We start from the raw sequence: 119094 nt of genomic DNA, 5'->3' as shown, positions 1-119094 counted from the left end.
GCTGAGGGTGAAACAAACAATTTTTTTTTTCTCCAAAAACTGGAAACAAACTTTTTTTCCAAAAAAAACCATAGCCCCCCCCCCCCCCCCCCCCCCCAGAAAATCAAATGGTTGCTGCCTAAACAAAAAAAATCACTAGAAGTGGCTGTGAATAAACTCATCAAAGATACAGAGAAATTTGTACGCCATGAGACGCAAAAGATTCGTCATCGACGCTCGAATATATAAAAAAAAAAAGAAAGTTAAAAAATGCCCCAAAAATACGAAGTTAAATAGCATTGAGAACCCAAAATCCCCAAAAGTTTTGCCAAATACAGGTAAGATATGTATTCCTGAGATGCAAAAGCCTTATTATTTCCAAAATTTAAAGTTTAACTTTTGTATAATAATTATGACCATATTAATGATAAGTCATGTCAATACAGAATTGCTGACTACTGGACTGGTGATCGTGACCCTCATAAAACTATAATATCAATGTTTAGGCGTAAATTTATGATAAACATGCATCATTGCTCAACAATTTGGTAATGTCTCGCCTATTGTTAGACTTTGAAACATTTCTAAAAAGCACTAGCTACGAGATTTGAAAAAAATAGAATATGATTATGTTTGGTTCAATCGTTCATAAAAGTGAAATAATGAAATAATGATTCGTTTTTGGCAGCAAATTTGACGCTACATTTTTGTCAAAATAAACAACGAAATATCGCTGATGAAGATTGGTTACGCATGCATAAGTCGTGTTCAGTCATTTATAAAAGGAAAAGAATGTCAACATTGAAGTGAAACATAGGTTTCTTATTAACTTATTTGTTTAACCTATAACATGAAATTAAATAGACCTATAAAAATCCAATTACCGTGACGAGGTCGCAATCTATTTAGATTTAGGTTTATGTTTATATCGGGTGATGTGAATGTCGGGAGTATTCGAGGGTCATCTCGGCAGTTATTTAGATGGCGTCTAAACTAAAATAGACATGAAATTCTGATATACATTATCGAGTACATGATTTGTCAACTGCTTAATTCAGACTTATTGTAATTTGGATATATACGTTTTAGTATTTTATAAATTAAATTTGAGGAATTGAGTCAAATCGTTGAACATGAATTTGGCAGCTAATGCCCCTTTAAAAACATGAGTCCGCTTTATTTTAACACTTACATTCTGAACTGTTTAACATCGTGTAGACTGCAACGATGAATTTGTATGGTCGTACGTACTTGATAATAAACTCATCATAGATACCAGGACTAAATTTAGTATATACGCCAGACGCGCGTTTCTTAGTGTGTCATTTCAGTTGCCGGCCCGCTAACCGTAAGCAATGTTTCTTTTGCAATTTGTCAGAAATTAAAACTTTTAAAAACTAGTTAAAACTTGCACTGAACGATTAGTTGCAGAACACTTATTAGCGGCCGAGATGAAACGATATTCAGTGGCGGATCCAGGGGGGGGGGGGGGTTCCGGGGGTGCGCACCCCCCCTTTATTTTTGCCGATCAATGCATTTGTATCGGGACATATGTTTTGCACCCCCCTGCACCCCCCTTTGCCCTGGGTTAGCACCCCCCCCCCCTTTTCGAAAATTCCTGCATCCGCCCCTGATCTTTTACTGTTTTTGTGAAAGGTATCACCAGCCTTTTATTCTATGTTTTCGTCACTGACCAGATTTACAACATATATCAGTAAAATAACGGTACTCAATTGTAAAAAACTATCAGATTTTTTGTTTTAAATTCAAAAGAATTTGAAAACTTTAGACAGTACTAAAATATATATGTAGTAAATTTGTGAGTAACTCATTAATTTGTACTGACAATTCAGCAGTATAAACGTAAATATGTATATATACAATACTACTAATGGGAACTATATCTTCAATTATTAATGCTCAAATGATATTTTGGTTAAAAACTATCTTTGTTTGGTTAATAAATTTTGTTTCAGAATATCAACATATGTAAATAACGAAGATCTGCTTTAAGGTTGGTCGTTTTTCAAATATTCCTAGAAATGAGAGAATAAAATTGAGAATGGAAATGGGGAATATGTCAAAGAGACAACAACCCGGCCATAGAGCAGAAAACAGACTACGACAACAATTAAAGGGGACAGTTTTCACACAGCGATAAAATCCCGCACCCAAAAAGGGGCTTTAGTTGTCCCCTAAACAAAACTAGTTCAGTGAAAATTGACGTCATACTAAATTCCAAACTAATATGAAAAAAAATTAGAAATGATACAAGACATACGCTCTTGACTTGAGACAGGCGCAAAGATGCGGCGGGGTTAAACATGTTTAGTGAGATTTCAAGTTTCAACACTCCCCCTATACCCCTAGCAAATGAAGAGAAAACAAACACATAGCAATACACACAGTAAAACTGTCCGAGTCTGATGTCAGAATAAGCTAAGATTTTATAATAGTCTCAGGAATAGGTAACAAAAGAAACTAAGAAAAATGATAATGATAAAAATTAACAAAGGACTATGAACAGTTAATAACATACCAGCTGCAGACCTTAATTAAACTGATTAAAAGATGTTGTCTTCATCCTATTTACATCAAGTACAATACCTCCCGTAAGAGGTTTAGCTACATACGGTCATATATATATTTTGTAAACTTGTTTTAGGTGTTCATAACAAATCCATGAATTTGGAAATTTTATCCGAGCTAGGACGATTCCCACTTTATTATGATATGATTAAATCCATGTTAGATTACTGGTATCGCTTGGAAAATCTTGATTCCCGATTTTCTCTTCTTAAAGATGCTTATGTTACATCACAGAATCTTTCTCATTAAAAAAAACCCATCTTGGTATGGCTCTATGAAATCAATTCTTGAAATGATCCCAGACATAAATTATCTATCTTCACCATTACCAAAAATTAATAGCTTCAAAGCTAATATGAAAAAAAATTAAAATCATATTTTATAGACTTGTGGAACACTGAATTGGTAAAGCATTCAGATGGTAAACTTAGAACTTATGTTACATTTACATCAATTTTTGGAAGAGAACACTATCTTTCCATTATTGGGAATTTTGAACAGAGACGAAGCTTAACAAAGCTCAGAATTTCATCACACCACTTAAGAATTGAGTCCGGAAGGTATCAGGGTACTCTCCAAAATGACAGAACTTGTACTCGTTGTAACTCCGGAGGTGTGGAGGATGAATATCATTTTTTATTCCAATGTGTTAAATTTAATGATGACCGCAATCATCTATTTCAAGAGATAACTAAAAGTTGCCCCAACTTTTCAACTCTTAACGCAAGAGATAAACTGATATGGCTTATGAACACAGAAGATAAGTCTATTTTCACTGCTGCATGTAAATTTATTTCGAAAAATTGTTAATTATGTGGCTTTCTTGTCTGCTTCAGACACCAGGAGGACTGTGTAAATACAACAGCTCATTGAGTACCACCCCTTGGTGTCTGTTGCAGTAGGGAAACCTACACTATTCTCAATACCTGTTTACTGCAGTTTATGTTATTAATTGCTGTGAATATACATGAACTTTTTTCATTTGTGTTTGTTTTTCTGCATCAGATACGAGGAGGATTGTTAGAGCTTTTAAGATCACAATCCTAGAGCATCGTCCCTTGGTGTCTGTTGCAGCTAAACAATCATTTATTTTATATTTATACATTTTCAGCAAAATATTATAAAATAAAGTGAGAGAAAAAAAGTAAATAAATAAATGGGGTTTGCCACATCTCTGGAGTAGCAACTCTCAAATACTTTTTATTTGACAAATAATACCTGTATGACTATTTCAATAGTTTATTTTAAAATGTTATGTAAAATACTGTATATTGTATCAATTATATATGTTATGTGTATATGCCCCCCTGGGGACCTAATTTGGAAAATAAAATTTATCTTATCTGATATGACCGTACTGTAGCTACGTTGTTCGGTGTGAGCCAAGGCTCCGTGTTGAAGGCCGTAAATTGACATATAATGGTTTATTTTTATAAATTGTTATTTGGATGGAGAGTTGTCTCATTGGCACTCACACCACATCTTCCTATATCTATAAAATATACGAGAACTTGTAAAACCCGTATTATGTCAACACTGAACTGGTTTTTGAATAAATGTGTCAGTTATTTCGAATGCAAAGACCCTATGAGTAAATCAATATTAATACCAAAACATGCCATTAATAAACTGACAACAGTTTTGTAACTATATATCTTCTAAATAAATCTGTTTAAAGATTTGGTTAGCTTTTGGGGTGGTTGCCGACATTTTTGTGCTTTATAAAGAATCATATTCCCATAAAGATTAGATGTAAAATACCTAATGTATCATATTCCATTACCATGTGAAAACTATATTGCTTAATCTAATAGGATTGTTCTCTTTGATTTTGTTAGCAAAAAGTATCAATTTTTCGATGTGTTACATTATCATGCATAATCATTTCAATAAGCGTTGAAGACTGCACCGGCAGGCTTCAAAACTGAGCCGAATTGGATAATTTACTAAATATGCTAGTGTTATGATAAGTATTTTTGTTATGTCTGAGTAAAAGTTATTGTAACTATGTATCTATATTGTTTGTTTCTATATTCTGTTCTTCTCATTTTTTGTTCTTATATGCTTCTTGATTGATATTAAAAAGTAAAATGACAAAAATACTGAACTTAGAGGAAAATCAATTCGGAAAGTCTATAATCACATGGCAAAATCAAATAACAAAACGCATCAAAAACGAATGGACAAGAACTGTCATATTCCTGACTTGGTACAGGCATTTTCAAATGTAGAAAATGGTGGATTAAACCTCTTTTTATAGCGCTAACCCTCTCACTTTGATGACAGTCTCATCAAATACCGTAATATTCAGTACATTGATGCGTTAACTAAACAGACACAATAATACATGTAATAGTCACAATAATAAATCACAGTTGAACTGGTGTGTTAATGTTGTCGTTATCATATTCGTATTCAAATTAACTTTGTGATTGACAAAGAATTATATAAAAGTTAAACTGATTTATCAGGTTTATGGTAGAAGAAATGAAAACTATAACGCCTACAGTACGGAGCTGTTCTCAAACATGAATGACAGGTTTTAACCCTTTCTCCAATCAGATTTATTTCCGGTCAACGTGCTGTCATGAAAGTTTATACACGAATTTCACAATAAAACAAATAGAATGGTAAGAATAATAAGTGAAAAGTATTTTTCACTGTTGTTTATGAAACACATACATATAAAAGTATACCAATAAGCTATGTACCAAGGAATATTTTCAAGTTTATTGGATTTATTCCCAAAAAAACGAGACCAGATGGCAAATTTCTACATTTTTAAACTGTCAACATGCCGGGTACGTTTCTCCAAATAACGTTAGACCCCTTTCACGTTCGCACCCTTTTCACTGTGCTTAAACGGCTGTGGTTAAGTTACCCACAGCCCAAGATGGAGCCGCCTTGCGTCGGTTAGATACTTTTCTTCTATATAATAACAATACCACGAATGCATCAATTAAACAACTGAATTTAAAAGTTGTATTAATCGTTTAGGGAAACCCCTAAACTGGAAAGGTGATTAAATTCACCAAAATAAACGATCACAGCACGATTTTAAAAAACACTTAGGCTGTCCGTAACTTCAAAACAACTTGTCCGTAACTTTTTTCATCATACCAATAGAGATGTCCGTAACTTTCAAAGAATCGACATACGCGGATGTAATGTTTAAACTGATGATAGAGATTCCATCGAATACATATTCACAAAACGAAGTAGATGTCTAGTATGATATAATTCATTGTATCGATGAAAGACAAAATTGGGAAAAATATGAAAAAAATCACGATAAATCCGTAAAACTCGGGTCTCATTTTGTATAACGTCGGGGTACCCGAATCGCCTAGTTCGGAGGGTTGTTTCCGATCATAGCAGATAAACTGTTGAAACATCATTGTTCGTTTTTATTTTTGAACAAGTAGACTACACAAGTATTTTTTACACATACATGTAGCATGTATACACTTACTGATTTTCTGCCAGCAACGACAAGGGTAGCGTGAATCCGGGATTTTGGAGGGGAACCCAAATTGCCCAGGCGTGCAGTGGATAGACTATACGAAACTTAAGTGCACAAACTTTTTCCGTCTTTTTGAAAAAGCCAAAAACACTTTTCTCTCATCCCCACAAAAACAAATCCCATCAGCATTGACAGTAAAATAAAAGGGGTGTCAATCTGGACACACTGGGACGTTGCGCACGGTGATATTGCGGCACCCTGGCCAAGATTTACAGTAAATGGGAAAACTTTAAAAAAGGACATTTTGTATAAATGAATAAACCTAGTTTTACAGCTAGCTGCATATTTCATTTGTATGCAAGTTGCATTAAATCTCATTAAACTGAATAAAACTAAAAGACACAATAGGTAAAAGTCAGTGACAATAAAAGGAAAAGAGCAGTCATCATAGTGTAACAATTCGACATAGTATATAAAAATATAAATAACTACGTAGGAAAACAGGGTAATTTAATAGTCTAACAACCCCTGATGACATACAAAGAGAGAAAAAAAACATACTAGGAAACATATTCAAAAAATCATAACACTATAACTAACTGGTGGGATGTATAAATACCGAGCCGCGTCAAAGAGTATTCATCAAAATACACATAGAAAGAAACAGAGGTGAAGACAAACTGCAAACATATAATTAAACTCAAAACATTAAAGAGTATGGAAAAGCCTTGGTCTGACAAGCGAAAAACGTCGATAAGACGCACATCAGTAAATAAAAGTTCAAACCATAACCAGGATGGAGTACCACAAACCCCACATAAAACGTCTGTGGTGTAAGTATGATGCGTTAATAAAATCACATTTGGTGGTGAATGAGTAGTATAAACGGCCGCGAAGGTTACAAATATGATGTTTATTGTCTTCTAATTGTTGAAATTATAATTCTTAAAATTTTAAATCAAAAGTTACCCACATCTAAAAATAAAGTTACGGACAGTCTGCTTAGTTTCGATCAAAAAGTTACGGACATCTTATGTATTTTTTAAAGTTGACCTTGCGCTTTAGTGAACTCTATATTAACAAATTTATGGTAATTGTTAGTCATTTCTTTATTCAATAATCCTATAAATATTTACATTCTGCATGAAAAACGTCGCAAAAGGTACATTTTGTATGAATTAAATATCAACGAGTTTAGAGTCCGCCATCTTGGGCTGTGGGTAACTTAAGTTACCCACAGCCGTTTAAGCACAGTGCTTTTATTGGTATTTACTATTGTCTTTAACTTAGTCTTAGTCATATATATAGTGGGCAAATAAATGGGGTATGCGATTTAACGCAAAAAAGTGCTACAAGTACATACTAAGCATAAAGAACAAAAGCCAGAGATTCTATACACTCAACGGCCACATACTCCATCAAGTTCAGAGCAACCAAAACCTAGGAGTGCAGATATCAGAAGACGTGAAGTGGAGCACGCACATAACTAACGTTGCTAAAACGGCAAATTCAACCCTAGGCTTCCTCAGAAGAAATTTACACCATACTGTCCACAGGAATGTAAGAAAACTGCTTACATTTCTCTAGTAAGATCAACAATGGAATATGCATCAACAGTATGGGACCCCTACAGTATAGCAGACTCAAACAAGCCAGAACAAATACAAAGACCAGCAGCACGCTTTATCACAGGTGACTATAGAACTAGAGAAGATGGCTGCATAACAAACATGCTTACAAAATTAGAGCTACAGGAATTGCAATTGAGACGCACAAGCTTATATTTTTGTACAAGGTGGTTGAGGGGCTGCTACCTGCTATTGATCCAGACGACTTCCTCAAATCAGCAAGACCAAGACAGCTAAAATGTTTGACAACTGTCAAGCCACAAACAGTTGAAAAACAAGTGAGGAATAATACCAGGTGTTTTGACATTCCTACCAGTAAAACACTGCAACATTCAAATTCATTCTTTGTGTCCACAATAGTAAATTGGAACCATCAAGAAGACACTATTGTTTGCGCAACAAGTGTAGAGAGCTTTAAATCTGCTCTCACGAAAAGTCAGTAAATCGACAGTGCCTTCACTCCCGTTGTATAAAAGCCAGAATTGGTAACTACGACGTACCCATACAGATACAGATAGTTTTTGATTGTTTCAAAATAAAGAGTCATCTAATAAAGTAAAATACTGAATAGGTTAACTTAGTTCAAAGGGTTTTATTAGGCCTAATTGAACTGCAAAAAAGACAGCAAAGGTCATAAAAATAATTCAATTTTGGATGCATCACGTCTTATGTTTGCGAGGACAATGTTGCGTCTATCAGCTAATGGTCATAATTTTGTCAAGTGACCGTGACGTCATGAATGTTTCATGTGTTTGTCATGTTTTACTTTAATAAAATTATAAGGAATGACTGTAATATTTGTTCTGTCTACAAATTCTTGGTCTATTTAGTGTGCACCACATTTTTGATGTTATTTCTACAGAAAAAATATTACAGTTTCTGAAATAAACAAATTTCCCAATTTCAATAAAATTTCAGTAAAAATAATGCATTTTCCACAATAAATATGGTATAGGTAGTTTTGAAAAAAGGCAATAATATCACTATACAAAGCAATCTTAGTCATATAGAAAAGTGTCAGCCTTCAAGCTTCACTTTTGAGTCCACAAACAAGAAACTCAATAGATTACTTTAGCGGTTTTTGGCACAACTTTGTAAATGTACAATGTTACATATCTGGCATGGATAGCATCACTGCATATTTGCTTCAAGTTGAAATTAACATTGTGAAACCCGTAGCTATATACAACATGAGTAACCATGATTTTCCAAAACTCAGAAGTTTAGATGAAGAATTGGCATGAATACATTTGTACAGGTGTAATACCGCTTTTGATTTTCCCCTATTAGTCTTTGTTAAATTTGCACTTTTCAAAAATTTTACAGAATTTATCTTTGTTCTAATAAAGAAATACTTGGCATGAGTAAAGTTTTATCTTGTCCAGTTCTATAGAAAAAAAATCTCGCTATGTTTCTTTTCTTCCTGTGTACAAGCTGTAGTAACCATGTAACCTCAAGTTTCCAAAATATTTTATAGAAACACCAAATAAAAAATGGATAGATAATGGTGCTTTGAAAAACCAAAGATGAATGTCTAGGACACAGATTTTTTTTTTACTGCAATGAAATGTTGTAAAATTTCCTACAACTGTCAAATTCAAGGGAATATTTTTTTTCTATTTACAGAAGCCAATTTTATTACACGGACACGAGAGATCAATCACCTGTATTAAATACAACAGAGAAGGTGACTTGATATTTTCAAGTGCTAAAGATAACCAGCCCAATGTATGGTACTCCCTAAATGGAGAGAGATTAGGATCATTCAGAGGACATAATGGTGCAGTGTGGAGTATTGATGTCAACTGTATCCTCAAATTATACTTCTGTTTACATCAAGAAGAATAGTAAAACACATGAATTATCATTAATCTTTGTAAATTTGGTCCTCATTTTGAGAGTACAGATTGGTAAATTTACATTTCTAACAAACCCAAAGTAATTTTTCTGTAAGGCATTTTACCATAAATTTGTAGTCTGACTGTTTTAACTTATTAATGATAGTAACCTTTTAACATTGAGACATCCCCATGGCCTTAGTTCAGTGTTAAATTGTAATATTACATTGGTTGCAATGAATTATGGTTGAAATGGATTACATTGATTTCCCATAGAAATAAAAACCGATAATTTCACATGTGAAATAAACGTGGTTATTTCACTCCTCCGACATGTCTGACGTGATACAACAAGAGGCGTTGTCAAGACGTTGTCGATTACGTTGGATCAAAACAAATTGTGAAGTCGTAGACAAAGATATAGTTCCTTACATTTTTATACGTATATTGATATCATGTTGGCATCGTCGTCTGCGTCGTCGTCCGAATACTTTTAGTTTTCGCACTCTAACTTTAGTAAAAGTGAATAGAAATCTATGAAAGAAATCTATGAAATTTTAACACAAGGTTTATGTCCACAGAAGGAAGGTTGGGATTGATTTTGGGAGTTTTGGTCCCAACATTTTAGGAATAAGGGGCCAAAAAGGGCCCAAATAAGCATTTTCTTGGTTTTCACACTATACCTTTAGTATAGGTAAATAGAAATCAATGAAATTTAAACACAAGGTTTATGACCACAAAAGGAAGGTTGGGATTGATTTTGGGAGTTGAGGTCCCAACAGTTTAGGAATTAGGGCCCAAAAAGGGGCCCAAATAAGCATTATTCTTGGTTTTTCGCACCATAACTTTAGTATAAGTAAATAGAAATCTATGAAATTTAAACACAAGGTTTATGACCATAAAAGTAAGGTTGGGTTTGATTTTGGGAGTTTTGGTCCCAACAGTTTAGGAATAAGGGGCCCAAAGGGTCCAAAATTAAACTTGGTTTGATTGCATCAAAAGTTGAATAATTGGGGTTCTTTGATATGCCGAATCTAACTGTGTATGTAGATTCTTAATTTTTGGTCCTGTTTTCAAATTGGTCTACATTAAGGTCCAAAGGGTCCAAAATTAAACTTAGTTTGATATTAACAAAAATTGAATCCTTGGGGTTCTTTGATATGTTGAATCTAAAAATATACTTAAATTTTTGATTATTGGCCCAGTTTTCAAGTTGGTCCAAATCTGGGTCCAAAATAAAACTTTGTTTGATTTCATCAAAAATTGAATAATTGGGGTTCTTTGATATGCTGAATCTAACTGTGTATGTAGATTCTTAATTTTTGGTCCTGTTTTCAAATTGGTCTACATTAAGGTCCAAAGGGTCCAAAATTAAACTTAGTTTGATTTTACCAAAAATTGAATCCTTGTTTTTTTTTTGATATACTGAATCTAAAAATGTACTTAGATTTTTGATTATTGGCCCAGTTTTCAAGTTGGTCCAAATCAGGGTCCAAAATTAAACTTTGTTTGGTTTCATCAAAAATTGAATAATTGGGGTTCTTTGATATGCCAAATTTAACTGTGTATGTAGATTCTTAATTTTTGGTCACGTTTTCAAATTGGTCTACATTAAAGTCCAAAGGGTCCAAAATTAAACTAAGTTTGATTTTAACAAAAATTGAATTCTTGGGCTTTTTTGATATGCTGAATCTAAATATATACTTAGATTTTTGATTATGGGCCCAGTTTTCAAGTTGGTTCAAATCAGGATCCAAAATTATTATTTTAAGTATTGTGCAATAGCAAGAAATTTTCATTTGCACAGTATTCAGCAATAGCAAGAAATCTTCAATTGCACAGTATTGTGCAATAGCAAATATTTTCAATTGCACAGCATTGCGCAATAGCAAGAAATATCTGATTGCACAATATTGTGCAATAGCAAGAAATTTTCAATTGGAGTTATCTTTCTTTGTCCAGAATAGTAGTTGAATCAACTTAAATCATTGTTTTATACAATATACAATGTATATTCACTTTTACTACCAACTGATAAATTAAAACAATCTTTACCATTCAGTGATAACAAGCACTCTATTTACATTTTAATATTTTATGATGTATTTAAATGAGTAGTTATTGTTGCAAACTCCATTAGAAATGTGAATTGAGATCAGTTTTGGAAAAAAGGGAAAGGGGGATGTGAACAAAAAAAGGGGGGGGGTTAAATTTTTCTCATTTCAAATTTTATATATAAAAAGAAAATTTCTTCAAACATTTTTTTGAGAGGATTAATATTCAACAACATAGTGAATTGCTCAAAGGCAAAAAAAATATTTTAAGTTCATTAGACCACATTTATTCTGTGTCAGAAACCTATGCTGTGTCAACTATTTAATCACAACCCAAATTAAGAGCTGAATCCAGCTTGAATGTTGTGTCCATACTTGCCCCAACCGTTCAGGGTTCAACCTCTGCGGTCATATAAAGCTGCGCCCTGCGAAGCATCTGGTCTTTTTAATTTCATTAAATAAAAAGGCATTTGCCAATGTAATAAAAAGAATAACTAATAACCAATGTAATAAAAAGAATAACTAATCAAAGAATTTAAATATCGAAAAATATTCGTGACCAAATAACACTGATAATTAACTCATGTGTATGCGCGTACATGAATAAAAATGTTGTTTAATCACTTGTTGAATATTTTTCTCTATTTGAATGCCTTGATTAGTTATTCTATAATCATCAAATTGATTGTTGCCTTAACATAAATCAGGGGATACAACAAAAGTTTTAACAGCATCAGCTGATAACACATGTAGGATATGGGATTGTGAAACAGGTAAGCTTTATCTAATATTACTTAAAAAGGAAGTAAATAAATTGAGTGATCGGTTGGTGCTTCACGCCACATTCAGCACTATTGTGCTATTTCGTGGCTGTCATTTGTCATTATTCATCTAACAGTTTCATAGACATGCACTTATATTATTTGATTACTTTTAAATTAAAGCTGCCATAAAAATTTATTCATTTGACCTTGTAATATTTTGTATTGTCAGTCAGTCCTGGAGAAAAATAAAAATTGAAAAAAATTAAACCTGTACAATAATTGCTGTGATAAGGAATTTCTATAAATATCATCAGTGTTATTCTTAATAAAGTATTTCCATTCTATTATTGCTCCTCAGATTTTTTTAAACACATTTATTCATTGTTTTTTTCCAGGAAAACAGTTAGCTAATATAGAAACCAAAACAGCTGTAAGAGCATGCAACTTTTCATTCAGTGGTCGATATATAATGTTTACAACAGACAAAACTATGGGACATCCATGTGAAATTTACATCTATGATGTGACAGATACTTGTAAGTTTCAGAATTTTAGAACTAAAAAAAACCCAACAAATTTCAAATTTACAAACAATATATTTTGGTCATTTATTTCAGTTGTTGACATTGATTGTTGTTTATACTTGTAATAGTTTATAGAAAGTATAAAAATCACTCAGTGTTGAAACTTTAAACTTAATTAATAAAATAAAAAAATGAAGAATTCAACATGTGACAAGTTCTTAATGGTTTACAAAAAGTGAAGAAAGATAAATAAAGAAATTGAAAATGTTTAATTCCTTTGAAAAAAAACCTTAGAATTTAGACAACAACTGAATATGGAGATCAAAATGTAAGAGTCAAAAGTATGTATATCCTCAAATATTGTCCTTTTCTCAAATCTGTGTCCCATGACTCTAAAATATGAGACCCTTCTTTTGGTAACGTACTTTAGATTTTGAGTTATGAAATATAAACAGGAAGTCTCCAGTTGCTAATAAATTCAAAGAATTAGGATTTACAATATAGGTTTGCTACTGATAACTTAAATTGGGAAATTTAAAAGTGATGTGCTGTAATGATTTACACATGCATTTAGATTCAGCATTTTGTACTTTTGAAAATATAGGGAGGGTATTGTGTTATAAATAATAGAATGTGAATGCCTTGCAGTAAATTTTGTTTTAACAAAATTGAATAAAAAGAATAATTTTTAAATATCAGTTGCTGAAAAATAACTTAATAATGAGGTAAATCTTATGAACTTGATTCAAATATTCTCCTGTCAAAGGAGGGGGTTAAAGTGATCATTATTATAGAATCCCCTGGGTAAAATCAGGATTTAGTAACTGCTTACCAAAAAAATTCTGCCCATAAAAAGGTATTAATATGTCAAATCTTGCAAGCTTGTGCAATATGATATAATCGTCTGAAACAATATTCCTCCATGTTAGTGCAATAGTCATATACATGTAGTACAACACAATGTATGTTAAATAATGTTTATATTGAACACTTTATCATTTATTCCATGATTTTAGCTTCCCCAGTAATGGTTATACCTATGCCTGACAAGAAGATTACATCTGCTATGTGGGGACCTTATGAAGAATATATACTAACAGGACATGAGGATGGAGAAATCTGTCAATATGATTTCAAGGTACTTGTTACTCAAAAAGCACAAAATTTATGAGTTTTGTGGCACATTTGTGGAAAATTTTTGCGCAAACGTAGGACAAATTAGCACAAATGTAGGATGAATAAGCGTAAATGTAGGACTAATTACCATTTACACATCATTTGTGTTATGAAATTATTGTTTGAAACCTTTTATGCAAAGAAAATGGATGTGTGGGTGTAAAAGGCAATATTCCTACATAACAAAATTGTATGAAAGTTAAACATACTTTTCAACTTTATAGCAGTTGTTCCCCTTGACTATTGATACATTTTGCACTTAAGATATTTTGTTTACTATTGATTGATAATGTGTACTTTTGATTCTTACTATAATTATTTTCATTTCACCAAAATTATTTATATACTACATTGTCTATTATCATAATTTCCATCATTTCAGACTGGTGAAAAGAATGACAACTGTAGAATCCATACAAAGGCTATCAATGATATGCAGTATTCTCTTGATATGACAATGTTTATAGCAGCATCTAAAGATCACACAGCCAAGGTATGTTAGGGATCAAAATGTATTCTATAAATAGCACAGCTTAATAAAAATCTGATGTACAGATAAAAAAAAATTAAAGTGGGTATGGATTTGAAAAGATCAGCAGATTGGACAAATACCTTTCATTTTTGAAGATCACAATCAGTGGAGTTGTACAAAACTGTTGAATCCGTTTTCAAAGTTTAATTCTGCTTTCACAATTGTTAAAAAAGAATTTTATTTAGAAATATGGAGAAGAGGTATGATTGCTAAAGAGACAACTATACACCAGAGTTCAAATGAAGTGAATTTAAGCACTTATAGGTCACTGTGCAGTCTTCAACAATGAGAAAACCATATAAAAAGCTCCAACATGAAAAATGTAAAAACAGTTGTTCACCAAAGTGATAATCACACTTAATTTTCTATATTTTATAACATACTTCATGACATGTACTCTTAATACGTTATATTCATGTAAATATCAGAATATGTTTACTAAGGCCACACCAATTTGATTCCTTGTTCGACGGACCCGCCCGCACCTATTTTTTTCAAAACAGAATTTTTTTATTTTTTTTATATTCCCGCTTCCCGCATCCGGAAATGTAATCATGTCTATTTCCCGCACCGTTTTTTTTTTGTAAATGTTATAAAAAGATATCAACATTGGTTTCTTTCCCCCTTACTTATGTTCCCTATCAAAAATGTTCGTTGTTTATAGAATAAAGTATAAAGTACAAAGAACTTCTGAAGGATTTGGCTTCAACTGCAATTATATTGTATGCTGGCAAAACAAAACTATCTATAGCCGCTGCATGTTTATGCACCTGTCCTGATTGATTCAGGGGCCTGTCGTTCAGCAGTTATCGCTTGTTGATGTTGTTCATTGGTATTTTCCCGTTTTGATATATAAATAAGATCGTTGGTTTTCCTGTTCGAATTGTGTACGCTAATAATTTTTGGATCCTTTATAGCTTGCTGTTTGGTCTGTATCAAAGACCTGTGTAAAAGGACGTACTTTGACCTGTGTTTGTTATTGTCAGGTTGAGAACAATCTTCCCTCAGACAAGGGGTCATTTTACTGATGTAGAAAAGAAAATAGAAATACCAAGGATTTGTATAGTTCTTCTATACAAAACCTTTGAAAACTTAAAATTTTGTACTCAAAAAGAGAAGAGTTGCATCATATTTTAAACAACTTTTTCTAAAAGAGGGGTCCACTTATTTTGAATAATATTAAACTGTTAAAGTAAATGTGTTAATTTAACATGGTTAAAGTCCAGGAATATTACAAAATTCTTGGAATGTTTTGACCATTTAATACTAGATAGATATATAGTTCTTTGAGAAAATATGAGCCCTTTTGTACAAACAAATATATAATAACTTATATTGATCCCTCATAAAACATGTAAAAGGGATATTTATAATATTAAGGGTTGCCCCCAAACTGATTATGACTTGGATGGAGAATTGTCTCATTGTCAGTCACACATACATAGACCAGATTTAATTATTTCTTGGTGAACAGGGAAAAAATACTTCAGAAATTAAAAAATGTCAAAGTACAAGTTATAAATCAAGTTTTATTATTGTCAAAACCTATTTTATTTTTACAACAAAAAAAATATAATCGCTCGCCTTTACTTTTCAGGCTTCGCCTCAAAAATTTTCAAATTAAATATTTTTTTATTAAAATTTTCAAATCGCTCGCTCGCCCCAAATTTTGGAGTCCAAAAATCCGTAGAACAAGAAATTAAATTGGTGTGGCCTAAGCCTTTTCTTGCTAGTCAGGGAGTCAAACAAGGAGACAGTTTAAGTCCTACTTTATTTAATATATTTGTCGATGATATAGGAAAATACTTTGATACCAAATCAACTAATGCAGTTAGTTTACATGATCAAAAATTGAACCATTTATTGTATGCTGATGATTTGTTATTGATATCTGAATCTGCAACTGGTCTCCAGAACTGTCTTGATTCTTTGCAAAAATATAGTGCTGAATGGAAACTGGATGTAAACTTCAAGAAAACAAAAATTATAATTTTCTCCTAAAAAAAGTAAATAAAGAAAATTTCTTCTTTTATTACAGTTCTAATGCTATCGATATCGTTGATTAATATAAATATTAAGAAGTTGATTTTTTCATAGCTCTAGAAATTTATACAGGTAGTGTCAAGCCTCTCATATAAAGCTAAAAAAGCATATTTAATGTTAACGTCTAAACTCCCATACATCGAAAACTTGTCTGTTCAAACCTGGCTCCAGCTTTTTAATTCCATGATAATTCCTATTTTAACTTATGGATCAGAAGTATGGATATCAAAATTCAAATCAAATTTTGAAGCATTAGACAAAAGTAAATTTGAAAAAACACAAAACTCCATATTTAAAAACATACTTGGGGTTCATGGAAAGTCTTCCAATCGAGCAGTGCGGTGCGGATTGGGTACATTACCTATTTGCAGTAAATGTTATCAACTTGTATAAATACTATGTGTGTCCCAGTGATATTGGTGAACAGTCTAGTGGTCCACATGAAATTCTCAAGGCTGCTTTTGAAGTGGACAAAACTCTTTTAAAATAAGTAGAGAAAATTCATGGTCTAATAAATTATCTGAATTATCAAAATATATTAGAATACCCTTAAACAATCATTGTAATATAAATTTCAAACAGAAACGAAGATTTCTACAAAAATTATATTTGAACTATCTAAAATGAAAGATGGAAACTGTGGTAAACTTTTAATTTTATGCCCTTGCCGTAGCGGAGGGGGCATTAAGTTTTACCCTTGTCTGTCTGTACGTCCGTATGTCCCAAAATTGGTTTCTGTTCTCTAAATTTAGTTTGACTCAACCAAATGTTATGAAACTTATACACAATGCTTATTACCACAAAACACAGATCAACTTTGAATTTTGGTGACGTCACTTTTACCGTTCTAAAGTTATGCCCCTTTACAAATGGAAAAATTACTAAATTTTTCGTTTCCGTTCTGTACTTCAGTTTGCCTCAACCAAATGTTATGAAACTTATACACAATGCTTATTACCACTTAACACAGTTCAAATTTGAATTTTGGTGGGGTCACTTTTACCGTTCTAAAGTTATACCCCTTTACATTTAAATTTTTCATTTTTTTCTAAAATATTTTTCTTCTTTGAAAATTGGAGTTATCTTTCTTTGTCCAGATGGTAGTTGAATCAACTACAACCAATGCTTCATACAATGCATTATTCAATTTTACTTCCCACTGATAAATAAACGCAATCTTTACCTTTCAGTGCTTACAAGCACTTTGATTACTGTTCTAAGGTTATGCCCCTTTACAAATGAAAAAAAAATGCTGAATTTTTTGTTTCCTTTCTCTAACTTGAGTTTAAGTTGTCTCAACTAAATGTAATGAATATATAATGCTCTTTACCTCAAAACTCAGTTTCAGCTCAATTTTTGAAAATGTCACGTTTATTTAGTAAAATTTATACTAAATTTAAAAAACAAGAATATTTAAACTTTAATGTTCCTATATATCTTAGAAAAAAACTCACCAAATTAAGAATAAGTAGGTATGCAAGACCAATAATACCCTCTAATGAGAGATTTGTAAATTTTGCATAGGACAAATTGAAAATGAGATACATTTCTTGATTGAATGTCCTCAATATAACAAAATTAGATCTAAATATAAAATCAATGAAATAAATTCAAATAATTTGAAATCCCAATTCTGAAAAAGAACTAAAATCAATTTGTATGTACATGAAGAAGCTCTTGATTTTAGAGACCACCATACTGTTTCATCGGATAATAATCCTTTATAGCCGCTTGTGCATATACACATCTTATATAGGTGATTGTTTTTTTTAAGTTAAATTATGAAAACTTGGAATAATCATGCTGTATATATGTATGATATCTATTATGAATTCTGAATGTAATGGTATCCATAGACCATATCTAGAATTTAATTATGACTTGTTGTTACATGGATCTTTATTTCATTTATAATAGATGTTGTTGTTGAATATATTATTGTCTGTATTTGGATCACACCTCTATTGTGCTCTTTCCAATAAAATATTGAATTGAATTAATTGAATTGAATTGAATTGAATAAATGAAAACTAGACACTTTTTAAAATAGTTCCTTTGTAGTTCACATGGATGCTCTCATACCTTCATTTCTTGTCTTATTTTTACGAAACTTGGGTCAAATGTTTATACCAGTCTTAAGGATTTTTATGTGGCATAGGTTTATATTCCCATTCTTTGCTATATATTCCCTTTTTAACCCTTCCCCTGATAAAGGCAAAACAAGGTAGATTCTTACAGTTAATTGTATAATTCAATTCTCAAAATTCTACTTTAAAGATTAGTTCTGAGATTCCATTATATATTACATATGTATCTTTATGTTTTCACAGTAGGAGGAAACATTATGTCAAACTAATAATACAGAAATTGTTTTTTTAACAGTAACATTTCATTAGTTGGCTGGTAGAATTGCATTGAAATATCAGCCTAATCCAGATTGAATCAAATAAGTGGATGTAAACACTAGAATTTAAACCTTTTGAAAATAGTATGAAGCATCTAAGGCCAACTAAATTTAATTAGTAGATTTTCATCCAAATTTTTGAAAAAAATGGGGCGGGTGGGAGGATTTTATTTTTTATTTTTTATTTCATATCAAACCATCTTGTGACGTTTCCTTCATATATGCAAGAGTGATAATAAGCTTATAGCATGTATTTACATGTACAAGGAATCGTACATAATTTTTCAACTTCTTAAAATTAATATCTCTGATTGGCAAACACTGTTCTACATGTACATGATCATGTTGCCACTTTAAAAACCTATTTTTTTAGTAAAAGGCAAACACATGGAAAAATGCTCTCTTCAGTTGGACTAACTACACCAAGTTACTTTTGCTTTCTTAGAATGAAGCAAATATGCATTGGTATGCAACACAAGAATTATGAGTACAGAATAAAATGAAAATTCAAACAGTGTTGAAAATAAAAGGGTTGGTGCTTTTAAGATTCTTATGCATGATGCCAATATAATAACAACGTAAAACATGAATTTAACAATAAGAAGAAGGTGTTTAATGACTCTATTGAGGGTATTGGGGCAGAGGTTGTTTGCTGTTTCTCAACAAAAAAAAACAATAGCCATGGGTAAATCTAAGTGTCTGTTTGCCGACTTTTTGAACTCAATATATCTCAAAAATCTAACAAGTTCGAGCTTGTGTCAATTGTTTTAATCCAGTATCAATAATAATTTCCACGGTTTTCTAATCATAGAAATTTGTGTCATGCCGCAGCGATTTACATTCTTGGAACAGCGTATTAATCGTAACCCGAATATTTTATGCCCTTCCCATAATCAATCTCTATTCTCGGTAGATGATGTTGTCATCATAGATCTGTAGAGTCATTTTAAATTACTCGAAGAAATACGAAAAACGAAAATTGAAACAGGAAGTTTTGAATGAAACGAAATCATTGACGTTTACCGGTAACGGAAATGAACAAAATCCGGAAATCGTAAATTTTTCAAAATAAAAAAATTCGGGGCGGGACGATTTCAGAGGGGCGGGCGGGGATGAAAATCTATCAATTAATTTTAATTGGCCTAAACTGTAGAATACTTTTAATTTCTTCTTTAAATTTTAGGTTACATGATATATAATTAATATGTTTATATATTTCAGTTGTTTGATACAAACAGTTTAGAACTTATAAAGACATATAAAACTGAGAGACCTGTAAATTCAGCATCTATTAGTCCTAACTTAGAACATGTGAGTAATATTTGTACAATTTTGAAATGAGGTTTGATATAAAAAAAAGATTTTAAATTTAATGTGTAATTTAAATTGAGTATAGGTTTATTGGATTCCACTTGCATGCTTCCATGAAAACAGGGAAATGGGCCTGAATTTTATTGTGTGTGTTCTCCTTTGGAAAAAGTTTATTGTATATCCAAAAACAAAACCTAGTTTTCAAAAACTCAAGGATGTTCGCTACTATTGATTGATTATTGGTAGCTTAACGTCCAGTGGCAAATATTTCATCCATATTCAGGACGAGAACAAGTTAACAATAAATACAATAGGTAGGTTGTTATGATAGAGGCCATCTAGGATAATGGTCGGGGAAATTTGGACTGCCACTGGAAAATGAGGGCATATTGGATAGGGACAGAAATTTAGCTTTGCAACAGGCCACCTACAGACCTCTCAAAGATTTGTTGCAAGGGTTCTGAACGTACAAAGATCGTGGCACTCTCTGTACACGAGGCATCGGATTTAACGTCCCCCATCTGACCGGACGTGACTGCGAACTTGATACATCCCGTACAGCCAAACGGACGCCCCACTTCAGCAAGTGTTTTACTGCTGGTCAGGAGAAGACCAAGTGACCAAATTTCTATACCCCAGTCACCCTTGGGGTTATGTTCGCTACTATGTTTCAAAATAACAAGCCTTTTAAAAGACTGTTGATAGTATATAAATAAAGGAACTAAAAAAGCAGAAAAAAAATGAAGGGTCCATGTGCTTGTTTTCGAGATTTATGCCATTGAAAATTTGGCGGGAAATAATTCTCTCTAGACTTTTCATACATATAACATTGGCACCCTTTTTCTTTAAGAAATTGTGAAAAAATATCAAGGATTTTATAGCATTTTCAAATACGGCTTTTTAAACTATATGTTATAAAATTATGAAAAGAAAAGTAGGGGTTAGCGGAATTTTTTTTTTTATGACACTACATGGATAAAACCAGAGGATTCCGAATATCTTGCAAAAATTAAAAAAAAAGAGGAGCGAACATCCTTAATGATAGCCATTCTCGCACCTATACTGACTTGTGACAAGTTTTGTCAGCAAGATATAATATAGCTCCAGTGTTTATCAAGAATTTTTTGTTTTGTTTTTCCTTAATTGTATGTCTGTTGAAACTTTGTAAAACAATATGTATTAGTCATGGTAGCAGATATTTATAACCATGTTAAAAGAAACTCAAAGGCTTCTGGTTTATACTGTTTTCAAGTATGAATTAAAAGAGATGTTTCCAATTTTTGCCTAAAATCATTACCAATAACAGACCTTGAAAAAAATGAAAATTTCCTTGAATAGACCTGGAATTTCAAAAGACAAAAAATATCATTACCCTGTTTGAAGAAAAGGAACTTACAATTTTGACCAAGTATTATTGATATTTTCATCAATGATGTCATTTAAGTAATTGGTACATGTACTCTTTTTAAGGTTGTTGTTGGTGGAGGTCAGGAAGCTTCCATGGTAACCACAACATCAACAAAGATAGGAAAGTTTGATGCAAGATTCTTCAATTTAATATTTGAGGAAGAGTTTGGAAGAGTGAAAGGTCATTTTGGTCCCATTAATTGTGTTAGATATCATCCAGATGGTAAAAGGTATGTTATAACTGATAGTTTTAAATATTACCATACTTCAAGTCAGTTTTAGTTAACTGATAGTATTGAAATATTAGCTCGAGTTACGTTTAGAAATTCTTCTTCATCAAAGTTATATAAAAGTTTGCAATTATTATGTGTAAAAATAATGGATATAAGTTTTTATATACGCCAGACAAATAATATTCAACAATCAACAAATAGTTTCTGGTTTTAATGTGTGAAGAGAATGCAGGCTTTGATATATAAAAAAGTGCTTGTAAGAAAAAGCATCTGTAAGTCTTCAATACTTTTGTATCATTATATAAAAAAGAAGATGTGGTATGATTGCCAATAAGACAACTATCCACAAAAGATCAAAATGACACAGACATTAACAACTATAGGTCACTGTACAGCCTTCAACAATGAGCAAAGCCCATACCGCATAGTCAGCTATAAAAGGCCCCGATAATACAATGTAAAACAATTCAAACGAGAAAACTAATGGCCTTATTTATGTAAAAAAATGAACGAAAAACAAATGTGTAACACATAAACAAACGACAAGCACTGAATTACAGGCTCCTGACTTGGGACAGGCACATACCGGTACATAAATAATGTGGCGGGGTTAAACATGACTGTTAATAGTTGTCAGTTTGTTGGTAAGATTAAAGACATTAAATTAATATAGTTGCATTTCTTCAATGGAGTGTTATTAAGGGGTAAGAGCAGAAAGTTTGATGGCATATCACTGCTAAGAAATTTCTCCTTTGTGCATTATTTACAGTGAATTAAGGGATAAGGGTGAATAAATTGTCGAAAAAAATTGAAAGTTTGCTTTACACTTCAAAACTGTTTGCACAAGAATTTTGACATGAATCTCCTTCTCCAATAAAAATGAAATAAAAAACATAAACCCTAAAAACAGTCATAATTAAAGGGATATATATATTAATCAATATTTTGATAAAACTTTATTTTGTTTCAGTTACAGCAGTGGTGGAGAGGACGGTTATGTGAGGGTTCATTATTTTGACCCTAACTACTTTGATTTCAAATTGGACTACTAAAAGTGTTTAAAATTAGAAGAAATTATTGTGACTAGATACCTTCTGAATGAAAATGTGGACCTATGACAAAAATAAAATCTCAAAACGGACATTGCTTTTGTTTAAAACCTTCTCAAAGGAGAGTTTTGTCATATTGTGTCTACATCAAAGTTTATAGGTGTGCTGTATGATCATTGAAGTTAAATCAGTGTTTGTGGCAGTACTTTTTATATGACCGCAAAAAATATTTGTGGTGGTATATTGGTATGACGTTGGCGTTGTCCTCCGAAGACACATTGGTTTGCGCACAATAACTTTAGGTTAAGTAAATGGATCTTTATAAAATTTTACCAAAAGGTTGGGATTGATTTTGGGGGTTATGGTACCAACAGTTAAGGAATTAGGGGCCAAAAATAAGCATTTTTGTAACTTCCAGACAATAACTTTGTTCAAGTGTATGGATCTCTCTAAAATTGTACTGCAAGGTACCATACCACAAAGGGAAGGCTGGGATTGATTTTGGGGGTAATTGCCTCAAAATTTTAGGAATTAGGGGCCAAAAAGGGGCAAAAAACCAGCATTTTTCTAGTTTCAGGACAAGAATTTGTGTGGAAGTGTATGGATCTTTATGAAATTGTACTACAAGGTTCCATATCACAAAGGGAAAGCTAGGTTTGAGTTTGGGGGTAATTGCCCTAAATGTTTAGGAATTTGGGGCCAAAAAGGGGGAAAAAAACAAGCATTTTTCTAGTTTCCAGTCAATAACTTGTGTTCAAGTGTATGGATCTCTCTGAAATGGGTTCTTTGATATGCTGAATCTAACAGTGTATTAATTTTGGATTTTGGGCCCAGTTATTAAATTGGTCCACATTGAGGTCCAAAGGGTCAAAAATTAAACTTTGTTTGATCAAAAATTGAATTATTGGGGTTCTTTGATATGCCGAATCTTACCTTGTATTTAGATTTTTAATTTTTGGTCCCGTTTTCAAATGGTCTGCATTAAGGTCCAAAGGGTCCAAAATTGAACTTAGTTTGATTTTAACAAAAATTGAATTCTTGGGGTTCTTTGATATGCTGAACTAAACATGTATTTAGATTTTTGATTATGGGCCCAGTTTTCAAGTTGGTCCAAATCAGGATCCAAATTAAACTTTGTTTGATTTCAACAAAAATTGAATATATGGGGTTCTTTGATATGCTTAATCTAACCATGTATTTAGATTTTTGGGCCCTGTTATCAAATTGGTCCACATTGAGGTCAAAAGGGTCCAAAATTAAACTTTTGTTTGATTTCATCAAAAATTGATTTCTTGGGGTTCTTTGATATATATGCTGAATCTAACCATGTATTTAGATTTTGGATATTAGACAAAATAAGTAAATGTCCAATTTAAAATTTTTAAGTTCTTAGACCACATTCATTCTGTTTCAGAACCTATGCTGTGTCAAATATTTAATCACAATCCAAATTCAGAGCTGTATCAAGCTTGAATGTTGTCCATACTTGCCCCAACTGTTCAGGATTCGACCTCTGTGGTCGTATCAAGCTGCACCCTGCAGATCATTTTATTACAACATTCTCAATTCAAGATTAAAGTTGATTCAACTATCTGCAACTGGGGGCATAATAATAATCTTTGTCAAAAAGGTACTGTTATTGTTTGCCAAAAATCTTCCATACTTGGTGGGATTAATTGTCATCATATTCTCTTGACAGTCATTAAGAATTTACAAGTCTTGCTTGAGTTATGGGACTTCAAACTTATTTTATTCCCCTGCAACTAAAAGTTGGGGTTAGGGGGGGCATATTGTTTTACCCCTGTCCATTTACACCTAACAACTTGATGGAGTCAAAAGGCGAGACATAGGTATGCTGTTTCTGGCGATGGCGGCGGCGTCACCAATGTATTAGTTTGTGATTAGGTCTAGTTTAGGGTGAACCACAAATGGAAGGTCAATGATATTTTGTATGTAGTTGTATAAGCATTGGCATATCTCATTTCCATGGAGATTATTTGGCCTTGCCCCCTTAGTTGTGGTCTATTGACCCTTGAAATATTTGCTTAGTTTACATGTATTAGTTTGTGATTAGGTCAGTTTATGGGGAACCACTAGTGGTAGGTCAATGATATCTGGTATGCAGTTGTATATGCATTAGCACATCTCATTTCCATGGAGAATATTTTGCACCGCCCCTCAGTCATGGTCTATTGACTTTGAAACATTTGCTTAGTTTATATGTATTAGTTTGTGATCAGATCAGTTAAAGATGAACTGCTAATGTTAAGTCAATGATATTTGGTATGCAAATTTATTGGCATTTGCAAGTCTAATTTCCATGGAGATTATAAAGCCCCACCCCCTCATCATGGTTCATTGACTTTGAAACTTTTACATAGTTTACAAGTTAATGTATGTGTTTAGGTTTGTTTAAAGGGAACAACTTATTGATAAGTCAATGATATTTGGTATTAAGATTGGCACATCTAATTTCCATTGAAATTGTTCAGCCATGTATCTTCAGTCATGGTTCATTGACTTTTGAATACTTGCATAACTTACATGTTATAGTATTGCTATTTTAATTTCAACATTTGCATTATGAAAATTACAAAAAGCAAAACATATCTCTGTGATAACAGTTTATTATTGATATTTGCTCTTTTTGGAGAAGTTGAACTTTGGGAGTATATACTTGCATAAGAGGTGCATAGTGTTTCCAGATAACTCCTCCTACAGTTTGAATGCTAGGAAGTTTTCACTCTGTTGGCTGTTTGTACATATATAAAAGGTGTGCATGGGGTCAGGGTTTTGATTTTTATTAATATTTGCTCTTTTGGGAGATAGTTGAATTTTGTCATTTTAGAATATATATATTTTATTATGAGTAATAGGATAACAATATTTGGTATGTGTGTACCTTGTGAGGTCCTCGTTCCCATCAGACAGTTTTCACTTGACGACCTCATTTCATGGATCAGTGAACAAGGTTAAGTTTTCGTGGTCAAATCCATATCTCAGATACTATAAGCAATAGGTCTACTGTATTTGGTGTATAGAATGATTGTAAGGTGAACATGTTCAACTTGTAGGTGTTGTGTGTCCTTGGTTCTCATTTTTATGGTTAAGTGGTTCAGATTAGTTTTTGTGTTTGGTCTGTTTTTCTATTACTGTAAGCAAAAGGTCAACTTTTTTTAGTGTATGAAAATATTTTACGATGTACAAGTTAGTCTGGCATGTTTTATTTGACCATGACCTCATTTTTAAGGTTCATTGCTCAATGTTAATTTTGTTTTTATGCCCCACCTACGATAGTAGAGGGGCATTATGTTTTCTGGTCTGTGCGTCTTTCCATCTGTGCGTCCTTCCGTCTGTCTGTCTGTCTGTTCGTCTGTCCGTCCCATTTCAGGTTAAAGTTTTTGGTCAAGGTAGTTTTTGAAGAAGCTAAAGTCCAATCAACTTGAAACTTAGTACACATGTTCCTTATGATATGATCTTTCTTATTTTAAAATAAAATTAATCTTTTGACCCCATTTCCATGGTCAACTGAACATATAAATTAAAAGTGTGAGTTTCAGGTTAAAGTTTTTGGTCAAGGTAGTTTTCAATGAAGTTAAAGTCCAATCAACTTGAAACTTAATACACATGTTCCCTTTTGGTTGATCTTTTTACTTTTAAGGCCAAATTAGATTTTTTACCCGATTTCACGGTCCATTGAACATGGAAAATGATAATGCGAGTGGGGCATCCGTGTACTTTGGACACATTCTTGTTTGGTTTGTTTTTCTAATATTATAAGCAATTGATCAACTATTATATATATAGGTGTATGGAATGATTGTAAGGTGTACATGTATTTCCAGTTTGGTTTATCTGACCTCGAGCTCATTTTAAGTTTATGTGATAAATGTAGCTAAGCTTTATATTTGGGACTATCACTATAAAATCAATGGTCAGTAAGGAAGGCAACATTTCAGAGTGTGCAGTTGTTCACTCTTGTTTTTTATTAGTGACTGTCACATCATTTATTCTTTGCTCCTTTGCGAGGCATTCATAGCTTGTTTATCTTAAGTTCAAATTAAGTGACAGTCATTTAATGACTCATGTTATTAACTTGTCTTGTACTTAAAAAAATCAATATATCTTTGAAGAGTGTATTGGTTCCCAGAACTTCAGATGTACCAAGACAGGTACTTTTATATAAATTAGACCATTTTAAATTTCATACATTTTTATTATTATTCATAAACTGCTTAATTTGATATCAAAATTGTTGTAAATGGGCGAATGGTGAATGTACGAATATGTGTGAATGTGTGAATATATGAGTTACCTTTTAGTCGGGAGTATCCAACCAACTAGGTTATCAATCAAGTCTCTAGTTCTAAGTTATACGTCTAGACACAGAGGTTGTTTGCAAGTAACTGGTTCGAATCGTCAAGTTCCCGCGGTCAGCTGATCTATATTTCCGGTTTCCGGTATGACCAAATACCAACTTTATCAAAACAACATTCCTCCCCGTTTTCAGCAAGAGTGATCATCTCCATATAATTCCACCATAAGACTATATACATATGTCCACAGATTAAAAATATCGCAACACAAAATTGTCCAACAATCAATGGTAAAATCTGTCCTTCTGTACACTAAAACCTATCCTGTACACAAAGTCATATATGTTATCTATAGTTCTTTTATTTTGTATAACTTCTTGGCATTATCTGTTGTTATCCTAGCCACCTCTTCTGTGGAGACGTTGTGGAGGTTGGCTATCTTTTCAGCCAAATCTTTCACCAACAATGGAGAACCAGTACTTCCATCTGCTCCTGGTAGGTATGGTGCGTCTGTTTCCAATAGCAGGTCCCTTAGTTCCATCTTGCATACTAATTCCCTAAATTGGGGGTATTTTATCTCATTGAGTAGGAAAGGAGATATTCCAAATTTTACCTCTGGAAATGCAATTTTCCATTTGATATATTCCGCATACGATCCATTAAAGCAGTGTCTGTGGATATGATGGTCTGCAGGTAAGTTGTCTGTGAGACATCTAAGGCATTCGTTGGATGTGTCATAGTTTCCCCGACAATGTATGACCACAGGTAATCTTTTCTGTTTTGCAATTCTTGCCTGCTTTCTCAGGATATCTTTTTGTTTTTCAAAATCTTTTGACGATGGTCTGTCAGTTATATCTAACCCACATTCTCCTACCGCAACTACTTTCTTGGAGTCCAACAATCCCTCTAAGTCCTCTAGCCATATCTGTAGAGTTCTTGGGCTTTCCTGGTTAACTGTTCTAGGGTGTAAGCCGAAAGTCAATCTTACCCTTTTATCTTCTCTAATTTTTTCGCGTTCAGAACTGCTTGGCCATTTCTTAGGGAAACAGTAATTTGAAATTCCAAATTGAAGACAGTTTTTTATCCGGTCTTTATCAGTGTTGAATTGCGGAAAGTCAGAAGATCCGACTCTCCTTCTTAATTTTTCCAAATGAAAATGTGAATCCACATAGTTGATTTTAACTGGAGGTATGTATAGTTGGAGACGTTGTTCTGTAGATATATCAAGGTAACCCGAGTCCAAAGTAAGTAATGAAAGTAATTTCCAATGGAGAAGAGAAGATAGAGAGAGAATATCTAAATATTTTCAACACTTATTGATAGGAACTATTTTGTTTTAAATATTGTATGACTTTCTGGTATCTTTTTTATGACCATGTTCGAATAGGTGGTGCTACACCTTTATTATTATAATACAATGACCTCTTGTGAAAGCAACTCCTTGCAGACTATTTGCCTGACAGCTAGTCGGTAGAATTAATACAAAAAAATTTAAACTATGATTGTAATGTAATTTGTGTATCTTGTACAGCAGTGTACTCTTCAGACATTTGTATTCATAATGTATTGTGTTAACACATCGCGGGAGAAGCAATACTGTTGAATGATAGATGTTTTATCAAGCTAGAATTCATGGTGTTAGCTCACTTCTTAAAAGCTTTATATTTTAGAAGGTGGAAGACCTGGATGCTTCGTACTTTGTATATAGATGCTTCATGTTACGAAGTTTCCGTCAGTCACATGTCCAATAACCTTGACCTCATTTTCATGGTTCAGTGACTACTTGAAAAAAAAGTTCAAAATTTTTTGTAATGTTGAATTCTCTCTTATTATAAGTAATAGGATAACTATATTTGATATGTGCGTACCTTGCAAGGTCCTCATGTCTGTCAGACAGTTTTCACTTGACCTGGACCTAATTTCATGGATCAGTGAACAAGGTTAAGTTTTGGTGGTCAAGTCCATATCTCAGATACTATAAGCAATAGGGCTAGCATATTCAGTCTATGGAAGGACTGTAAGGTGTACATGTCCAACTGGCAGGTGTCATCTGACCTTGACCTCATTTTCATGGTTCAGTGGTAATAGTTAAATTTTTGAGTTTTGGTCTTTTTATCTAATACTATATACAATAGGTCAACTATATTTGGTGTATGGAAATATTTTATGATCTTTTTGTCAGTCGCGCAGTTTTTATTTGACCGTGACCTCATTTTCACGGTTCATTGCACAGTGTTAAGTTTTTGTGTTTTGGTCTATTTTTCTTAAATTATCAGTAATGGGTCAACTATATATGTTGTATAGAAGCATTGTTAGCTGTACTTGTCTGCCTGGCATGGTTCATCTGACCTTGACCTCATTTTCAAGGTTCATTGGTCTTTATTTAGTTATCTTGGTTAATGTTAAGTTTATGTGACAGTTGTAATAGCTTAGCTTTATACTTAGGACTATCAACATAATATCAATGATTAGTATAGAAGGCGAGACATTTCAGTGTGTGCACTCTTGTTTTTTTAAGATTCAGTTTTTAAAAAAATCTGTTGTATTATGAGATTGATTGGACACTGTTGTTGGCATACTGTATTTTTTATTACCATTGGTTTAACAATTATTTACATTTATACTACCTTAAGGCATTAGTCCCTTAGTTTTGAAAGGTCTTCCATTAGAAAGAACAAGGACAATCTACTACCATCTTTCAACTAAGATATACTGTACTATACAATTGGATACAATATTTTGGTAAGTCAATAAGCTGGCAACCCAAGCAAACAAGACAAAATAAAATATATAAGCAACAGCAAGGTAGCACTTGTCTTTTTTGCCATGGCACAACTGGTACCCAACACCTTGACTAAAATTAATTTGGCTCGTTTAATTTTTCATTAAATATTTACAAAATGTTTACTTTGACCCTATGAAGGAAATATAAAAAATTCAGAAAATTTGAACCAATCAATTTCTCGGAAAAAAATGGTTGGATAGATAGCAGTTTGACAAACACTAATTTTGATCATTGAGAAGCTTAATATTTCCTTAACAACACAACGTGATTAAAACGTTTATCTGATTTTTCAGAGTTATCTCCCTGTAGTGTTAGGTACCACCTTAAGCTCATCAATTTTAGAGATCTTTGACAGAAAGCTTTTATACTTGGTAGGATTCTTTGTTGTCATATTATTGTTTGTTGACATTTCAAAACTGCAAAGCAATTTTGTCAATAAGTTACATGATAATAATGCGTTATGAAATCATGCAATGGACACAGACTTGAAAATGCTAATGGAAGCCAATGGTAAGCAAATAAACTTTTAAGGTATATATAGGTTGCACTTTGTAAATACAACTGTTTCTCAAACCATGCCTCTTTTGGAGAGATATAGAATATTCATAGATAATTAATTTTGTTAACATACTGGTTCCCAGTTCTGATCTGTAGGTTGCATCTCATAGAGACATAACTTGGGAATGTTACTAGTAAACTATACATGTGAATATTGTTTATATTGAAATCTGTGGTAACCCTACAGTTGAGGTATTGGTAGTTCAAAAAATTAAGTGTTAGTTTAAACTCTTAGAAGTTCGGGGCATATAAACGTTGAAAATATGCCGCACAGCCCTATATTTTGACCTTGGAAAAAAATAGTAGTGCATATGAACTTTCCATTCTAGGATATCATAGTAAAAGTGGTACAGTTTTAGCCTTAAAGGGAGTTCCTATGGGAAAATACATTGTCAATATTTACAGAAATGCAACCTATAGCAGTAATTAATGATTTTAAAGAAGAATGCAATGAGATATAACCATTTAGTGTAAATAATTTATTTAAAACAAAAACAACATCATTAAATTTAATTTTTTCAACAAAATGATAGTTAAATGTACAACAATGGAAGGCAGCAATACATATTCACTGACAAAACTAAATGCATTTATCCACAGACAAAAAAACAATCTTTGTACAATCCTGAATATGTATAATGGTTAAAATCACCATGATTATTCAAACAATTGGTTCATCTGAATGTTGGATTCTATTCTTTTTTTAAGAGTTTATACAAGTTATTTTTATACATCTTTTTACTTTTTACGTGATCGTCCAGAACCTGATTTTTTACGGTCTGGAGATGCTGATTTCATGGCCTTTGCTGCTTTTGGAGGTGATCCAGGAGTTTTGGGTTTCAAGGTGTAACGTGGGGGAGCACCTGAAATGAAAAAAAAGATAGAATTCAATTCAATTGGACTTGCTGGTGTTTTAACAATTACAGTTCCAGTTCATATGAAGGTTGGTGCCTTCAGAAATGTTTAACCTCACAATAATCTGTATGTACATGTCCCAAGTCAGGAGCCTGCTATTGGTTCATGTCTGTCATATTTGTTTTTCAATAAAGGGGCACTAGCTATGAGGTATATAAAAAGTCTAAAATATGATTTTTTTTTGGTTCAATCATTAATGAAAGTGAAATAGTGAAATGATAATTTGCTTTTATCGACCAGTTAGGTTCACTATTGACAAAATAGGCCAAGAAACATTGATGATGAATTAATCACTTGGAAGTGAATAATTGGACCTCATTGAATCTGTATTCATGTGAACTTCAATTTAACCCCTTAGCTAGAGATGGATAATGCATGCATTGTTAGTGTTGAGCTATTTATAGTAATAGAATGTCAACATTGAAGGTGAAACAAAGGTAAATCATTTGATGACTGATTTCATCCACAAAGTACAGGTAAAAATGATGATTAACATATACATGTATTTTTAATATATATAATATGAAATTAAACAGACTGGTGAACATGAATTTGACAGCTACATGTAGTGCCCCTTTAATCGTTTTGTTATACATTGGGCAGTTACCGTAGTTTTTTCAATTGAATTGTTTTATATTTTACATGTCATATACTGTGGGTACCAATTTTCTAGGATTAAGGAAAACTTACATGATCGTGGATATGTAATTTTGTGGTTTTACAGAAGTCTGCTTACAAGCTTATAGAATTTTTGTTATTCGTTAATCATTTAATTTCGTGGTTCACCTGTACCCCAGAAATCCACTTAAATTGGTATCCAACGATTTATAATAATAATAATCATTGTTGAAGGCTGCACTGTTGCCGATAATTGCTTTCATCCACTTCATTTGAACTTGGGTGGAAAGTTGTCGCATTAGCAAACATACTACATATCGTTTTTTATATATTGCTTATTTTTTTACAATACAATGTAGACCCAGTCCATTTGTAATATGAACATGCTGATGTTGAAAAGATAAATACAGTACTAAGAGTATTATTTTAATATATTTCAATCAAACAAAAACATAACAATACCTAAGGCTTGAGGTCTAGGTAGACTTGTTTTCTGTAATTTAATCTCTAAATCCTCTTTGGTATCTTCAATATTCCACTTCATATTGTCTAAGGTGTTGGCAGTATAAGTTCCTATTACTTCTTTAAGTATATCTGTAATTGTCTAAAAAAATAAATACATTACATGTACTATTTAGTAGAAGATAGGATAATTTGATTTTTTTTAATTCTTTAAAATTTTATTCAAATTATCCTAAGTATGAAAAATTCATCAAATAAAATCAGCCAGTCATTGTCAGTTTTAAGTTGTTATGTATTTATTTTTCTTACTTTTTTTCACCTTCAGGCTACAAAGTGCATGTAACTAAGGAATGTAAAATTTACCAAAACTATTAAATTGTAATAATCAGATATCATCAAAAACATTGAGCAAAAAGATGTGTTATACAAACTTTATATGTGATTTTAATATGTATGTTTATGTGTTAGACGGTTGCTCCTTTGTAATTTCATAAGAAACTAAATAAAAAGAATATGGCTGCGATTAAAAAAATAATTCATACAAAATCATGAAGGATTGATTCACAGCAAGTTCAACCAATAATAAGTCTAAAATTTTTCTTCAGTCAACAAATTTTTACTGGAATTCCCAAATTTACATATTACAGCTATGATGATGTGTACATTATAAGAAATGAAATTACTGAAAAATTGTACAAAATGCACTGTAAACAATAAGAAAGCAGATAATGAAATTTCAGAAATTGTTACACAAATTCAATAACAAAATCCTCATGAGATATCAGACCTTCAGGAATTTCTTTGACAATATTCAATAACAAATCTGTCATGATGGAGGTGCAGCAAATTCTGCACTTTACTGTTTTTTTTCTGATAAAAATTTTAGAGAAGAAAGATTAGCACTGCCATTGACTGCCTTTCAAGTGAAATATCAGTACATGTACTGTTTACTGAAGAAAAAAAGGTTATCAGAATAATGGAATAATTTATATTTTAAGGGGGCTCGTGGGTATAAATAATTTTTTTTCCCTAATATAGGATTTCGCTATTTTTTTTTTATAAATGAACTTTATCATATACTTAATAGAAAAATGAAATAAAAAATGGGGTCACCGTTCATTTAAGCTCACAATCTGCCTCCGAAAGAAGCATACATTTTTGTTAATGTCCTTTTTTTCTGTTGAACTAATAGGAGAAATAGAGATAATATCGAAATAAAAAAAGAACTAAATTACAGAAATCACTTAAATTTACAATTATTTAGTTTATGTACAGCTTATTTGAAAACAATAATAAAAAATATAGGTCACCGATGAGTTAAAAAAGATATTTCAATTTTAATGCCAAAATATGGCATTTTTGCAGCAAAGGGAGATAATTTGGAGCTTTTTCAATGATATACCCAATTTATAAGTCATCTGGGACCAAACCGAATCGATTTTTTTGGGTGATTTTTGTACCATATCATAAAGTAATAACTAATTGTGTAATAAATAAAATTTGTATTGAAAAAACAAATGTTTGATATTTTGCTGAAATTTTTGTACCTGCAAGCCTCCTTAATGTTGAATGTGGTACCTAACACTACAGGGAGATAACTCTGTAAAATCAGCAAAACGTTTTAATTACTTTTTGTTGTTAAGGGAATATTAAGCTTCTCAATGATCAAAATCAGTGTTTGTCAAAATTGCTATATAACCAGTGTAATATTTTTGACAAATTGGTTGGTTCAAATTTTTTGAATTTTTTATATTTTTGTCAAAAGGGTCAAAGTAAATACTTCATCAAAATTTTATGAAAATTAAACGAGCCAAATTAATTTTAGTGAAAGTGTTGGGTGAGAAATTGGTAAATCTACATAATAGATTATATAAATTATAATAATTCAGATTCATTTGGATAAAAATAAAATGATTTTAACTTGACAATCCTATAACTGCCATACCTGCCAACTGTCACTATTTGTGGGGGATTTCCCCCATGGAGGCTCCCAAATTGAAATTTTGAAAGATCAATTTTGTCCACAATTTTAAACAAAACAATTACTTTTATAAGACATTAGGCTTATAAAAGTATGAAGAAGCCAAAAAACAACATTAAAATGTATTTGAAGGCCCCCTTGAAGGTTTTTTAGGACTATGGCAGTCATCTTGTACGCAAAGCCCCCGTGGGCATTTTGAAAAGTTGGCAGGTATGAACTGCTAAATAAAGATTTTGAATAAAGATAGGTAAATATAAGACAATCATATACTAAAATCAGTATGTTATGCAAAGATGATGATTAAAAATGGATTGCTTACCTCTTTTGTAAATTTTTCCTCCTTTTTACTTTCAATTTTTTTCATTGATTCTTCCAATCGTTTATCTGCAGTTTCTGCTATATATTGTTTTTTAAGCAACCGTTCATTCTGTTTTTCAGTTTCCTTTCTTTGAAGTCCTTCATAATTTTGTTGATAGTCCCAAATTTTGACTTCTTTAGCTTCTTTTAAAGATTCAGATGATTTTGGAGGAATGATTTCTAACTGTACATTAGGGGACATTCGTTCACGCTCACGTGTAAATACAAACTGAAATAACTTAATGTGTTGAAGGAAAGTTGAAAATAAAAAATCTATGTACACTTTAAAATTTCTTTCTCCAAGTTCACAACCAATCTCTGTAGATTCGGACTGAATATACTTCAGTACAGCTACCAATTCTTTTCCTGTAATTAAAAAATGAATGATTTAAAATTTTTAAATTCATCTTGTAAATTTTTTATTTTTATTTGCTCGCCAAGACTTACATTAAATACATTTCTACCATTTTCTATATGTCATGTATGTGTTTAATGTTAGTCTATTTGAGCAAATAAAATAAAATGTTAAAACAATGAAATGATATTCCCTCGGCCTGTAAAACTAAGGGCTATTTTAGGCGGAAAATGTTATATTTTTCTGTGTGTATTTAATAGAAGGATATATACAATTCTGTTAATAATGAAAATAAAATTATAGGTGGTGGGATAATAGAAAATTGCTTCACCAACTCATACATTGTTTTCCGGAATAGACTTAAAGATAATTTTGAGTGAAATTAGTGAATTTAAAGTAAAACACTTGAAAATAAAATGAACTTGCTAGATTTTTCAGAATAATTTTCATAAAGTGAAAATTCATAAAACTCAATTATAATTGGTGAGTTTCAGTTTATAATACAATATGACTGTCACTCACTTATAAGACAGTGGAAATTTACTTTCATGAGTAGAGATGTCTCAGTCAGATAAATATGAAGTGGGGAATGAGATATTATATTACCGGTATAATTAAACCATTTTCCACCAAAAAAATGTCCATGAACAAAAATAATTACGAACTTGCTTTGACAATATAATGTACATAGTGTTTCTTATTAAATAGCATAATTTTACAATTTCACTATTAAGACAGCTATTGTTTAAAATGTGTGAGATTATGGTACTTTATCATACAAAAATGTAGATTTGTATTTCAAAAATAAAATATATTAGACATAACATGCAAATGTACCTAAGGAATTAGTAAGAACATTTTCAGCAAATTTTACAACCAAACACACATGATTCCAAGGAAATCCTTTTTCTGCAGCAAACATTAAGTTATCATATAAAAAATCAAGATGTATAGCTTGTCTCATATCAAGTTCTCCATCATCAGCTGTTAAGTTAAGATGTTTTGCCAGCTTTCTCTGTCCTCTCTGTTTCTGAAAATGAAAAAAAAAACAACAATGAATTGAGATTACTTGAGCAGCAGTGTAATACAAATAAGAATAACAAGCACGTGCCTGATACACCAATATTGTGCATACATCAAAAATTTTGCAAGAATAAAAATAAGATATTTAGAAGACATTGCATAAAAAAAAATGAACCGATTTTGAAGAAAAACATTCTAAGAAGGGATTTGAAGAAATGTCAAAAAGAAATTTGAATATCTTTGTTACAGTTTATGTAAGGTACTTTCTGAATTCATGCATTTGAATTGAATATTGATCAGACTGATTTCAGTTTTTAGACCAATCTGTCATGTGACATCCATCACCACATGTATGACAAAAATGTATGCATAGAAATTTCCAACACATGTCGAGCAATATGTCAAGCAAACTGGCGAAAACGTTTTATTTTATACTGCACAAAATCTTTGGGAAATTAAAATCTAAAATGATGGCCACCTTCCCTCAGTCATACAGCAATCCTGATAATGTACTTATGGAACATTAATTATTTCTATACTACCCTACAGAATGACGATTATGAAAGTGCTGAAAACAATATAGAGCAGGGTAGTCCGAGATTACTCTGACGTCTAACGGCTGTTTTGCCAGACAAGCTGGGTCTGTGGGACGTCAGAGCTCGTCCCATATCAAAAAGTGGATATTTGCCCGTCCAAAATAGATGCACTATTTCGTCGCTTCTGGTGCCGACAAACAGCCTTGGAATTATTTAAATCGGATATCAATTTGTTCATTTTTCATGTATCTCTTCATTAATGTAAGTTTCACCTACCTCACAGCCACCCTTTATTTTCTCATATTTAGTTAGTTTTCACAGTGACCCATCAATTCAGACATTTTTACTTTAATTTTCAAATGCAGCCTTTCTACCTGCCACCAGGTTTAAAAGAACAATAACTTTATATTTTACAGGAAGTTGAAATGCGCAATGCAACTTATTTTCACTAGACAAAGACAATTATCTTGAATGGACCTTAAATCTTTGCTTCTTTCCACCTTTAGTTCTGTTGTTTGCATCAATTTCTTATAATAGGTACATTCATAGTATTGAACAAAATCATTTTTCTTCGCTGCATAATTTATATATAATGCATAGTGATGCACATTGACTGAATATGCAATTGCATACATGTAGATGTAGTTGTCTCCCTTACTCAGTATAATCAGTTTCAGATTGATCATATCTGGATAATTATGTCATTGTTATTTCCCTTGTTTAAAACTATAAGTTTCATGTTTCTTTATCTAATGATTTTACATGATGCTTATTCAGTACATATTTGTGAATTGAATAGATATTGGTATTTTGAAATCATTGGTTAAAGATATTTATTTATATACTAAAGTTTAGTATTTGCATTGTCGCAAATCATTTATAACCTTCTTTGACAGACTTAGGCCTACACATTGGATTGTCTATGACTGCTTATTTATAATTATATTGAATTTTCAGAGATCTGAAGTACAGTCCAACTAATGAAAGCTGTGATAAATGCAAATCTTATGGTTTTCAATTGCTTAGATGCGAGTTTTATTTGGCTCTAATTGTAGATGGCTGTTTAAAAATCAAATTTCATTGGTTTATTTTGATATTAACAAAATTAAGTAGAAAGGCTATCAAACGGACGTCAAGTTACAAGACTTCACGACCTGGAGACAAAAATATGCAAACATTTATGCTTTTTTCACCTCTTTTATAAGAGATTGGTATTAAACATTTAGAAGCCAAATATGACTTTTTACCTTCTTTATAGGAGATCGGTATCAAAGATCTAGTAGCCAACCACGATAACAATCGGAAGCTCTCAGAGATTTACATTACTTGCATCGTAAATGAACGAGGTATTGACCTAGGGTTATTTGAATACATCGTCTCCCATAGTCCATTGTGCCTTACTTTTTTCTCGTGAACACATGACAATCTTTCAAAATGAAAGTTAAAATGCCAGAATCTATGGGTCACTGTGAAAATTGTCTAAATATGGGAAAATAAAGGATGGCAGGTATGTGCATGAACTTACATAAATGAAGAGATAAATGAAAAATGAACAAATTGATACTCAATTTATATAATTCCAAGGCTGTTTGTCGACACCAGAAGCGACAGCAGCACATCTATTTTGGACAGGCAAATATCCATTTTTTGATATGGGACAAGCTCTAACGTCCAACGGCCCCAGCTTGTCTGGCAAAACGGACGTTGGACGTCAGAGTAACGCTGGACTAAGAGCAGGGATACAGGTGTGCCCTCTATCTGGTAATTAACATCATAAAGGCGTGCAAAATCTACGATCTTTTCCTGTGAAAGACACGATTCCGGAAATGAGGTATTACCAATAGATGACTTTTGAATTCGCGCATTCCCATTTCATGTCACTATTTAGAATTTTTTTTTGGGTCATCTCAACCACAGGATATTTGTTTTCATCAAATTGGGGATCTGAGTATTTTTTAAGGAAATAACCATAATCACCCAACACCTTGAAGTTAAATGGTCATTCCCTTAGGAGGAAGCAGGACAAATCGCCCCACTGGCAAAACGCCCCACACCAAATCGCCCCACTTTTTCACCAACTCGCCCCACTATTAAAAAAACTAGATATCATTGAGATGGGAGCCATCTGTGTGGGCCCCACTGTGAATAATGTGCATTAAAAAATTGTATCTTTACCATAGGACATGGGTTTGTCAACTGAAATCAAAGTGTTTGACCTTGACCTTTGACCTAGGAAGTTGTAAATAAATTATGACACACCCTTTGGTGTTGGTTTATAAACATGTCAAGTATAAACTTTGAAATGATAACGGTTCTCAAGATATAGAGCGGACACAATCTTTACCATAGGACATGGGGTTGTCAACTGAAACCAAAGTTTTTGACCTTGACCTTTGACCTAGGAAGTTGCACATAAATTATGACACCCCTTGGTGTTGGTTTATATACATGTCAAGTATAAACTTTGAAATGATAACGGTTCTCAAGATATAGAGCAGACACGATCTTTACCATAGGACATGGGGTTGTCAACTGAAACCAAAGTTTTTGACCTTGAACTTTGCCCTAGGCAGTCGTTCATAAATTATGACACACCCTCTGGTGTTGGTTCATATACACATGTCAAGTATAAACTTTGAAATGATAACGGTTCTCAAGATATAGAGCGGACACGATCTTCACCACAGGACACAGGGTTGTCAACTGAAACCAAAGTTTTTTTACCCTGACCTTTGACCTAGGAAGTTGTACATACATCATGACACGCCCTCTGGTGGTGGTTAATAAACATGTAAAGTATAAAGTATGAAATCATAATGGTTCTCTAGATATGGAGCGGACACAAAGTTAAAGTGTTACGGACGGACGGACGGACGGACAGACTGATCACTATAGGACGGACGGACAGACTGATCACTATAGGACGGACGGACGGACGGACATAGAGCGGAAAAAAAATCGCTCCAACCTGGTTAACCAACTCTCCCCACTTTTTAAAAAAATCGCCTCACTTGTGAAAAGTGTTAAATCCAGTTAATTTTCCCGTCAACTCGCCCCACTTATTGAAAAAAAAGGAAAAATCTACTTATTTTGATTTTTGTAATCTACACAGAATACTAAAAAAAAAAACACAAAATTTATTAAACTTTTTTAACATTCTTAAAATATAATTGCAAATACATTTTTGTATCATTATTGTAGAATAACTTTATACTTGTAAGCTTAGTTATTTGTATAACAATCGAAAAGAAACCTGTTAATTGTATCATAACCATACAATTAAACATGCGTGATTAACATTTATATATAACTTTATTGCAAAAACGTTTATATATCTCAACTTGTACCATTCGCTCGTGTATGTAACAATGTTTTCGATTTTAACGAGAGAAATTTATGTATTACTGAAAAATTATTACACCAGGGTTTTCGATATCACAAACTAGTCAAAACATTTACTTAATTTTATCATCGGTATAAGGACATCATTCGTAAATATAGCTCAACATGCAGACTTCTTATACGTTCAGGTATTTCACATCCAATTTTTTATGGAAATATTCTTTATAAAGCACAAAGGTGTCAGTATTCACCTCAAAAACTAACAAAACCTTTGAATAGACTTATTAAGAAGGAATATAGTTACGAGACTGTTGTCATGTCATTAAAGATTGCATATTTTGGCGTTAATATTGATTCACTTATAGGGTCTTTGCATCGGAACTAAACACATTTATTCAAAAACCAGTTGTTGGCATGACACGGGTTATGTTCTTCTCATATATGTTATGATGGTATGATACTAAACCCCTAATGGGAAGGATTGTGCCTGATGTTCATATGATGAAATCATAATCTTTCAGTCAGTTTAATTGAAGTCTGGAGCTGGCATGTCAGTTAACTGCTAGTAGTCTGTTGTTATTTATGTATTATTGTCATTTTGTTTATTTTCTTTGGTTACATCTTCTGACATCAGACTCGGACTTCTCTTGAACTGAATTTTAATGTGCGTATTGTTATGCGTTTACTTTTCTACATTGGCTAGAGGTATAGGGGGAGGGTTGAGATCTCACAAACATGTTTAACCCCGCCACATTTTTGCGCCTGTCCCAAGTCAGGAGCCTCTGGCCTTTGTTAGTCTTATATTATTTTAATTTTAGTTTCTTGTGTACAATTTGGAAATTAGTATGGCGTTCATTATCACTGAACTAGTATATATTTGTTATGGGGCCAGTTGAAGGACGCCTCCGGGTGCGGGAATTTCTCGCTACATTGAAGACCTGTTGGTGACCTTCTGCTGTTGTTTTTTTCTATGGTCGGGTTGTTGTCTCTTTGGCACATTCCCCATTTCCATTCTCAATTTTATTTTAACAGCAATTTGATTTTATAGCACTTCACTTAGGTTTTCAAAGGTATTGACGTGGGCAGGGACAAAGATATATAACGGGATTGCATCTTTTGTGAAAAAGTGGGGCGATTAGGTGTGGGCCGATTTGCCAGTGGGGCGATTTGTCATGGATTCCCCTTAGGACATCAAAATCAGAAAACAAAAACTGAAAAAAGTGAAATTATGCATGTTACAAGGAATGACAGCTAAATGAATGTTGTGAAATAAAGGTTAAATTCCTAGATGTAAAATCTAGTTTGTTCGTTTTCACTTTTTATCAGTTGTCTGTATAGTATTCGTACCGAAAGCCCGGCAATTTCTTGCACAGCACTTGTTGACAGTTTGTCCACCATTTTGTTGCTACCAAGCTTTGACGAGTTCTCGTTCAAATCTCGATTTCTTCTGGTTTTCGGAAAAGTGTTTTTACAACTAAATTATGTATTAAACTTACAATTGCTTTACCAGACCATCTTTATGATAACATAATTGATTTGTTTTCATCTTTTTGTCATAGAAAACATGAAAACAAAGTAATAACAGGATAAAGTTATCAATAATTTTTGATGTCACATGACTGGAAACGAGATTGACAGATGCTTGTCACTCGATACGAAAACATGTTAGAAAATGCAATTCACAAAATAATAATGTAGGTAATTTCCAAACTATTTTGCTGTAATTATTTTATCACATTAACTTCCAACACTGGCAACAGTGACATTAATCATTTATTGAGATGTTGTTATTACCGAAATAATGCAAAAAGTTATTCAGAAACTAAGATAAACAAGAAAAATATACTCATATCTGTTCACTCATATGCTGTCATAGTTTTCCCTTCTTGCAACTTAATTTGAGCTTTCTGTCATGATAATTTTACATTCAATTGTTACCTCATACATCTGCTATATTAGTTCTGTGGCAACCATTGAGTTTGATAGTAGTCAGGACAGAAAATCACAGTTTAAAATTGAAAAATATATGTAATACTAATAGTCCTAGGAGTGTGTTATCATAAAGACTTCTTTGTCTTTCCATTGTCTACCTAAGTACTTAGTCCAAATAATTATGACGTCTTGAAAGGCTATTAAATTTTTTTTCTTTGACGCCTTACGTGAAAGTAAGGCGTCAAAGAAAATAATTATAATAGCCTATCAAGACATCATAATTATTTGGACTAAGTACTGGGACATTTATTTAAATACATATTTGGTTGAATACAACATGTACAAGAAATATACAGTTAATACACAAATACGGTGGTGCTGAGTAAATGAACTTGTCATTGTAACAGGTCCTATTTTTAGTGCGAGAAGACGAAGCTCAGCCGGACAAAATCTCAGGATACAGATTTACGCAACTTTGAATTACCAACATTAGCAAATTTTCTCAAATAAATTGAATAAACAAGTAAACAAAGTGACCACTGTTACATATATACCCTAAGCAGATTGTCTTTTGATATCATGTCCGTTCGCCCTTATTACACGAGTCCATTTGTCCTTAGTGTCCTTAGTGTCTGTTCGCCCTGGGTTTAATAAACTTTTTCATACTCTATATGGTATATAAATTCTCGAAATTTAAGAAAACACCTGCACATATAAATATTTAAAAGTTGATGGCTTATTTTGGAGCATAAACTGTTCATAAAATTAATTCTCACTGGTTAATGCAATATAATCTTTCATTGATGGATTAACAATAAAAACAACATTTTATTTTGATACACAAGTCAGCTTGAATGGCTTGTAGTGAGTAAATATAGTGATGGACGAATTGTAAATCATGAAAAAGATTTAACAGTACATTTATTATTATGCTGCATAAAATTGACTGACAAGAATTATTAATAATTTGTTAACAAATATCAATAAAAAGAAAGACATTGTATTAGTACTATGCAAATCCAAGGAAAATAATTATTTGGTTGCAGCATTACAAATAATCAGCAAATTTTTCAACTAACTATAGTTATCATTATGCAACTAGACAACAATAGCAGGAATAAAAATAACGGCTAATGGACCCTTGGCGAACAGATAATGATTAGGGCAAACAGGTACTTGGATGGATGCCAGATTCATACATGTATCTTTCTTAGAAGGCACTGATCCCCTGTTCAATTTTTGGGAATCTGACACTTCACATGAGAGTTTGTGACACTTTATAAACTAAATGACAAAGTAAATATAATAACTTTTTTTATTTAGTACCTATTCAAACATGAGAATGAAATGGAGCCTATCTGCAATGTTAAATTAGTATATTCATGCTGAAACCTTTAGAAAATGATATCTAATAATTTTGATCTTTGATTATCTCTGAACCTTCAAGTTAAATTGTGGGTAATTTTTGTGACAGTCACTGTAATTTTTTTTAACGGTTTTAAAAACACACATCATTCAGTCTTCTTTCAAACCAGTTTACCCTTTAATACATTACATATAAAACTGTTGCCAGATTTTATATCAAAGAGCTATATATTTATCAATGGCTGGGACTCGTTAAAACCAGTGCCAATATATCTATATAAGTATTGTTACAGCAGTTTGGCTTCTTTGACCAATATGTAATTAAGTGATGTTTTATTTACAATTTTTCATGCCCATTTTACACGATTTGTTGACAACAAGAATTTGACATTTCTCGATCCTTATTTATTTTAGAGAATCTTGATGTAAAAACTAAAGAAAACTTAGTACTTACCATGGATAAAAAGAAGAAAGGGAAAGATAAGTTTGTTGACAATGATGGGAAGAGTGATGGCAAAACATCAAAAGCAGAATCAAAAGGATCAGACTCAAAGTTAGACAGTAAACCATCAACAGCAGCTACCAAAAAGGACAGACAAGATGATAAACCTTCCCCAAAAAAGAAGCCTAGAAATAGACTACCTCCAATCAGTGATGCGAGGAGTGTGGTTGAGATGGGAACGGGTCAGGATACAGAATTAGATATGCGTAAATCTTTTACAGCACCTGACCATGCCAAGACATGTTACTTTTACAAAGAACAAGACTATACATTTTCTGGTGTCAAAATTCCTGTTAACCCTAGAAAATATAAAAAATGGGATGTCTTGCTCTTAGAATTATCTAAAAAAATTCCTGGCTTAGGATTTGGTGTTAGAAGTGTATATACACCTGGGGGAAGTGATGCCATTTCAAATCTGGATGGGTTAACTCATGATGGTAAATATGTTTGCTCTTCAAACAGAAACAGATGTAGACCATTGAATATTAACCGAGTTCACCATAATCCGTCTTGGTTTATGACACGCCCACCAAGTGGTAGGAGGGCTTATAATGATATACTAAAGGAAGATGTTAAATACAGAGACATGAAAGTAAAACGTGTAAAAAGAGATTACGACATGACAAGTGTATATAATAGAAATCAACCAAAGAAAGTGACAATTTTACGCAATGGTGAACCTACAAATCGCCATGTGATGTTATTTAACAGAAAAACAGCTCAGAACTTTGAACAGATTTTAAAAGATTTAAGTGATATGTTTAAAACAGCTATTTGGAGATTATACACAATAGAAGGCAGAAGGGTATGCATTATCATGTTTTTATTTTGAACAGATTCATGTTCATTAACTGGGTTTTGGTATGCAAATTTTTGCTGCAAAAAGTAAAATACAAAAATTTCCGATCTCCAAGAAAAATTCAAAACGAAAAAATCCCTTATCAAATGGCAACATCAAAAGCTCTAACATAACAACTGTCATATTCCTGATTTAGAACGGGTATTTCTTTATGTAGAAAACGGTGGATTAGATTTGGTTTTATAGCTAGCTACAATGTAACCTTTCACTTGTATAACAGTCAAACAACATGCTTGTTATACCCTATTTATTAAATGTAGTATTGTGACGAACATTCGGAACAATGTACATATCGGCTAATGAACAGTAACTGTATCAAATGTTACGTAAATGAATGTATCAAGTTATAAGGGGGAGGGGGGAGTGGCTACTATATCTGGTTGATATTGTACCAATGTTTATTGAATATGTAAATTTTAATAATATGAAGAAAACACATGAAAAGGTGATACCACATAAATATATTTTGGTATTTTATAGATATTGAGTTTAGGTAACCTGTTCAGTGGACCAGATGTATTGATTGCAGCTGGACGGGAACCATTCAGGAATATGGAAGGTTCTTATGATTCAAGAGGAAGCCAGGCCACATCAAGAAATTTCTCTAGAACTGGCATGGGTACCAGAGGATCTGATATGGTAGCTAGCAGAATGAAAACAAGAAGGGATAGACTTGCAAATACAAGTAATCTTTTTATATGTAAAAATAATTAGGTAGATATTAAAAGTACAGTTAAAAACCATGAGAAAAGACAAACAACAACTTGAGATAAAAAAAACAACCAACAATCTACAAAACACAAGAGAAAAATTAAAGATTGAGTCTTATCCTATTTAAAAACAGGGAATAACTTCAGTACATTAATCAGTTCCTGCTCCACAGCTAGCAACCGCTATGCTTCTTATGACAAGTGAAACACCAGTGTTAAGTTGATGTAGTAAACAAAAAACAAAGGACAGGGCATCAGCATTGATAGATTGAAAAGTCATTGGCCATATGTGAGGCAGATATACCATGACAGTCAACTTTTTGTATTTCCTTGATGCTTTTAATTTGTGTAAACAAAAAAACCCGCTGTAAATAAAAATAACACAGCAATGATTTAGTTCTTAGTCTTATTGTCACCTATGCTGCGTCGCATGCAAGTGAGCAATAGATCATATTGCAAATACTATATGATTTTTTTTATATATGATATTTTTTTTAGAGGGAAGATGGAGAGTAAATGTTATAACAAACAAGAATCGACATGCTGGTACACAAGCTCAAGTAACTCTTACTGTTTATGGTCATAAAGGAAATTCTGGACCAATATCACTTGGTACTGGTGATGGAGAAAATTTTCAGAGTGGTACAGTTGATGAATTTGATGTAAGATTAACTTTCAGATCTAACTTTTTATTATTGTTCATGGTTCTAACAGAGAAGAGCTTGATTATGGAACACTTTGTGCTGGTTATTTTTAATGTAGTGACAGGTTATTGAAACTCCAAAGACTCTTAATAATTAAGGATATACAATTTCATTCATCATGCATGGAACAAGAAGCAAAAAGTACACAATGTACATTTTGGTGCGCAATTACCCCAACTGTGCTTGCTTTAGTTAAAATTTCAAACGAGATATTTTGAAAACAAGATTTACATTTATTGCATTGTGAAAAATCCAGATTCTAAGCTTCACATTAATATTGTATGTAATTGATGAAACTTAATTTTGCAGGTAAATGTAGGAAATGTTGGTGAAGTATACAAGATAAGGATTGGACATGATGACTCTGGTGATTCTCCTGGATGGTTATGTGATGAGGTAGGTGTTATAAATAGTTTTGTCTTTAAACTTAATGTTTGAGGTATGCTTTATAGCAAAACATTTGGTGCATTTTCAATGTTTTTAAAAAGATTGTTTTAAAAAGAGTTACCCATTTGAAATATATAAAATATCGTCATTGTATTGTTTAAGATTTGATTATCATAATGCTGACTATTTTGTAGGAGTATTGATTTTAAAGTAAAACCGCACTTCTTTGTAGTGATCCATTGGGTCTCTTTTTAATGGGTTCTTTTTTGTTACAGCGGTCAATCTTCCTGAAAAAGTACTACCAAAAATTCATTAACATTTTGGCACAAATGTTCAGACTAATTGAAAAATAAGCCCTGTTATTTCTGAGCTTTGCTTGAATCTTAACATCAGTTTGTATTTTACAGGTAAAAATGTTTGATATTGATACTAGTGAAGAGCTAACGTTTACCTGCCATAGGTGGATGGCACGAGACGAAGATGATGGAGAAATAACAAGAGAAATAGCAGCCATTAGAAAGGGAGAACCTATATTGCCAGGTTAGTATATACATGATGCCTTGTAAGTAACATGTTTAAAAATAGCTTCTATGCCTTGGAGTAGCATAGTTTGATGTTTGTTTCGTCTGTCTGTCCCTCTTCGGAATAAAGTTTTTGGTCAAGGTAGTTTTTGAAAAAGTTGAAGTCCAATCAACTTGAAACTTAGTACACATGTTCTCTTTGATATGATCTTTCTAATCTTCATGCCAAATTAGAGTTTTGACCCCAATTTCATGGTCCACTGAACATAGAAAGGATAGTGCGAGTGGGGCATCCATGTACTATGGACATAATAATATTCTTGTTAATGGGGTACATCTTGATATTTTAATTGATAAGTTTTATTTTACAGTCACATTTGCTATTATTTGTATTCAGTGATAAAGTGTCATATTGCCATTTATTCTACTTCACATCAAACTTTGTTTAATCTAAACTTTATTTTCAACCTAAATTTTAACTAAAGGTATACAATCTATACTGACCTGATTTGAAGTGTTGGTTTCTTTGGTGTTTTACAAAAAGAACCAAGTTATCATATGCGATATTTGATAATTGAGTGCTTGAATCTTCTTCTAATCTTCAACTAATCTCCAGTGATATGTTACATGTACATTAATAAAAAAAATCGGATTTTTCCATATTCTGCTTTTTGTCTTGTAATTCTCTTTTAAAATCAATAAAATAATTTAATAGGAAATATTTAAAATCATAATATTATGCTATTTTTATTTTAGCAATAAGATATGAAGTAACATGCGTGACAGGTGATTTATGGAATGCTGGCACAGATGCAAATGTTTACATTACCATATATGGTGATAGGGGAGACACTGGAGTCAGACAACTCTATTCCAAAGACAAAGTAGACTTATTTAAAAAAGGAAAGGTAAGTTAATCTTAAGAAAGGGTTATTTTTTGTTTGTCAAGAATATAGATGAGAGACAAAAGATATCAATAGAACATTCAAATTCATACTTAAAAAATAAACTGACAACGCAATGGCTAAAAAAAAGAAAAAAGACAAACAAACAAAAGAACTTAAAACACAACATGGAAAACCTAAAGTCTAATTATTAGATCAGATGCATCAGGGTTTTTTTTTCCTGTAAGATTTCAACAAACTTTGTGCAAAAGCAGATGTCTCTGTTTGATTTAAGATATATAATTCCCCCTCCCCCCCCTAAAAAAAAAAATTTAAAAAAAATGAACTGAAATAAAACCAATTTTTACATTGAATCTATATTAAGTATCTCTTACTGAACATTATTTATTTCATTTGGCATGTAACTTTGTAGCTTGTATTTATTTATTTTCAGACAAACAAGTTTACTGTGGAAGCTGTTTCTCTAGGACATCTGAAGAGGATCATTGTTGGTCACGATGGTACAGGCAATGGTAAGAAATATCATTAACTGTAAAATAATTTAATGTGCTTCCAACCAATAAATATGTCAGGGCTATTCCATTTCCAATCATACATGTGCAGAGTTCTACTATATACTTGCCATGTCGTAATCTCTTTTTACACATTTTACTTTCATGTCTCTGTATTTGTGGGAGAGTAGGAAGAAACGTTCAAAATATCACTACAACCAAGAACCTTCTTTTAGATAATTTTGTGTAATGGAGATAGATGCATGATGAAAAAAACACATGACCCACATTCCATAATTAAACTTCCCTTCCTACCCTCCAAAATACATTTTAGGTAATTATTATTGTTATTTTTTAGCAGAAATTCATGAAGAAATTATTTTTACATGATTTTTATACGACCGCAAAATTTGAAAAATTTTTCATCGTATATTGCTATCACGTTGGCGTCGTCGTCGGCGTCGTCCGAATACTTTTAGTTTTCGCACTCTAACTTTAGTAAAAGTGAATAGAAATCTATGAAATTTTAACACAAGGTTTATGACCACAGAAGGAAGGTTGGGATTGATTTTGGGAGTTTTGGTTCCAACAGTTTAGGAATTAGGGGCCAAAAAAGGGCCCAAATAAGCATTATTCTTGGTTTTCGCACAATAACTTCAGTTTAAGTAAATAGAAATCAATGAAATTTAAACACAATGTTTATGACCACGAAAGGAAGGTTGGTATTGATTTTGGGAGTTGAGGTCCCAACAGTTTAGGAATTAGGGGCCAAAAAGGGACCCAAATAAGCATTTTTTTGGTTTTCGCACCATAACTTTAGTATAAATAAATAGAAATCTATGAAATTTAAACACAAGGTTTATGACCATAAAAGGAAGGTTGGTATTGATTTTGGGAGTTTTGGTCCCAACAGTTGAGGAATAAAGGGCCCAAAGGGTCCAGATTTAAACTTTGTTTGATTTTATCAAAAATTGAATAATTGGGGTTCTTTGATATGCCGAATCTAACTGTGTATGTAGATTCTTAATTTTTGGTCCCGTTTTCAAATTGGTCTACATTAAGGTCCAAAGGGTCCAAAATTAAACTTAGTTTGATTTTAACAAAAATTGAATCCTTGGGGTTCTTTGATATGCTGAATCTAAAAATGTACTTAGATTTTTTATTATTGGCCCAGTTTTCAAGTTGGTCCAAATCGGGGTCCAAAATTAAACTTTGTTTGATTTCATCAAAAATTGAATAATTGGGGTTCTTTGATATGCCAAATCTAACTGTGTATGTAGATTCTTAATTTTTGGTCCCGTTTTAAAATTGGTTTACATTAACGTCCAAAGGGTCCAAAATTAAACTAAGTTTGATTTTAACAAAAATTGAATTATTGGGCCTCTGTGATATGCTGAATCTAAACATGTACTTAGATTTTTGATTATGGGCCCAGTTTTCAAGTTGGTCCGAATCAGGATCCAAAATTATTATATTAAGTATTGTGCAATAGCAAGAAATTTTCAATTGCACAGTATTCAGCAATAGCAAGAAATCTTCAATTGCACAGTATTGTGCAATAGCAAGAAATCTTCAATTGCACAGTATTGTGCAATAGCAAATATTTTCAATTGCACAGTATTCCACAATAGCAAGAAATATCTAATTGCACAATATTGTGCAATAGCAAGAAATTCCAATTGGATTTCAATTGGAGTTATCTTTCTTTGTCCAGAATAGTAGTTGAATCAACTTAAATCATTGTTTTATACAATATACAATGTATATTCACTTTTACTACCAACTGATAGATTAAAACAATCTTTACCATTCAGTGATAACAAGCACTTTTTTTACATTTTAATATTTTATGATGTATTTAAATGAGTAGTTATTGTTGCAAACTTCATTAGAAATTTGAATTGAGATCAGTTTTGAAATAAGGGAAAGGGGTATGTGAAAAAAAAATTGGAGGGTCAATTTTTTTCATTTCAGATTTCATAAATAAAAAGAAAATTTCTTCAAACATTTTTTTGAGAGGATTAATATTCAACAGCATAGTGAATTGCTCAAAGGCAAACATTTTTTTTTTAAGTTCATTAGACCACATTCATTCTGTGTCAGAAACCTATGCTGTGTCAACTATTTAATCACAATCCAAATTTAGAGCTGAATCCAGCTTGAATGTTGTGTCCATACTTGCCCCAACTGTTCAGGGTTCAACCTCTGCGGTCGTATAAAGCTGCGCCCTGCGGAGCATCTGGTTGGGTAATAATCTCAAAACTTTTAATGTTGTGTAGTTTAATACCGGCAGTATGTGAACATTCTCTCAAATACAATTATGGATGAAAAAATGATTATATTGATAAAGATATAATGTTTTATTTAGGTAATGGATGGTATTTAGAGAAAATATCAATCAAAGAATCAACAAGACAACATGAAGAAAACAATTTCTACTGTGGAAAGTAAGTAAAGTAACATTAGATAATTGTTAAATACTTTGATACAGCAGTAATATTAAGTTAGATTTTAATTAATTGATAACTAAATCAATATTTATAATGATGAAAACAGTATTCAAAGTTCTAATTACAATATTAACCTGGAAAAAGTTAATAACATTTTTAACTATTATGTCTGTTAGTTTTGTTCGCATATCGTTGTCAACATAACTAGCTAGCTATAAAACCAGGTTTAGTCTACCATTTTCTACATAAGAAAGTAAGGAATATGACATTTATTTTACATTTGTTTAATGTGTTTGAGTTTTTGATTTGCCATTTGATAAGAGACTTTTTGTTTTGAATTTTCCTCAGAGTAAGTTATTTTTGTTATTTTACTTTTTAAGATTTACCTGAAATATTGTACAGTTTCTTTTTTCATGTGTTACTTTATTTTTTTACTTTAAAACATATTGAGTTATAGACTATCAGTCGTTAGACATTTTCACATATTCACACATATATTTTGAAGTCATTTTAAATGTAAATTTTTATTACTGTAGATGGTTAGATGAAGGTGAAGATGATGGCAAGATTGTCAGGGAATTAAAGATACAAGAAGAATACATGGATGACATTCTAGAAAAGAGAAATGTAAGATTTAAGACTGTATAGCGGGATATTAGCATTTAAGGGCGGATCCAGCCATTTTAAGATGGAGGGGTGTTCACAACCCAGGATTAAGAGGGGGGTTCCTACTATATGTCCCCATTCAAATGCATTGATCGTCAAAAAAAGGGGGGGTTCCAACTCCGGATTTAGATCCCCTTGGAAGCGCTACTGAATAAATTTGAAGAAATATATACATTTTTGGATAGAAAAGACAATGAAAAATTTCAATTGATTGCATTCTCTAAGCTGTTGATATTTTTCAAAAATTGAGAAAGTAGTTATTGGGGGTAGTTCTTTGATAAAGAGAAATATAATTATCAGAAAATTTTTAGAAATGAAAATTGAAATTTGTAAGGTTAGTCAATTTAGGAAGAAGTCTTAATAAGGGAATATATGGAAGATTTGCAAATATTAAATGTTATAATATGTAAATAAAACTATGTTTTAGAATTGAATGTTCTATTTCAGTGGGAACAAGAAAGATGGAAGTTTGAGAAAGACTGTCGGGTGAAGTTTTATTCTCTTGCTTCTGGTAAAGCATTAAGAGCTAAAAAGGACATGAGTGTTGATGGACTTGGTATTCAGATGGACCCTGAAAGTACGTTATTTTTCTTTTTATGTTTTGAATATAAGTTTATGTAGTAAGATAGATATAGTTAATTTTCTGTCAGATAAAATTAAAATGTGCAGCTGTAAATGTGATATGATTAATTTAAAGTTAGGTGATGCAATTTTTGTAAACAGTAAATCCATATCAATTTTCAGTTAAATTTAGTACGGTAAAAAGTTAGTAAATTTAGTATTTCTGTGTTGTTATTTTTTTTTAACAAATTTATACTTTAGAACAAAGAACATATGTTAATTGATTATTACAAATGATTTACATTGAAATACATGCTTCTTTCTCCTTTAATTTCAGGTATATTTAATGTTTCGCTAAAGAAGGCAATGATCAGGATGTTTAACAGCGTTCGTAATCCAAATCATTATCTTGCCATTGATAATGGGAAAATTACAATGCTGGTAAGTTTTTATAGATTATTGTAGTTCATCTCAACCAGGTTGATTGTTTTGTTTTGCTTGAGCTGGTACGGCGAAAGTGAGAAAAGCAATTGAGTTGAGATGACTAGTGATAATCATTAGTCATAGCAGCTAAGCAAAGGGTCCATGACACATTTACAGAAAAAAAACAATAAAACTTTTTCAATACCTCATAACAAATAGATTTTATCATCTGTAAACCATAAATTTTGCCAATTGAAGACAGTAAAGGAAGTATAAAGAGAGTTGAACTCACAAAGCATTTTATAGTAGATACAATAAATTGCCATGTTTAAATCATTTATGCAAACAATGGAGCATTTTCATTTTTGCATTAAAAAAAACCATCACATTTATGATTTCAGTAGTGATTCTACTTTAAAAAATTGTTGCAATGTCATGTATGATTTGATCTTACATTTCTCTGTAATGGGCGAATCACAAAAATAAATGCAAATGTTAATTTCTGAATTTACAGTAATAATATTACAAAATTAAATACTATTAACAATTTTGACTCGTTTTAAAGAGGTTAAGTCTTAACAGATAATTGTATCAACAATGATTTTCAAAATTGAGCAGCATACTTGTAGTAATAATTTAATTTCTGTACTATTTACAGGGTAAAGGAGGTCCATTTTGTGAATTTAGAATACGTGTTCAGGGTGACGGGTCTGTGATTCTGGAGTCTGTTAAGAATCCATTACAGTTTGTTACGGTAGGAGAGGATGGACATCCACAGGATGTGAGAGCTATTCTAGATAAAGAGCCATCAAGAAGGTTCTTTGTTTACTGTAAGGTACGTACATTTTAAAAAGTACACACAAATTTTTTAAACAAGCAACTTATCTTCATCAACTGAGAAGGACATTGAATATTTACCATCAACAGAATCAACCATTAACCTTTTTTTTCAACAAAAAAAAAGATTGAAAATATTGTTATTTAAAAATAAACATCATTTATACTGTTGATTCATTTTGATTGGTGGGATTTGAAATTTTTGTGAGTTTTGTGGGTATATAAGAACCATGAATTTAAATATTCATTGAAGAGCCAAACTTCTATAGGGTGTTATGCAGATTTTGGTAAAACCTTGAATTCGTAAATGTCCTCAAAAATATTTGTTTTCTCAATCCATCAAAGTTGGTACCAACGAAAATAAAATGAATGAACAGTATGTGTTAAAGTTAAAAATTCAATCTTTAAATTTTTAATGATACAAATGCCTTATTCTGACATCCTCAAATGAATTTATGTTCACTGAGTATATTTACTATTTACAGGGTATATTTAGACATAGGGGTACTGTCTTACTGAATACATCATCTTCTCAATGTATTAACATCAACTCAGACTTCACAATGACCGGAACAGGAAAGAAAAGTAAAGGTGCTCATTTCATGGTACACAAGGTTGATACTGGTGGCGTTAGGATGTTTGAAAGTATAGCTCATCCTGGCAAATATATCAGATTGAAAGATGGAAAGATTGATTGCTTGGTACGATAGAAATTTTTATCTTATAATATTCATACAGATCTCATTTTAGAATAATAGGAGAGTTTAACTGTCAGGCCATTGGTGTATTATATTTTAATTGTTTGGTAGCTGTTTTACACACACTGTCGGTACGGAACATTGATACCATGCTTATTTTGTGTGTGTGATGTCAAAGGATTAATCCAGGACAAACTAAAAAATTAAAATTGCTGTTATAATAAATTGTTGTTTTTTCCACTTTGTCATGTTGAAAACTCACATTAAGTTCATTTTTTTGTCAAGTTAAAAAAAGATAGATATTGAAACCCAAAATGTCTTGAAATTTACTTGTTGTTCAAACTCATTTATAATAAATAGAGCTCAGTCTTTTTGATTGCTATAATAAAAATGTAGTTAATGCTGTATTCAACTGGCATATAAAACAGTTTACTATAGATGAATAAAAAGAGTAAATCAATCTGTTAATATTTAAAAATAACTTCATTAATCAATGTTTTTCTTTTTTAATAGGGTAGCAGAGATGAAGCTTCACATTTCATAGTAGAAAAACATCCAGAAGAAGGCAGCATCAGTTTACAATCTGCTTCACAGAGAGGCTTGTATCTAGGATTGAAGCCAGATGGTAGGGTGTGGCCTACAGTTGATACAGGAGTAAGAAATACCAGTTTGTTTCCTGAAGTCATTGAATGTAAGTTGACCTTAAAAACAGATTCCAGGAAAGCATATTGTTATGCTAATATTCTTTTAAAATGTATAAATTTATACCACATTGACATAAGAACCTGAAAAATTGAAAAAAAAGACATACACACAAACGAAGAGAAAGAAATATTCATCTTAGTCAATCTAGCATGGTGAATCATGACTTTATTTATTAGGTATTTTGACCATACAATCAATTTGGTCAAACAACATGCCTGTATATATCATTCAAACCCTAAACATGGCAGCTTCATAAAACAGTTGTCATGCCCTGATTGCTTTTAATCTGTACATCTGTCAGATTGTCCCATGAATATTTTTTTTGCATTTTCTCAGGAACTACAAATCAGAGATTCCTGAAATTGGTATCGAGCTTCATGTGTGCAACCTGTATAGTTTTATGTGGGTTCAGAATACTTACGTCAGGGATATTTATAGAGAGCAAAAGTTCACAATTCATCTTGTTTTAAAGCCAGTTATAAACACAACATACATTTTAGATAAGAATACAATTTTAATTTGTAAAACAGTGGTAAAAAGATATGAGTTTTGTCAGACATATTTTGACTGTTGGAATCAGTTTTATGTCTGACAAAGAAATTCAGACTGCTGATATCTGTTTTATGTTTGACTTATTCAGACTGCTAGAAGACAAGTTTTTGTTTTTTTAATTATTTTTGTCATTAGCTTGCTGTCTCATTGACTCATCTCCTTTTGTTCATATGAATGCTGACTTCAGTAAGATTCATTTACTTTCAGTTGGTGTCCCTAAGAGTAAGAGCACAGAGCTTATAGAAGAAGAAGAAATGGGAAGAGAAGAAACACCAGTCAAACCTAAACCAGAACCAATCAAGAAAGATTTTGCAGGTTTGTATATATTATTGTGATGTTAGGGATATAACATGTATGATTGGAAATGGTTCTGTAATGTTTATTTGTATATATTATTGTGATGTTTGGGATATTTGGGATATAACTTTGCACATGTATGATTGGAAATGGTTCTGTAATGTTTATTTGTATATGTTATTGTGATGTTTGGGATATTTGGGATATAACTTTTCACATGTATGATTGGAAATGGTTCTGTAATGTTTATTTGTATTGACCGTTAAGCACTGATAAGTGGGAAGTAAGATTTAGAGTCTCACTTTTTGTTAGGTGTTTGTTTATATTGTGTTTGTAAACCTTTTATTGAAGTGAGCTTTTTTAACACTAGGGGCAAATGGTGCATAGTTATACATGAATAGACTAGTTGTTTGGAGTACAAGTTTTTGAGTACCCAATTTTTTTTTTTATAAATCTTGATATGAAATTTTAAAAAGGAAACCAGCATACACCATTGGTCCACAAATAGTGAAATGTTATTTATTCATTTTAATATGAAATATGGATATATTATTTTTGGGTACTCATGATTGTATTAACATTTGATGGTTTTATATATAGTATATGTGACTGATGATATGGACACATCATTGTTTGGAGGTGAGTTTAGGATTGTTGTTGTTTTATTTCTAATCTAATTCATACTATACCTAACTCAAGTGAATAGCTTGTTGCAGCTAATATCCAAATTTCTTGAACGTGTGTTAGTGCTAGAAATTCACAAGAGAGAAAATCTGTAACAAGGAACAGAAAAGATCAACATTAAGTTGTTTCCTAACAGAACTTACTTACAGTTATATTGCTGAAACTTGAGTTATGTAATAATTGTTGTACCTCCATAAATAGTTTTTCTGATTCAAAAATAACTATTGAATTTAAAATCTGCAAAACATGACCCTTTCTCGAGATTCCAGGATGGCTGAAACATTAGGGAATAAATGACAACAGTTTCTTCAAGAATTAAAAAAAAATTAAGATTGTATATCAGCAAAAAAAACCCACTTTTTATGTCAGCACAAAGATAGAATTAAGTATCAGTAACAAATTAAATGGCATATTGAGCCAGGTTAGTAGCATAGATAATTTCAATTTGACTGATCAGACAATGAAAATGATTAGAAAGTTAGTAGACTATTTCTGGATGTGCAATATATTATGTGTTTCAATTTTGTATAAAATAAGCTTTGTTTTGCTAATTTTGTAGTGACTTGGAGTGCCATAATTGATAATAACATTATAACTTTTTGTTTTCAGTAATCAGGGTATACAATTTACACTTTCCCCCTGTTTGAACCTCTCAGCATGTTTGTACATACGACCTTGTTACTAAGTCCTGTCTCACAAATTATTCACATTTGTGTGGTTATCATGCTTGCTCTTATAAAATCTCCTCATTGCTTACTGAAAAACTGATTGTATATTGGCTGTTAAAGGAATTAGGATTTTAGGCTCATGAACTAAATTTCTGGCATGTTCTCTTTCTCTTTCTGCATGCTAAGAAAATGCTCAATTTATTTGGAACTTTTGTTTTTTTGGAATTATGGTGTTAATGAAATCTGAATTTTGATAATTTGTGCATTGTATGCTTTCGTTCTGACAGATTTTTATGCTACTACCATGAATTAAAATATGGAAATCAATGATTATTCCTCATTTTAACATAATTTTAAATCCAAATTACACAAGTTTTCTAAAGCATCACATCACTCACATGCATAAACTGGAATATGTAAGAAAAAAAAAAAAAAAAAACACCAAGAAATTAACATGTGGTAAGGTATCTAATTCTTGAAGAATGATAATGAGATATAGCTAGATAGCAGAATGAGACATCTATCCACAAAGACCAAAAGGACAAATCTAATTAAACAAGTACTGGTCACTGTATGGCATTCAACATAATTATGCCATGAAGAAATCAATATATGTTCTGGTATGCTTTAAACAGTGTTGTGGAAATTCTAATGGTCATTCAAAACCAATTATGCCCTAAGCCAAAAATAGTCAAAGATCTGAACATAGTTTTATGAAGTAACTGCTTTTTATTGAGACTATTTCTGTGAGACATTAAAGAGACATTTAAAGAAAGTTTTTTTGTTTCCTTAAAATTGTTGCAAAAGGTTGCTATTTTAAAATTGTATACCAGTTTTGACAAAGATCATTTTCTGTTATAGAAAATCAACTGAAACTTATTCTTCTGTTGTATGTGTTGCTTAGATGTTAACATCAAGATCCTAACACATAATCATGCATATGCTTTTGTTTGTGAAATATACATATGTTAATCTTATTCATTGTTTTGCATGCTGACTGGAATGCATGCATGTTTGGATTGCATGTATAACTTGAAAAACACACACATTTTTGTATCTTATGAATAGTTTTTATCACTTAATAACATCTATGATTTAGATAAAATATTTATTATTTTCTTTTTGATTTTCACTTCAGACTGTTTTGAAGGTAGATTTATTTTGATAATAATGAATGTCTTAGAACTAATTACTTTATTAATTTTTAGGATAACTTTTTTTTGAGTTATTTTCTGTTGTCTCACTTGTAATGAAAAGCACGGAGGCTAGACTTAAGTGTCCTGATTCTCTTTATTATCAGTGGCATCACCAATTATTATTTCATAAGGTCACACATTCAATATATATGATATATGTCTAATATGTATTTTTGTTAATATTTAAGTAATAGACCTAGACATTGTAATACAAACCTACTTAACTGGTACCCACTATTCCTCTATATGATATTTAGGTATCCAAGATTTCCAGTCCTGAGGATATTGAGCATTATTTCATTCATTGTTTGTTGTCATTATGGCTTGATTGTTAGAAGGGAAAACAATTGCAGATTTTGATATGTGTTTAATTCATGAGATTTTTTGATGATGGTCTCTTATTCAGTTTAACTTTTGTTAAAAGGAAAATTTAAAAATGATCAATTAGATTTGTCTAATTACCGAGGACCATTATTTTACCCAACAAACTAAGCAGAACATATTTTCAACTATTTCAGATCTATTAATTTTGGTAAACTGAAATGTTATACAATGTAATATTGTGGATTCAATTATTTTTGTAGGTACCAATTTTGTGGATTAAGGAAACCTTACATCTTTTCGTGGATATTTAATTTCATGGTTTTTGCCAAAATCTTTATACAAGCCTATATAAAATAAGGTATTCTTTGAACATTTAATTTTGTGGTTCACCTGTACCCACGAAATCCATGAAAATATTTGTATCCAACTAATAATAATGAATCCACAGTATATGATTCCCTATGTTACAAATTTTGATTACAGAAATTTGAGTATACAAATGAAATGTAAAAGTATATGTAATGATAAGTAACAACTTATGATTTCAGATGGTGATTGGAGTATACAAGTGTCAACATTGGAATCTCTGGATGAGAATGCTGATGTTGCCTTGGTAGTTTATGGAGATTTAGGTCAATCAGGATCCATATTATTAGGAGCACCACCAGGCAAGAAAATATTTACAGCAGGGAATAATGACGAGTTTAGGGTAAGTCATTCTGGAGGTTTGAAATTTGATAAATTAAGGTTCAACTATTATTTGGGTTAAATTAGCCCTAAAATCAAATATTTTTCAAATTATCTATGACTTTTATTGTGTTTCATTTTCAGGAAACTTTTTTTGATTGTATATTGTATTTTATTATTACTTTATACAGACAAGTCACAAGTTCATTAGAACTTTCATTCATAAAACATTGAAATTTGAGTATACCCTTCAAATTATGTTCTGTACCCTTATTAATTACAATTGTCTATACTTATGGCAGTGTTACTCTTAAAATCAAGGTTGTATTAGCATAAAATCTTTGAAAATGTGTTAAATTCATGAAACTGTTAGAGAAGGTCATCAATATAGTTTTACTAGCCAAATGCAAAAGTTATTTTCTTTCATAATTTGCTAAATATTTTTCTCTCAAGTTTGACATTCCAAAGTTAACTGAAAATAAGTGATACATTTTATTTTAATATCTCATGTTTTTAAGCCTTCACATGGTCAATACTGTATCCCATCTTTTTAAGCCTTCACATGATCAATACTGTATCCCATCTTTTTAAGCCTTCACATGATCAATACTGTATCCCATCTTTTTAAGCCTTCACATGATCAATACTGTATCCCATCTTTTTAAGCCTTCACATGATCAATACTGTATCCCATCTTTTTAAGCCTTCACATGATCAATACTGTATCCCATCTTTTTAAGCCTTCACATGATCAATACTGTATCCCATCTTTTTAAGCCTTCACATGATCAATACTGTATCCCATCTTTTTAAGCCTTCACATGATCAATACTGTATCCCATCTTTTTAAGCCTTCACATGATCAATACTGTATCCCATCTTTTTAAGCCTTCACATGATCAATACTGTATCCCATCTTTTTAAGCCTTCACATGATCAATACTGTATCCCATCTTTTTAAGCCTTCACATGATCAATACTGTATCCCATCTTTTTAAGCCTTCACATGATCAATACTGTATCCCATCTTTTTAAGCCTTCACATGATCAATACTGTATTCCATCTTTTTAAGCCTTCACATGATCAATACTGTATCCCATCTTTTTAAGCCTTCACATGGTCAATACTGTATCCCATCTTTTTAAGCCTTCACATGATCAATACTGTATCCCATCTTTTTAAGCCTTCACATGATCAATACTGTATCCCATCTTTTTAAGCCTTCACATGATCAATACTGTATCCCATCTTTTTAAGCCTTTACATGATCAATACTGTATCCCATCTTTTTAAGCCTTCACATGATCAATACTGTATCCCATCTTTTTAAGCCTTCACATGATCAATACTGTATCCCATCTTTTTAAGCCTTCACATGATCAATACTGTATCCCATCTTTTTAAGCCTTCACATGATCAATACTGTATCCCATCTTTTTAAGCCTTCACATGATCAATACTGTATCCCATCTTTTTAAGCCTTTACATGGTCAATACTGTGGAGATTTGTATTCAACTGATCAGTTTTGTAATTATCTGTCTTTTAGGCAAACTTATCAAAAGTTGGAAATATTTACAAGATAAGACTTGAACTAATACCAAGAAGTACAGCTGATCCGTCATGGAAAGTCAAAGATGTCAAAATGATAGATCTCAACACCAATGAAACACTTGTGTTCCCATTCAGTAAATGGTTGTCTAAAGTACAGGAAGACAGGGAAACCATGAGAGAACAACCAGTCAGGAAAAATGGGGAACCAGTTTTGCCATGTAAGATCCATTATCAAATAAAACATAGTTATTTGAAACTAGTTTTCAAATCTTTTAAGAAAGTGTTGTGAAATTTTTATTTTTAATCAGATATTCTCATGTGAATATTCATGAATAGTTGTCAAGACTTTTTATTTTCCATTTGATTAAGTTGTATGTTAGTGTTAGTTATGTATATTTTTGGTATCGTGACCAAGTTTTCTCAATTCTCTTTTCTACAGTACATCATCTCTGTCTTTCAGACCTATCAATCAGTTTAAGTATGTTTCATATACTGTAATGAATAAAATGAACATTTTGTTTACATTGGTTATAATATTTCAGTGGTGAGATACCATGTGATATTAACAACAGGAAAAGAACCTGGATCAGAAACTGATTCCAATGTATATATCAACATCGCTGGTGAGAAAGGAGATACAGGAAGACGTATGCTCTTACAGTCCAATAATGTGTCAAAGTTCAAGGTCGGACAGGTAAGTTACATTTATATATTTCTTGATTTTTTGTTTTTACAATGTAAACTTTGAATATAAAGAGATGAAGATATTAAATTAATCTTAAAGATAACTTCATTGGTGACTACAAGATCAAAAATGAAAATTCATAGTGTATTTTGAGTATTTAAAAGTGTTGTAAGATATGATAGTAAAATGTTGATGAGTTGAATGCCTGCAGTACTATGGACCAACTTATTGAAAAATAGTATTGACATGGAAATTTGATTTATTGTTCTTTCCAAAGTCTACATACCTGTCTATAGAAAATGTGTACTTCTTTGATCATTCAGATTCCTGGTTAACCAATGCCGGTGAAATCCGTGAAAGTTAGATTCCACAAATAATGAAAAATCCACAGTAATGCCAAATATCTTTTAAGTTTCTTTAAAGTCTTGCCTTAGTCAGTGTAATGATATCTCATTCAACAATTATGTATTTATTTTTAGACTGACATATTCCATGTTGAGGCAGTATCACTAGGTGTACTACAGAAACTGACCATTGGTCATGATGGAACAATGGCAGGACAGGGCTGGTATTTAGACGAGGTTGTTATCAGGGAATTTGAAGATGCCAAAGAAGAGTATATCTTCCCATGTGAAAAGTAAGTAATTATACCCCCGCTTTGAGAAAAAGGGGGTATACTATTTTACCTCTGTCTGTCCTTCCGTCAGTCCATCAGTCCATCAGTCTGTCAGTCAGTCCGTCCGTCCCATGAATATTTTTCGTCACATTTTTCTCAGGAACTAAACTACCAGGATTTCTGAAATTTAGTTTCAGGCTTGATATAAGTCAGCTATACCGTGTGATGCATTTTCAGATTCATCACTCAACAACTTTACAGCATAAAAAGATTAGGTACCGGTAATATAAGTAAGGGGAATTAATAGGTTTATGGGTTCCTCATAGAAAATGTTCATACTAACTCCCATGATAATAAACAGTTATTTTAAGAATGTCCTTTTAATGTTGGAGTATTTTAAAAAGAATTAATAGTTTTGTATGTGCATATTTCATCTCCTTCAGTTTAAATCTTTCCTTAATCTTCTAATTTTATTTTCCAGGTGGTTAGATACAGGAGAAGAAGACAGAAAAATAGAAAGAGTGCTTTATGTGAAGGGTAGGTGATGAGAGTTATTCCCCTTGACTTGTCTTCCTGAGATTGTGCTCATGTTACTCCATGTTGCTTTGTTTTGTGTTTCACTAAATGCATGTGTTATGTTACAATGATATTTGTATGTGTGTTTGATTTATTTTATACTGAGATCATTTAGACTTGTCACATTCAACAATAAACAGAGGTGTTCAGAAAGATGAGTTGGTCATTTCAATTTCATTTCATTGTTTTTATGTGTGCTCATGTTAAAAAGAATCTAATGCTTCCAGCAGTTTGTGCAATGTTGTCAAAAAATGTGATACAAATTTATTCAGCTTAAAAAATATGATGTTGGTGGAATTGTACATGGGTAGCTGTGAATTTCAGAAATATAACATTTGGAGTAGGTAAAATGTAATCATTAGGCAAATTATAGTTGAAATTTAGGTTAAAATAGAAAAACTAAATATGTTTTAATTTGATACTAATCTACACTGTCATTTAGTTTTGAATCACATGTGTTCGTTGTCACAAGTAGTTTTGGAGTATTCTGCCATTTTGGATTGCAAATGAACATTATACATTTTTACTTACTTTAGCAAACTTTGAAAATGCCGTTGAATTTAGAAATTGTTTGTTAAATTATCAACTTTCATATGGATTACAGAATTGCATATTTTTTGGATGAATAAAACAATGTAAAGATAGATTTCATTTGGGGATAAATTATTATTAATATATGCAAAGTTATATTGTTTAATAAGTTTTGCATTCTGTCTTGCCATTGTTTGTTTGTTGTGTGTGAATTTTGGGTTAAGTATTGATTTAGTATAACGGGTAAATTTTGAAATGTGTTAAAAATATGACCACAATTAACATTTATATTCTTGGTAATGATTGAACATTTTGAAATTAAATAAAAAAACAAATGCATGAGAAACTTTTTTAATATCCTGTTAAGACCCAGTTGACACAGAACTTATATTGGTGATGAGTAGGCTTTTTGAGGTTGAACATTGTCCATAGCAACCAGGGGAGTTGAACAGGCTTTTCAGACTCTTAATTTTTATTTTATAATTTAAAGAACTCATGCCTTTTGAATGAAAAAAAATCCATAAAATGGAACAGTATTGGCTTTTAATATTGTAATACATTTTACATAAATTTAATATATGAGTTATATGATTAAAACCATAGTGGTTTTGTTTTCTGAACATTCAATGTCATAAATATGTATACAATAGCCTCTCTTTGAATTTCTTTCTCTCGCATATTTGTACTTATTTAACTGGATATTAGATTCTGCCACGATTGTGCCATAAAAAACGTGTTTGTTATATTTTATTTTTGTTATCTTTTACAACAAAGTTGCAGTGTAAACTGATACTTTCAACAGAAACAATATTTTATTTGCATGTTTTGCTGTGCTATGCCTAACCAAGGAGCATTAGATTATTACAAAAAACAAACTGTTTAGAGTGTTACAACATGTTTGACTGCCAAAGATACATTTGTTTTGTTACAGAGTGAAATTTCATTGAGAAGTCAGGATCATACACATTTAAACTTGAATGACTTAGTTTCATGGTTTTGTCACACTAGATTGTATATCATGCAGAATTTTAAAGTTAAACAACTGGTTTACTAACATGCATTTAAATATGTATAACCTATTAAAAGAAACTTATGACTCAGACCTGTTTCAATACTGACTTTGTTGAAGTTTCTTGTATAGATTGGTATGTCTGGTACATTTTGAGATTATTTGAACTTTTTAGGACATGTGCTTGGTCAAAATATCAGCACACAAGTTTTCATTTTCCACTTTTGACTTTTGCTTACTTTTAATCAACATTACATAGTCTTATTATTTATTATTATTATTAATACATGCATAGAAATTTTCATATTCATCCAGCAAAGCCAAAAAGGCCATCTAATTGTCATTATTTTATTCTTAAAATACTCAGCTGTATGCCTTTTCTGTTGCTTGCAAACAAATTAACTTACGAAGGTCATGTTAACTTAATTTATACATTAGTTGTACAGATTTTTTGTTGCTTGAAGATTCAAATAACATTTCCTTAAAATTGACCTACTATTGACTTAAATACATTTCTTTTCATTGACCTACTTTTGATCTAAATACATTTCTTTCCAATTGACCTACTTTTAACCTAATTAATACCAATAAACCTTGAAAACTGTATTCGTTTACAGTTTGCCTTATCATGCTTGTAGATATAGACATATTAATGCTTTGGATATGCTGTTCTGTCAATGTTATTAGCATACAAGTTCTGGTTTTCCTTTTCAAATTGAGTTCTCATCCTTACAAGTCCCTAGCCTTCTTATAAGAAAATATGGCCATTTGTTGAAAAATTGTTATGTTGGCAGACACTTTTATATTGTACAGACATCTGAGTTTAGTCAGACTTTTATTTTTACAACATTCTTATTGCCAAAACTTTCCTAGCTGACTGCACTTAGACCATTAAGATACCTCACACGACTTCATTCATAGATAGTATGGATTTATTAATTTTCGTTGGATACCAATTTTCGTGGATTTTGTGGTTACAGGTGAACAACGAAATTAAATGTTTGACCAATGACAAATTTTCTATAGGCTTGTATGTAAACCTCATCAAAACCACAAAATTAAATATCAACAAACATGCAAATTTTCCCTAATCCATGAAAGTTTGTACCCACTAAAATAAATGAATCCACGGTAGTTTGTTTCACAAGTGCTTCATAATATTAATTTATTTCAATTTGGCATATAATGTAGGGATAATCTGTAATGTATAGTATTTGAATTGTACAACACTGTTTGTTAGTAGATTCTCATACTAGAGATGTAATTTCATTTGTCCCATAATTCTGTTAATTTCACATTTGCCAACCAAATACATGTACATGCACTTAGAAGAGGAAATCTGTTCCATTCCTACTTTCATCAGAGAACTGAGTTCATAACAGAAATGAATACCAGTACTTTGAATAAAATAGTTTGTTTTAATCTTAAGTTCGATGCATTATGGATAAATATATGAAATCAAGCAGTATTTCAGATTTTTATGTGCATTCTATACCATGATACCTCTCTTTTATTTTGATTTATTATTTCTTAGGAAGTAAAATTTCTACAAATAGCATTATTTTGTTTGAATTCGTATTGCATACAAAATTTCACAAAAATCTGATATACAGCCAAATTCAGTATATTTTTCCATTACAGCTAATTTCCTAATGCATTTAGAGCAATACTTTGGTTAGCTTGCTTGCTTTGATTGAGTATTGTAATTGGAATAACGTCCACTCAAATTTAAATATAATATACAGGTTTGCTATGCCTATAAATATTTATTGAAGATATCAATCTTATATACAAAGATTGAGTATACGTTAATACAAACAGAACAAGCAAGCCAACCAAAGTTTTACTCTACAAGCATTAGGAAATTAGCTGTCTAATTTTAAACATTATAAATATGTGATAGAATTATATGTTATATTTATGTACAATAGATAGAATGGAAATAAAGGTATAAAACTAATTTACTGTTCTAATCTTTGTTCAATTTATTGTTAGAACCTGCCCCATGTGCAAGATTTGTCAAGGGTAAGTCTGTGCTCCGTGTTGTAACCCTGTTTGAATTTAATTCCTAAAGAGTGTTTGCTAACCAACCAAACTCACGAAAAAATGATTTCATAAAGACTAAAATCAGATTGCATTCCTGGACTGACAGATATTACTGTAAATACAGAAGTTATTGTGATGTTATTATTATTTGGAAAAATGTGACAAATCCCAATAATTTAAACTTGCATTTTGAAATGTTTTATATGAATTTAACAGGTTCTTCACAATATCGCAAAACAAAAAAAATCACATTTTAGTCAAAAAGGACAAAATCACAATTATAAATGCACACAATAATTTCTGAATTTACAGTAGTTAATATTGTTTTATACAGTTCTTACTTAAAAGGCACCAGAAGCCATTTTAATTTCAATTTGGTTATAAAAATAATATTAGATAAGGGTGAAGTTTTATTTGAAAGGATGTGGAAATGCTACGCCTTTGTCTTTACTGTGATGTTTTACTAAAATGGATAAATTATTAATATGAGAAAACATTAACTTTTTGGAGGTACCAGTGTCATTTATAAAATTAGATATAGGGTATTGTTTGTTTTGAAAATGAGATTATTTAAAAAGTGCAGATTTAGTACAAGTAAAGAATAGTTTACTTATCAATGCTCCATTGGTCATATTGTACCTTATAAAAACTTATATAGTGTTCTTTAAATAGCAATGATTAAAGATTGATATCATCCTCTGTCAAAAGGTGAACTTGTTTTGTCAGAATGGTCTTTAATCTTTGTAAAAGTGTTTGATCAAGCAGTTGATGTAATCCATTTATTACCCATATCAGCAGTGTCAATATTACATATTTCCATTTGTAAACAAAGTCTCAATTTACACTTTCAAGTCCTATTATTACTTGTAATAACCCATTAATGTCACTTTCTATTCAACAAGGTCATGATCCATAGTGTTTTGTAAATAAAAATTCAAACAGAAATTAAACATATTGATTCTAATTTCAAAGTGAGAATTAAGTTCTGAAATGACAAAAAGAAAAAAAGCGAATCAATTTTCCGGCTGATCCTATAGTTACAGCGCATGCATGTAATCAAACTCACATGGGACTCAAATAAAAATATATACTATGAAAAATCAATTATATAAATTCTAATTAAATTTGTAAGATGAAATGATGGTGGAATTTTGAGGGTCTAAAGGGGAGGGACTTGTAAAATTAAAACTATAATTTGATTGGTGGAATTTAATGGAATAAATATTTACAGTTTGATTAAGAAGATATGTTTGTATTGCCATTTGATAATGCAAATTAAATGTTTATAATTTATAATCAGAGAGGTATTATTTTAGTGACTGCTGCCTTTTAATAAAATATTGTATTTATACATGTATATGAGAAAATTATGATAATATATAGTGTGTTTGAACTTGTGTTAGATTAATACTTAATGTTTGCATATGATAATGTGGTTGTCAACCTTTTTGTATTTAAAATGCACCAAGTCAATGTCAGATTAAAAAAAAGTGTTTAAATCAAGAATGATGCTTTATTATAATAGACATTTAAAAGTCTATATTATAAAATCCATTCTGTATCTTCATTTAAGAGTATTTAATAACCTTACTGTATTATTGTGATATTCTGTAGAAAATTGGTAAAAAAGAAATTCTTTTAGAAAGTCATTGTATATACTAACAATTTCCTTGCCATTATAATGACCTAATATTTCATTAGAAATGAATTCACTGAAAAATCTTTTCATTTAACATTTCCTTTTGAAATTGATTTTATGTTTTGATTCATTGAATATACAAAATAAAAGTGTAGTCATTGAGGCTACTGAAGAGTGGAGTGAACAATTTGGTCAATTAAATGAAATATATTTTAATGCATGTAAAGGGACAGGTGAATTTTAGGAAAGTAAGATTTAAATAAATATATTGACAATTTATTATTTTGTGCCTTTGTAATAGCTGAAATGTTTTCCCCACTTGAACGGTTTACTATAGTTGAATCACCTAGTTGCAAACATTTTTTTGTGTGGATGTAACATGTCTTTTATAGAGAATTGTCCACTGAAAACTGAACTATTTTGTCATTTAAACCACATTTGGAAGAGAAACAACATTTCTTGCATTATAATAAAGGCTTTGACTGTTTTTGCAAAAGGTTTTGCCCTTTCATAGTGTCAAATTTATCTACCATTTTTTTTCCTAGTTATAGGAAATTTCTTTAAATTAATCAATTAGTATTTTGTTTTAGCCCATTAATCAAGGCTGCTACAATATAGTAAAAATAGTGTAGAGCAATGACAATATTCTCAACACCATTTCCAGTGATATCTTAGTTAGAAAACTAAAAAATCAAACACCTGGTTATCAGGTGCATATAAAACAAATCAGTTGAATTGCTTGGTGTATATTTTCATTACAACTAAATTTTTATACCCAAAACTTTTCTGTGACAAATGGCTGCTTTTTTTCATCAGCTGACCAGTTTAAAAAATTTAAATGAACTCTAATTTCAACTTTTCAAAATTTATTGTTCCAGTGGTATTTTGAAAGGGCAAACTAGCATGTACCTAACCACTGGATGCAGCTTTGATGTAGTTAAAAGTTGGTTAAAATTACCCGTTAAAGTCTATCAAAATTCTTTAAAACATATCACACTGTATTGTTTTCCTTTAAATGAATTATAGACTTATGAATTGTCATAGAGCATAAAGAAGGATAACTCTTGAATAATTTATGAAAAAAAACATTATATGCATGTACTTAATGTAATTTTCTGGCTTATTGTTTTACAGAAGTACGAGAGGTACATCCAAGTATAGAACCTGAGGTGTCCACAATACAAGAGGAAGAAGAGGAACCTCCCAAAGGTAAAATAAGTTGCTTATGTCAGACTTAATGAAACTATAAAAAAAAATGTTTTTTTAATATTAAAAAATTCTGTTCTAAAGTAATTACTGCAAATAAGAGTTTGAAGAATGTTTTGTCATTTGAAAAATAGATCGAAGCAGTCAAGAGGGTAAGAAAATTCAATCGCTTTCTTGCAAGTGTTTTAAGTATTTGTATGAGGAGGAATGTTAGGGGGAAAGGCATGTAGTTATTTTAACTGAGACATTTTAAAAAGCACTCAAATTATGTGTTAAGCAATTGAAGTTTAAGATTTGTTATAATAATATTGCAGAAGAAGAAACCATTGTGACTACAGGTGAAGTTCAGAACTAATTACTGTGTGATTTGGTTTTGGGACTTATTAGGATGTGGGTTTCTTGTTTTGTGGTGTTTTTTCGTTATGATGAGGATCTGTTGTCTGGCTTTTTGTATGTATTTTATAAAAACTGTCACCCTTTCACTAGCATGTAAGATAATCCTGAACCAAATCTTGAAGAAACAATATACAAAAGAACCTTCATACAACTTATCTTTCAGTAGAAAAACCCTATGACTTCAATTCTTTATTGCAGTTATAAAAAAATGAAATACCATCTTCCATTATACCATAACAAACATTAGCATTGTGTCTTAAACAGGCGTATCAGATAGTTTCAGCTTTACATATATAGTATTGAATAAATCATTTGATGATTGTTCTTACCAGTTTTGAAATTATCCACTATCATTTTTTTTTTTTTTTCTTAATTTAAGTGAATAAATATATGATATATCATTGAAATTTTACATTAACAAATTATGTTAAGATGATCAATGTGATGTTAAACTGTTAATCAATGTTAATGGCTCTATAAAACCAGCTGAAAACTACGGTAGGCTTGGAGAAATATTTTCAAAATGTGTTTCAATCTGTTTGTCTGTTACAAAATTTGTCCTTTCAATTTTAACAAAGCGTGAAGGATTCAGCCTGAGAGATTTTATGTGTTTACTGTTACAAAATGTTAACTTTTTTCCAAAGATGAGAAATTTATCTTAGGAAAATCTCCTACAGTTTACTTATTAGAGTAGATAGAGACTTGAAAAAAAACTAATTAACAACAGGCTCGTAGCCAAGAATTTCGAAGACAGGGTTATTTGGCCTCACAAACTCCTCTTTAACAATCACAATTCGAACAGAAAGATAATTTTAACAGTGCTTATTTGTTTTCAAGTGGGGGAGTTTATGATGTTGTTTGTTTACAGGAGTGGTGGCTTACAGTAAAAAAATTGAATCTTGACATATTTACACATATGAAGATATTCATGGCAAAATATTTTAACAATTTTATTTTAATGAAATGAAAGGAGTAGGTCCAGTAAGGGCCGATTTTGGCCTCAAATTTCAAGTCCATCTGACGAAAGATTTTGGACACTTTTTTAACACTTAAGTGTCTATTTCAGTTGATTCAATTAGTTCATGTGAAAGATTTTAACTGATTTACTCATTAAAAACTCTACGATTCAAGCTTAAATATGAAAAATTTATCAAATATACCAAAAACAGTCACTTTTCAGATAGTTTTTGTCAAAATAGAAAGTGGCCGCATCTGTGTTCATTCTCAACCTTTAGATATGTTATGTATTATTATCAAATACAACTGACATTTCAATATTAAGAATGAACACAAATGCGGCCACTTTCATCTAAGACGGAAACTGTCTAAAATTTAACTAAAATGCTAAAATTGTGAAGATTTCAGTAATTTAGCATGACTTAATGATGCTAGTACCCGATATATGTGCATTGTATTGTCAAAAACAGCCAATATTTATGTAGCAGAAGCATTCTACTTTCTAATAAAAAACTAAAAGTTTACATTTAAACAATTTTGTAAAACTGCTATATTTTGGGGCCAAAAAGGGGTCTTACTGGACCTACTCCTTTGACAGAATTAGATTAATACAGATTTTGGTTGTGAATGCAAGTTTAAAAAAAATTTAATGATAGAAATAATGTCTTTCATTATGGAGAAAATATGTAAAATTGTTATTATGGTTAAGAACATTAGGTCTATGGTTAAACAAATTGTGGGAAAATTGAAGATAATCAGTTACAAGTTTTAGTTTAAAGTATCTAACTATTGTTTGTTCCTAAGTTTACCAATTTCATCCAGAATTTGCTAATCTTTGTAAAAGATTAAGTCAGACAGTTATAAGGTTTGCTTTATATGAATATAAAACATTGATAATGGTTGATTAACACATGTTTTATATTTCCAGAAGGAGAATGGAAGTTATGGGTAACAACAGGAGGGAAAGAAGATATGTCAACATTAAATCGTGTCATGTTATATGTATATGGGTCAAACAATGTGGCAGGTCCTATGGTACTTGGAAGTGGTAAAGAGGGACATTTCCAGGCTGGTGCTACTGATGAATTTAAGGTATGAGTTTATGATACAATAGTTAAAAGATATGGAAGCTAATATAAAAAAGAAGATGTGGTATAATTGCCAATGAGACAAGTCGCCACAAGAGACCAAATGACACAGAAATTAACAACTATAGGTCACTTTGAGGTCTTCAACAATGAACAAAGCCCATATCGCATAGTCAGCTATAAAAGGCCCTGAAATGACATGTAAAACAATTCAAACAAGAAAACTAACGGCCTAAATTTATATACAAAAATTGAGCGAAAAGCAAATATGTAACCCATAAACAAACGACAATCACTGAATTACAGGCTCCTGACTTGAGACAGGCACATACATACAGAAATTGGCGGAGTTAAACGTGTAAGCGGGATCCCAACTCTCCCCTAACCTGGGACAGTGGTGTAATAGACTAGTACAATATATAAGAATGAACTATATAAATCAGTTGAAAAAGGCTTAACTCATCAGATAAGTAATATTCTTTTATTCTCAATTTTATTTAAAAAAGAAGCTAGTGGACAATTTTCACTCTGAGTGATACAATAAAAAATCTTTGGATTGCAAAACAGCATGTTGTCTGTGATGAAGCTGACATAAATCACCAAAATTGTTGAAGCCTAAGAATACCTTCCCTTTTTTGACCTCATTAGTAGTAAAATTTTACAATTGATGTGATTTTTGAAGATCTTCAGATGAGTTAATATGCAGAAGTTTGATAAACAAATAGAGGTCATAATATGTATCGTCTTTTAAATTAAGGTTAACCTTGGTGGTAACTTAGGAGACATTTATAAGATCAGGATTGGTCATGACGAAGAGAAAGATAACAGTGGATGGTTTGTAGAAAATGTAATTATTTTTATATTGGTTTTTGTATTATCTGCCTCCGAAAAAATATGAAGATACAAAGGAACAATAAAAAACCAGAAGCCAAATAAATAAAGAAAGAAAGAGTCAACACCATGAATAAAAAGACAAAAAGACAAACAACAGTTCACTCAACACTGCAAAAAGACAAAAAGACATACAACAGTTCACTCAACACTGCAAAAACACATACAACAGTTCACTCAACACTGCAAAAACACATACAACAGTTCACTCAACACTGCAAAAAAACTTATGACTACGCAAAAGTATAATGCAAGTCAGTAAATGGTAATTTAAGGATTAATATAAGATTTTCATCCTGTTGTTTCAAGGAAACTTATTGAATTCAAAAGCTTATTGCTTAAATTTTATTCTTGACCAGTAGATGTATTCTGTTTGTTATAACACATAATGTAAGTTAGAAAAGCCCAAAGAAAAGTGATCTTACAACAAATTTACATAGAATAGACCATAAGTTTTGTCATTTTTATTTGTAATAAATTTTACTGACATATTACAATTAATATCTTTTTACCGTAATTTTCAGGTTAAGTTACAGGATTTAATGGTCAATAGCAAAACAGCTGATTTGTCAGTAAATAGATGGATGTCAAGACAACAGGAGGATTGTGATGTCTGGAGAGAAATACCTGTTACATTCTTTGATAAACCTTTACTGCCAGGTAAATTGTGGAGAGATACATATAACATTCTTTGATCAACCCTTTTACTGCAAGGTATACTAGTGAAGATAAAATGTAACATTCTTTGGTAAATCCTGCTGCCAGGTAAATTATGGAGGGATACCTTAATTTCTAAAGTTTAACTTCAAGGAGTTTTAAAGTTGAATAGTGGAAATGATCTGAAACAGATGAATGTCATTTTCTGTCAATTTGTGACAAGAGAGATAATTATCAAATTTTGTGTGAAAGTTTTTTCAGTTTTGACATGTTGTATAAGTTGATTGATGTCATGAACATTTAACAGAAAATGTATTCGTAAAAGGTAACAGCAGCAAAGTCCTCTTGACCTATATATAATGAATAGATTTGAAAACTAATTATATGTTTTTATTTACAGTTGTAGTTTATACAGTAGAGGTATATACAGGAGAACAGCAACAGTCAGCATGTACCTCTAGAGTATCTATACTAATGTCTGGTGAGATAGGGGATTCTGGGAAGAGGAGGTTGTACCAGTCATCGGAGGGAAATACACCTTTTAATACAGGAAGTGTAAGGGAAACTATAAGCACAACCATCAATAAGATTTCATATTTGATATACCCAATTTTATTTTGAGCAGGATCTGAGATCTTAGAGCTTAATTTACAGGCTTCATTGCTAGTTACAAAGCTTAATGAAATACATAGGTATTCTATTTTGCTATGATTGTGTGTGATTTTGATGAAGGCTTTTGAAAATATTACTCAACTTTCTTAAAAGACTGAAATGGTGAATTGTTAATTTTCATAAAGAGTTATGTTTTGACACATATACATTCACATATTGATTGTTTAAAAGCCATTAAACAAATCACAGATTATACAGTATTTTGGTGATTTCTTTAAAGATTAACAGGTCAGTTTTATTTGCAGAAAGATGTTTTCAAAATAGAAGCTGTATCTTTGAGTAACTTAGAGGAAATCACCATCAGCCATGATAACCATGGTGATTATGCAGAATTATATCTGGACAAAGTTATCATCAGTGTCAAAGATGAACAGTTTTACTTCCCATGTGACAGGTATGTAAGCACAAGTCTAGTCCAGGTAGTAAATTGTTTAACTAGCTAAGTCAAAAGGACCATCTTGCAAGGTAAAAAGATTACCTTTTACCTTTGACGACATTGTCAATTTCATGTCAATTTCATTAGCAATGCCACATGCCCCTTTAGTCTTTAGCGATAATTTTTATATCTTGACTCCACTGAGAAAGAAAATTACCAATCAGCAAGATCACAGGAAAGTTTTGTAAAATAGGGATAATGTTGATTATTAATTTTGTGATAAAGTTACAGAAAAACATTTGATATTGTCAAATGTTTACTCAGAAAAGCATCTCAAAAATAAGAGTGGAAGATTTCAAAATTCATTAGAAAGAGAAAAACGAACAACTCCACGGCAACAAAATACAACAACAATGTGGCACCCATCCAGTTGCTCATTTTTAATACAAATTAGATGATTAATTCCCTTCTGACATGTCACAATAAAAAATAGTCAAATTTGTATTGACAAATGTTATGTTTTTTTGTGTAGGTGGTTGACACAAGATGATGGTGATGGTAAATGTGAAGTCACCCTCAAACCTAAACCAATGCCTAAAGAATCGAGTAAGTTTTACATGTCTAAAGAAATGTGAAGTCACCCTAAAACCTAAACCAATGCCTAAAGAATCGAGTAAGTTTTACATGTCTAAAGAAATGTGAAGTCACCCTAAAACCTAAACCAATGCCTAAAGAATCAAGTATGTTTTGTCTAAAGAAATGTGAAGTCACCCTCAAACCTAAACCAATGCCTAAAGAATCAAGTATGTTTTGTCTAAAGAAATGTGAAGTCACCCTCAAACCTAAACCAATGCCTAAAGAATCAAGTATGTTTTGTCTAAAGAAATGTGAAGTCACCCTCAAACCTAAACCAATGCCTAAAGAATCAAGTATGTTTTGTCTAAAGAAATGTGAAGTCACCCTCAAACCTAAACCAATGCCTAAAGAATCGAGTAAGTTTTGTCTAAAGAAATGTGAAGTCACCCTAAAACCTAAACCAATGCCTAAAGAATCGAGTAAGTTTTGTCTAAAGAAATGTGAAGTCACCCTAAAACCTAAACCAATGCCTAAAGAATCGAGTAAGTTTTACATGTCTAAAGAAATGTGAAGTCATTCTGAAACCTTAATTTTCTTGAATATACCGACTTTAAATAAAGCTTCATGTCATATGTCTTAATGGTAAACTGATTGTTTTTATTTTAGAAGGAGAATATAGATTATCTATAAAGACAGCAGAAGATTCCTTGCCAGCCAATGGTGGATCAGTAACATTTGTATTGTATGGGGATGTGGGGAGGAGTGAGGAGATCAAACTGTTCTCTCAAACATCTACAACAAGTCTGTTTGAACCAGGAAACATTGATAAGTTTGAGGTAATTATTCACTGTGCTTAAACGGCTGTGGGTAACTTAAGTTACCCACAGCCCAAGATGGAGCCGCCTTGCGTCGGTTAGATACTTTTCTTCTATAGAATAACAATACCACGAATGCATCAATTAAACAACTGAATTTAAAAGTTGTATTAATCGTTTAGGGAAACCCCTAAACTGGAAAGGTGATTAAATTTTACAAAATAAACGATCACAGCACGATTTTAAAAAACACTTAGGCTGTCCGTAACTTCAAAACAACTTGTCCGTAACTTTTTTCATCATACCAATAGAGATGTCCGTAACTTTCAAAGAATCGACATACGCGGATGTAATGTTTAAACTGATGATAGAGATTGCATCGAATACATATTCACAAAACGAAGTAGATGTCTAGTATGATATGATTCATTGTATTGATGGAAAACAAAATTGGGAAAAATATGAAAAAAATCACGATAAATCCGCAAAACTCGGGTCTCATTTTGTATAACGTCGGGGTACCCGAACCGCCTAGTTCGGAGGGTTGTTTCCGATCATAGCAGATAAACTGTTGAAACATCATTGTTCGTTTTTATTTTTGAACAAGTAGACTACACAAGTATTTTTTACACATACATGTAGCATGTATACACTTACTGATTTTCTGCCAGCAACGACAAGGGTAGCGTGAATCCGGGATTTTGGAGGGGAACCCAAATTGCCCAGGCATGCAGTGGATAGACTATACGAGACTTAAGTGCACAAACTTTTTCCGTCTTTTTGAAAAAAGTCAAAACACTTTGCTCTCATCCCCACAAAAACAAATCCCATCAGCATTGACAGTAAAATAAAAGGGGTGTCAATCTGGACACACTAGGACGTTGCGCACGGTGATATTGCGGCACCCTGGCCAAGATTTACAGTAAATGGGAAAACTTAAAAAAAGGACATTTTGTATAAATGAATAAACCTAGTTTTACAGCTAGCTGCATATTTCATTTGTATGAAAGTTGCATTAAATCTCATTAACTGTATAAAACTAAAAGACACAATAGGTAAAAATCAGTGACAATAAAAGGAAAAGAGCAGTCAACATAGTGTAACAATTCGACATAGTAAAAAAAAAAAAATAACTACGTAGGACAACAGGGTAATTTAATAGTCTAACAACCCCTGATAACATACAAAGAGAGAAAGAAAAAAAAACATACTAGGAAACATATTCAAAAAATCATAACACTATAACTAACTGGTGGGATGTATAAATACCGAGCCGCGTCAAAGAGTATTCATCAAAATACACATAGAAAGAAACAGAAGTGAAGGTAAACCGCAAACATATAATTAAACTCAAAACATTAAAGAGTATCGAAAAGCCTTGGTCTGACAAGCGAAAAACGTCGATAAGACGCACATCAGTAAATAAAAGTTCAAACCACTACCAGGATGGAGTACGTCAAACCCCACATAAAACTTCTGTGGTGTAAGTATGATGCGTTAATAAAATCACATTTGGTGGTGAATGAGTAGTATAAACGGCCGCGAAGGTTACAAATATGATGTTAATTGTCTTCTAATTGTTGAAATTATAATTCTTAAAATTTTAAATCAAAAGTTACCCACATCTAAAAATAAAGTTACGGACAATCTGCTTAGTTTCGATCAAAAAGTTACGGACATCTTATGCATTTTTTAAAGTTGACCTTTCGCTTTAGTGAACTCTATATTAACAAATTTATGGTAATTGTTAGTCATTTCTTTATTCAATAATCCTATAAATATTTACATTCTGCATGAAAAACGTCGCAAAAGGTACATTTTGTATGAATTAAATATCAACGAGTTTAGAGTCCGCCATCTTGGGCTGTGGGTAACTTAAGTTACCCACAGCCGTTTAAGCACAGTGATTATTGCTGTGTTTCATGTGATTTAGTCCTGATGATGAAGAGTCTTATTTGTTCCCGTCTGCAAGATTGATAAATGTTACAGTTGAATAGAATCATTCATTTTAGAATAAACTAGATTTAGTGCTATAATTAAATCTGAAGAAATTATGTGGGAAGGTTTTTAAAAGCTGCAAAGATGCTAAACAAAATAAAATTTTGAAAGGAATTTTGAAAATTAGTGAAAAGATGAGAGTGGGTTCCATCTTTCTATCAATTTTTCCCCTTTTAATAGTTTTGCTCATGATAAAATTATTCATCAATTTGATTCGTGTCAATGAACACTGTATCAGCATTGCCCTGTAAAGATCATGATGTATGTGCTAAAATCTCAAGTTAAGGTGGTACCCAACACTTTCACTAAAATTAATTTGGCATGTTTAATTTTCATAAAATTTTGACAAAGTATTTACTTTGACTCTTAAACAAAAATATAAAGATTTCAAAAATTTTGAACCAACCGTTTTGTCAGAAAAATTACACTGGTTATATAGCAGTTTGACAAACACCAATTTTGATCATTGAGAAGCTTAATATTCCATTTACAACACAACGTAATCAAAACGTTTAGCTGACTTTACAGAGTTATCTCCCTGTAGTGTTAGGTATTAAAAAAAAATTAACTATGGTTTTTGTAATAGATTATAACAGTATCAGGGACAAATGAACAGGTTTGTCTAAAATAATGTTAAAAAACGACTTTACATGCATGAGTATTTTTTATAACAATACCATCATTTTTAAAGCATGACATGATATAAATAATTTTTAGAGAAAACGTAATGAATACAAAAGATTTTAAAAATAAAGCTTAAACTCATAGTTGTTTATTCTCACATTGTAAACAATTAACTATTATTATTGCATGACTTTAATAGGTTTTCCCTGTACCAGTAAGCAAATTTTGATTATAATATATTTTGTACTTATATTATTTAACCATAGACCAGGAGTTGGAAATGTATTTTCTTAAAAGCAAATAATGTGAAAATGGGGTTTGGAAATGCACAGTATGAATGCTACATTTAACTTTTGCTTTGAAAGGATTTTTTTACTGAACACTTTATTTAAGATATTACACATTCATATTGTTACATGTTGGTTTTAGAAATGATTTGTTATTCTTTGAATCATTGACTGGCTGTAGCACATAAGTTTATGATTTAATGAAATGGTTGTTTCAAATACTTGTTTTTAATTTTGCAGTCCAAATAGCCTAGTGAAATTAAAATACTGAAGAAATTAAAGTTATCATTTATTGTTGTAAATCCTTGACCACATGCAATAATGTCAAATCTTCAAGTGCAATTGAAAAAAATTGTTGAAGGAAAATCACTTCTGAAATAACGAATGCAAGTTTTTATCATTGCAAACCAGTTGCATTTTTGCATAAATATGAACATCACAATAGTTTCAGATTTTGATATAGATATTTCAACAATTGTAATAAACAAAACTACAAATGACTCTTTAATAAATTATAAATTTTGTATCGAATTGATAAATGGTATAATGTTAATATTATATTTCAAAAAAACAAATGCATGAAGATTGTATTTTGCATCCCAATTTGAAATTAAATAGTTCATATCTGTATATTTTTGCTCACTTTATATTTGTGTATAATTTTTTTTTTGCTCTTCCTTAAATTAGATATCAGCAGGAGAACTTGGAGAGCTGTATAAAATCAGGCTGACAAAACAAGATATAATTCAGTGGGAAGGATGGCATCTTTTAGAGGTAAGTTAACTGGTGATAAGGTCAAAGAGGGACTTTGAGAGTATGGCCAACACAATTTAAGGTCATCTTGGCCTGAGGGAGTTGGAACATAATTATCTTAATTATTTCTTAATTTTGCAACAGAAATGTTTTATAAGAATGTTCCATTTTTGATGCTCTTCAACTTGATATTTGATTTGGTCATATATTTTTTTTAATTAGAGCACCTCTGGTGAGGTCTTTGCAGACAAAGCAGATGTCTGGCATACCAAACTACAAGCCGTGCATCTTTGATGAGTTTTTTGCTACTTTTTAAAACAGTGATGAGAATCAGTGCCTGGAAAAATTATCATTGTATAATGCAGCTTACAAATTTTACAGATAAAAATGCAAGATGTAGAAACCGATGAAGAATACACATTCCACTGTGATAGATGGTTATCTCGGGACAAAGAAGATTTTGATGTCGTAAGAGAATTCCCTATTAGTAGGAAGACTGGGTCGACACCACAAGGTATATATAAAAGCTTGTTCCTTGAAAATATTTGGAAATGTCAACACTATAAGATATTTGTAAAGTTCTGTTGTTGGTCAATCTCTTACACTCTATGTCCATTTTAGCAACAACAGAAAAATAAGTTCTATTTGTAGTACATTGTAGATTATTCAAGAAAACAAAAAACAGCACTTATAAATTTCATGTGTTTGAAGTGCTTTTCTGGATGTACTTTCATCAGGAACACTCAAAGCCAAATATTTGAAAGTAAGGGATGTAAAAGAACCAAAACCTCTTTCAGAGCTATATGAAAAAAAAGACTTTGGATTAGAGAACCTTATGAGTATATTTATGGTATTTGATTTATTTTACTTTGTTTTTTGCAGTTAAAATCTATGAAGTTAGCATTCACACAGGAAATAATTGGGGAGCAGAAACTGATGCCAGTGTTTTTATCAATATATTTGGTACTATAGGAGATACAAGTAAAAGACTTTTGTACCATTCTAAAAATAACTCACAAAAATTTCAGCGTGGACAAATAGACTTATTTGAAATTGAGGCTGTATCCTTAGAAAATTTAACACACATTGAGATTGGACACGACAGAAAAGGTCATGGTGCTGGGATGTATTTAGATAAAGTTGTGATATCTGAGAAAGATGACTCAGCTAAAGAGTATGTCTTCCCATGTCATGCATGGTTAGATGACAGAGAGGGTGACGGTAAAACATGGAAGACACTTCCTGTTTTAGGTAAGATCACTTTTACAGTCAAATATTGTATGATAAGGTGGATGATTGGAGACATAGAGACTTAAATAACTATTTTTCTGTTAAGTTTAGATAGTTTGTGGGTTCATTAGATACTTATGTTATTTGTCCAAATGTTTAGAAAAGGGGAATTTGTTTTACCTATGATTACATTGAGGTCAGGTTCATTTGAGGTTTTGTATTGCCACAAAAATTGCACAAAGGTCAGTTATGTTAGCAATTTTGTTCTGCCCCAAAAACTTTTGCATTTCAAGGTCAAGTCTGAATTTACATATATGTGAATCCAACAAAGATGGCTATTTTGTTAATGATACAGCATGGGAAATTGTAAATTAAAAAAAAAGCATTGTAAAAAGGTTATTTATACATGTTTTTAATTCCTTTTCAGATGTTTTAGATACTAAAAAGGCTAAGCCCAAGATTGATTCCAGTAAAAGTGCAGGTAAGTGTTATAACAATACTTTGACCAAGAACACTCAGTGTATTTTTGTATTTTTGCTATGTACGTACATTTTTTTTGTAGTTTAGTACACTGCCGGGAACCAACACAACGATTATAAACTACAAAACGCAGTCGGTTTTACGTTCAGGATTTTGTTTTACAGACTGATACATGTGCTTTGATTCAGCTAAAGGTCCTTTAAACAGTATTTCAATGAATATATGCTCATTAATTTGATTAGGATTGGCAATATTTACTTCCAAAGTCGTATATTTTTGAAAAATATAAAGTAAGAATTTTTGACGCGGATCGCACCATATTTGTTTTTGATTTACAAGTACCTATTCAAATCTGGTTATGAAAAACACAACTTTTCCGATGTGACTTTTTGTGATTTAGTCTTAATTGCCTGTTAATCGTTAATTACTTAGTACGTTTAACCACTTTAGGTGTTTTAGAATCAATTACATACATTTCTAACGGCAACTTGATTTTGGAAATCGGCATTTCCATGGAAATAACTCAAACATGTGCGATTACATGTTCACGATTTGAAATTTATAACAGTTTTCAACGTATGTCAAACAGTTTTCTCTCTGATTTCTTATTAAATATTATTTTAATAACAAATTCATTTTTGAATCATGATCTTAGCTATGAAAGACAGTGAAACCGTATTTTAACTTTTCTTAATTGATAATTATTTTTGTTTTAAAAGGTTCTTAGACTTGGTTTAATTTTAAAATCTTTGAAATGCAGCATAATTTGATCCATGTCAAATCTTCAAATCATCCAGACCTACCAGAATAAATATAGCTCTTATGCCATTAACTTATGGTCCTTATGTCATGATATTTTTTGACAATTTTCATAGGTACACATGTAAATAAAAAAGTATTTCAGACTACAAGCATGGCAAGACAAGGACTTACAAAATGTACTTCATTAGCAATTGCCATGCAAAAATGATTCAAAAAGTAACAAAAAGGATAGATTCTTTGAAGATTTTGTTTATAAAAAGTATAAACGTGATCTGTCGATTTTCCCTGAAGTCTCCCTGTTGGGCCTTCACTTCTCCCTGAAGTCTCCCTGTTGGGTCTTCACTTTTCCCTGTTTTGCTGCCAGGGAGAAGTGACGCTTCTCCTATAATTTTGAAGTGTGGTGACGCCTGACAGTACACTTGGTTTGTATACTGGTATCTCATAGTTTATTTATGAATTTTCACAATAATAATAAGAGCTAGTCCTAGTCTCACCAAATGAAAATTAAAAATAGAGGGAATTTTGTTTAGGGCTATTCCATTAAAATGTATGTGGGAGAGTAGGAACGGACTTTCAAAATAGGCAGTGTCCGCATGCGGGTATGAAAAGAAAAATTGCCTTTCGTAGACTACGCGTACCCACATCCGGTTTAATAATTAAATGCCATCAGATCAGGAATAAACCGTGAAATATATACAGAATTTGTCGCAATTAGTGAATTAATTGATTAAAACTACTCAGAAATTTTATAATTATTTATATATAGCTAAGTGATCAGTCACAGCGGAAGGAACCATTATTCAACAAGAGGGATCGGTGACACAATAGCCACCCGACCCTTTGTTACAGTATCATGAATTAGAACAGTCGATTAATTTTATGCAATTCAAGTTTAACAAAATACATTTTTCATGTATTCATTGAGGCAAAAAGTTCCAAACAAATACAATAGGAAAAAGGCCTAATACAAGGTATTTGTTTTAAAGTGTAGTATTAAATCGAATTCGCCGCGTTTCATTCATTAGTCAAGTCTGAGACTACTATGTGTTATAGTAGTCTCAGGTCAAGTTTTTTTTTATGTCGAATAGTTTTCCTATTTTAAACCGTTCTTAATATAAAGGATATGCCTACTTTTAGTATGTTTCAAATGGAATGTCCTTTCCACTTTAAACTTGGCGAACTAAAGATAGACAAAACCTGATCGTGAGGATAGCAAAATGTTTATTTGATCATCTTCTGTTTTACATTTTACTAAAAGTTCACTTTTTAAATATCATATGGGTATTATTCAAGTTCAGTAAAATGTAATTCTTTAAATTTAAATTTGCATTTACATTTTATAATAGTATTAATTTTTATCATGTTTTTTTCTTTTTACAGGGACTCAGGGACTTTCTATACTATACTAGAAAGTCCCTGAGGGACTGTACAGTTTCATTTTCCATCAGTGTGCATTTAATTTGCAATTTTATTATGTGTTATTATTAGATAAATACAATTTAAAAATATAATTTTTCATACTCTTCACTCTTTCTTCACGAAATCCCCATATTATTGATAATTTCCGTTTATATTTCACGTTACTCTCGATCCGATGGCATTTATTTATAAAACCAGATGTGAGTATGTGTAGGTAGCCTACGAATGTCAATTTGACTATTGGTACCCGCATGCGGGTACGTGAAAACAATGCCTTCAAAATATCCCTACAGGAAGTACACCACTAATTCATGGTCCCATTGCTTTCTATGTTATTTTCCTCCATTTCAAGCAGGCACACCTCTTTTGTTTAAAGTTCAAATAAAGTAACAATCATTGCATGTCAAAACAACACTTTATGGTGTCTTCTATTTAAAAAAAATCAGCATACCTTTAATGGCATATTAGAAAGAACTGGTTCCTGGAATTTCGGATGTACCAAAACAGGTACTTCAGATCTGACAAACAGACAAAATGTACCCTCTTTTTAAAATTTGGAGCAGTATTTTTAATATTTAAAGTTATAAGTGAAAAGTATTCTACAATGATCGCCAGTTATTCAGCTTTCATTTGATAACAAAAATACCTAAATATTCTACATATTTTGAAAGTTACACTCATGCGTAGGAACTGTTTTGTGTTAAATATGTACAACTTTCTGGTATGTGCTTTCTGGACGGGTCCAGTTAGTGGTGTTACACCTACACCAAACACCATTTTTTAGATGATTTTTCATAATGGTAATAGGGGCATACTGAAAAAAGACCCATGACCCACATTCAATGATTAAACTTCCCTTCCTACCCTCCCACATACATTTTAATTGAAAAGCCTTTAAGCCTTATAGTTATTTATCATGGAAAACAAAAGCAGAACATACAATCTCAGGTTTATCAATGTGCTTAGAAAAAAAATTGTAGGGGTTTGTTTTTCATAAACTTCATAAATTTTTTGAATATACTGGTATTGTCAATAAATATAGAAGAAAATTACATCCCTAGGTAAATGGAAGAACGTCCAGGTAACAGTTAAGACAAGTGACTTGGACAATGCTGGAACAGAAGCTCAGGTCTTCCTCACAGCCTATGGTGATAAAGGACAGTCAGATAAACTATCATTGACTTCTCCAGATAGTGCTCATGTCTTTGCTAAAGGTGCTGAATCAGAAATCAATGTAAGTGAAAACTGATATATATGTATGACACTGATTTCTGGAGAAACTTTTATCAGACAAAATATTTTTGAAGGCAAATAATTTTTTTTACATAAAACAGTTGGGAGGCTCAAAACAGATCTAACAAAATTAATGAACATCAAACTTTGCTAAGAGTTGCTGCTTTGTTTGCAGTACAGTTACATTATTTGGAAAAAATTACAATCTTAATGTATCGATTAAAGCTTGTCTGTCTTTTGGTGACAGCTTTAAGATTATTACTGGACACTTATCTTTTAAATACCAATAATCTTAAAAATTCTTTACTACATTGCTTGCAAGTTTTATTTTAAAGGTCATTCTTCATTTCACATGTTTGCATATAAATTACAGGTATCTTTTGGTGATATTGGTGAGCTAACAAAGATCAGATTAGAACATGATGGAACCAGTAAACATCCGTCATGGCATGTTGATTGGGTAAGTGTTACGCTCTTTCTGAAGACAGGTTTTGAGTAGGCAAACTAATGCAGTTTCTTAGTTTAAAAAAGGTTTAGAAACAACAGTTGTCTTGATAACTTTACAAAACAAATTTTAGAACATTTTTTTTTTACCTATATCTTAAATATGTATGCCATAAACAAAACTTGACTGTTCATGGAAATTCTGTTAACCTGATTGAAGTTTTATATTGTTTGTATAGTTATTATGTGTCCTTGTTAAGAAGATTCCTTTTTTTACAGGTGAAATTAACAGCAGGTGACAATGACGAAGTGATGTTTTACATAAACAAATGGTTTGCTATAGACGAAGAGGATGGACAGATACTCAGGGAATTCTCTGTAATAAATTCAGATAGAGTACCACAGCCTTGTAAGTAGATTGAAAACTTCTGTCGATGATGGATTTTTAAACAACCATGACTGGCTATGCAGCCCCTGCATGGTCTGCTGTAGCTTGAGCCTTTTGGGGCATTCAATTAAAAAAGAAATTACCATTAGTTAATTGATATAATCTTCTGTAGTATTTATTTATAACTTTTAAGTGAAGTACTGGCACTATATTTACAATTTTTGCACCACCATTTTGGATTGGGAAATAGTCCCATATGAAGTCAAATGCATCTTTATTTGCTTTGGTCAAGTATTTCTACAGATCCAGATTTACAAATCATAGAGGAAGTATATTTCGTTAAATGATGTATCAAGTTAAGGGAGTAGGTCCACACTACAATTAGGTGACCTTGACCTCCATTAATGAAATAATGGTCGATGGGATTAGCTGTTGTTTAAAAAGTCTCTACTTCTTTAGTTCTTATAATGGCAAAACCTTAAAGATTAATAAAATTGAGAATGGAAATGGGGAATGTGTCAAAGAGACAACAACCCGACCAAATAAAAAACAACAGCAGAGGGTCACCAACAGGTCTTCAATGTAGCGAGAAATTCCCGTACCCGGAGGCGTCCCTCAGCTGGCCCCTAAACAAATATATACTAGTCCAGTGATAATGAACGCCATACTAATTTCCAAATTGTACACAAGAAACTAAAATTAAAATAATACAAGACTAACAAAGGCCAGAGGCTCCTGACTTGGGACAGGCGCAAAAATGCGGCGGGGTTAAACATGTTTGTGAGATCTCAACCCTCCCCCTATACCTCTAACCAATGTAGAAAAGTAAACGCATAACAATATGATTTCTTTTTCAGCATGTCAGTATATCATTATAATTGAGACAGGAAGCAAAACAAATGCCTCAGCTAGTAAAGGTGCTGTATATATGAATTTGATTGGTAACCATAGTGATACAGGACTGAGAAGATTAAACAAGTCATTGACTTCCAATTCACAACCATGGAAACCAAAACAAGAAGATATTTACATGATAGAAAGTATATCTGTTGGACAAATAGAAAAAATACATGTTAGATTCGAAGGAATGGGAATAGGTTAGTTTTTAGCTTACCCTTGATTAAGTGTAAATTGTTTTCATTAAGAAAATAGTTAGACATTCATTATTATATTTCAGAATCCAATTTATTACCTATATGTAATTGCTTTTAAGTATTTAAAAATCAGAATAACATCTCATCTTTGGATGAATTTCCTTTATTTGTAAAACAAGACAATGTTTTGACGTACACTTTTGAAAATATTACCCAGAATGCATAAGATTCTGATAAGGCAATTTAATGTACGATAATGATGAAAATGTTGTTTTTTAGTGGTGAAGAGTTAGGTGTATAATACTATCTTAGAATAACTGAAATATTTGCTCTGTTTTTTATATAACAAAACATACACACTTTATCAAACCAAAAGTTTTGCCTTTGGTGCTTCAACCCTGAACATTTTATCAAGTAAGAATTTATCAACTTATAATTACAGCATATATGCCTAGGTTGATATTTTTCAAGATTTTAGTATTATTAAGGTAGTACATAACACTACAGGGAGATAACTCTGTAAAAATCAGCTGAACGTTTTAATCACATTGTACTGTTAAGGAAATATAAAGCATCTCAATGAACAAAATAAGTGTTTGTCAAACTGCTATATAACCAATGATTTTTTTTCTGATAAATTGGTTGGTTCAAATTAAAAATTTGAAAATTACACAAGCCAAATTAATATTAGTCAAGGTGTTTGGTACCACCTTAAAACTTACAAATAAAAATAAAGTTATGTCTTAATTGTGTTGTTTTGTTGTTGCAGAGGAATGGTTTCTGGACAGGATCAGTATATTTGACAAAGTTTCAGCTATCTCTAAGTCTATCTTCAATTGTTACACATTGTTAAGTACAGAAACTGACCAGATATCTGTCAATAAGGAATTTGATTTGTCAGGTGAGTTTATAGAACCTTATTAAAATTAAATATCATTTTGTAGTGATCATTAAATTTGTAAATATGTACTTCTCACTTTTCAACTAAATAGACTTATTTAGTTTACGAATGAAACTGAAATCAGGCACATAATGTAGTTTGTATTGTATTCCATTTCTATATTTAGTAGACAACAAAGAGAAAATAAAATGAAAATCTGCCATAGATTTTTGTCAGAACTACACTTGAAAGTCAATGTATGCAGCAAAAAATGTCAAAGCAGACAGAAATAAACCCCCAAAAAAGTAAAATTTTTATTATCTTAATGAAATTTATGTGTACATAATGCATAAAACTTCAGGATTCTATTTCATGTATCTAGCAGGCATTTATCTTAAATATTACTTTGAGTAATCTCAACTGTAACAGTCAACACCATTTTACAAAATTTTGATACTTATTTAAATGTTGAAGTATATTTCCAAAAGCTGCTATTACATCATTTAATATAGCTCAACTTTTAACTGCATCCAATTCATTTTATAGAAACCATGCCTGTCTCTTGTCCATCAGAGATTGTACAAAGTCTTTATAAAGATATAAGACCACAAGTATCTCGTGGTAATTGGACTGTGTGGATACACTGTGGACCAGACAGTAACGGAGGGACCAAGGATGAGGTCCATATGATTGTATATGGACTCAACGGACAGTCCAAACCTATTCAATTAAATGATAAAATGGAATTCAATCAAAGATCAATAGTCAAAACTGATGTATGTTAAGTATTGCTTATCGCTTATAATGTGTTTGATTTTTATCATGTTCTTTAAAATATTGTGTCAACTGAAAACAAGTTGATTTGAAATTATCTTTTACCCATGCTCTTCAACTTCGTACTTTATTTGGGCTTCCAAAATTCCAATCCTGGTTTATATGATGAGTTTATTTATAATCTGTTTACACTATATCAGAATAATAAATCAACCATGTCTTTTAACTTTTTAAGATTTTAATCGGCTTTCCTCTATTGTTCTTATTTATGCAATAGTTTATCATTATTTTGTTTCCATTCATTAATTATTTATCAGTTTGCTATTTCTATATATTAGTAAAACTTTGAATTAGTGATACATTTTACTTTAAATTGATACTTTAGATAAATACGGGATAATACTATTTGATATGCTTTTAAGGATGAACTCTATATTGTGAAATTTATATTTTCAGATTACTATAGGGGACATAGGTGCAATATTTAAAGTGAGATTATATTTTGGTGGCGACTACACTGGATCTCCATGGTTCCTTTCAAGTGTAAGTTCCTTTCTCATCCTAATTTAAAGATATGAATTCTTTAAATATTTATGACATAGCTTCGTATACTGATAAGTTAAACTGTAAATCCAGAAATTATTGCATGCATTTGTAATAATGATGTATGTAACAAATCCAGGTTGTGAATTCTTTTTTATTGCAATGCACACACATTATTTACATTAACCTTCCAAAATTTTTGAATTTCTTACTTTTGTTTTTAGATTTTTTATGAGAATAAGTTCTTTTGTTTTTGTTTGTTGAATATTCAAGGTCACCTTTAAAATGATTTTTTTAGTTAATGGTTTTGATGTTACATATGATTGTAGTTGAAAATGAAGGACCATGACACATTACAAGAAGTTATTATGAGAGTTGATAAAGAGTTAGTTGGAACTGAAGAAAATCCTGATGGGAGTTTAGAATTACCAGTAACTAGACCAGATTTATCACCATTAGAAGGTAGGCAATTAGTAGAAAGACCAAGTTAAAACTATATGAAAACCATTTTCTGGTTCCATGACACTTATAGGGTCTGTTTAAAAACCAGTCTATGAAAACTGTTTACCTGCATTTACATATAAAGTTATTTATATATATATAAATACAAGGACAGTTTGTATGAGTGTCAATGAGACATCTATCCGTTACGATCAAATGAAGTAGATGTAATTATAGGCAATTATGCAAAATTCAACTCATACTGCATAGTCAGCTATAAAAGGCAGGACATGAAAAATATGAAACCACTTAATTGAGAAAACTAAGGGCCTGACTTATAAAAAATCAATTTATGGAAAACAAATATGACAGATGAACCAACAACAACCACTTAACCTCAGGTGCCTTATTTGAGACAGGCAAATTTAGAAAGTGGCTGGATTTAGTATGTTTGAAGGGTTTAACCCTTGCAGGTCAAAGTGGATGTTAGCAATTATAGGCAACTAATGCATATTTAAAGGCCTTATAAGTTTGTAGCCAATAAAGGCAATCACCTATTCCTATGTAATAGATTCATGAATTTTAAGGTTAACCCCTATAAAAATTCCCTTTAAGTGATCTGATGTTCATATTTGTATCTATTCTAAAATTTGTGTTTATATTTTATGAATTATAGAAGATGAATTTACCTTGTATGTTGCCACTGGTAACCAGGATATGGCAGATACAGAGGCTGATGTTTTCTGTTGTCTCATTGGTCAATTTGGAGATACAGGCAGACGTATGCTGTCAAAGTCAAACTCACCAATTCCATTTAAACAGGGACAGGTAAAAACTTAAACTTTTCAATAATATTAATGTTGTAGTATATAAATAATTTGATATGACTAGATTTCATTGAAAAATATACATTACAACAATTTCACATTGGAAACCATTAACTAAAATCCCAATTATTTAAGTCTGAGAAATGATATTGAATAAAGATGTTAAAACCAAAAAGATCTGTCATTTCAGAGAAATCTTTAGTGCTAAAATTATTTATTTTTTGTCAGTTACATATACGTAATAATGATAGATAATTACCCAGAAAATAAATTTTAGCTCTGCCATCTGTAAATATAGCCTTGTCAAATTAAAAATCTTTTCTTCAGAGCATTAGCTGTCTATTGATTATGTTGGGATATACTGGGCACAACAGCACATGTATTCTCATTTCTATTTATACAGACTTCTTGTTTATTTCCAGACATGCTAATGATTTTATTATGGGTTTTTTGTTCACTCACTTCTTTCTGTATTCTATTACAATACATGTACATGTTTTGACAGCAATCAATTACAAGATATTTGTAACCAACCTTCACATAATAGTATGGTTGGGCGCATTTCATTTGCGCCAATTTAAAAAAAATCAAACCTTTCATTTGCGCCACAAGGTTATATATCATTTGCGCCAAAAAAAAAACCTTCATTTGCGCCATTTTACAGGTATGACAGGTAATATAACGGAAAAGTTAAATATTATTTACGATTATTTTGTTTTTTGTTTGTACATAACTCCCCCTGGATATATGTGTGAGTTCATACTCATTTCTAATACAAAACTGAGAGTCACTAAGGTTATAATTATATATATAGTTTTTGGGTTACCATATCTACCGCCTGATCAAATTGAAGACTGCTTCGTAGGTGATATTATGACTGAATCTCCAACTGATAGCAGATGCATAAAATTTGCTGATTATGTTTTGGAAACTTATATAAGCCTGGAATCTAGATATCCACCGTCATTTTGGGCTGCTACACCCACTGCTAATTTTAAACGAACCAACAATGGACTGGAGTCCTTCCATGCACATTTTAATGAACAATTTTATTCAAAACATCCAAACATGTATATTTATGTTGACGTTGTAAAGAAGATTCAGGCTACAACATACATCAAAATCCGATCTATGGACACACCGGCTGCAGTTCGACGATGGGAGAAAGAGAAAACTGACTATCTTATGGAGAAACATGGCATGTACCTAAGAGAGGAAATTTCAAGGCATGACTACATCAAGACCGTTGCATATAAATTTTGTGCCAGAACAGACTTGTAACTTTACTATAGTGCTAACAAATGTCTCAGTAATGTACTCCAGTGTATAGTGCTTTCTTTTCTGTTTTTATCAAGGTTTTAACATTACTTTCATGATTTTACCAAGGTTTTATTCAGGTTTTAACATTACTTGTATGATTTTATCGAGGTTTTAGCATTACTTGTATGATTTTATCGAGGTTTTAGCATAACTTGTATGATGTTTTATACTATTATCGAGGTTTTAGCATAACTTGTATGATGTTGTATAATCTTATTACCTGTATTTCTGAGGAGTATGTTTCTTCATTATTAAAAGACTTTTTGAAAAATGTTATGTTTTATACTATTATTAACTGTATTTACCTGTACTTACCTGTAATATTGGCGCAAATGAAAGATTTAGTTTTTGGCGCAATTGAAATATGGTTTGTGGCGCAAATGAAAGATTTTTTTGGCGCAAATGAAATGCCAATTGGCGCAAATGAAAAGCACCGGTATGGTTATATGAAATGAAAACATGTGCACTGTAATACTTGATAAACTTTTATTCAAAGAATCATCTTAAAATGTTACTGCCTGATTGTCATTATGATGACCTCTAAAATTCCTTTGGTATAAAAAGGGGTACAGATTTTATTTGTCTAGACAAGTTAGCAATGTTAAATGATTTTTTTTGAGCTATTTACCTTTATCATATGTCACAGGTTGATGAATTTGTAATTAAAAGTTTGGATCTTGGGAAAGTGGAGAAAGTTGTTATTGGTCATAATGAGAAAGGACGAGGAAGGGGATGGTTTTGTGAACGTGTACAAATCAAATCCAAACTTCATCCTGTTATGAAGATATTTCCATGTAACAGGTAATAAATACTCTTATCACAAAATAAGAATGGCCTTGCAAGCTTTTCTGTGTAGTCAGCATATCTTAGTCTGTACAGAGATCTGTATGAATCATCTTGCATTTTGCATTTTTATTCCTAACTTTTTAGAACCATTGACTAACTATAGAAACTAATCAAACTTAATCCCAGTATGAATTTGTTATACATAACCAAGATGTTAATTAATGGGATTTTCCTTAGGCTGTGGTTAGTTTTCAGTTGTTCAAATGGGCATGTTTATCTTTTCTGCATTTCCCCTTTAACAAATAATCTGTTACTGTTACCACTTGCAAAACACTGACTACTGTATGTTATTAAAAAATGAAAAAAATGCAAAACCAAACAAAGAAAAAATATACATGCATACATAAAACAGCACCATTTAATGTTATTGACTGTAAAAATTGTGAAATGACTGCATGATTGTTCTATATTATTTTAGATGGATGGACACAGGTTGTGAAGACAGGAAGTTGATGAGAGAATTGCCATATATTGGGGATATGCCGGTAGTGGCTCCACCTTCAGGGACATCAAGTAAGGCTATGGAATAATAATTACAGTTATGAATATTCTATTGATTGCTTTGATTTAATATAGAAGAATGATTTTATTTTTATTTGCTGGAATTTGTAAAATTACGACTTTGAGATATTTTTGTGACGTAAAATTCCATTATATCTGTCAGCTGATAAATATTATTTTGTAAATGAATTTCATCATAGCTTATAGACTTTTTTTTAGATCTTTCATATTGTTGAATTTTGTCCTTTGGATGAACAATCAAATTTAATTGATTGAATATCGATTAGTTAAAATGTAAATTACATATTAAACTTTTGAAATTATCATTCCTTTAGAGGGTGTCTACACATGTACAGTGACAACTGCTGATAGAGAGAGATTACCTCCAAAAGGTTTAGATAGAAGTGAGAAATCTCGCTTGATATCACTAATGGTTTATGGTAGTCAATCTGTGGTTGGACCAATAGAGCTTGACAAAGCAGGAGCAGATCTATTTTTACCAGGTCATGTTGATGTGTTCAAGGTATTAAGTAATTCACATGTTAAAATTGAGAATTTCAAATGAAACTCAACATTCATAAATATTTTTATGCCCCACCTACGATAGTAGAGGGGCATTATGTTTTCTGGTCTGTACCTCCGTACGCCATCCGTTCGTCCGTCTGTGCGTCCATCCGGTTAAAGTTTTTGGTCGAGGTAGTTTTTGATGAAGCTGAAGTCCAATCAACTTGAAACTTTTAAAAAAATACACATGTTCCCCATGATATGATCTTTCTAATTTTAATGCCAAATTATAGTTTTGACCCCAATTCCATGGTCCACTGAACATAGAAAATGATAGTGCAAAGTTCAGGTTAAAGTTTTTGGTCAAGGTAGTTTTTGATGAAGTTAAAGTTACATCAACTTGAAACTTAGTACACATGTTCCCTATGATATGATCTTTCTAATTTTAATTCCAAATTAAAGTTTTGACCCCAATTTTACGGTCCACTGAACATAGAAAATGATAGTGGAATTGGGGCATCCGTGTACTATGGACACATTCTTGTTAAAGACTAACATCATTATATGAAAGAATAATTTGTTATACAAGGATAAGAAGGATAAAAAAAAAAAAATAACTTTAATCACAATTTTTTTTATTTGACATTTCTTTTTTGAGGAATTCAGGATGAGAACCCTTGAGTGCTATCCCTATCTTTAAATGAAATATAAGTGAAAAAGTTTATATTATGTTTCTAGGGATTATCTATTGATGTTGGTGAAATCAAGAAAATCCGAGTTTGTGCAGGATATGAAGAGGATCCTGAATCTGTTTGGACAACTGAAAAAGTAGGTATAAAATATGTGTCAGGTCATTCATAATTAACAAGTCGTTGTTTTGTATTTATTGAATATACAGTTTTGAATATGTGAAAGAAAGTTGATAGTGGAGAAAATACAGAAATAAAGATATAATACTGTTTTAAAGTCATATGAAACCTCAAATTAAAAAAAAATGATGCATATGTTTTTTATAACTAAATGGATAGTATTCATTATACAACTTATGTACATATACTTTTTCTGAGGAAAATTCTTTAATTTGTCCACATTTAGAGAAGTTTACTTATTTTTAATTGCTTGCTTCCAGGAACTAATTCGCCGAAATATTTTCCGTATGCATAGTGACCTGAGAGTAACCCTCCTCATAAAAATCTGGTGATCGCAGTACGCATGGATCTGTCATTAAAATAAACAATTATCTGATTGTACATGTTAAACACGTGCTCAATACCCATGCTTTTTTGTTATTTGTTTACTATAAGGTGACAATAGGTAAACTTCGGCTTCAAAACACGGCATTCAATGAACAGCCATATTTGTTAATTCACAAAAGACAGAGAGAAAAAAAAATTGACGACTATACCATATATTTGCGTAAAAAATGATAAAATCATGCACAGAGGACTAAGTTGATGATATATACATGCATTGGTTCAAGAATTAGATAAACATTATTTTTCACCACTCACTCGTTTCATATGACTTAAAATTAAAATTGCAATTTCATTCATTTTTGAAAATATTTAAATTGATGTCCATGTTTAATTTCAGATTGAGTTAGAAGATGATGATACTAAAGATATTTTCACCTTTGACTTTTCACATTGGGTTGGAGAGGTCAAAGGTGATTGTAGGAAAGAATTACCAGTTTTAAGATTAGGAAAAGGTCAAAAACAAAGTAAGTTTCATAATTACGTAATTTTCTTTTTACTGCTTTGTAAAGGATGAGTTTTTGATCTTGCACAGTTTAGCTGTCTGTTGGCACTTCCACAGAATTTTCTGAATTTGATAGTTTCAATTATGAACAGTAGTATAGGAGCTAGTCCATTTTCATTATCTGATAACACTAAGCATTATCAGATTTCACAAACTACATAGAAAAACAACTTTGAATATGCTAGTGATAATTTAAATTATGTAATAATACTGGTAGTAAGGAAAATTGGTGTTAAATTTATTATCTTATGAAAGTTTTTGTCCAATAATAAAATTCATGAGTATCAATTTTAGTTAAATTCATTTCCTATTTTTTGCGTTGGGTAGAATGCACATTTCTTCTTCATTCATAACAGCTGGCTAATAAATGTATTGTATAATTTCAGTATATCCTTATCATGTGGAAGTTCACACAAGTGAGGAAGAAATGAATGCAGCCACCAATTCTCAAGTGTTTATAACTTTGTATGGAATGCTGGGAGATTCTGGCAGACGGCTTTTAAGTAAAAGTCGGAACAATAAAACAAAATTCCAAACAGGACAGGTTTGTTATGTTGTAACTCTTAATCTTTTCAAAAAACTTTAAATATGTCTAACCTTCTATTTAATCATCAAAAAATGTTGTAAAAATGTTTGTTACACTACAGTATGTGTAATAGAAGAATTTTACTGGACTTTCTAACCAAAAAAATGGAAAATTATTTTCATAAATGTAATGAATACAAACTTTTATTCTGACATCGGATCACAAAACAGCAGGGATTCCTAGTTCGTATAACGAACTCGTCGTACAGTTTAAAACCCAGATCCCTGAAATTTCACAGAAAGATTGTCACATATGTTGAAGATGTGCACCTGCTATTATTGTTTGTGATAATTTGTTTCCTTTTTCATGCTGGAACTAAAGTAGTCTTTTTCAGCAAACTTTTCAAAACATTGTACCAGTTAAGTATTTTCCACCGATCCTGCAATTTCCAAAACTTCACAGAAAGATTGCACCTACTTTAGGTTTTAGTCTCATTTTTCTCAACTTAATTTAACCATTTTTCTTCACTTAAATTTAAAGTGAAACATAGTATATGTACCAATTTGGTGTAATCAATTTCTACAGATATCTACCCAGATTATCAAATCTTCACAAAATGATTGTGCATATATTGCAGTTGAATACAAAGAACATCTATATCTATTACTATGATTTTATTTCATCTATTCTATCTAAATGTTGTTATCTTTCTGTATACAGATAGATATATTTACTGTGCATGCGGTAGATCTTGGAGAATTAGAGAAAGTAGTAGTGACAAAAGGACCTGGGAATCCTTGGTTGTTAGAAAAAGTTGTTGTTAAAACCTCTGATTTTGCTGCACAAGAGAGTATATTCTCTCATAATGAGTAAGTAAATACGTAAGCTTCATTTAAAAAAAAGATATCCATTTTGAATTTCATGTAGAAATTTTCCTTTCTGCCAAAATAATAATTCTTAATTAATTGATTAATTTTAATGTACTTTATTATTATTTTGATATAAATTTGTCATGGAATTTGTGTGTAAAGATTAATCTCAAATTTAAATGGTTGACAAATAACACATTTTATATGCTTGTTTATAGACTGACAAAACCAAAAATAAAAAAATCATTGAATTTTTTTTTTTTTCCAATCCATGAAATTTGTGTCAAGGATAATAAATGAACTTACAGTAAAAATGTTTAATTAATTTTATTGGTGATGATCTTTAATGATAGATATTTATAGTTATGAGTTTAAATGATCTGTAATTATCCTTACAGATGGATAGGGAAGAAATCTGATGCACCAGCAGAAATAGAGGAGACTATAAGATTAACAGCTGTACAGAACAGTCATGTTGTTATACCAGCCTTGGGATCAGACAACTTACCTATATCTAGTAAGAACTAATTGTCACATATTTCATGTAAACAGTTTATGCTTTGCAGAATATTTTCATATTTCATGTTAACAGTTTAACACTTTTAGTTAACGTTTATATATACTCTTTACGAATAGAAAAGCACAAAACTATTTCTGTTATGTTTACTTTTATGGCTTTTATTATGTTCATAACCTTCCAAGTTAAAATGATATGAAGGTCAGAATATGTTTCTTCTTACTCCTGAGGACAAAAATATCATCTCATTTGAATATAGTTTCTCTGTGTTAATATAAAATAATTTCTATTTGATTTGCATATTAACAACAACTTAAATGTGATTGGTTAGTTGCAACTTTTCCCCTTGGTTAATACTATTAATCCATTTTGCCAAAAGTTTGAAACCTATGTAAATGTTCCAGACCGTATGCGTATTTGGACCGTACGCGTACGGTCTGGACCATATGCGTACTTTTTCAAAATACTCATACGGTCGGACCGTACGCGTACGGTCTGACCAATATTAAGAAGTTGGCAAAGTTAATAAGATGCATATAACAGATCAATATAACTTAATTCTCAAATTGATATAAAACAGTTTAATTGTAATTGAAAAACTAACACTTTCATTGATTTAAAAAATTCACGCTAATTGAATCTGTCAATCTCTTGTATTTAGCATGTCGATCACTCAGTAAAATAATTGAATTATGAACACTAAAATTGAAAATGTTGGAAGTAAATATAATGTGGGAGGACAATTGTTTTAGAATATTTAGCAACTTTACGAAAAATGCAAATGCTAAGGAACATACACGAACTGCAAAAATGTAAATGTAAAAAATATTAGTACGTTACTTGTGGTAGCAAGTGTAACATTGGTTGAGAGTACCAAAATAAGGATCAAGATATATACAATTAAACAAATATTTAATTTCAATTGTTCATTTGTTCATTTTATCCGTGTAATTGTAATAATATTAATTAGTAAACCTAAAAATAAAGATTGTGATTAATGTTAATTTGTTTAAATTTAACCCATATGATCTAATAACATATATAGTTAGCTGGTTAGCTCGTACTGGACCATACGCGTATACTCATACGGTCCAAATACTCATATGGTCTGGAACATAAACACTATGTCAATGTCAACGTAATATACATCTGTGCAATACACATGTTCTGATTTATTTGGTGCCAGGAAAGTTCAATTTAAAAGAAAAAATAACACATATTTGAGTTGAGTAGTTTTATTAAATTAGTGAGTCAATCAACCACTTTACAGATCAATAACCTCTTCTAAAAATGTGTTTAATTCTATAATGTCAACTTTTATCCTTAAAGAAGGAAGATGGAAGCTGACTGCAGAGACTGGTGGTAATAAAGGAGAAGAAAACTTTGGAGATATTGTCATGATACTATGTGGAGAAGATGAAGAAACACAACCTGTCAAAATAGTCACAACAAAGGAGAAGCCATTCCAGATTGGTCAGACAGATGTATTTGATGTAAGGACTATTAAGAAATGCCATAGAACAAATGCATTTCAGGGGCGGATCCAGCCATTTTAAAAAGGGGGGGGGTTCCTAACCCAGGACAAAGGTAGGGTTCCAATTACATGTCCCCATTCAAATGCATTGATCCTCCAAAAAATGGGGGGGTTCCAACCCCCGGAACACCCCCCCCCCCCCCCCCCCCCCTGGATCCTCGCCTGCATTTTTTTATTTGCATTTTTTATTTTTTTTTCAAGGTTAGTAATGGGTCTTGCAAGTAAGATTTGATATTTGTGTTATGCTGAATTTTCTGTGTTGTATAGACATTAACTGTAAATGGTTTCTTGGTTAGATAAAATAATATACATTGACGCCATTGGTTTAGGAAATCACTGTGAGAAAGAAATTAAGAATATCATTTTTATACTCTTTTTCAGGCAAAGTTTTCTGAAGTTATAGAAGAGTTATATAAGATCCGACTTGGATTCAAAGATAATACAAGCAATAAAGGATGGCTCATCAAAAAGGTAATGTATTAGAGTCAATGAATCCCTGATTATGCTATTGGCTGTGCAATGATTCTAGTCTGTGTACGAAAAACTAAACCTTTTATGAGAGACATTTTTATTGTGAAAAAAATATGCGGACTTAGGTTATCTGAGGTTACCATGTTTAATGGTCTACGCAATGTTTTCAATTAAATGTGACCTTGACAGATCAATAAAAAAGCTGGTAAGTTTTACTTTCATAAATCATGCCTGGAAAAGTAAAATAAACATATTCCATGTATTCCAATGGTGAGGTGATAGATGTAACTGAAAAATTTCAAGAATACTGTAAAACAAACATTGGTGTTAGTGAGAACCATTTTATAGAGTTTGAAATAAAAAATTGTTTAAATCTTGAGAAACTGTGTGTTTTTTTTTATGGAGGTACACAAATCAGGAAAAGATTTAAGTATAGACAACTTCAATACTTCATGTGTCTTTCTCTATAAAATTTACATAAGATTGTCTGTTTCTTGTTAAAGAGACTTGGTTATCTTGTTTAAATGATACTAATTTCTTAACATATTGTAAATAAAGTGTGAAGATGAATCTCATTTCTTAACATATTGTAGATCAAGTGTGAAGATGATACTCATTTCTTAATGTATTGTAGATAAAGTGTGAAGATTTAGATACGGGTGATAAGTTTAGTTATGAAGTAAAAGATTGGATGGTTGTTGATGAATATAGTGATGGATGGAAGGAAGTGCCTGCAGCATGGCCAGCCATCAATATACCTAAAGGTAACTTTAACTTATAGGAATCTCAACAGGATTATAAAATTCTGACAATAGCCATAGTTATTTTGGTCTCTTGTGGACAGTTGTCTCATTGGCAATCATACCACATCTTCTTTTTTATAATAACCCTAAATTTACCATATTATAGTTATAAACAAACTTAAACAATAGAAGGTGATATAGAATAAACTTTTAAAGAGAATCAAGATTGTATTTTGTAATACCTGCAGTGTTGCTTGACAGAATATCAGGTTTGATCTAACTTGATAAATATAATGAGTATAATCACAAATACATGTTTATAGGAAATGTTATTCAATGAGTAGACTAAAATTTAGTGGAAAATTTAAAGATGCTGATTATTATTATGTGAAAGAAATACATTCTTCTTTACAATTCTGAAGGTTATTCGTTACTTTTTAAAATAATTTTAATGAGTATAATATTAAGGAAGTTCGCTTCTCAGTTTTTAAGTAATTAACTTTTCAAAACACTAGTTTATATAAATAGGGGATTAATAAAGGAATCCAAAGAGTAATAAAAATATATAGGTCACCGTACTTGTTTTCGAGATAAAAGCCATTGAAATTTTGGCTGGAAAATATTCTCTCTTGACTTTTCATAGCTTTTTCATTGACAAGTTGAAGTTTTCAAAAACTGTTAAAAAATATTTAAAATTTTGTAAGACTTTTACAGATGGTTTATCATTATACATGTAAAAGATTTACAAAAAGAAAAATGGGGGTCACCGGCCAAATTTTTTTAATGCATTCAAATGGATAAAACCAGAGGATTCCGAAAATTTGACAAAACATCTAAAACATGACAAGCCAGCTTCCTTAATATACACTATCAAATTTTATTTTTATTCTTAGTGCAACAATACCAAATAAAGACGTATACAGGAGATGTTCGGAGTGCTGGTACAGATTCTGATGTATATATCTACATACATGGGGAACTAGGTACTACTGGTCGTAGATTACTGAAAAAGTCTAAAACACATGATGATAAGTTTGAGAGGAATCAAGTAAGTTACAGGAATGTTCTTAAATTTATTTATTCTGTTACAAGCTGTTAAACGCACATTATGAATATGAAGATTTGTTCAATTTCACATGGGATTGTCTAGAGCAACCAAATGCTTATTTCGCTATCAATATTTACATACAATGGAATAATATATTTTGCTTTCAGTTTTCTGAATTTGTTTAAAAAGTACAACAAATTGAAAAAAATATACTTGTATTCAGAGGTGTTGGAAAAGGACAGGGGACTGTAAATTATAAATTCAAAATATATGTAAAATATGATTGTACATGCAGTATCACTTTGCATATGGATCTTGTATCTTTGAAACATTATCACATTGTGTAATTGCAGGAAGATTTATTTGTTGTTGAGGCTGTATCCTTAGGGAAGTTAAAGAAAGTTGTTATTGGTCACAATGACGAAGGTTTAGGTAAATGTTTATAAATATAAGTTTTCTTTGTATGTTGTATTATGTTTTTGAATGGATATTGATCCTAGATAACCTGGATAATAATCCTTTAATTCATTATATGCTGACATTATATTACCGGTACTGCTTCTGATGTTAATTCTAACTTGCAATTATCATACGTTAAGTAGAAAATATTTATGAACAGATGTGTCATTGTGAACAATTTTTTACAATACATCTTGTTCACCAGAAATTTATTACTGAAAATGTAAAAAAAAAAAATTAGCTCTCAAAATTTCTCTCAATAACTTTAATTTTAGGAAACTCAGAATTAATAAATTATTTAACCTAATAAAAAATTAAGTATGAGAAAAAATTTCTTGACTTTTTCTATAATCCTGATTTGTTTGTTAGGATCTGGTTGGTTCCTCCAGATGGTTGTGATTACTGAATCAGAGACGGCCACAGAAGAAATTATATTCCCATGTGATCAGTAAGTTGATGACTTAAATTAACAAAAAATTAAAGGAATGGATTTTTTTTTATTTTATGAAAGTTTAAGAAGATTGTTTGCTAGGGCATCTAAATGGATATTTAGTATCAACTGTGTTCAAAGTTAAAAAGAATTCATAAAATTATTGTGCTGTACATTTGTATAAAATATAATAGCTATGACACATTTAAATGATTTGTTTAAAACCTATCCAATTATTTCTGAAAGGGTTGTTGTAATAGGTTTTGATCCTTTTCAATTGCTTCAGCATTATGCCTTTTTAAAATCTGATGGGGAAAATCAGTCAACTTTATATTTAACTAGATAATCTGGAGATATTCAAATTTTCTTTAGCCTTTATGTATCAGTATTGCAACAAATAGATTAATCAATTAATTTGATATGTAAAAATTATCAAATTCAATTTACCGGTATGTGTCTTTCAGTGAAATAGTAAAACAACTTGTAATGTTATTTATAGGTGGTTGTCTAAAGAAGAAGGAGATGGTAAAATAGAAAGAACTTTGATTGCTAAGAGACCTGGAAGTGAAACATATAGATTAAGGGACAGAACTCCTTCATCAAAAGTCAGACCTAAAATTCCTACTCCAGGTAAAATCTATTCACTAACATATTTTCTTTTAATCACATTTGATAAGTTATCATGTGTGTTAAGACGTTTGTGTTTGTTTTTCATAGTATGATCTATATCCTTTTGAATTATCTTGACATACATTTTACTCATAAATGACTGATAAAGTTTCCTTTTATTACAGTAACAGTTCGACCTGACTTAATAAATAGTAATAACATCTGTCACCAGAAAAAATTGAGAAGGGATCATCAGATTCTTGTAACTGCTCTATTATACTATTGAATTATGATTGGGGGTATGCATAGCTAGACAACACCTGCATTCTTTTTTGGTGTCCTGTCATTTTCGTATGGTCCTGACCTCATTTTCATGGATCTGTGATCAAAGTGAAGTTTTTTATGCCCCATTTACTATGCCTTATTTATGGGCATTATGTTTTCTGGTCTGCGCATCCATTCTTTTGTTTGTCCATGCTTTTGTTTGTTCATCTGTTTGTTCATTTGTTCGTCCATCTGTCCTGCTTCAGGTTAATGTTTTTGGTCAAGGTAGTTTTTGATGATGTTGAAGTTCAATCAACTTGAAACTTAGTACCCATGTTAATGATATAATATGATCTTTCTAATTTTAATGCCAAATTAGAGTGTTGACCCCTATTTCATGGTCCACTGGACATAGAAAATGATAGTACGATTGGGGCATCCGTGTACTATGGACACACTCTTGTTTTAAGGTCAGTTTTCCATATACTATAGGTTAAACGTCAACTACATTTAGTGTATATGTAATGATTTTATAGTGTACCTGACTGGCTGGCAGCATTAAACTGACCTTTACCTAATTTACATCATTGATAATTTGAAGTTTGTGTGATTATTGTAGTAAAACTTTTACTGTAAAGACTTTCAACATAAATTTAATATGATCCGTAAAGCAAGCAGGGAAGAAATTTCAGTGTGTCCACTCTTATTTTAAAATTCGCACTTTTGCTTTGCAAGCACTAAATTCCATGTTATTTTTCAGTGGTTGAAGAGAAACTTGAATCAGAACGAAAATCAAAATCCCCCGAGCCAGAATCAAAACCAAAGACACCAACCCCACTACCTCAAACAAAATCCCCCACTCCTGAAACTCAGATAAAGTCACCTTTACCAAACCCACTAGTCAACACTTTACCAGAACAAGAGGCAAAGACAGAAAGTAACACAAAAACACCAACACCTGAACCAAAGGACAAATCACCATCTCCAGAACCAAAAGCTAAGTCACCATCTCCAGAACCAAAAGGCAAGTCACCGTCGCCTGAACCAAAACTGAAGTCACCATCTCCTGAACCAAAAGGAAAGTCACCATCTCCTGAACCAAAAGGCAAGTCACCATCGCCTGAACCAAAAGGCAAGTCTTCATCACCTGAACCAGGAGAGGTAGAAGTCAAAACAGAAGATGATGCAGTAAAAATAGAATCACCTAGGTATGAAGAACAACAGCCTGATGAACCTGTGAGAAGTCCATCTCCAGAGACAACTGAGCCTTTGGTATCTCCCAAACCAGAGACACCTAAAAAGGATCCTGTTGGTAAGCTTCAGTACTTGGATATTTGGATGTTTAAGAAATACACAGAATAAGAATTGCTAGCTTTTTTAAATTAACGTTGTAGTCAAGAAAATTTGGTAGTTGTTTAAATAGTGTAATACATGTTTGTTCTGTATAACATTGAATTTTGACATACTGTGGATTCATGTGGGTACCAATTTTTGTGGATTAATGAACAATTAAATGGATATTCAATTTAATGGTTTTACTGAAGTCTGCTTACAAGCCTATAGAAATTTTGTCGTTTGATGAACATTTAATTTCATGGTTCACCTATACCCAGGAAATCCACGAAAATTGGTATCCAACGAAAATAATAATGAATCCACAGTACTGTAAACAAACAAATTTTTGCAAGCTGTTTATTTGTGACTTTGGCAAGTAGAAAAATAATTTAAATATAATGTTCACAAACATGTAAAACTTAAGGCTTTCCCTTTTCAGCTACAAGTGAATTTGAAAATTGTGCAATAATATCCCGGCCTGTAAAGTGAACTAGAAAGGGCTAAACCTGAAATCAACTGTCTGCCAAAAGAAGTTTGTTTAGTACAAATAAAAGATATAAGAAAGATGTGATATGATTGCCAACAATACAACTCCCACAAGAGACACAGAAATTAACAACTATAGGTCTCTGTATGGCCTTCAACAATGAGCAAAGTCAGTATTGGTGTTACTGATTAACCTGCATATCTTTTTAAAGGTTATAATGATATAAAGCCTCCTCAGATTTTTATATACTAATCTGATAAGTAACCAATTCAGTAAAATACTTGCACACTGGAAAAATATTTTGTAGATGGAGACTTCAAAGTTACAGTGGTCACTAGTGGTCAGTCTAAAGGGTTTGATGATCAAGTCTACCTGACAGTGTTTGGTGATGCTGGTAACTCAGGACAGCTACCATTAGGAGAACCTGGCACAGGACTGTTCCAGGCAGGAACAACAGATATATTTCCGGTATTTTTTTTTTTTACTTTTCTTACCTATAACAAGAGTTTTACAAGATGGAATTTTTTACTTTTTTGTTAATGGTGATAATAGATGTGCAAAATCTTCTATAATTTATACAAATTGCAATCCAGTACATCTAAATTTGTATTGGAGTAATTTATAAAAAGTTTGTGAACCAGTCAGCATTACCTGACATGACCTCATTTTCACCTTTCAACAATCAGATTAGATATTTTTTTAGAATAAGGTTGTTCATCAGTAACCTCACATGACAGGCCATTCATGCTAAGTATGTGGACTTTTTGTAAAGAGTAAATGCCCATCTAAAATTACATAAACCTTGACTGCATTTCAACACTCCTTTTATAAATATTGAGTTTTCAGGATTGTGTGGTGAGAACAGCTTGAAATCCTTTCAGAAAATTTTCCTTGATACAAAGAATCACTCTGAACATATGTCAATCTGTCTGTATCTGCTATTTGCATTTGGTTCATTACATTTGAAGCCTAAAAGAATATTAATGAAACCTGGAATTATTGTTGCCCATTGTTAATTGTTCACTGCCACATGGTTTGTTGAGAATAAGAATACAATGTCTGCCTGTATGGTTATATGCAATTCTTGTATATTAAGATAAATACAAGAGTAAGTTTATTTTCATGAGCTTTGCTCGTTACTTAGTATCTCTCAAGTTCTAGCTGTGTCCTATCCCAATGACAAATGTATTTGAGACTTAGTAAAAACATTGTTTATTTACAGATTAAACTGGAACTGGAAGAACTTGGAGAAACACGTAAAATAAGACTGGAACACAGTGATGTAAAACCTGGAGCTGGCTGGGCTGTTGACAAGGTATGTGTGGTCAAATGTATAGGCTTTCAAATTTTCAATGATTTAAGTCAAACAGTTGTCTTGTCTGTGATCAAAGTTTAATAAACTCAAATTGATTTTTAATGGCATTAATTTTTTTTCTTGGATCATTCTGGAAGACTTCTTTAGAAGTGATTCAATGGAGTTTGTCCGCGATAAGAGATAAGAGTTTAAGCAACTCAATTGATTTTTAATGGCATTATTTTTCTATTAGATCATTCTGGAAGACTTATTTAGAGGTGATTCAATGGAGTTCCCAGTGAACAAGAATTTGACCTTAGCTGACCCAGGAAGTGATATATCTGTAGAAATACCAGCACATCATAAGAACCATGTTTGGCCAGGTATGTTTATGCTGCACAGTATTAAAATCATAAAATTTACATCACATGCATCAGTATTACAATGAAATGACATTGTTTTGAAAAATGGTTACACAATGGATTGCATCTGCTTATATGGACTTATGTAAACTGATTACAGATCACAGCATTTATGAGCCATGTAGATCATGTTTGACTCACACTTTTAAAGGAAACTTCAGTAACTTACAGCAAAATTACAAATACACATTGGTGGACAGCAAATCAATTTTAAAATTTTCATTGTATGCTTAAGATTTTAATGGTCTTAACTTTAAGTTTTTCCTGTCATTGTATGCTTCAGTTTTTTTGGGTTGGTTTTTTTTTGCTACTTCATTTCAGTACAATTAGTTAAGGCATATTATTTGTTTTTTTTTTTAGTTTAAACAATATTTTATTTTTCAAAAGCCTGCAAATTACAAATATACAACAGAAATACACGAATTCAGAAACAAGAAGAACTTAACCAATCCGTCTCACTTTGGGATGTTTTAGTATATACCATTATATAATGTAAGGAAATAAGTAAATTCTAATTTTTCTTGAAGAGAGTTCAGGAGTTGATGGTAAGAGTTGTTAGTGTCAGATTTTTTATGGCAATATTCACCTTAGCTTTTGAATGCTCTTAATATATACAAATAACTTCCATATTTATATCACATATATACAAAGTTAGTTGTTATCACATGTTTGAAGTTAGCAATGTTATTGTTATTTACATCACATATACAAAATTAGCTGTGTTTAATAGTGCCATTTATATCACATATACAAAATTAGCTCTGTTAGTGATTTTTTTTACATTACAAATTATTATGTATCCAAATCAGCTGTGTTAATGCCATTTATACTATTTATATAAAGTTTTATTTGTATCACAAATACAAAGTTATCTGTGTTGGTGTTTATTTAAAAAGTAATTTGCATTTTAACTAGTTCAGCTATTACTGTACCTTAAAGAACCCTTTCAACAACTCCTAAATGATCTATAAGTCTGTTGCCTGGTTGAAGAGTGTCACATTCCAATATATCTTAATTTTTTTTATATAATGGTGGTTTTAAATTTCCTGCCCTTCCTCCTTGTCTAAAAATTTGCAAAAATTACTCAATTGGTATTTGTCGTGAATATGTATGAATAATTGGCCACTGAACAGCAAACAAAAAAGTATAATGGTTATCAATCAAATTGGTCATAACGATCTTTTATACAGTACCAAGCTATTCAGTAAAATTATTGACATTATGGCATTCAATTGAGTTATAGTTGATTGATTGATGTTTAAAGCCACTTTTACAGCTTATGTCGTGATATTTTGTGGCGGTCAGTTTTTGTTGGTGGAAGAAGCAACAGTGCCCAGAGAGAACCTTCCTCAGGAAAACTTAACAATCCTTGTCAAAAAAGTTTTGAGTCGAGCGCACCTGCTACTGCTATTGCATGATTCAAACAGACAAACTTAGTGTTAATTGAGTTTTGTGTTTAGTTCATAACATAATATATTGTGGGAATTCTAGTCTATAAATATAACATACTGTTGACCAACCTTTTTGTTGCCAATTTTTTTCTTCAAATTTATTAAACTGGACATAAGTGTTTACCAGACACATTATTTCTTCGTTTGCAGTAATATCACATTTCACTTATTAATAACGATTATAATTTGTGGTGTTGGATGTCGATATGTTCTTAGAATTAAAGCAGGGATGTATTATATCAACTATGTAACTAAACATGTCTTCTCATCTGTGTTGAAAGTGTATTAAAAAGGTTTATATAACAATTTTGATAATTATACTGCTGCAAAAAAAGTCCAAACACTTACACTAGCCAGTCAACACTGAGGTTGTGAGTTCGAACCCTGCTCGTGCGGGTGCACTCGACTCCAATCTTAATTGACTTGAATTGTCAGTTTTCCTATCGAAGGTCATGGTTTTCTCCGGGCACTCCGGTTTCCTCCACCAATAAAAACTGGCCGCCGACGAAATAGCCCAAAAGTGGTGCTTAAAAGTGGCGTTAAAACACATAAAATCAATCAACTTACACCAGTATAGATTTCTCTATTAAACATAATTCATCATCATTAAACTTTTGAAAGTTATTAGAGGGAAAGTTCTTATCCTGGATTCCACTTATTGTTTTGTCTGATTCCTGTATCCCGCTTATCATTTTATTGAAAACACTTGTAATTTTAAGTGTCCCGCCTGACTTTGTTTCCTACTTACACCCTTACAAAAAGTTCACCAATCACAAACATGCTTGCACCCAAATGAAACCCACTGATTACACTCCATGCTAGAAATTAGAAGGGAGTATTTGTTTTTGTTCCCCTCTATATTGGGAATGTGGTATGTAAGCTTTTTTATTTGAGTTTTTTTTACATGATCTCAGTGTTTTATTATTTCATAAATATAATTTTATGCATGCAAAGTTTTAATTAGTTCTTGAGCATGTGCTAGATAATATATATGTGTTGAATTACAAGTATAGTTGACATTTCTGCTTCTTGTTTGCATGTTTTGTTATAATGCTGTGTTACTTTAGATGATATCCTATTTCTATGTCCAATATTGATATGTAATGCTTGCCTGAAGCAGCTTATTCGAAGGTCTAACCCACAAATGTATCTGTAATGTTGGGAGACATGTTGTCCCGTCTTTGTCTGTCTGTCAGTCACACACTATGTCTGTGCAAATTCTCTTACATTGGAATGCTGGGAATTAATTATTTTCCATTAGATACCAACTTTCCTGTGATTCTTTTGTAGAAGTGAACCACAAATTTAAATGTTCCATAAATACATATATATTTTTGTAAAGGCTTGCATACAGACATTGGCAAATCATGAATACCAAGCATGTTTATTCCTCAATCCGTGAAAATTGTTATCCACGAAAATAAATGAACTCACAGAAGTATGAAACTTGAGAGTACATATTGCTTCATGCTTCATATGGAAAATTACATTGAAATGATCCAAACCATGACGGTACATGTTAAAGTGATTATACTGTAAATTCAGAAATTATTGCGTGCATTTATTATTGCGATTTTTATGAAAACTTCTGATTAATTCATACAAAATATTTCAAAATGCAAGTTTAAATTATTGCGTTTGTAACTCTGTCACATTTATTGCAATAATAAAAACCTCGCATTAATTTTTGAATTTACAGCTAGTATACACAGATCAGTGATACACATTTATTTCATAATTAAGGCGTGTTTCAAATTTGTCCGGAGGAAACAGAGGAGGTATAAGCTTTTGTAAAAAAAGAAAGAAAAAAAAAACACAAACTTATTTTATATATAAAAATAGGTGTGTTATGATTGCTAATGAGCCAACTATATTCACCAGATTTCATGGCATGGATATAAGCCATAACAAGTCACCTTACCACCACCATAAGCTAACTTTCTTGACTCATAGTGACACATATTCACATTATAGATTTTTTTTTTAATAATTGCTATAAAAGCACACTTTTTATATAGACAGGTAACAAAAAAGTGCTGCCGTCTGATTTTTACATAATTCAGCAAGAATATAAGAAGATAGATTTGTTATGGTTTATTATTAGTTTGACCTTTTGGTGTATTGTAGTAAACCAGTATGTGATAGAAGTAGAGACAGGTGATGAAGAAGGAGCAGAAACCAGTGAAGTTATACATGTTAACCTGTTTGGTACACTAGGAGATAGTGGTAAACGATATCTCATTCATAATAAGGAGAAAAGATCCAAATTCCAGAGAGGTCAGGTAAGGACTGTTCAATATTATAATATGATTGATCTGTCGTTATTAAATGGCCAGCAGCACTTATAATATGCATAAGTGAGTGATAACATTTTAGTGATATAAAATTTGAAATAAACAGGCCTATCCAAATTTTTAATGCATTAAGCCTACACAGTACCATACTTGGAATTATTATGATCATAGGAAGATTCAGGGGGTGGCCCTTGGGCCTCCCCCCCCCTCTTTTGTGGGAAAAATGGTTGAATATATAGGGAATCACTGAAGCATGACTGGAGCCCCCCCCCCCCCCCCCTATGAAAAGTTCTGGATCTGCCACTGATGATGACTCTTAGGTAGCCAATCCATATTGGCATATATACTTATAGGGAAAAACCATTTAAAATCTCTGATCTATTATTGAATTGATTTTTAATTTATTGAGTATTATAATTTTTTATCTTAAAAAAAAGCTAAAAATATAAACAACTACATTCAAACAACAAAAGAATTAACTGTATTCTAATTCCAAATTGATTTCTGTTTGTTTAAATTTTAGACTGACACCTTCATCATTGAAGCTGTAGACTTGGGTAGATTGGAAGCCTTAATTGTTGGACACCATGGACATAGCCCAAGTTCAGCATGGTTCCTAGAGAAGGTTTCTGTGAAAGAATCAGTTACAGATACAACTAAATACATATTTCCTTGTGGAAGGTTGGTTTTAATTGTTATGTTTACCTATTCTTACAATATATACTAGTCAACAAAAGAAACGATACACGACTTTGAAAAAGCATTTATCAAAAAGTATTTCATATAAAACAAAATGAGATATACTATTTTAAAAAGCTTTCATTTGCAATGTATGCACATGTAATAATGAAAATCAAAACTTGTCGGAAAGTATCTAAATTCTGTGTAAATGATCAAAGGGTGCAAATTAGTTTTGCGGAAAGTTGAACAAAAATCGACACATAATTTTCTAAGCACTAAATTAAATTTCAAATTTGTTTGAAAATATTCAATATGCTAATCAAGTTATGTTCATGATGTAACTAATGTGTTGAAATATTGATTTTTCAAAGTTTTGGTAAAAAAAGTGTTTTTTTAAATCTCAAAAAGTGCAAAAAAATATTTTTTTATTTTCGTCTCAAATCAATGCTTTAGATATGAAAACAACACACAGTAAATTTGGAACCTTTCGGATTAGTTTTAAGATTGCTACCGCTTTTTGAATATCCCTTTACACATACTATGGTAAATCAGTTGATATTGTATACATTTTAACGATTTCTCGTGGGACCGAACTTTGCTTAACAAATAAACGAAGAAACTGTATGATTTTTAAAAACAAATTGATGGCAAACACTTTCTTTACCTGTAAATGAGAGGTTGGCATCATTAGTTGGAACTTCTGTTTTTAAAATTGTCGTTTTATGTAAATTTTGTAAAAAAAAAAAAAATCGAGAAAAAACTTCACAAAAGCAACAAAAAAATTTTTTTTAACGGATTTATATTTCCATAATGATTAAGTATTACTACCTTCAATATTGGTCCAATGAACGGAAAACTTTACCTTTAATTTGAAAAAAAAGTCTTGTATCGTTTCTTTTGTTGGCTAGTATATCACCATAATATATTTGTGGTTGTATAAGAAAAACACTCATCAAATTTTTTTTTAAAAGGCTTCAACTTTTGAACGCCAGACATACATTTTAGTCTCTATGACTTTAAATCAGAAAGACCAAAATGATTGTTCTAAGCAGTCATGTTTAAAAAAAAAAAAAAGGCAGAATCTGCTAAGATCATTTGTATAGTGGAGCTGGCAATCCTGGTATTAAATTGCTACATTTTCGTGCTTATAACTAACAAAGTGTATTATATAAACATATTTTTTAGTCTCTTTTGATGTCTCATTTGTTTGTCAAATCATGAGCTTTGCGGAGCAACCAGTAGGTCTGCTAGCTTTTCATAGATCATTCAATTATTTGAATATTTGTAAAAACCATATACTTTGTACTTACAGCTGGCTAAGAGATGATAATGATCTTGGTGTAGCAGAGCTTGAGTTATATATGGATCGTGTAGAGAAAGAAGATCAAAATAATAATGCTGATGAAACTGATGGTGCTAACACTGAACAACTCAATACTCAAAATGATCAATCAAATAAACACACTGAAGATAATGATGATAACAAGTCACCTGACAATACTGAAGACAAAAACAGTGATGAAAAAGATGAAGTAGAAACTTGAAATACTTTAGACTAAATCATTCAAATGTTTGCAAAATTACAAATATTTGCTGAAACGTTATGTGCAGGACCAAATATGTCATAAGTAGGTATAGTTTTTGTTGAGCCTGCAACTTTTGTTGCAGAAAGCTCGACATAGGGATAGTGATCCGGTGGCGGCGGCGTTAGCTAACTTCTTAAAAGCTTTATATTTTAGAAGGTGGAAGACCTGGATGCTTCATACTTTGTATATAGATGCCTCATGTTACGAAGTTTCCGTCAGTCACATGTCCAATGTCCTTGACCTCATTTTCATGGTTCAGTGACTACTTGAAAAAAAGTTAAGATTTTTTGTAATGTTAAATTCTCTCTTATAAGTAATAGGATAACTATATGCAATAGGTCTACTAAAATTGGTGTATAGAATGATTGTAAGGTGTACATGTCTAGCTGACAGGTGTCATCTAACCTTGACCTCATTTTCATGGTTCAGTGGTCAAAATTAAGTTTTTGAGTTTTGGTCTATTTTTTAATACTATATGCAATAGGTCAACTATATTTGGTGTTTGGAAATATTTTATGATCTATATGTCAGTCACACAGGTTTTATTTGACCTTGACCTCATTTTCACGGTTCATTGGTAAGTGTTAAGGTTTTGTGTTTTGGTCTATTTTTCTTAATTTATAAGCAATAGGTCAAATATATTTGTTGTATGGAAGAATTGTTAGCTGTTCAGGTCTGCCTGGCATGGTTCATCTGACCTTGACCTCATTTTCATGGTTCATTGGTCTTTGTTTAGCTATCTTGTTTAATGTTGAGTTTATGTTACAGTTGTAATAAAGCTTTATATTTAGGACTATCAACATAATATCATTGATTAGTAAAGAAGGCCAGACATTTCAGTGTGTGCACTCTTGTTGAAATATAAGATGTCAACCTGTTGTTACAAGTCAGAACGAAAGAAGGTGTTTAGTAACTTATTTATGTATCTACAGCAAATGTATTGTCCTTGCCAATAGTCTTAGAATAGCACAGTAATGTCAAAACAGTATATTGTTATTTTGAAAGGTGAATTGAAACTGTAGTGCTTTTGTAATATGGTATTTATTATATGAAAACAACCTCAAAATATTGCTTGTTTACAACATTTTCTTATACTTGTTAGATGTATAAAAAGGTAAATGAGGTTTTTTTTTGTAAGTTTATATGTTCTTTAAGTTAGATACACATGATACTTTTTTAAAAATAGTAATACAATGCATTTTATCATAGAATTCTATGTATTATTACAACAAAATGTATCATAAAAAGTTGTCCCTGTTTGATAATCTCCTAGCATTATATTTGGTAAAGTGCTTTAATTCATATGCAAGATCTGGAGACATGAATTCAATTCATTGTTTCTGCATGGCAAGGTGAGAAAATTTTGTGACAATAATAATTTTACAGGTGCCGATTTACACATTGTACATTTTTTATCCAATTTGTTTTCAACCAGCATGAGATAGATAAATTTAAAAGCTTTATAAGACACAATCCCTAAAGTTAGAAATGCAGTTAACTTATAAGATAAATGTTTATACTATTTACATTTATGTGATTATTGTAGATAATTTTATACACGTATATGTTTTATTCATGTCAGGCTGTGATATTGATCGTCTGTGATAATAAATTATTTTTGTCTCATTTACTATTTATGTACTTAAACATTATTTATACATTCCATGATTTTCATAGTTATTTATTCATGTGTATATCTGCTCATCTGAAATACAATTTAAATTTTTTTTTCAGATTATGCAAATAATCAAACATTTCAGTGCCATTTTCCATTCTACTCTTCATGTTTAAAAATAAATAAAAACCAAATAAGCCCCTTAGTGTGCCTTACCCTTTTTATACAAAACAATCACAAATACAAGGTGGTGTATTTCAAATATGTATGTCTCTAAAGCCAGGACAATAGTTATGGTGACTTGAATAACACCGATATCACTCAGATTACAATTCTACCTTGACAGGTAAGTTTGTATTTAGCCTATAAAATACTTATTTAGCCTTGAGAATTGAAAGGTCAGTTTATCCCATTCATACAATAGAAGTTTACCTATGAGGGTCTGAATGGGGTTTACAGAATAGAGAATAAATGTAATAGCAACAAAAAATAGAGAAAAGAGAAAATGAACAACAAAATAAAGAATAGAAAATAATGTGGTGCAAAAGTATAAAGAATAAATGTGCAAAATAAAAAGGAAACTTAGGTAACTGTAATGCAATACCGATAATATAATGATCAATGTGCATAATTGATAAATAATCTTGTAACAGAAAGACTATATAGTAAAATCATTTTCATGAGATTTTGCTTTACAGAATGAGAGTTATTTTTAAGGCTATTAAAAGAAAAATGCCCTAAAAATTTAAAGAATACAGATATTAAAAAACCCATGCAGGTCCTCATGTCATTTACATTGTCAAAATATAGGACACATCTAGTCAAACTGGTTTTAAACTAGACATCTTGTCAAACTGGTTTTGTATAACTGACTGTTTCTTGCCCTAGATGTCTATTTCACAGTGACCTTATGTGTTTGTGCTAAGAGTACATTGTACTGTCAAATTCATTGATTTTCTGTTGGGACATGACCTACATTGTAAACATGCAAAATAGTGGCTTGAGATTTCAACTAATATTAGTATAATAAATTAAAATTTGGAATATTATATCTTGGTTGATGATGGTTTTTTTTGGGACCAAGATGTTTTCTTCATTCTTGTTCACATTATGATTATTTTAACCTTCAACATTGTTCAATGCACATTTAAAGATAGAAAAAATTTCAGCTCTCATTTAAAATATTTTGCAACTTAATAATAATCTGTCAGATTTGGTGTAAACAAAAAACAAAACCCTGCAAGCATAGTCTATTTCTATAACAGTCAAGCAGATAGTTTTTTTTATATCTGAAAAAAAAAACTACTATGTAAAGAAATATGCAATTAAAAGGTCTAAAATAACCCCTAAAATTCAACATTAACAGATTTTTAACAATTAAATCAAGATGCACAAAGTTTTAAGTATTGGTCAGAATATAGGGTTCTTCTGTACTTTAACACTATCACAATAACAATAAAGTGACCTTAATTTTGGACAAGGTAAATGGCATGAAGCCAAATTTATCCACCTCTATTGTATGAATGGGAAACTGACCTTTCAATTCTCAAGGCTAAATAAGTATTTTATAGGCTAAATACAAACTTACCTGTCAAGGTAGAATTGTAATCTGAGTGATACCGGCATTATTCAAGTCACCATAAGTGATAATCATTGTCTTCATATTTGTTTTTTCCTTAAGCTAATAAATAAATAAACCTGTGTGTTGCCCCTTTATTTTTTCTGAATTGTTTTAACTGTTAGACAAATCCTTTAATGTCTTTTACTGTTGCTCCATATCTCATTACTTTCACATTTTCCATTAAGTTTGTAAGATGTTGGTTATTTCTTTTACATAGCCATATCTGCTTTTAGTTCAAAAGTGTATGGAGTTGAATATTTTAATATTGAGTCAATTAAAAGATGTGGAATCATTATTCATGTATTTTAAAACTCATCCAAGAAAGATACCATTATTCCTTATTGATTGCAATGGTAAAATCTGTGTCTTTAGTGTGTCTATAGATGGAAGTTTTAAACAACATTGACCGTCTGCAAGAGCCCTCGCACACAAATGACAACACTTACAGTGTGCCTCTTTTGAAATTGATTCATACTTTGATATTAATCCATTATTACTTTATTTCTTCAAGATTTTGTAGAAAACATGAAATTGTAAGTTTTTTTGGTTTTTGGTGTTTTGAATCTTTGTTATTTACTACTATCTTGTTGTAATATGAATTTAAAAAATGCACTTTAGATTTTGATCACTTTTTTCATGCATCATTCCAGTTTGCTTGTTTTCTAGAATAGTAGTAGAGTTTTACATTTGTAAGTTTCATCTATTCACTTGTTAAAATATAAATATTTCACCAAGCCATTGGAGTGTTAGTTTGTTAGAAAGAAACAAGCATAATACAACACAAATTGTACAGTGAATTTATAATTGGGTAATAAAGATAGAAAATTATCACTTTGTTTTATTATATTCCGTTCAGTAAAATACTTTTATGTGACAAACTTAAACCTGAGACTATCTTAATGCGAACTACAAAAAAAATAATTAATGTTAACTGCAAAACAAAAAGGAGTGCACTCGCTGAAATGTCTTGCCTTTTTAACTAACCATTGATATTATGTTGTTAGTCCTAAATAGAAAGCTTTACTACAACTATTACATAAACTTAACATGATCCAAGAAAATTAGGTCAAGGTCATATAAACTAAACGAGAAATACATGTACACCTTACAAGGATTCAATACACTAAATAGGTTGACTTATTGCTTATAGTTTCTAAGTAACAGACTTAATCAAGAAAACTAAACATTGAGCAATGAACCAAGTTAATGAGGTCAAGGTCAGATGAACCATGCCAGGCAGACAGGTACAGCTTACAATCCTTTCATACAACAAATATAGTTGACCTATTGCTTATAGTTTAAAGAAAATCTGAAAAAAAAACCACACAACTTCTGAAATAAAACCTGCAAGACTGACATTTACATCATTAAATAATTCCATATACCAAATAAAGTCAACCAATGCCATATAGTTTTATGAAATAGGGAATGATGCCCCCGCTTTCATATCATATAAAGACAAAGGGACATAATTGAAGAAGAGTAAAAGTGATGCTACCCAGATTTGTACTTGACCTGAGATTTGTGGTAATATTCATGTGTATAAGTTTCATAATAGTTGGTTGAGGCAAACTAAAGTAAGAAAATGGAAACAAAACTAGAATTGCCATTGCAAGCAATAGCGGATGTCACCCTTCCCCCTATTGCCACTAAGCGGCAGCCATTTTAAACTTGTTTAACAGTAAATGCACAAATATGCATGGCTATTCATCTTTTTGTAAATGTTCAGTATATTCAGAGCATTTTAAAGTATTTCACATGAATACCGTTTCCATGGCAACGGCAGCCATTTTGAAAATTTCAAGTCTCATCTTAACTTGTCAGTTACCAATAATATCAAATTTCATTAAGTTAAAACCATTTTGAGAATTTTTGACATTTTTGCAGTTTCCATGGCAACCGTGGCCATTTTGGAAATTCCAACTTCAAAAGTCATATCTAGACTTGACAGTTAACAATCATATCAAGTTTCATCAATTTTGAAGCATTCTGAAATTTTTGCTCCTGTATCCATGGTAACATAGTAGTTCCAATGATTATCAAAATCATTCAAAACCTGTATATAGTGGACAACTATATTGCATAAAAATTTGATGATTTTAAGTTCAAGCATACCAAAGTTATTCACCAAACCCGGAAGTTTTTGGAGCATTTTGACCTTTTTGCATTGTTTCCATGGAAACGGAAGACATTTTGGAAATTCCAACGCCAAATTCCACATCTACCAAAGTTGCTCATCGTTATGCTAAAGTTTCAAAAAAATTGGAGCATTTCCATATTTTTGAAATTTTTGGTGTAGTTTCCATGGCAACATAGCAGTTCCAAAATGTGCCAAAATCATCCAAAACCTGTATATAGTGGGCACCTACATTGTATTAAAATCTAAAGATTTTAAGCTTAAGCATTCTCAAATAATTCAAGGAACTCCAAAATTTTATTTTTTCACCATTTTTCCGTTTCCATGGTGATAGCAGCCATTTTTTAGTTCCAATTTTGCACAGACTCTGGGGAGTCAGGGTTCCTTGTTATAGTGCACCATCATTCGGATTGGTACTTTTGGCTCTGAGAAAGCGGGCGGACAAAATTAGGTGGAAGTATAATAATAATAATACAGAAAAAGAAACAGAGGAAAAGCAATATGTCACCCGACATTGTCGATCGGGTGACATAAAAATCAGAAAGTTTTATGTTTATAAAGGAGTATAACTAAAGAACAGTAAAAATGATGCCAACCAATTTCTAACTTGATCTGTATCATACTATAATAATCATTATGTACAAGTGTCATAACATTTGGTTGGGGTGGAGGGGGAGAATAAAAAAAGACAAAAACTTAACTTTGACCACTGAACCATGAAAATGAGGTCAAGAAATTAGGTCAAGGTCATATTTCACCTGTCAGTTGGACATGTACACATTATACCAAATATACTTGACCTATTACTTATAAATGTAGTATCTAAGATATGGACTTGACCACCAAAACATAACCTAGATCACTGATCCATGAAATGAGGTGGAATGAAAACTAACGGGCATGAGGACCTTTCAAGGTACACACATACCAAATATAGTTATCTTTTTACTACAGATAAGAGAGAAATTAACATTACAAACAATCAACTTTTTTTTCAAGTAGTCGCTGAACCATGAAATGAGGACAAGGACAATGGACATGTGACAGATGGAAACTTCGTAACATAAGGCATCTTTATAAAAAAGAATGGAGCATCCAGGTCTTCCACCTTCCAAAATATAAAGCTTTTAAGAAGTAAGCTTACACTGCTGCCCCCACCAGATCGCTATCCCTATGTTGAGCTTTCTGCAACAAAACTCGCAAACTTGACAAAAACCAACTAAAACTATGTCCATTAATAGTAAAATACAGGAAATGAAGAAAAAAATAGATTAACAAAGTATTGCTCTGGATATGGTCTACATTGTAAGACAGCTTCTGTCCAAAACATTGAGGTAGATTTGGGTTTTTTTTCTGTAACAAGAGTGTACATCTTGAAATGTCTCACCTTCTTTTCCTAACCATTGACTTTATGTTGATAGCCTTACATATAAAGCTTTACTACAAATATCAAATAAACTAAATATATAATCCGAGAAAATGAGGTCAAGGTCAGATAAACGAAACGAGAATATACATGTACACCTTACAATCAATCAATGCATTAAATATATACACATGGAAAAAAGTATTGCAACACCTTGATGTTTTAAAACTTGAAAAATCAGCCTCTTATTTTGGATGGAATATGATAAAATATTTGTAAAATAATATTGAAACATAGTTTATGATAACATTAGCATTTAAACTAACAAAAAATGTTTGAAAAAAAATGAATTATCTAACCACAATTTCAATAACAAAATAAATGTTTTTTGTACAAAAAAATGCATTTTACAACTTTTACTGTAGTTGAACTTTACAATGTCTGACATTTCAAAAAAAATCTTAAGATGATTGTTCACATCATGGTTGATCGTTATACGCCAAAGAATTAGTACTATGTGCACAGCCTCCACTCAAACCGATAACCGCCTCTCGACGTCATCTGATTCCTGCCA

General features: G+C 31.4%; 4 protein-coding genes across 10 annotated transcripts; 2 read left to right on the top strand and 2 right to left on the bottom strand.

Moving 5' to 3' along the window:
• Positions 1 to 5067: 5067 nt before the first annotated feature.
• LOC139511838 (eukaryotic translation initiation factor 3 subunit I-like) lies at positions 5068 to 23086 on the top strand. Its single transcript, XM_071298955.1, has 9 exons — positions 5068 to 5198; positions 9286 to 9466; positions 12259 to 12324; positions 12711 to 12851; positions 13856 to 13977; positions 14398 to 14508; positions 20216 to 20305; positions 21776 to 21942; positions 22916 to 23086. The coding sequence occupies exons 1-9, from the start codon at positions 5196 to 5198 to the stop codon at positions 22995 to 22997; spliced, it is 963 nt and encodes a 320-aa protein (XP_071155056.1). The 5' UTR covers positions 5068 to 5195; the 3' UTR covers positions 22998 to 23086.
• A 4573-nt stretch (positions 23087 to 27659) lies between these two features.
• LOC139512324 (uncharacterized metal-dependent hydrolase YabD-like) lies at positions 27660 to 30756 on the bottom strand. Its single transcript, XM_071299889.1, has 2 exons — positions 30727 to 30756; positions 27660 to 28346 (listed from the first exon to the last, which is right to left on the bottom strand). The coding sequence occupies exons 1-2, from the start codon at positions 30754 to 30756 to the stop codon at positions 27660 to 27662; spliced, it is 717 nt and encodes a 238-aa protein (XP_071155990.1).
• A 361-nt stretch (positions 30757 to 31117) lies between these two features.
• On the bottom strand, positions 31118 to 41857 carry LOC139511828 (uncharacterized protein C8orf74 homolog). Of its 2 annotated transcripts, none has more exons than XM_071298943.1 (5): positions 41739 to 41857; positions 36179 to 36371; positions 34949 to 35352; positions 32649 to 32790; positions 31118 to 31516 (listed from the first exon to the last, which is right to left on the bottom strand). In XM_071298943.1, the coding sequence occupies exons 2-5, from the start codon at positions 36303 to 36305 to the stop codon at positions 31392 to 31394; spliced, it is 798 nt and encodes a 265-aa protein (XP_071155044.1). In that variant the 5' UTR covers positions 36306 to 36371; positions 41739 to 41857; the 3' UTR covers positions 31118 to 31391. The 2 variants fall into 2 exon arrangements, with proteins under 2 accessions (XP_071155044.1, XP_071155034.1); XM_071298933.1 differs by lacking the exon at positions 41739 to 41857 and adding an exon at positions 41590 to 41712.
• LOC139511794 (lipoxygenase homology domain-containing protein 1-like) lies at positions 41830 to 115845 on the top strand. 6 transcript variants are annotated; one of them, XM_071298888.1, is made up of 70 exons: positions 41830 to 41936; positions 43954 to 44846; positions 45381 to 45585; positions 46109 to 46272; positions 46624 to 46710; positions 47109 to 47241; positions 47979 to 48130; positions 48561 to 48639; positions 50987 to 51065; positions 51605 to 51695; positions 52182 to 52311; positions 52633 to 52736; positions 53377 to 53553; positions 54041 to 54256; positions 54767 to 54944; positions 55718 to 55825; positions 56408 to 56446; positions 59228 to 59388; positions 60915 to 61137; positions 61462 to 61613; positions 62084 to 62241; positions 62702 to 62757; positions 66332 to 66361; positions 69156 to 69230; positions 69542 to 69565; positions 71509 to 71672; positions 72426 to 72515; positions 73084 to 73219; positions 73617 to 73771; positions 74134 to 74282; positions 74797 to 74870; positions 75507 to 75676; positions 78477 to 78491; positions 79252 to 79338; positions 79699 to 79831; positions 80200 to 80568; positions 80975 to 81028; positions 84270 to 84442; positions 84815 to 84901; positions 85165 to 85294; positions 86131 to 86370; positions 87137 to 87268; positions 87794 to 88023; positions 88478 to 88564; positions 88894 to 89026; positions 89682 to 89833; positions 91799 to 91953; positions 92417 to 92511; positions 92835 to 93022; positions 93742 to 93831; positions 94597 to 94723; positions 95148 to 95305; positions 96008 to 96156; positions 96555 to 96673; positions 98003 to 98166; positions 98589 to 98678; positions 99313 to 99442; positions 100315 to 100469; positions 100823 to 100901; positions 101298 to 101376; positions 101858 to 101988; positions 102992 to 103543; positions 104361 to 104521; positions 105276 to 105368; positions 105601 to 105730; positions 106297 to 106314; positions 109348 to 109502; positions 110038 to 110195; positions 111508 to 113692; positions 115041 to 115845. In XM_071298888.1, the coding sequence occupies exons 2-69, from the start codon at positions 43995 to 43997 to the stop codon at positions 111737 to 111739; spliced, it is 10041 nt and encodes a 3346-aa protein (XP_071154989.1). In that variant the 5' UTR covers positions 41830 to 41936; positions 43954 to 43994; the 3' UTR covers positions 111740 to 113692; positions 115041 to 115845. The 6 variants fall into 6 exon arrangements, with proteins under 6 accessions (XP_071154989.1, XP_071155006.1, XP_071154995.1 ...); XM_071298882.1 differs by lacking the exon at positions 78477 to 78491 and adding an exon at positions 78240 to 78269 and having other exon boundaries at positions 41862 to 41940; XM_071298905.1 differs by lacking the exon at positions 78477 to 78491.
• The last annotated feature ends 3249 nt before the right edge of the window (positions 115846 to 119094 follow it).

This window comes from Mytilus edulis, chromosome 1 (genome assembly GCF_963676685.1).
Source record: "Mytilus edulis chromosome 1, xbMytEdul2.2, whole genome shotgun sequence".
NCBI classification, from domain to species: domain Eukaryota; kingdom Metazoa; phylum Mollusca; class Bivalvia; order Mytilida; family Mytilidae; genus Mytilus; species Mytilus edulis.
This window is presented reverse-complemented; position numbering and strand designations above follow the sequence as displayed.

Excerpts from the sequence above, each read along its gene's own strand:
- LOC139511828 (XM_071298933.1), bottom strand. The coding sequence starts at position 41,640 with ATGGTGGACAAACTGTCAACAAGTGCTGTGCAAGAAATTGCCGGGCTT. Across the intron at positions 36,372-41,589 it reads AAGAAATTGCCGGGCTTTCG|AAACAGAGAGGACAGAGAAA; the intron begins GTACGAATACTA and ends TTTCATTTTCAG. Across the intron at positions 32,791-34,948 it reads AGGAAAAATTTACAAAAGAG|ACAATTACAGATATACTTAA; the intron begins GTAAGCAATCCA and ends TTATTTTTTTAG.
- LOC139512324 (XM_071299889.1), bottom strand. The coding sequence starts at position 30,756 with ATGCAACCTACAGATCAGAACTGGGAACCA. Across the intron at positions 28,347-30,726 it reads CAGATCAGAACTGGGAACCA|AAATGGCCAAGCAGTTCTGA; the intron begins GTATGTTAACAA and ends TGTTTCCCTAAG.
- LOC139511794 (XM_071298882.1), top strand. The coding sequence starts at position 43,995 with ATGGATAAAAAGAAGAAAGGGAAAGATAAGTTTGTTGACAATGATGGG. Across the intron at positions 47,242-47,978 it reads GGGAGAACCTATATTGCCAG|CAATAAGATATGAAGTAACA; the intron begins GTTAGTATATAC and ends TTTTTATTTTAG. Across the intron at positions 101,989-102,991 it reads ACCTAAAATTCCTACTCCAG|TGGTTGAAGAGAAACTTGAA; the intron begins GTAAAATCTATT and ends GTTATTTTTCAG.
- LOC139511838 (XM_071298955.1), top strand. Across the intron at positions 9,467-12,258 it reads GTGGAGTATTGATGTCAACT|GGGATACAACAAAAGTTTTA; the intron begins GTATCCTCAAAT and ends AACATAAATCAG. Across the intron at positions 14,509-20,215 it reads CTAAAGATCACACAGCCAAG|TTGTTTGATACAAACAGTTT; the intron begins GTATGTTAGGGA and ends TATATATTTCAG.